At 42.5% G+C, this 143299-nt stretch overlaps 7 protein-coding genes across 17 annotated transcripts; 2 read left to right on the plus strand and 5 right to left on the minus strand.

Annotated features, from left to right (window-relative positions):
- Positions 1-2951: 2951 nt before the first annotated feature.
- arhgap33 (Rho GTPase activating protein 33) lies at positions 2952-65771 on the plus strand. Of its 7 annotated transcripts, none has more exons than XM_066719178.1 (25): positions 2952-3187; positions 24662-24730; positions 29834-29868; positions 34800-34891; positions 35824-35908; positions 37593-37679; positions 38122-38259; positions 38643-38735; positions 39348-39470; positions 40961-41038; positions 41619-41700; positions 42350-42415; positions 44893-45042; positions 46667-46769; positions 47390-47534; positions 48336-48418; positions 49478-49585; positions 50057-50202; positions 54232-54433; positions 55033-55169; positions 55729-55803; positions 56039-56661; positions 57689-57869; positions 58246-58580; positions 59564-65771. In XM_066719178.1, exons 1-25 carry the CDS (start codon positions 3169-3171, stop codon positions 61769-61771), a joined length of 5463 nt encoding a protein of 1820 aa, XP_066575275.1. In that variant the 5' UTR covers positions 2952-3168; the 3' UTR covers positions 61772-65771. The 7 variants fall into 7 exon arrangements, with proteins under 7 accessions (XP_066575275.1, XP_066575274.1, XP_066575277.1 ...); XM_066719177.1 differs by having other exon boundaries at positions 2954-3187; positions 42350-42427; XM_066719179.1 differs by lacking the exon at positions 2952-3187 and adding an exon at positions 8874-9280 and having other exon boundaries at positions 42350-42427.
- Positions 65772-67990: 2219 nt separating this feature from the next.
- upk1a (uroplakin 1a) lies at positions 67991-76524 on the minus strand. Its single transcript, XM_066719185.1, has 8 exons — positions 76441-76524; positions 75366-75459; positions 74966-75166; positions 74165-74239; positions 73442-73549; positions 71138-71317; positions 69919-70002; positions 67991-69494 (listed from the first exon to the last, which is right to left on the minus strand). The coding sequence occupies exons 2-8, from the start codon at positions 75429-75431 to the stop codon at positions 69450-69452; spliced, it is 759 nt and encodes a 252-aa protein (XP_066575282.1). The 5' UTR covers positions 75432-75459; positions 76441-76524; the 3' UTR covers positions 67991-69449.
- Positions 76525-78364: 1840 nt separating this feature from the next.
- LOC136764845 (golgin subfamily A member 6-like protein 22) lies at positions 78365-81032 on the minus strand. Its single transcript, XM_066719186.1, has 2 exons — positions 79957-81032; positions 78365-79810 (listed from the first exon to the last, which is right to left on the minus strand). Exons 1-2 carry the CDS (start codon positions 80687-80689, stop codon positions 78495-78497), a joined length of 2049 nt encoding a protein of 682 aa, XP_066575283.1. The 5' UTR covers positions 80690-81032; the 3' UTR covers positions 78365-78494.
- Positions 81033-97433: 16401 nt separating this feature from the next.
- On the minus strand, positions 97434-104283 carry LOC136764846 (CD276 antigen homolog). Of its 3 annotated transcripts, XR_010821248.1 has the most exons (5): positions 104081-104283; positions 101546-101626; positions 99966-100313; positions 99084-99363; positions 97434-98818 (listed from the first exon to the last, which is right to left on the minus strand). XR_010821248.1 is itself a non-coding variant. In XM_066719187.1 (4 exons), exons 2-4 carry the CDS (start codon positions 101586-101588, stop codon positions 99194-99196), a joined length of 561 nt encoding a protein of 186 aa, XP_066575284.1. In that variant the 5' UTR covers positions 101589-101626; positions 104081-104283; the 3' UTR covers positions 97434-99193. The 3 variants fall into 3 exon arrangements, 2 of the variants coding, with proteins under 2 accessions (XP_066575284.1, XP_066575285.1); XM_066719187.1 differs by having other exon boundaries at positions 97434-99363; XM_066719188.1 differs by having other exon boundaries at positions 97434-99363; positions 99966-101153.
- Positions 104284-107956: 3673 nt separating this feature from the next.
- LOC136764848 (interferon-gamma-inducible GTPase 10) lies at positions 107957-109212 on the minus strand. Its single transcript, XM_066719192.1, has 2 exons — positions 108961-109212; positions 107957-108701 (listed from the first exon to the last, which is right to left on the minus strand). Exon 2 carries the CDS (start codon positions 108692-108694, stop codon positions 108083-108085), a length of 612 nt encoding a protein of 203 aa, XP_066575289.1. The 5' UTR covers positions 108695-108701; positions 108961-109212; the 3' UTR covers positions 107957-108082.
- Positions 108390-129147, plus strand: ppox (protoporphyrinogen oxidase). Of its 3 annotated transcripts, none has more exons than XM_066719189.1 (15): positions 108390-108504; positions 114843-115001; positions 115914-116066; positions 116320-116426; positions 116967-117101; positions 117298-117413; positions 118025-118157; positions 120048-120192; positions 120715-120911; positions 121368-121428; positions 122004-122122; positions 123719-123832; positions 126083-126232; positions 127169-127211; positions 127875-129147. In XM_066719189.1, the coding sequence occupies exons 4-15, from the start codon at positions 116340-116342 to the stop codon at positions 128006-128008; spliced, it is 1434 nt and encodes a 477-aa protein (XP_066575286.1). In that variant the 5' UTR covers positions 108390-108504; positions 114843-115001; positions 115914-116066; positions 116320-116339; the 3' UTR covers positions 128009-129147. The 3 variants fall into 3 exon arrangements, with proteins under 3 accessions (XP_066575286.1, XP_066575287.1, XP_066575288.1); XM_066719190.1 differs by having other exon boundaries at positions 115914-116026; XM_066719191.1 differs by lacking the exon at positions 115914-116066.
- LOC136764044 (CD276 antigen) lies at positions 110672-115565 on the minus strand. The gene is made up of 4 exons (XM_066717877.1): positions 115550-115565; positions 113252-113599; positions 112347-112637; positions 110672-112056 (listed from the first exon to the last, which is right to left on the minus strand). Exons 1-4 carry the CDS (start codon positions 115563-115565, stop codon positions 111983-111985), a joined length of 729 nt encoding a protein of 242 aa, XP_066573974.1. The 3' UTR covers positions 110672-111982.
- Positions 129148-143299: the final 14152 nt, after the last annotated feature.

Consider the following 143299-nt stretch of genomic DNA (forward strand, 5'->3'; position numbering starts at 1 on the left):
TGTCATCATTATATATCATATTTTGGCATCATCCAAATCCTAATCCTTACTATATACCAGGGGTTTCAAACCAGGGCTGAATGTATGATGGTTTTCATTACAACCGAGTCCTCAATGACTTAATTGATCTGATTGTTTAATTAGCTACATACATTTAAACACCTATCCAGGCCCAGGATATTTGATAAGATACTGTACCTTGAATCAAATGCACTTTTAGATCATCAACTGTAAAATTGCTTTGCAATATAGTGTTTAAATATATAAAATTGAATAATTAAGTAGACAAATTAAGTATCTGAGTACTTGGTTGGAATAAAAACCAGCATACACACAGCCCTCCAGGAATTGAGTTTGAGACCCCTGCTTTATACAAAAGCCTATCATCTAAAGAAACAATAAACAACACTTGCCACTGGGTGGCAGAAAAAAACGTTTTTCCCATAGAAAATGGAGCACAGTTTTAGCACACAAATGTCAAATTCTGACCTGCTAGGTACTTATTTCCCCCCGTTTTGTCTGTTCATATTTGTTTGGTTTTCTTCAGTTTGTACTTCCACAGCTAATTGCTTCTGCGGACAAAGTATTAATATACCCCTAGAGTAATACTGACATTTTAGTTAATTTTTTTCTTCTTATTAATCTAATTTAATTCCATCAGTTTCCTCGGTCAGATTATCTGTATTAAATTAAATGTCACTGAAACAAGAGAGTTTTAATGGAACTAGTGAAAACAAGGCAAACAAGGGTTAGGCAAAGACCTGGTCATGGTAACAGGCAATGGTCGGGCGATCAGGCAAACAGGTAAAGAGTTTTAGTTGATGATTGCTGCACACATTTCCTGCCTGCTGGCTGTCTCCCCTTAATACGAATACAGTATCCTGAGGAAAAGATAAATAATCAGTCCAAGTATAGACACTGGACTGACTTCCTACTAAATACTTATCTTCCAGGTTTGGTAGAGACGGTGTCCCCCCTACAGTCAGCTGGGCCTGAGGCGGACAGTCGTGCACCTTTGGAGAGACACACTGGGGAAAAGGATAGCAGAGGGACGTGAATGAGAATTAACATCTGTAGTGGGTGATTTCGGTTCCCCGGCCTCAAACCACAAGTCCCTCCTGAATTTCCTTTTCTTTCTCTCTCCCTTCCCAGGGTTGGTGCCACTGCAGAGCCTGGTCCAGAGGCCGACAGTGTAAGGGGGACCCCGTGCTGCCAAGCCTTACAGAGACCTCCACCTGTTCGACCTCGAATGGACATTTGGTGGATAAGAGACTCCCTTTTTGCTTACTTGCACCAGACTTTGACTTTGGGGGGGCAGGACAGGCTTAACTTTCAGTTTAGTTTTAGTGTGAATTTTTAGGATTAGTTTTAGTGTTTTTATTGCCTGTTTTAAAATATTTTTGTCTTGTGTTTTCCTTTTTCTTTTTGGTTGTCAGGATTGCTAGCGCAATTGCCCGGTATTAAAGGTCGGTTTTAGTTAAGGTTTTATTGTTAGCAATAGGGCCTCCAGCCCGGCGGACTTCGTGCCCCGCCCGGTAGCTACTGGTAATAAACTATTTTTTACAACTCAAAGTATTGACCCTGTGGTGTGTGCATTGGGATCTTGCTATGGCCTGCATGGGGAGAGGGGGGAATAGTGAGACCCCCTCCTCACTGGAATAAAATAAGGGTGGCATAGTCACGTGAAGGTGGCAATTGTTCCCCTCGTTGTCATCGTCACAATTCCTAAAAGAGCTTTCAATACCCAGTTATTTCATAGTTATTTTATATTTAATATAACCTTGTAACCGAAAATTTGCACACTGCTGATGTTTTATCTTTTTCTTTTGGTTTGGTTTCAATGTTATCCATGTACATCAGAGCATTTGCCGATATTCATAAATGGCACATGCATGGTCAATTTCAATCAGAATTTATTTTTATATGTGGGGGAAAAAAATAAAAAAAATAAAAAAAATAGTGGTTATGAATCGAGCTGTGAGTAGTTCAATTACAAAAGTGTGATTTTTCCCATTTTGTCCCACTTAGTACGGTACTATCCATAGTTAGTCTGTAGCTGGACTAGGACTAAGTTAGTGTTGTGTTGCAACAGGTTAAATGTAGTGTCGTGTGCCATAGTGAAATCACTATAGTGTGATGTGCACATGATGAAGTAGTGTAGGGTGCCATCAGTAATGTGTAAAGTGGTCTACTGGTGTACTACATGAACTTGAACGTACTACAGCTACTTAATTTGACATACTATTCCTGATGCATAGGCCTACTACTTGTAACCTAAATTATACAGTACAGCTACTTCGATTGCAAACTATCACTGATTTTAACCACCATACTGCAATACAATAATATATCGTGCAAAACATACTCTTCAGATATTTTACATTTTAGTGATTTAGTAGTAGTAGTAGTAATTCAAATAAAGGAGCAATGTGCAATTAATAATTATGTCCACAAGATGGGGATGCAGGGCAACAACTGAATACTTCTGAATCAGATATGAGCTAAACTGATGCTGCTGTACTTTTGATCAATAGAAGCAGGCAGTGGTGTGTCGCCCTTATACCTTATGCTTCTTTACCCACATATATGTACATTTTCCCGCATAGATAAGTATGTTCTGTGCTCAAAAGAGATAATCATGTAGTTTGGGGGGTTGTTTTGTTTTGTTGTATATTTTTACAATTGAGTGGGTCGTTAAAACAAAAGACACGTCAGAGAAATGATGTTAATCGTTTTAAATAACATGTGTACAGTCCCATGACGTGTATTGTCAGAGGTGCCCGTTTCAGCTGAAACACACAGCTGTCCCTAGCCCTGGTGGAGAGCCCCTGTCTTCAGGTCAACTAACTCTGGACCACAATCTGCGTTGCCATAACAAAATAGATGCATTTTTATTTGATCACTTCACTCAACGGCCGTTTCCTAGTTGTTTCTCTCAGTTTTGCCACTTTCAATTGTATTCACCACAATAGCCGTGCACATGAGAGGGTGTAAACTGTCTCTTTAAGGACTTCGGCTTGCGGTTAGTAGTGGACACGCGTTTCCTATTTGGAGGCGAAAATAAAGTTGGTAGCCGATCGTCAATCTCACTGGCTCGTCTCTGTCGGTTTCATTTGCAAAAAAAAGAAAACGTAGCAGTGAGCCGTGCTGAGGAGCAGTGCAGATACCATGCAGCGGCGAGGCACAGGTAGGAGGCTTCATTTGTGAACCCGTTGCTTTCCTGTTTCCATGCCATGCAAAGTGCCACCGCTTCTCTCACTAAAGCGGCGTGGAGTTACAGCACAGTTGGTGCAATGCTTCTCCCTGGTTTTGCTGGACACTGATGCCCTTATCTGTTGTCCTTTATAACCCACTGTCAGAACTTGCCTCGAAGGTTGACCTTTGATTCTTGCCTCTACTGCAGTGGTTCCCAAACCGGTCCTGGGGGACCCCCTACCCTGCTGGTTTTTGTTCCAACCGAGCTCTCAATGACTTAATTGAACCTTAATTGAAGTAACAATCTGCTTAGATTTTGCTTTTTAAATTGTGTAAGAAAATAGTTGTTTCTTCAATACGTTTTTTAGTATCATGCTATACTTAACTTAAAACCCCTACTGTTTAAAATCATTAAAAGTCTCTGATTTAGGAAATTATTAGTTCAATTAAGGGTTCAATTAAGTAATTGAGAGCTTGGTTGGAACAAAAACCAGCAGGGTAGGGGGTCCCTCAGGACCGATTTGGGAACCACTGGTCTACTGTATCGCTTGATTCTGCTCAAGGGGCAAGTTGCCTGCTAAACTAAAGAATGGAGATGGTTTATCGCAGGACCTTAATAGTGATAGGAACATAAGCCATCGAGCCGGGTATGCTCAAAAATATATTGCCCCCCTCCCCCTCTCTGCTGTAACTGACCTATATTCTGTGGTCTCCCTGTCTGTGGTCAGCAAGTCATGCTGTGCCAGAGCGGGTGCTTCAGCGTCCCGCCCTCGTCTGATTGGAAGATAATAATGCAGACGCTATAGCAGGTCTTTGGGGACATACTATGTTATACTCTTTTGTATGAAAGTCTCAAGTGTGAAACGACAACATAACATCGCTATGCGCATTGTGTTGCCCGCTTTACTCTCCAACTGTCGCATTTCTTCACTGCATGGTTAGCTCCTCCAGTAATTGCTCCATCCACTATTTCAAAAGCGATGAGTGTGTAGTGGAGACCGGGGACAGTTGTAACAAGGGGTCAGTTTTAACGCCTGAATTTCTCTAATCACAGTCAAGTGGTTTTCAAACCGGTCCTGAAGTACCCCCTGCCCTGCTGTTTTTTTGTTCCAACTGAGGTCTTAATTGCTTAATTGAATCCTTAATTGACCTAACAAAGCAATACACCATTCAATTAAGTAATTAAGACCTAGGTTGGAACAAAAACCAGCAGGGCAGGGAGTACTCCAGGACCGGTTTGAAAACCCCTGAGCTATACTGATGTCAGTCAACCTGGACACTTTGTTTTGGTTTCCTACCTGCCTGTGAGAAACGAGCTGACTGTACCAAAAACTTCAAGATCTTATCCACAAAAAAACGTGTTTCATCTATGGTTGTATTTTTCTATTTTGTGCAAGCTTTATTTTTGTGATACATACCTGTGCTTCCCATGCAATTCACATCATGACACATATTATTTTGATAATATATGTACCCTTAATTCACATAATTGCTTGGCATCAATGTTTTTGTCTCTTGTCTGAAAATGAAGTTTAGTCATGGCTCCCGGGCTTGAGTCTGTTGTAACACGTTACATTTAACCCCATACAAAAACGTCTATTTTTATTTTTGTGTTTGCAGCTTTGTATTATGTCTGAGTCCCCATTAGATTGGCATACATCATGATACATGACCATCAACACAACACAACACAATGATGGGCTTAAAGCCAGAAAGCAAGTGGTATCCTTATCTTTTATTCAAACTGGACAGCTGAAAGTGTATTTGAAAATATTTTAAAATGTTAGAAAAAGAACGTCATATACGTGTGTGTATAGTCTCCAGGCGTATTTATACTTTATAATTAAAAACAATTAATGGAGAATGGAAAGCAAATGTATGAAAAAAGATGGGGAAGAATGGACCCTTGACCCTTGTATGGACCCTTGACGCACTCGAGCAGCGAGCTGTACACATGAACTGTAAATCACAGTGAAGACTTTTCAAAGAGTTTTCAAAACATTTACAGCTTGAAAAGTAGGCCTGATCTCTGCTTTAGTTGAACAAAGCACTGCATGAGACTGAATATGCAGCCTAAAGAATATAATAAAGCATAGGCTATACATTTAAATCATTGTTGGAAAAAATGGGGCATGGGGTCAGTTGGATTTGACTTGATTGGAAGCAATATTGCGGTCTGCATTTAAGAACATAAAAACTGTTTGAAATCATGCAATTGCAAGTTGTTTGTATTAAAAAAAATTAAAAAAAACAGCTCAAACAGTCTCGGAGTAATGGAGCAAAAATGTTACAACTGTCCCCGGTCTCCCGTATGATAATTTGTTTAGGGATCACACGCCTTTACTGGATGTTTCTTCAATCCCAGCACGTCGGAGTGTCGAAATTTGACATCTAGGAAATCCGATTAGTCATAGCAATCAAATGACGCTATTTATGCGCCTTTTCGTCATTTAAGGTCTTCTTCTTCTACTACTTCTATGAAACACAAGTTATGCAAAATTTTTAATGGGGGCCGGGGATGATGACTTGCTCGACTAAACATAATCACATAACCTGCATTACACAACTTAGATCTCAAATTGAAACAAAAGCCATGCGATCATGGGACTGCACACTCACTCAGTCACACTCACACACACACTCACTCACTCACTCACTCACTCAGTCACTCTCACACACACACTCACTCACTCACACACACACTCACACACTAATGCACACACACACATTCACTCACACACACACACAACATCCTTGCCTTGGAATTGACAGATCTTATTGAATTTGAGATCTGTGGCAGTTTTTTGTTTGTTTGTTGTTCTGCTGCAAGAGGAAACGAGATGTCTGACTAGTTCCTTAAACCTCTGCTCTGAACAACCCCCCCAGCATGAGATGCACTCTAGTTCCGTTTATCGAGCAACCGAGACAAAAGAGAGAGAGAGAGAAAGGCAGAACTACATTGAAGTTATAGTGGGGAAATGAAGTCAAATCCCTGAACCAGCACCGAGGAAAGCGGATCCGAATGAGAAAGTGAATGCTGTTTTGGATTTACTTTTTTATGGGAGGAAAATCCCAGACTTTGATCGGGGGGGGGGTTGCATAACTTAATCTATAGCAACATTAGAGATCTATAGACATCCCTCATTTATAGCCTACTATGTTCAACTGTTAACAAAGAGCACGACATATGCTGTTTTACATTCTTATTTTATTAAAATGAAGAATAGTTGAATATATCTATGTTATCGTGTTAGTTGCTTTGGTGTATAAACACACATTGAGTATAATATTTATTATTACAGCTGAGGTTTTCTTGGCCGATACTGCCTCTTGTCTAAAGTCGAAGGGCCCCAAATCAAGTTTTGATATATATATATATATATATATATATATATATATATATATATATGACTGTATAATCTTTTAAACCTTCTTACGAATTTATTTCGTTAACTATGGATATATTCTGCACAATACAGTAAAATCTAATAGGCTAGATAATGATAATAATCATAACTCAAAACTCAACGTTGAAAAGGAAGTGTGGCATATTAGACATGATGTCAACGAAATATGCTTTTTCCTGTCTCATGTTTGGCTTCATCAAAAAGTTGTAAAACCAAATATTACAAAAACAAACAATCAAACAACAACAACAAAAAAAGCTAAAATACTGTAGTAAATTTACAACAATCTTGTACTGCATGTCACCTGAACACTTAAACCCCAGGCGCTTGCTAAAAGCCACTTTTTCACAAACGGGGGTAAAAAAAGGTCTCGGTTTTCAGAGGAAAACCACACACAGCTTCTTCAACAAAAGCTCATGTTGAATCTTCTCGGCGCATTTCCGTCAGAACTATGACATCATCTTATCTAAATAGATCCTCGCCTGTAACGCACTGTGGATCAACACGCTTATTCACACGCGAACAGGCAGCATGCACATGCATTTGTAGGCTACATATTTAATGTATATATAACCACAATACAGCCCAGTATTGTTCTATGTAAGGTGTTATGCATATCCGTAATACCATATGTAGAACTATAGGCAATATTTTGGAAGTATAGGCTCTATTGATGATGTAAAACAAACATGCACCAGGGTACATACATACATAGGCTACATGCATCCACGAATGCTTGTAAAGGCGTTAGGTGAACTCAGAGGAAAGCATCTGAGGATTAGGCTGCTCTGACTGTAATGAAGGCTAATTCAACGTAAAATAACCAGCAGCTCTCAATTTGCAACTTATAACATCTGATCAGTAGGTGGCAGTACCGTAGTTAGGATCGGAATGTATCCCTGTGTGTGTGCGTGTCGATGCTGTTTTCTTGTTTTGCTGTTGTGGTGAGATAGACCTAGAATCCCATCTTCACATCCTCTTTTTAATTATAGACTCGAATATTAACATTTGAAGCAGAAGCGCTGAGTTATGGTCAGTTTCAATGTTGGAGAACGATGGGGTCTGGTTTAGAGTCAGGGACGCACGTAGTCTGTTCATGCAACCCAGTAACTCCCTGCTTTGTGTGGAAATGCAACATCATCTGACACCTGACAGTGTAGAAGAAAGACCTGGGCAGCTCTGGTGCTGGGGACTTTGCGGGGATCTGCTAGGATCAATTAATTAATTACAACACATTGACTAGAGACTCAATGCCCAAATCCGGGCATCAGAGCAGTGTGCAACTTTAATTTGTGACCCACGCGTGCTTTCAAAATGTAGCTATTGTTTGCCACGTTTGATCCGAAATAATACCCAGCTTTTTTCTCATTACTAGTGATTTATAGAATGCAGCTGCAAAACGACATTACGTTTCCAGTGTGGTTAATTTATTATAATAATACTTTCACAAAAATGATTAGAAATCACTCGTATTGTACGTTAGGCTTTGTAAAAACACTAATATGAAAACAACAAAACAACCGAGATAATTTGATTATAGCATCCAAGCTGTTGGTCCCTTTAAAGCAGAATTGTTCCCATACTAAACGTGTTTTTTGTTTTAATAGATTGATTAATGTGTGTTAGCTGCAGTTGTGGTTCTCCATTGACACAACACAGTAAATGGGGTTCGTTGTATTATGCGTATTAAGAGAACTGATCTCAGACCAAAAATCAATGTAATGTAACAAAAATGTCTAGACTACAAATTTCAACCACGTCCTGCAGAGGGGCGCTGCGGAGAGGACCGCACGGTGGGGGAAAGCATGTCATCATAAACATGCAGTCCACTAGGGTCTTCACTGGTGGGATGGACGGGGGGCTATGGAGACACCCGCTATAGGACGGCAAATCCAAACACACGTAGGAGGCTCACACATCCACATGCACACAGAGCCGAGACAGGGTGCTTTTGTCCTAGCGAGTCAGCTGCTGGAATATCAGACCGCTGTGAGCCTGTCTCCCTGCCTCCCACCGCACAATACCTTTTGTCCGGGGGGCACCTCAATGGAGCGCACCATTCGTGGATTAGAGGGGTGTCAACGATTGCAACGGGATTACGAAAACCTCTCCGTATCGCCGGAGACCTTTAAAACGGGCTATCCCCATTGTGGACCGTTGTCGAACAGTGCCCCACACGTCGTTGTCGGTGTTTAACTTGGGACCCATCAGCGACGGCCGACTGGGATGTGTACGCGCCTCCCCCGTCGGCTGCGTTTTGGTCTCGGCCAAGGGGGTTGTGGAGACGCCGGTCCGGACGCAGGAGCGGCGCGCATTGTTTGGAGGCGGCTCGGCCACATGGCCCGCAGGACAGGAGAGCGGCGCGGCTGACTGCTTCCCCCCCGGTCGCAGTGTGGCCTCTCTCAGCCCAGTGCCCGTTTTTGGAGAGAAAATACTCGGATGTGACCGCAAACGCACTCGAGCATCTGGCCACACAAGCCCTCCCCTCCTACACCCCCCTCTCACGCCCTGCCTCGTTTAAAACGGCCTGTGTTTTCGGGCGAAGGTGGGCGGGGCCTGTGCATCCCCGGCGGGGCGGTCGAGGCTGCGCGTCCAGGACGGGAGGACAACGGAGCGCACGTTGAAACGGCAGGTCGTCGGGATCGGAGGACAGCGCAGCGTCTGGACACGGCATGGTGGTGAGTTTGGGTGTGTTGTCCCGGGGTGGGGGGGGCGCAGAGCCCCGGTTAACCCTTTGTGTCCCGGCGTCCTCCGCGCTGTTGCCATTAGTTACGCGGCGCGGAAGGGCTGCTGCTGCCGCGGAGCCGCTTCTGTCCTGAGCGCCGGGACCCCTCACGGACACCGCGGGGACACATCCCCCCTCTCCCGGCACTGCCCCGACACCGCGCATGCCTTTCCCGTTGCATGAGGTCCGAAGGTACGGTAATCGTGATATTCGTGATGATGCGTTTTCATTGTCTTGGATCGTCGTGTGCGAGGCGGGCGCACTCTTGCACCGCTGGTGTTGGGGGTGCTGGGCAGTGGCGGAGTCGTGGTGGCTGGTGCTACTGGTTTGTGTTTGGGTGTCACCCTGTCGTTTCTGTGACGAGTTCAAGCAGGTGCAGCTGGCGCCGCTAGCGGGGTCCAATGGCTAACCCCTGGGTAGTGTGCATTTCTGCTGCTGATCGCAAACATATGATCGTATTATTATGATGATGATGGGACTTCTATTCACTGCTCATGGCACGTATTAACACACATGGCTGTGTTGCTTGTGTTCTTCAAAAAAAAAGAGTGTAACCAGCCTCCGAAATGTAATTTATTGTGAGACTAGCTACCTCGAGATGAATATCTAGGAATCAAAGCATGTAAGGCAGGCGGTGTCCGTCTATCCTGCTGTATGGATGTATGTGCTAATGTTGTCGGTGTTGTTGGGGGGGGTGGCATGTTTAGTTTCTTCTATAGAAAAATGGTGGCTAGTCATATAGCGGTGAATGGAAAAACACGAGTTTCACCATTTGTTTGCTTGTTTTGGAAGGAGCTACAGTTACTTAAGTAATTAGTTTATTTGTGCACATGTAACTCGAAACCGTGTTGTGTAACTGTGAGATAAGATCCCCACTGACCCTGCCAATGATTGAGTTGTGAAATCATGTCCAGTTTGCTCACAGCACGGTGTCTGTTCTGGATCAGGATGTAGTTTCTCTGTGAGTCAGTGTGATACAGCAGATTCATACTTTGATGCGTCTAATATCCGACGGGATCAATCTTCTGAATTCAGTAAACAAATGCACGATCTTTCATCGCAAGTGATTCAATGGAGTCATATTTTCATCTCAAACGTCAACATTTTGTTTTGCTATGTCAATATTTTAGCAGCAGTAGGGGTTCAATAATTGAATTGCCTAATTATTAAATAACTAAAACACACTTTATTTCCTCTCCTCTCAAAAGTTTCAAGACTTACTATATAGAGTTAGCTTCTTTAGGGACACGGATAGTTTGTGTCGGGTTTTTAACAAAGAGATGTGATTGATGATTATTTATTAGTCATGCCTGTCACTGTTGGGGTCCTTGCCGGGTGCAAACCCCCCCGCCACCTCTTCTCCGTACCTCCTAACCATGCATAGTGAGCTGGCCGAGGATACACCCCGTATTGTCGCGATTTAAATGATTGTCCTGCTTTGACGGCTGCACCGTTGCGGGTTAAATATGAGGCGTGAATGCACAGCCAGTGCGCCTGCGCCGGAGAAGCCGTGGCTTCGGATGCCTTTTCAGGGCCACAGTGAGTGTCGGGTTCAAGTTGCCGCCAAGAGTCGTCCGCTCCCAAATCAATGAAATGAATCAAATTGTCTCTTGTATAGCTCCCTGCGCAGGGTAGCCATGGAGCACTGTACAGATAGTTAAACAGACAACCACAGTAACATGAAGTAAATTACCAGTAGGCAGGGATGAGAGAGAAACAAACACTCATGATGGCAGATTGTTATATAGTAACCAACAATGTAACCCAGGCCGTTTAAATAGTAGTTGTTGAGTTCGCTTGTTTGCATTAAACCAGTATTCCAACTTCCTCTAGCACCTCGATTTACATGAGAGAGAGAGAGATGTCAATTTGCAGGCTGGGACTGTTTTGCATGCGGGGAAGAAATATAGTCAAATGCTTTTGGCAACACCGAGGTCTGTACAATTGCATTAACCCTTCGCAGGCCGCGCTGGACACGGAGACGTCTGGGTGGCAGAACATTGAAGCAGCGCAGCCGCCGGTGTTTTTGTGGCGATTAACTGTGGACGGAGGCTGTAAGGAAGCAATAAAGCCAGGATTTACAAACGCTGACCAATTCAATATGCATCATTGATTCGATTTCTTATAGGTGTGAATGTGGCATTTATTTGTAGTCGTGCGCATGACTATCAGTATGACTTTTTGATTGGGCCTGCTGCCGCGCAGATAGGTGAAATCGGCAATGAAAGAAGGCACATTAGCTGATTTCTTGGGTAATGACTGCTGCTCTCTGTTTGCTAGGTGTTCAAATTGTGTTTTACATCCCCAGCCCAGATAACGGCAGCCTGTGGCCGACCCGCCTCACCCACTCAGTGAGTTGTCATACTGTTCCCACAGCTGATTGTGCAGTCATTTTGCCCCATTGAGTAGCCTGAGTTAAGGAAGATGCAACTGTCACCAGGCCTTATTTGTTTAATCATTTACTTTCTAACACATCCAAGGCTCGAGTGCTTGATATTTAGACTTCAGCCACAGCAAATATGTGGTTAATTATACAAAATGCCCTCAGAGCTGTTTTATTGTTGTTTTGGCGAGTCTCCTTTACAATATATGATAGTTTGTGCAATTACGTTATGTTGTAAACTTAAACATGAAAGGTAATATACCCAACAATTGAATGCTATATTTGATTGTGTTATGGTTATTGAGCAATAACTAACTGGCAGTAGATCATCTTGCATTTTGAAGCATGATTGCACTCTGCAATTAATGAATCATTTGAATGACAAATTACACAACTAATCGACTTTCAATCTAGTTAGGACTAGTTATATGGGTTGAATCAAACCTGTTACCTCGGACAGTGTTTAATGGGTGGGTTACAATGGTGCATTGTTCTCTGGGTCTTATTTTAGAATTTAATCACTGGTGGTTGTGGTTGTCATTCCCCGTAATGGTGCATCACGATCTGCTAGGTCTCGATTCCAGCTGATCTCTCAATTATTGAATGGTAACCTCAATTTAACTTATTAGCTTTTTAAAAGTGTTTAGCTTACAATGTTGCTGAATTCAAGTGCTGTATATCAATTTATACTTAACTTGAAATCCCCGGAAATAAAGTATTATTCGGCCCAGATTTGTCAGCTCGACTGGAGCAAAAAATGGGATGTCGCGTGCCCAGAACCAGGGTTCAAAACCACGTGTCTTTAATGTAGAGGTTTCTTAATTGTCTCATGTTACTCCCTGTTTGATGGTTTTCCCAGCCATAGAACATGTGGTGTACTGTAGCGCCGTAATTGCACTCTGTGTGGAGTGTGGTTATGGCCCTGGGCACCTGATGGTCATGGGTTCAGTCCCAGGTGTGGGACACTGCTGTTGTACCATTAATCAAGATCAAAACCCAGCTGTACCAATGTGAAAATAATGTGAGATATTGTAACAAATGTAAGTTGCCCTGGATAAGGGTGTGTGCTAAGAAATATACTACTAATAATTGCATTGTAATGGATAAGGCAGCACTGTGTAGTAGTGGTAGTGGCTCTGGAGTTCAAATCCCAGGTGGGGCAATGCTGTTGTACCCTTGAGCAAGGTACTTCACTTAGATTGCTCCAACAAAATACCCAGCTGTATAAATGGGTACAAATGTAAGTCGCCCTGGATAAGGGCGTTTGCTAAGTGACGATAATGTAATTTAATAAGATATGAATTAGAAATTACACCATTCTAATCTACCCCAGGTCTAATCTGTTTTGGCTCATTTGCGAGCTGACATTATGAGGGGATTCTCCTGCATCTGTTCTCGGGCACCAGCAGAGATCCGCACAGCCCGCGCCGGCTGGCGGCATGAATGCTGTGAACCAGACTGTTTCACAGGACATGTCTGGTGCGCGTTGGCCCGCGGTGGTGAGGTGGAGGTGTTTCATTAATTCACACAGTGCCCACACAGAAACCAGGATATATCCTATCTATAGGATTGCATAATACAGTGCCACCCCCCTTCTCCACCACCATCGGTACCACCAGTTGTGGTCCCTGGCGCACTCCGTATGTTTTGGTTGTAGGTAGCCGAGGCTTCGTATACCACACTGAACTTTCCATGGAGCCAATGTAATGTGCTTCTTCATTGCTTTCTCTTCTAAAACAATCAAAGGTGCAGCAATGAAGGTGTGTTTGTCTGTCATGTTTAGCTTTTAAAAACCTGAAAACCCTGACAGTGGTGCATCCTAATTCGCTAGGTGTAAAGCAGTTTTGTTTATGTGAGCAGGAGGTCTTACAACAACAAAACAGCAGCCCAGGGACTTATAATGGACAGCACTGGGATGTGTTGGCTTAGTGGGACTGTGGTCAATATTGAACACCTCTAAAATAGCCATTAGTACTTCTTTCTGAGCCCTGGTGTCTCCCCCTTGCTGTTGAGATGGCTGCTCTGCTCCTTTTAAATATAAATTACACACGCAGGGAGGAGAAATGCATCTTTCCAGTTCAACCACACGATGGGAAGCAGATCAATCCCACAAGGCTCTTTTGCGGTGTTAGACTGCTAATTTGGATTTAACACCAGTAATCCAACTTGAATTTGTCAGAAATCACACATGAGGTAATCTGCATTTCTGGTGGGGAAAAAAAGATAAATGAAATGGGTGCCATAGAGAGGTACTTTGTGTTCTGCCCCTTAAAGATTATCCTGTCACCCAGTATGAATCTTTAGATGTTGGCTACAGCTGAGATGTTACAGATACAGACTGTATATCATTCTCTGGCTTCTCGTCTAATGGCAAGTTTACACCCTCCTCCAACTGTTTTATTAATTTATGTATTTATGATGTAACAAGGTGAAACAAATCATGTCCGCACAGTATTTTGTCGGTATATATCATCATTAATTTGAATTGCAACGGTAAAACAAACCGAAAAAACATTTATTGGGAGAATCTAAGATTTGGCCCTGAAACCTGCCTTCGAGTTCCTACTGAGTTCAAACGCAATCCCACGCTGCACTGCTGTGTGCAGATATGGCTAAGGCAGGGAATGGGTTAAAGCCTTGTGGGGATTTTGGGACTGATAGGGACCTTAATCAGCTGGAAGCATCTGTCTTCCGTGGATGCATCTAATTAAGATCAGTGGGGATCATGGGAAAAGCCCAGAGTCCTTTAAAGGACAATGCAACGAGAGTCTTTATCTGCTGGCTGGACTCAGCCCAACTGTGTCCGGCGCTGCCAGCAGTGGCTTGTGGGTCACAGACACGGCCACCACTCTGTCTGCACCAGCTTCACTTCTCGGATCAAAGGAAAACCTGAGCCTTTTAAAATTATAATCTGCCACTGCGACTGAAGCTGCTAACCGCATTCGGGAAATTCTGAGCATGCACATTATGCTTCACTGTAAGATGCCTTCATTTCCATAGTGGAGTGGGAAATCCATCTGATTTGCCATTTGTAGCTCAAGGAAGGAAAACTGTTAATGGAAAAAATGGTCGGTGTGAAATGTGGAGCGGTTTTCAGATGCTGCCCAACAAACCCCCTGGGCAGTATATGGTTAAACTGACACGAATGTGTTTAATAACTGACAGTGGTGGGTGTTTGACACCTTTGATCTGAGGCTCTTTGAAGAAGCCTTGATGTCCTGTCATTTTATTTTCTATATAATGTATTATTCTCTCTCTCTGTTCAGAGTGCAGATCTGCAGTACGGGTCTGCAGAGTCAGTAAGAGCAGCAGAGAAGTGTGCAGCCTGTACACCCAGTCTCTCTCACAGCACACTTGTCAAGTGCGATGAAACTTCGGCTGGATCGCTGATGTGAAAATCCTTATGAGAGAGAGGGCCTTTTCACCACTGCGGTTCATATCGGGACACTCTCCAGTTCAAGGGATAGGAAAAGGAAAAAGAAAAAGAAAAAACCCACACAGGAGTAGGATGCTTTTGTTTACACCCACCTGTGAGGGCTGTAGAACGGAGGAGATCAGTCCACCACTGTGGGGCGAGAAAGGCGAAAGTGATAATGGGGCAAATGTTTTTGTTAATTTTATTTCAGCTCTAGTAATGAGCTCCAAATGGCTCTCTGCAAGCGCATGGCCAGCACTCTGTAGAAGACTCTCATCAGCACATCAAAGAAACGAAAATAGTAGTTTTCCTTTCACTTTTCCCGTGTGTGATTGTCTCTGCGTTAAGCGGGGAAGGCGATCACACCTAGGCCAAATCAGCTTTGAAAAGAAATCGAATCAAATCGCCAATTGCAACTTACAAACCTGTACCCTATCGTGCCACATTTTTATAACCAGATCCCACTTTCTACTACTTAAAAATAAAAACATGATGGCAGTACGAGACTGTGATTTGGGGGCAGGGTGATCTGATTTGTCTCAGGCCCATATGTAGCCTCTCTATTATCAGTAAATCATACGAAAACGGAAATCATTGCCTGTTCTATTTAAAACCTTGGAGACCAGGTGCCCTCATTGTAATGTAGCTCAGGCAGTCCTAAATCACTCCAGATCAGGTTCTGTTAAACCACTGTCAAGCTGTCTCTTTCTCTCTCGCCCCCCCTACTTCCCACCCAGTGTATTTTAGGCAATCGTTTTGCAATCTGCCAGTTGCTGCTCATGCTCCCTATTGAAAAATTCAGCAGGAGGAGGAAGAAATATCTGTGAACGTCAGTGGTGTTACATAACCAATCTGCACTCCTGACTTCTGAATTATATAAAGCAAAAAAGAAAAATGAAAACAGATTCCCCCTTTGAACTCCTCAGTTTCCTGTTTACAGACAACCTGGTGTTCAACTCCCAGGAGGGGATTGTAGCTTTCCAGCTGTCCTTCTTTCTTTTTCTTTCTCTCTCCCTTTATTAGTTTGTGTTTATTGGATATGAGCAAAGGCTCCTAGTGCATAAAGGCTGGATCCAAGCTTTGCAAACTCTGGGTTTGTTGTGCTCATTGCACAAACAGAAAGGCAAATGGCATCCTATTCACTGCACTTTTTGTGCACCTTTTACTCTGTAGGCCTGGCTTGACAGTCGGTAAAGAACTTATTAATAAGAAAAGGCAGTATGTGTTACTGTAGCATAATTACAGCTTATCTACTCTGCCCAAATGGAGGTGGGGGGTAACTACTGGTATCTTGAATTAAACCTAAGCAATTAGAAGAATTCTAGCCACTAGTACTTCCTTAAGAGTATAAGAGTCCTTAAGAGTCTGCTAAGAAATAAATAATAGTAGGGTAAATCTTCACACAACTTTGGAAAATAAAGCCTGTCATATACTAATTACTGAGAGAGACATCTGGTTTGAGCTTTTGTCAGGAGTCTCTGGTCCTGGAGAGCTAATGAAATTTGAATTTCATACTAAGTGTAACCTCCCTTTTGTAAACCGATTAAATCCGAATATTAAATGGTGCAAATACAAATTATTTTCTGTCATAAGTTGTTGGATAAGCACCTTGAAAGACTGATGTGACACTTTCCCGCTGTTTTGCGTTTGGAAGAGGCAGGTGCTGACTTGATGGGAGAAGTCTTGAATATGTCCAAGAATCTTCAGATTTTCTTTCCAACCAAATTCTCCCCTACATACCTAAATCAGATTGGCTTGATCCCTCATGATTAACATGATCTTTTGTCGTGGACAACAGCAAGTCTGGCCAACCTTGGTCCTGGAGGTGCACAGTATCCTCTGGTCTTCGATTCATCCAAATCACGGTGACGACACCAAATTACCCATGAGCCCAAGGTATTCAGTAATGAGTGATTTTAAGAGACCTGAAAAAACATGCAGGATTATGACTCCCTCCAGGACCAGGACCAGAGACTGCTGGCCTAGTAATTAAAGTTGAATGTCCTATTCAATACTGAACCTAACTGTGGGTGTGTTACGTTTTTAGCATTCGGGTTTGTGGCTGTGTCTGTGGTGCATATGTAGGATAGGTTTGTCTGGCATTCAGTCTGATTGCTCTGCCATTAACACTCAATGAGTTTAGGCAGTTGCAATACATTTGCTGAGGAATCCCCTTGAGTAATGAGCAGGGAAAATGCCTTATTTGAACTGTTGTTACTGTTTTTCAGGACACACAGATACTTTGAAAGCATGGGAGCAGTGTCACCAGATCAAACATGGCCTTTTCATTTTCTGTAGTCTCTCAGTGGCAGAAATCAGTGGCAGACACCTGGCTTTTAGGATCTTAAACACTGAAGGATATGTTTAAATCTAGCCAGTAACAGTTAGTTTTCCTCCTCATTCCCTCATATACTCGGACACAAGCTTTGGTACACCAAAGGTACACTATCCTACGGGAGAGTAAATGACTAAATTACAAGTACTGTCTGAAAAGATGTCTTGAGTAAGCGCCGGAAGGAGGTCAAGGCTGTTTTTACTTCAGTGGGAAGGTCGTTCCACCATTTAGGGGCCAGGGATGAGAAGGAGCAGCTCTGGAGGAAGGAGAGTGGAGAGGAGGCAGAGTTAGTCTAATGACACCGGAAGAGCGCAGTGGTCTGGAGGGGATGTATGGGGAGACGAGGGATTGAAGGTAACTTGGTGCAGTGTGGTCGAGACAGCGGAAGGTGAGGGTCAGTGTCTTGAACTGAATGCGTGCCGCTATCGGGAGCCAGTGGAGGGAGTGGAGCAGTGGAGTAGCGTGTGCGAATCGGGGCAGAGAGAATACCAGACGAGCCGCAGGACGGAGCCTTGGGGAACGCCTGTGAGGAGAGGTTGGCGGGTGGATGAGGAGCCTCGCCATGTCACTTGGTAGGTCCGGTCGTTGAGGTAGGAGGAGAACCAGGTGAGAGCAGTCCCAGAGATTCCAAGGTCAGCGAGGCAGGAGAGGAGGATGGAGTGATCGACGGTGTCAAATGCTGCAGAGAGATCAAGGAGGAATAGGACTGAGGAGAGGGAGGCCGCCTAAGCATAGCTGATCAGTCTCAGTGGAGTGAGCTGTGTGGAAGCCGGATTGCAGAGGATCCAGGAGTGAGTGATGGGAAAGAATTGCAGAGAGCTGACGGTGGACAGCACGCTTGAGGGTCTTAGAGAGGAAGGGGAGTAGGGAGACAGGGCAGTAATTCTGAGGAGAGGTGGGGTCGAGGGTAGGTTTCTTGAGGAGTGGGATGACAGCAGCTTGTTTAAATGCAGAGGGGAGTGAGGAGTTGAGGAGGGAGGAGATGAAGGAGTAGATCAGGAGCGGTCACTTGGAGGAGGCGGTGGGTTTGTGACCTAGGAGGAGAGAGGAAAGTTCAGAGTTCATTGAATGCTTTTTATGACTAGTAGTAAAAGATTCAGGGGTATCTCCATTTCCATCAATGGATGCCCAGTGTCTGATCATTAATAGTGCAGTGTTGAACAGTACTTATAGTTGAATGGGTTTATTCATTAGTGAACAACATTGTTTCAAACCAAATATGATTATAATGTTGCAAGACTTTTTTTTTTTTTAAGTGCCTGCTTTTGTCTTATGTTATGTTAAATCTTCCAATGCAAGAGGGAACATTACAAATTGACCAATAATATAGTCCTCCCCCTGCTCTCAACGACCCAATTTGTTTCAACTGCTTTGTAGCTTGTGCTAATAAAACCAGAAAATAAACCCTGATTACACAGTTTAGCTGGAGGAAGATGTCCCGTTTAAACTGGACAGCTCAATAAAGGAGAGCTTCTCTGGTAAACAAGGGGTTCAATGGAGATTAAATGAAGGGATAAGTGACTGTAAGCTCAGCCAGCGGGGTCGTCGTCAGGGGCAACGGGGTTGCCTTTGTGCAGCTCTCCAACTTCCTGTGTGAACAGTGTCTCGCGTTTCTTGGTTCCACTCTGAGCTGCAGTTGAATTTCTTCAGCTAGCTCCTTCCCATTTGTGTACAGACACCTTGGTCTCAAACCCTGGTGCTGTTTTGGTGCAGGCTCCCTGTAGTTCAGGCTAATATAATGACATTACTCTTGTTATGTGGTGTATGTGTAGAACATGGCTTTGTAGTCTTTGTGCTTTAATAATAATAATAATAATAATGACCCCAAGGTGCAAAAATATTACCTTTTCTGTTGTGTTGTCACTTATATGACACAAGATGTCTGTAGAACAGTGTTAACATTTAGCTTGGCAAAATATATTCAGAGAATGTATTTATTCTGATGCCAGTTACCACTCCATATTAAGCAATTATAAAAATTAAATGATTTCCATAATTAGGTAAAATCGGACCTTCAAGCCCAGACAAAGCAAAATAATCTAGCCTACATTAAGAATCCCAGCAAAGATGGCTGGTCCTTATACTACTTTTGCAAATGGCAGCCAGGGTTCAGGAATTTTCAACTCAAAAACTGCGAATGAAAAGCAGTATCATAGCAGATCTAGAGCTCACGGGCAAGGTCAAAGTGTACAATGTACAGGTCTGAGAGACAGTGACACCCTAGATATTTTTTCCATGTAGTATTGACCGAGGTTACTATATAGAGAGGGGGTGTTCTTCCTTTCGCATTTATCCCATTGTACACTTGAACTGTCAACTCGGACATCTTCGTTTGCCTCTTATTTATTCATCTTGGTCTGTACTGAAGACGTATTTTGCAGAACATTAGAGACCTGATACACTCCTCTGTTATAGCTGGGATAGGGCAACTCTGTTCTCACGGTAAGAGGATCTCCGTGCCAGGTTCCAATGCTTACTGTCCATTAATGTTTTCCGAGTTTGGATAAGCTCATTGCTCTTTCAGAAACAGAGCTACACAACTCGACTGGTGTCTGGGGGCATCACGTTAGTTCCCTGGCCTGGGGGGTAATTCCACTATACTGCTTACCGTTTTAGGCTTTTTCTTAGTGCTCGTGCTAAAGAAACAAAAGCAGAGTTACATGAACTGCCTTCTGCCTGTTCAAGATTACTCCAAAATAACCAAAGCAGTCAGGATCCAGCCCCTAGTACTGGCATTAGACACAAGCTTGTAAAGCTGTTAGTGGCTCAAGCAACTACTGTAGCCCAGCAGGGGGCTTATTGCTGTCGATGTGATGAACACGTCTTTGTGTGTGTTTTACCACGCTCATTTCACCCTCAAAGGGAAGATGCTGAGATAGTACAGTGAGATCTGGCTGCACTAGAGAGGAGAATAGCACTGCATCGAGTCAGGATCATTTGGCTAGATATATCCCCCCCCCCCCCCCCCGCACGTGCGCACACTCACTGTGGTTATTGTGTTTTATGATTATAGTTAATTAAAAGGATCTTTCCATTCAGCTTCCTTTCACTGTCTGAGCCATCAGGGCCTCATATATTCTAATGTAGTGATCTTTCTCAAGTAGAAAATGTGTGCCTGTGACCTAGATTACACAAGGTCTTGTAGTCTTTTCTTCAGAATTTTTTTGTGCACAGCTGGATTGATGAATTGTAATAATTTGGAGATTCATGTCTGGATTATAGCATAGGGCCTAGATCAGAGCCAGCGCTATGTGGACTGTAGTCTGGTACGGGGTCCAGACTGGAGCCAGCTCTGTGTGGACTACAGTATATTATTAATAATACTAATAATAATATTTATTACTTAGCAGATGCCCTTATCCAGGGGCGACTTACAAAACATAAGAACATTATAAAACTAAAATTACAGATCAAGAGTACAAATTACAAAAAATAGTACAAATTACATAAGTGCATAAGAAAATATGCAGTTAATACAAGTCCTAAATCCTACATTTGTGCGCTAATAATTTGTAGACAAAATTTGAAGTCATAGGTAATAGCTCAGGGGGAAGGGAACATGGGGGAAATCAATATAAACAACATGAGTACTAGTGATCAGGGACTCTGCTGTCCTGATTTCAGTGGGAAGGTCATTCCACCACTTAGGGGCCAGGGAGGAAAAGGAGCAGCTCTGGAGGAAGGGGAGTGGAGGCAAAATTAGTCTTCTGCTGCAGGAAGACCGTAGAGGTCTGGAGGGGATGTACGGAGATGTCAGGGTCTGAAGTGAGCTTGGTATAGTGTATAGCGTATTCGAATCGGGGCAGAGAGAATAGTATAGATGCCCAGACTGGAGCCAGTGCTGTGTGGACTATAGTACAGGGCCCAGCAGATTCACCAATATATTGGTTTTGATGTTACATTAGGAGGGATATTTGTCATGGAAACTCTAAGGGACTTTTAGGCAGCACCCGTCACTGGGATGATTTTATTTTTTTGCCCTTTGCAGCAAAATGTTGCTGCTCTTCATTCAGCAGCCAGGGCCGTTTGAAAGAAGTACGAGAAGACCGCAAAACCTCTCTTGCCCAAGACCAAAGCAACATTCCAAATGCACAGATTCCAGTTCTATAGCTCCAGCTGGGGTCCTGGGGGGTATTTAGTATGCAGCTTGTGGCTTACTCCTTTGGCAATGTGAAGAGAGAGCAAGAGAGAGAGATGGGGGGCGGTGGGGGGGCGGAGGAACTGAAGATCCATAGGACGCTGGTTTCCAGGAGATGTTCATGGAATGCAGAGATGTAATTGACCTTCCTATATGGGGATTGAATCTGAATGGAGCTTCCCATGGTACTACCAAATTAGGATGGGGACAGAGTGCAGGGAGAGTCTGTGTAAAGCCAGGCAGTGCAACAAGTGCATGTTTTCGGCCATGGTGGGGTTGTTTAAGATGCCCTATTTAAGTCCAGGCCAGTTGTTATTGTTTTATTTTTAAAGCTAACAGACACAAAGAAGGCAGTATTGTTTTCGTCCTCTGGAACGCAGTGAAACTGTCTTCCACGTCAGTGTGCAGAGTGAGGGGCTGAATAAAGTGAGGGTCCCGAGTGAGGGAATTGGAAATGCTCTGCTGCTTACTGACTCTTGAGATCTAAATTAGAGAGGGTTGTACATATTTTTGTTTGTGTGTGTGTTTCCGTTTTTAAGTTTTGCTTTGTTTTTGGCTCCATTCCCGAATCATGTCTCTGCTATCTTCTCTCCCCGGACAAACAGTGATGGCTCTGGGCTTTTCTGAATGGCATCTGCCCCCTGTGGCGTCTGTTGTCTCTTCTGACGGCGAGAAACTGTACAGCTTGGACAGAGAGAGGCTTTCTTCAAGGGTGGCGGGGGTGGCGGGGGTGGTGGTGCTGGTGGGCTTTGTGGGGGTGGGGAGTTGAAATAATGATAATAATGTCCCACTGAATGTAAATGTCTTGCCAGGAATGAAAAATATTTGTGTGTGTGATTGATTGTGTGATCATGTGAGTGCGTTTGTGTTGGGGACTTTCTGATGCTCTGTGATGACACAGAGATTGGCTTCAGTCTACACCACTACCCCCAGGCCCCAGCTGATCTTGACTGTGGGCGGCTGTGTGTGTGTGTGTGTGTGTGTGTGTGTGAGGGAGGGAGAGAGAGAGAGAGAGAGAGAGAGAGGGGGAATGGAAACACAAAGGCAACTTCAGCTGTGATGTCCTGTGCCTCAGACAGTTATGTTATTCCTCTTCAGGGGGAGACAATAGCCAATAGCCCTCTCAGTTCACTAGGCCGCTTCTATTGTCTGCTTTTTGGGGTCAGTGCCTGCACACCTGCTGTGCCTAAAATGTCCTGTGTGTGTATTTGTAAATCTGCGCACGTGTGTGTGTGTGTCCATGTGTCCGACTGTGTGTGTTTGCAAGTGTGTATGTATGTGTGAGAAGGGAATTGACGAATGTGGGTTGTTGTGGGGGGGGGGGGGGTCAGGATTGGGAGGCTGTGTAGATCCGGCAGAATCTCAACGGTTGCCGTGGCGACTGGTTTTAAACTACAAGGAAATGTCTTTGCGTTTAACGGGAGGGGAGGGTGGTGGTGGTGAGGGGATGTGTGACCCACTTACCTTAGGACATGTGACAAGGCACACTGCTCTTCTCCCTCCTTGTTGTTCAGGATCAAGCATCGGTCGGAAAAGCAATCACTCTACCCCCCCCCCCCTACGCACACACACACTCAGCCCTCCTCCCTCCTCATAGGCTTTACATTTGGGTACGACTGACTGAGAATTTAATCTGACTGGCCAAATGAATATAAATAATTAAATAAAAAATCAGCTGGATTCCACCAGTGGAGATAATCTTGTAATGAAACAGTGGCGGCCTTGGTTTTGAGATTGCCCTTACTCAGCACACCCCCGGGCCAACAGGTGATTGGCTTAGCACAGCAGCTGAGGTTTTCCTTTTGGAAGCACTGTTCCCCCACATGTGAAACTGCACGGATTTAAGCGGGGATTTAAGGATGGGATCCATGTTCCTGTCCTTAATCAAGGATCGGAGGCTTGATGCAAGTATTTTCCAGAGCACCGTCCTTTAGGAATCACACGAAGCACCAAATTTTAAATGCTTTGGTATAAAATCCTGCTAATGATCCCAAAGATAAACCGATTTCAGTGTTTGATTCTATAACTGCGCTGTGCCGATGAGCACATTTTAATGCTGGTACTGGGGCCACAGTTATTATGAAGTGATATAAAATGAGGGCCTTGTGAGACCGTGGAGAAATAAGTTTGGTTTTATTTTAAGATTTGTTTTACTTCCTGCTGTTATGCCTGCTGTTGTGACCATTTGTTCTTTGCTTTGTTGGGAGCAAAGGAACCCAATGGGAGATTTCCAAGCCCCATTTGTGTACAGTTAATGCTCAATATAAAACACATCTGGTAGAATCATAGTTTTGTGTTTGGTAACTTCGAATCTGGGCAGTAACTACAGCAAATGTTACATCAGGCATTTTTAACTAGCAAGTGTAGAATTTATACATTTTCGGTTTGAGGTGAGATCTAATTTGTGTATTGATTTTGGTGGTTCTGTAGAGATACATTCCCCCCCACCCCACCCCCCAAGATCCACACTGCCTAAACAATTTTCTAAATGAGGTATGATGTTGGTATGCTAGAAGATCAATATACCCTATATACACCCGGCCCTCACTCAGAGAAAATGTGATGAAATTGGTAAATCGAAGGCCATATTGACATGCTACTGAAGAGTCATGAAAGTGGAGGTAGTGTCATGACTTCTTTTAATGTGGTACAGCTGGATTTCAATTTTAGTTTTGGGGTTCATACTGTATTTAAAAAAATCCTCTTTTGTTGTGTTTCTTTCTTTAGTAATTCATGAATTGTAATTGTGTGTATCTCAAACCAAAACTATATAATCCTGTAACCAGCCATTTCCACCTGACATAAGTCATGACAGTGCCTGTCCTGTCATGACTGATTTAACCAGCCTGGAAAGAACTGGACATCAACCGAAACTGACAAATATTTGAAGTGGTTTACATCCAGCAGATGGAATAACACTTCCCCCCCCCCCTTCTCCATTCTTTAGGTGTTTGTTCCTAAATGACCTGCTCTTCCCCTGATTTCTCAGTTTGTGTTACGTTCTGTTGCTGCATTTCTGGGGTGTATTAAATCCCATTTGTTTTCCTTTTTTCTGGTTTCAAGTGTCAGGAATCCAGTGGGCTCGAAAGTGCGTCATGTTCATGCGTGCAATGAGCCTGAATGAAATCGGAGGTAAGTAGTGGCATTTGACTGCCCCACTCCACCTTGTTTTCCAAGCAGTGTGCGTTACAGAAGCCCTTCCTCTTTTGGAGTTGGGAAAGTATTTCCCTTTGCTCTGCCCAACCCAGATCTCTAGATCAGTGCAGTTTTTTGAAGCGCAGTAGAATACGGTGGCCTTCTTGACACTGACAGAGGAATTTCCTTTGCTTTTGTTTCCCACACCGATGTTGGCTGATCCCCAAATCAGGAAAACTGTCAAAACCCCCACTGAAAATAGTATAGTTTTGTTCTGTGGCAAAGCCTGTACTCAAAGCACTAGCTTCAGCCAAAATGCCTAGATCAGTACATTTCCACTGCCCTTTTCCAGGGAGTGGTCAGAATGTTGTAATGATGTTCCCTATTGTTCATAATCTTGGTTACCTTCAGCTGGTGTGGTGTTGGGTTCAAAAAACAAGTAATCTTACCTGCAGAGTGGTTTGACAGACAACAATTTCCAAAGAGAAGAAGCAAGGCATCTTTTTCCATCGATTGGGTTTTCTCTCTATTTTATTCAAATGGAAAAGGAAATTGCTAGTATGGTATAGTAAGCAGGTGGGCAGACTTATCCAGGTCCAGGATCACACATCACTGGTATAATGTGTGTGCTCTCCTATTAAACTGCAATACAGTGTGTTTTGTGTAACATACATTATATACCCTAGTGGGACAAGACCTATCCTCTTATAACTGAATGAATATGACCAGAACTGCCAAAAGGAACTTTATACTGATCTCAGGCTTAGAATGGTCTGCATCTTGATTACCATACATTTCCAGCTGGTTCATCCAATGGGGGCAGAATGCATATCCTGTAGTTCAATCTTGGTTCATCACCAGGAGGTTTTGAAAACAAAACTTTCTGTGTCTTAAGGATTACCTACCGTATTCCCTACAGGGTGATCCATTGCAGCTGTTCTATATATCTGATGGAAAGACTTCTTGTGCGTTTCCAGTTTCCACTAAGAATCCTTTCCAATGTTTGTCATGAGCTTGATTTGAACCCAGGCAGCCAGCATAACAAAATCCTAACCTACTAACACTCCCTTGTATTTCTTAGCTTTGTCATTGTTGCAGTGTTTTGTGCCTTTGGGAGTACCTAACCTGTAATACGAAGTTCAATTGAACAATTGAAAGTCCTGTAGAATTCCTGACAATTCCAGCCCATTTGCACACCTATTTACATGGAATACTGGAGTCCTGATTGATTAATTGATAATAGCTTAATTTAGAGCTGGTTTAATACTGAGACCCCTTTTTTTTACCAGTTTACAGATAATGAATATTCATCCATCCATTTTCAAAACCGCTTATCCATGTGGGTCGAAGGGGATGCCGGAGCCAATCCCGGCAAGCATAGGGCATAAGGCAGGAACACACCCAAGACATGGCCAAGATATTAACATGGCCAATTAACCTAACCTTCATGTCTTTGGACGGTGGGAGGAAACCAGAAAACCCACGCAGACGGGGAGAACATGCAAACTCCACACAGACAGACACAGTTCGAGCTGAGACTGGAACCCAGGACACCTGGAGCTGTGAGGCAGCAGCGCTAACCACTGTGCCACTGTGCTGCCCACAGATAATGAATATCTTGTGCTTTTAATCCAAACTCGGGATAAATATAAAATCCACAAAAAGCCAAATGGATCTCCTGAAGATGCCTGAATGGAAGGAGACAGTGTTACTCACCCAATATCTAAATTCGTCCAGAAATATTTTATTGGGGGAAAAAAACCTACTCTTAAAATAGCTGGGACCAGAATAACAGTCAAAGTGCCAGTTCCATGTTGGCATGCCCCCAATGCACAGTCCAGCCTACAGAGCCAATTAACTGTCCCCTCGTGAAATATTCAGAGAGCGATCGGACAGAAAAACGCGTGCGAGTGGCTTTCGTTTCAACGCTGTTACCGGATAGAGCGGGTGACTGAAATGGAAGCAGGGTGATAATAGAACGAGCCTTCCAGGGCTATGGGACACCGCATGCGATAGGCTCTGGGAGATGGCTTCAGATTCAGGGCTTTGAGAGGCTGTACAGATCCCCTTTCAGGCTCTTTTGTCACAGCCCCTGGCGGTAATACGATCTCACTGTTGGCATTGGTTTAGGGTTGCAGCCTGTGCCTTTGCCAGCGGTGTCTGCCCACTCCTGACAGGGCGTTGATCCCCTCGAGGACTCTGAAATGGCCCTGAGGAGGTGATGACATCGCCTCCATTTTTCCACTTACGTCTCCTCCTCAGTTTGATTTTCCCCTTTTGGCCTGTTGCCTCTCACTTGATGCGTGGTCTTCTTCGGCAGAATGTCTTCACCCAGTTCGTCCAAGTTAAATGGGAGAATACATCGAGGGTGACCTCTCTATTCTTCTTCACTGATCTTCTGCATCGCAAAGTTAAGGCCAGATGTCTTGCATCATCCTTCCACTACAGATGTATCTAGATTTTTCTCTGACGAGTCTTGGCTATAGTGAAAAAAAAAAAAAAAAAAACTGAAGCTGAAGGATGCAGTCCCAGTCGAGTGCTGTTTGCTTTTCTTTGCCCCTCAGGGCAGAGTAAAGAAACAAATGAGCAGAAACAAAAGACCTACAAACCCAGCTCCCAAATAAGCAAATGTACAAACTGAATTCCAAAGACAAATGGAATAAAACAGTCTCTGTGCCCCAGTTTCAGGAAGAAAATGTGTGCCCTGCTAATATAATTGTCAGTGCGCAGGAACAATATTTTCACAGAGGAGGCCGATCGGAGAAAGCGGAGGTGTGTTTATAATTAAGTGCAAATTGTAACAATGCTTTGTTGCGTTTGTTAGATTTTTATAGCATAGATAAACTTTGAAAGTGGTAGCATGTGGGAAGCTGGGCTGGCTTTCTTTGTGATGCTAAGGGTCTGTAAATAAAGACCCTTCCCACACCCCCAGTAAGAAATGAACTATCCAGCCTGTGTGCTCTTGACAGTGACCTATGTTTTTGCCTAGGTCAATACCAACCTATCTTGTGAGGGGTGTAACGCAAGGCGCTAGTGAAATCCTTTACCAAAATTCTCTGGGTCTAGCATTGCACTAGGGATCCCTTGCCCACCTTTACAGCCCTGCCAGGTATTGACAACTGCCTGGCCTTGATAGGTCACAGATGTGAGGAGTGAGGGGTTTGTGGATTTAGGACTCCAGGAGCTATAAGAAGGCATCAGGGGGTTGCAGGTAAATCTAATTTCCTGCTTTGAGATGAATTGAAAAAGGCAGGGCGACCACAGATGGAGACAGAGAGCGATGGTTTTGCTCTCCATGTAGGGATGCAGTGCTTCATTTGAATGTGATCAGCGGGCGTCCACAAGGTTGTCCAGATTGGATTCTATTTTTAGCATCCCGATGAAGGGCGAGTCTGATGTCCCACCGCTGCTTTCGATGAGAAGACTGTCTACTTTGCTGGCATCAGGACTTCTGAACCACAGCTACAGCCTTGGCTGGCTGATCTCAGACATGCGGAATGGGACAGTGATGTGAAAAGTGCCAGTGATGATGCATGTGATGGAACTCCTGAGAGTTTTTTCAAGAAGCCGAAATCTATCTCACGCTTGGAGGATGCTGCAGTGAAAAGCCATTTGCTTTGTTTATCTATCCAATTAGGACTGAGTCATGGGCTGTGGGATTCAACTATTCACAAACCACTATTTGGAACATAATAAAAAATGTTAAGTACAGTATTTGTACACAGAACTGTGACTATAGCACTATTCATCCTCTCCCCATAATTGGGCCCCCAGGCAGAATGATCCATCTTTTAAATCTGAAGTGCATTTTAAGTGCATGGAATTACACGCATGCAGAAGTTCAACTACTGCTTCCTACTAACCTATAATATTCTTTTAGTATCTTAAATCATTTAGAAGTCTGATCATTTTGAAACCTTTGTTTTCAATTAAATTTTAGTTTTAATGATGTTCTACAAAGTACCTGCACACAATTAAAAAGACTGTCGTGTTCAGTTTACATTTGCATGCTGAACTGCATTCTCATTCTTTGCTCCTTGGGAAGTTTAAACATCACTTAAACCAACAATGACTCGCTCTGTAAACACTCTTTCTTGTCTAACACCTTAGGCTTCTTGGGTTCAGATCAAGGCTGTGTTATACGCAATTTGGTGACTATGGGAGAATCTCAATCCTAGTTTTCTAGTGTATATTAAGACACAAACTAGAACAGTCACTAAGCAGTTAGATATGAGACAGCACAGTAGGCGGGTTAAGGTGTACTTCAAAGATAGTTTGTCTATCCCATCTGTGTATTTATCCAGTTGTGTACATGAGCCAAATGCATTGCATGTCTTCTGGATGCTGTTCTCAGTTATTGCTTTGCCTTATTATGTGTGCTATGTTTGGATAATTCTCCGCAAACTGTTCTATTCCTTTTTTAAAGACACTCTGTATCAGTGTAATTCAAAACACCATCAATCCAGGATACAGTTCTGTGACAGGAGAATAAAATGGTGAAAAGGGGGCATTATATAAAGAACTGATGTGTGGACCTGTGCATTGCTAATTTCCTTCCACTTCCTGTTATAATATTGTTTCCAGACGTATTTTATTCCCAAAGCAGGTAGACTTGGTAAACACTGTGTGCCATAGTGTGTTAGACTCCCATTGCTAAGAAGTGTGAGCAATTGTGGGTTTTGTAAACTGTAGAGCTCAGACTGTTGTAAGTCCAATTCAGATGCTGTATCTTTCAAGCTGGTTTCTTTAGAGTTAAAGAGAGTCCAATCACATCAAATGTAATTTCCTGCTTTGGGAATAGGATGTTTTAAACTGCCTGCATGCTGCTTGTGAAAACTGAATTGGATCACACTATGCAATGGGAGACTGACCTGCTTTCCTGAACCCAGTGGACATAAGCATTAATGTAACACAAGTGTTATAGAGGTGCAGTAAGGCGGTCAGTGGTATATGGGGACCTTTTGAATGCACACTGTATTGTTACCCACTGTGTCTGTCTAGGACTTCAGATCTGTTTCTTGGTTTTTAGGAAGAAAAGTGTAAAAGAGTAAATAAAAGGCTTGACTGTATTTTCCAATGTTATTTTGATGGTTTTTGAAGGTAACTTACGATGTTCAGTACAGCTACAGCTGCAGGTAAGAGCGTCTTAAATATTTGCTGTAATGAAAATGCCAATCACTTGACCAGCTCACTGCAATGAATGTGTACCAGCAAATTGTCAATGCGCAGGGCTGTCCAGGATCATTGATGATACAGTGTAAAGAGAGGACAAAGACATGGATTGTAAGTGGTGATCAGTCATTTACAGTAGTCTCTTGTACTGGCCCAACTTTACACTGTTGTTCAGAGCTTACTGTGTATAATCGGGGCTATGCGTCAATTCATTTCTTTCTAAATCTAATCACCCTTCCATGGCACCAAATTTCAATTAAACTGGACAGAAGTCTATTAATTCTTCTTCATGTTTCATTTGTTCTGTGGCTCCTGTAATTCCAAGGGCCGTCACACTGTTCCAAGACTGTAAGAGACACCAAAGGGTACAAACGGGTCCATTGCACTGTATCCCCTAATGATCCTTCAAGACCAATCTCTCTCCAGTTCTCCTAATGATTTCTTGGTTAATTTTGGTTCGTGCTCTTTTTGCTATTTCTTGATCTTCTTTAATGTCATCTTCAGATAGAAAGGCTTGTTTAAATGATTTTTGTTTCGTCTGTGTAGTGTTTTAAATCACTGTCTTGCTTCATCCATAAGTAAGGTGTAATTTTGTGTTGGTGGAAAATCCATATTGGATGCCTCTTCAAATCAACTATGTCAAGTTATTCTTTTAAAGCTGTTAATCACCCAGCCCATCCCACTTCTCAGCGGCCACTTCTGCAAATTAGCCTATAGACCGATTGTAATTAGACCATGTGCAGTTAGTCTAAATTATAATTTCCACTCAGTACACTTTGTAGTGAGTGACAAATTTAGAAAACACTCCAGATTCTTCATTCCATTACATAGGATAATGAGAGTACAGTACACAGTGGACTGTGCCAGACTGGCCTTGCCTTAGACCAAACCAGACTACAGCAGACCAGACTGGACTGGAATGTTTCCCAGGACTTGCAAGTGACATACAGACCACAGCCTCAATGACAATGCCCCCTGTACCTGTGTCAGCTGACATCTTGAACACGATTGGCTGATCTCTTTTAAGTGACAAGTGCTAAAACTCACCAGGGGAGTTTTAAAGAAAATGATGACAGGCCAGTCCCTTAAGTCTCTGAAGCAACACACAGTGCTGTACAACACTACTAGTCAGAGTTCTGCTATTTGACCTTGAAAGGCAGGTGGAACAGACAATTTAAATGTAACATGATCAATATTTGTTTTGATGGCTAAATTATCACTGATCACATTTTAAAATATTTTGGGGTGGGGGAGCATTACAAAGTTATAGGTTAGCATTCTTTGTCAACTCTTGTCATTGCATACAAGTCTGCTAAGAACATTGGTTTATGTGTTAGCGAGTATACATGGTTGGCATACATATAACCAGCTACTGAGGGGAGTCTGGAGATTTGGTGAACCGGGCAAGATCATCACTCACAACAGGAGTATTGAACTGATCTCACTGATCAAGCTGAAGTGTGTGGGTTGATGGCGTTTCAGTCTGCACTGTTAAGCCCTTAGTGGAGATTGTGGTGTTTAAAATGCTTTCTTTGTGCGAGAGGGATGTGAAATCCAAATATAATTTAATTTCAGCACAGAGATTCAGGACTGGAGAAACACCTCTTTCAAGAGGACGGGAAGTTCTGGCACCCAGCCACGTCCTGGGTGCAGGTTCCTTGGGGAACTTATTGGAGCCGGAAACAGGGCAACCAAGTACCAATATAAACATAGAGCTTTATTTTAGGATGCCAGTCCATCACTGGGCAACACACACAGACAGACATAGACACACACTCGGCAATTTAGAAAGACCAATCAACCTAACCCGCATGTCTTTGGACAGTGGGAGGAAACGGGAGTGCCCTGAGAAAACCCACGCAGACAGTGGGAGAACATGCAAATTCCACACAGACAGGCCCCCCCCCCCGAGCCGGGACTCGAACCCGGGACCCCAGAGCTGTGAGGCAGCAGCACTAACCACCGCGCTAAAGATTTATCCAAAAAGAAAAAATATATAATATCATAATGTTGGTACTACAGAAGAACTTGCATTTGTCACTTTATGCAGTTCCAGTAAGATTTCCAGTGACGATGCATCTAACCTGATTCTTTCTAAGAAACATTTTGGATTGATCACAACAAATAGATTGCCTTTCTAAAAAGATGTTTATTTTTGGATCTGAACTTTGCAAAAAATAGTTTCATGCTAATAAATTAGCATCTAGTTATGAAAAATGTGTCATCTTAAATGCCAGATCATCTGGGCTTATCGTTATGACTGGCAGTTAAAGTGCTGCCTAAAGAAGAGGCCATGATTTGCTGACTGGACTCCATGTGTTCCCTAAGCTTTGTGATTCTGGTGGAAGTGTAATTGCCCTGGGTGAAAAAAGCCGTGACCCATCCAATCAGTGCTGTCTTTCAAGGAGATTGGATTAAGACGCAGCTAGCTCTCACACTATCCCTGTCAACGTGAGCAATTCTGTCGACAGAGGGCTGCATTTCTGAAATTCTCCGCTGTTGTAATCTATACAACACGCACACTCTCAAATCCTTAAAGCAAGGAACTGATCGGTTATATTTCCCCTTCTGTGTCAGCACTGCTAACTTCTAGTGGAGCCAGAGCCCTGTAGGGTTTCTAGGTAACGTAAAAACCTCCGCACAGCTTAAAGACCTGGAAACTGTGGTAATTTAGAGCAAAATCAACAACTGATTTGCATAAGTCAGCCCTCTAGGACCAGGACTAAGTGTCATCATTCCTGATTGTTTCACAATGGATTTGCAATTTATGCTCCATTTCGGCCCGCATTAAAATATTCTTTACGGGTGGTTTAGGGCAATGCTTCCCAGGTCTAGCCCTGGAGGACTCCCTGTGTCTCCTGCTCTCCATTCTAGGCAGGCTGGGGAGCTACTGTTTTATGCCCTATGTTTATAGCCTCTGGTCCTGGTCTCTCTGATGAATGGGTTAGCTAAAGGGTGAGGTTAACTTTTTGAATCCCAGTAAGCATTTTAAGGACCTATTTCCCTGTTCCCTAAAAAGCTTTACAGTTCCTCCGTGTTTAGCGGAAGTGTGGGACAGAATCTTCAGTCCCTTTTGTGTGTCACCCTGGATTCTTTCTATCCACTGTTCTGTATCTTGGGTTATGTTATGCCAACCTTCCTTATACTGTTATAAAGAAACCGCTAGATAATTCTGCAGAAGGCTGGTGTCACATATTGAAGTTCTGTTTTTATCCTAGCTGTTGCCTACCGTGTAGATTTGTAAAGCCCAGCCCTAGCTAGCATCCCTGGCTCCATCCATTCCCTTCCAGTCCTGCCTGCCTCCATCTCTACCAGGTTTTAAGTTATCTGAATGGGTCCGATTGTTCCTGGAGAGATAAAGGATGTGGGAGTGGGCCAACTTGTGCAGCTGCACAGACCCAAAGAATGTGGGTCATCCAGCCCCGTCCTGTCGTGGTGCACATCTCCTCCTTGTGTGCAGAAATGAAGCTTGACAAAGCTAATTAACCCCCATCGCACTTAAGGTGTTGGTTTTCACACTGACTTCACAAGGCATGTCTTGTGCGATCTGGAAGCTGACCTAAGTGTCCTGAGGCTCTTGCAGCCCAGAAGAGCCCAGCAGCTTGTAGAGGGAACACTTGACCTAGAACTATGACTACCCACATTAGTGACCTGTCCCTAGATGTGAGTGGAAGTCTTCCTCCTTCACAGCTTGAATGGAGGACTTAAGGCAGTGGTTCTCAACCCCACTGTCCTGATTGTTTCTGGTCTAGATAAGCTTTCAATCACTTAACTATCAACCCAATTATGAGTTCAAAGGTTTCAGATAAGTACCTGAGAGCTTGGTTTGAAACAAAATCCAGCAGGACAGTGGGGCCTCAGGACTAGTGCTGAGAACCACTGATTATGACCACTTTTACCAGAGGTTCCTTTGCTTTTCAGGGCACCTGTGAGTTTTGCAGTGTACTGTAACAGCACATGTTTCCAAAGATGCGCCTGTCTATCTACATCGTGACTGCACTGGTGTGAGGATTGTGGTGGTGCATCAAGCTGAGATGATGGAAGAAAAGTAAAAACACTGGGGCTGCAAGTGGGTCCCTAAGGCTGTGCTTTGGAGAGACTAGTGCTCCTAAAGCTCTTTACAAACCCGACTTGACATTCACCCCTCTGTCAACTTCACATTGTTGCACTTAGTTGCATTGAAGCACTGACGGTGACATCTACAATGCCAATCGAGCTGGTTGATTGACTTGACATGCACTCCTTGTAACTTCCCTAGAGACAAATGCAGAACTGTGACGTTTGACTTGACCAGAAAAACCTAAGACACGTTGCCTTCTCTGACATGACAGCGTAGTTGACCTCTGACCCATATGATAACAGGATCCTTCAGCATCTGCATTTCCCAGCCTTACAACAGTGTTAGATGAAAGCGGTTTCTTGTATAACAGCCTTGTGATTTTATAGTGCCATACAGATGTGCAGATTTGATGTCTGATTATATGATCACTTCACTAACCCACCCGCTTACCATCTCTTGTCTATCTGTGAGATCTGTTGGATATCCTGTGTAAACATGCCAATTAATAAAAATAAACAAACTCCATTACCCAGGGGGCCTTGCAGGAGGTAGCCTGTGTCTGGGAGTGGTGTGATCTTCTCCCGCACTATGGAATCTGTAGCCCTAAGAAGGGCTGAGATTGTTGTTTCATGATGGTTGTGTGGTTCCCCTCATTGGCTGCCTGAGTGGATGCCCTCCAAATTAAGTAAGGTCAATGGCAGCAAAGATTCGCAGAGATGTCTCGAATAGGAGTATTTCATGAAACATTCACCCCACTTCCATAGACATCAGCATATAAATTCTACCTGTGACCATATCCTCTCTCCTTCCTTTCTCCATCTTTTGGCTTTCCAGGCACAGAGCACAGATAATCTGGACAGCCCAGGGGAGCCCTCGACTCGCTCCGTTGGAACAAGCGCCAACGGGAAGGGGAAAATGAGCAAAAGGTCAAGATTTTGTTTTTCCATGCAGATATAAAGCAGTAGTGAAAGTTTGCCCAGCGATGGTTTGAAAACTGTTACTCTGATATTTGATTTAATTTAGCAAAAATGTTATCTTAAACTATACTCTGTCTTGTAGTTTTTGTCTTGTTTAGAGTTCAAACACTGATTCAGCCAATTAGGGACAATTAAGGTGCCAGCTGAGTATGGAGAAAAGAGGGGCAGTCTTTGGTTGCTCGTTAACCAAGGAATAGCTACAGGAAGACAGAGCAGAATTATCAGTGATGACTGGTTTTGCCTGTTGACTGTTAACTAACAGCACTGTGTCCCTAGATGTGAGTGGAAGTGAGGACAGAGGGAGTGAAAGGAGAGTGAGATATGGAGGGACGGGAAAAGTGAGAGACTGAGGGATCTTAAGTAATGGGTACAGCTTACTACAGGGTCCTGACAGATCTCTTCATAGATTCACATTCCCATATGTTTCACGGGCCCATGCTGAAGCCTGAATGTTCAGCTAGACATTGTGAGCCACAAGCAATTCGATCACTCTGACTCCCAAGTCCCAAACGCCTATAAATAAATGTCTGTTTGCAACTTTTACTCAATCTAGTGGTTGCTTTAACCCATACCAAATGAGCACTGTAAGTTTCAGTCCTACAACCCAGCCTGTTCAGAGTCTCCTTTCCACCACAACGCAAAAGCACCTTTCACCACCACTCTGAAAATGGAGAAACTACAAATCTCAGATCCTTGTTCCTGTTCCTTCCTCCTGTTGTGGCCCTCTGTTGCAGTCCTGTGGATCTAAGGGGGGAGGGTATATCTCTAGTGCTTGTAAAATCTATTTGAGTGTGATTTTGTTGGAATGGAAACTGATGTGGATAAACCAGATAGTGACTGATGATTCTAAAGCTGTTCCATTCTCGCCCTGTTTGTTCCAGATTGTCCATAGTGAAAGGTCACTTCCCCAAACTGATAGATTGTGCACACTTCCACTATGAGAATGTGGACTTTGGGTCTATTCAGGTAAGTGGGCATACACGTCTCTGTCCTTGTGTGTGCGCCTGTCTGTGTGACTGTTGCTCTGTGTGCCTGTCTGTGTTTTATGCTTCCCAGATTTTAATTACAGGCCTGCAAAACAATCCATGGTGACCTAACCATCTCTCTGTGGGCCGTGCTGCCGGATCTTTGCTTTTTCAAACATACATATTTGAAAGTCCCAGAAAGTGCACTGGGGCTCAAATGTATAACTACCTGTCAAACTGATTTATCTGTGAAATGAAGTAAGTACTATCCTGCCTGACCACACGTGCGCCATGTTGACCCGACCCGACCCAAAGTGGATTCTATTCCCAGAACTAAATTGGTGCTGCATTTCCCCTGTTCCTTTCTTTTTCACTGTCAGTCTCAGATGTAATCCTCTAGTTTGAGTTATTGACAGCACTTTTTTAAGGGCTTCGAAAAAAAAAAAAAAAAAAAAATGCCCCTCACTTGCTACTACTCAGGGTCACTTGTTATAACTCCCGAGACATGGTTAGGACAGCCTGAGGGAACATCTGGTCAATGTTCACTCAGTGTGTGGTGCTTGTGCATTGTTTGCAGGGCTCTATGGGGAGGCGGGACACATAGGTTTCCTAGAGTGATGGTGGAGGGGGGGGGGGTTACTGCTTGTTCTGTCTTGACCTCCACAAACATTACATAAGGACTTCTTAGCACTGTGCTTGTGCGATGAAGCAGAATGTGGAGATAGTGAGAACTCACTTTCTCTTTCCCTCAGCATTTCTTCCTTTCTCTTCCTCCCTCTGCCTTTCTCTCTTGCTCTGGCTCTGGCTCTCCCTCACTCTTAAATTAATTATGTCATCAAGCAAACCAGGTCAGGTCAAAATAGCAAAACAGGGCTGCTGAGCCCTCGGACATCAAGATGGCTACCTATGCAGAGGTGCCCACCTTGGGAACCATATAAATTATCACTTCAGTCATGGTGCATCAGTGCACATGTCTCCACCCAAAACACAGAGCACGTTCCATACCATGAATCCAGCTTGAATCCAGTTAGGGTAGGGCTGTATGCATTAAACAGAATCCCACTGTATTTCTGATCTTGATGACAATCTAGATGCTGATACTTGAAATCCAAAGTTTGCTTTCAATTGCATTGCTATAAAGATGGCAGAAAGACAAGTGCTTCAATGAACTGGCGACTGTTTCTGTTTACAAATGCAAAAAAAAAAGAAAACTGGGTGGAGGTGGGGGGTCATCGTATCATCACACCAGTAACTCCCTGTTGCTCCACTGGTACTGGTGAATTAAGATTCATTGCAGTTTTTCCAGTTGTCGAACTGCTGTAATTACCGGGCCGTGGGCATCCTTGGCTTCATGTGAGGGCAATAGTGAATGTTTTTGGCTACCAGGAACTTTGACTTATCCATCCTGAAGTATCACAGGCAGCTCCAAGCTCACCAACTCCAGATCGATGGGATAATCAGTCGGGGGTTCTGACATATCAGTAATTCCACTGTGAAAAGGTGTATATTTTGTGATGCCTGTAAGTCACCCTGGGTAAATGTATGCTTATTAAAGAATAACAACAACAATAATAATCTGAGGTGTTTCTGTCAAACTCAACGTTGTTGTACTGGGGAAAAACAAGTATAAATGGGATTAATTGCTAAGTGGGTTCTGAACACAGACCTGTGTGTTTTCTTGGCAGTTGCAGTTCGCCAGCGACCAGAGCAATGCCAACTGGTCCTCCTCCTCTGCCAAGGACTTGGTCTTCTTGGTGCAGGTGTCATGCCAGGTAGGAATCAAAACTGTCCCCTCGTCAGAGCATTCAGTGTGTGCTGTAACCTTTAATCTACTACAGAAACTGTGCTCCTATACATAAATAGAAATTCTGTGCTGCTATAGATAAATCTCCTATATATATAACTGCATATATTATATTCAAAGTAATTCACACGCTACACTCGTAAATTGATATCACATCTTAACATGAAACGGATAAATAAATGGGTAAAACTACATCTTGGTTAATAATGATTTTCAGACATTAATCAGAGCGCTCAAAGGGGGAGGTTGAACTGCTTCAAGCAGATGTCCCACATGCTGGGATGACTATATATTGCTGAGGATGGCTTGGAATAATCCAGGACATGTGGGAGTCTAGGTGTAGGGATCTGGACCAACATTGTGGTATTGACCTCTGACCTGCGCTGTTTTTCTCTCCCTTGTGTTTCCAGGGGAAGATCTGGCTGGTACGGAGGACCTATGAAGAATTCCGCACGCTGGACGCCCACTTGCACCAGTGTATATACGACCGCCGCTATTCCCAGCTGATGGAACTGCCGCCCATCTCCGACATGCAAGAGCGGCTGGAGGTTAGTGGGGCGCCTAGGGCTCGGGGCTTTACAATATTGCGGAAAATAAAGTAGCCTATGTTTACTTACCTGTGTGGCATAAGCAGCCCTGCCCTGGATTCACACACCTTCCAAAACCACTTCCCCAAAAGATGAGAAGTTTTCATGCTTCCCAGTCAAAGAAAGTGACATCACCTTAGCAAGCCTCTGATACAATGAGCCTTGCTTCACCTGTCACTAGCTAGTTGATTCAGTCCGCTTCAGCCCCTTCCTGAAGGATCCCTTTCATATGTGTCATTACACCCTCTAGCTGGTTTGTTCCAGACCACAGCTGTATGCACAGTTATGATCGGAGAGGCAGTCCTTAGTCATGTATCTGATATCTGTGCCCCGTTCTTTCTCAGATCTTTCCCCCACTGCTGTCAGAGTACCTCAGCCGTCTCTCCATGATCGTGGACAACAAGCTCAACTGTGGGCCAGTCCTGACCTGGATGGAGGTGAGATGGGACCCAGTTAACCTGTTGTCAAGTTGTCTGTCCAGTTTTGTATCTCCAGTCACGATGAGAGGGTCGAGCCACATCAACCGGCAGACACTTGGGTTTCTGAAAGCGCCATTGAATTAAATCACTTTCCTGTAGTAGGAAGGAACAGGGTTATAGCTGAAGAAGATAGATCTAGTTCTTCAGGTAGATATGGGCAATTCCCAGTACTAGAGGGCTGTCTTTCTTATCTTGCATCTATCCTAGTGGTGCATGGCCTTGATGCCACTGCCTCACTGCTCCTGGGCCCCTGGTTCAAATGTGGCCTTGGCTGTCTCCAAGTGTGGCCACGTGGGTCTGGGTGCTCTGTTTTGCATTTTTGGTCTATCGGCATGCAATGGACTGCCATTCTATATAGGGTTTACACTGCCTTGCGCTCTGTGCCCACCGGATTAGACTCCAACTCACTGCGCCCCAGTACTGGATGAAGTGGGGTAATAATATGGATGGGGTTAAACATAATATGAACCACTATTGCATGTCTGCTTGGTGCTTTCAGTGCTTTAGGAAGGGCCAAGGCAATCCTGTCCTGTGTTTTTGTGAAGCTGTATTTGTGCTCCCTTTTGGCAGATCGATAACCGGGGGAATAGGTTCCTGCTGAAGGAAGAGGCTTCTCTCAACGTACCGGCGATCGCAGCCGCACACGTCATCAAACGCTACACCGCCCAGGCCAGCGACGAGATCTCCATCGAGGTAGGGCCGTTGATTGAGAGCACTACACAATAACTGGTTACAGCAGGGCCCTCAGACTCCATTCCTTGAGGACCGTAGGTTTTTCTGGCCTTTTGTTCCATCCCTACTCCCAGTGAATTAAACTGGTCTGATGAGCTGATTAACTGGATGATTGTAATACTTTTCAGTCAGTTGTGCGCCTTGAATCCAAACAGTCTTTTAAGCAATCAACAGTAAAAGACATCAAAACAATGATATCAATGCATCTTTATTTGATAAGTGCCCTTCCTGAGTTGCCACAGAGCAGTTTATACATGAGCTGGTATGTGCTGGCACTCCAGGAACTGAGTTGAACAAAATTTTGAAGCAAAAGAAACTGATATCTACTATTTCGGGTCCAGATCAGCAGGAATGGAAAAAAAAATGCATTTGCTCTTCCTCTCCTCCACACACCTTGTCCTGTTTCGCTGTCGTGAAAAGCAGTTTTTTCCAGTTCGGGCCCCTAGGTGCCCCTATTTCTGGGTATCTGTGCCAGGGATGTGGGTGACCTCCCACGCATGGTTTGGAATAAAAGCCGCCCATATCTTGTGGGATTTCTCAACCTTAAATGAGAGCTTAGGAAAGTGTACTTGTTTGCGGTTTCTAGGTCAGCGTTCTGCAGCTCCACTCACCTGTACCGAGCGGCCCTCCCCCTGCAGCCTGCATGACATCTTCAACCGACAGACTGCTTTACATAAAACCTGTTCAGTTTCGGTGTGGATATTAAGGGTGTGTACCTTTGCTCCCAGGGTTAGAGCACCAAATCCACCTGCTTAAAAACAAATACTAGGAAAGACTATGCATAACTTGGTAAATTGGACCTGCCCTAATTTGTACTGGACTTTAGTACCTCTAGTATACTGCATACTTTTTTGCAAATAATATTTTAAATTGCTTTTCTATTGAAGCTGTACTTCATCTCCCCCAAAATGTATTGAAAATGTAAAAATAAAATAATAATAATCACTTGGCTACTGTTATTTTAAATATTATCGATTTTAAGTTTTCTTACAGCTCCATTTTTTTAGATTTTCTCCAAACATAGTCTGTAAGTGTGGTCTCCAGCCCTGGTCCTGGAGAGCCCTAGTCCAGACCATTTTATAGCTCCCCCCATAAATCGCCAATCTCAAAAGATTCTGGGGCACGTGTTCGTGAGCGATTTAGGGAAGTGCAGTTGCGGTTTCAGTATGAGGGGATCCCTGGGCCTTCAGAACTGATGTCAGGGTATGTAGGCATTTGTTCCAAAGCGAGGTGAATATGACTAGAGGTCCCCAGAGCTCTACTTGCTTCATGGATTGCAGTGCAGTGTTTCAGCGGTTATAAACTGATTTTAGAGGGATCTGTAAAGCCTGGCTTGGGGCCCTGCTGCACCAAGACTGGGGACCCCTGCTCTTTGCAGTGCTGCTGGGTGCATCACCTTCGGCCAGGCTGCAGCAGAATGACTGATACAAGCTCTGTTGTGCCCCTTGCAGGTGGGCGATATCCTGTCAGTGATTGACATGCCACCCAAGGAGGACACAAGCTGGTGGAGAGGCAAGCATGGCTTCCAGGTATACAATTCAGATTTCATCAACTGATTTTATTTATTTTTATAGCATCTGGGTTTTAGTAATGTAAATAGTGTTCCTCTGGCTTACATTTAGTTTCACAGTCTAACCCTGGTTCACCCTGTAGGGCAGCTCATTGTGTCTTCTTGTCTTTGTGCCCCCTTTCAACTCTCAATTACTTTATTCTACCATTTCTGTAGTAAACTGGGCCAGTTTAGGAATGTTTTCAATGTTATAAGCAGTTGGGGGTGTAAGACGCACAAAAACGGTGGGACTGGGCACTTGTTTTGCAAGACATTGAAACATACTTACTCAGTGTAACTGGAACATTATACTTCAGTCACCTGGCCTAGTTTGTGAAATAAAACTATTGGGGAAAACTAAGGGAGGTTGATTGCTAGAGAAGTGATAGTCTTGACTTGATGAACAAGGGTGAATGCAATCTTAACCGGTTTCAAAGTACATGTGTAAATAAATGTGTTGGGTGGTAGCCAGGCGACGCACTGGTGTCACCCGGTGGGGATGTCTCTGTAGGACCATCTGTACCTGATACATTTCCTTTGGTTTTTCTCATCTGTTGCAGGTTGGCTTCTTTCCCAGCGAATGTGTGGAGCTGATCAACGAAAGAATATCTCAGTCGGTCAGCAACCCCGCAGTGAAACAAGGTGACTGAAACCAGGGCCCCTTCAAATCTGCCCCCTCAGCTCCCATGGCTCAAACTGGAGCTGTGGCACACAGGCACACATCCGTAGTGACCGCAGTTTTTTCGAACTCTCACAGGAGGTCTTCGATGGGTTTTGTGTGCCAGTGTAAGAATGCTCCTGGGGTTGGGTGGTATAAAGTTAGGCTAGATTTTTTGTTCCACTCTGTATATGCTTGCTTTCTTCCTCCCTGTCTTTCCTCTCAGTCAGTGATGCTCAGATGCACATTGGTCTCCCAGTTAAGTCTCTTGGTTTTCCAGAGCTGGTAACTAATTTACTTCTGAGTGAAACCAGCTGTTTTCAGTTCTTTTATGGTGGCTTTTTGCAACCGTTCTGTGCGAGCAGATAAGCTCTAAACATATGTCACTGACTGATAACCTAACGTTGCCTGTAAGCAAGTTCTTTACCAGCTCTGGGGAACCGGGCCCTGAATGACAGTGCTGATAAGGAGTCACACAGCTGATAATGCCTCCTGTCCATCAAAAGTGTGCTCATTAAACTGCCATCAGGTCACACACAGCAGCACACCTGTTTAGAGCAGTGCAGAGTGAATGGGGAAATTCTCTGAGCTGAATGCAGTTATGAAAATTAATATCAGTGTCTGGTTTTGCAGATGGTGAGGCTAGTATCGCCAAAGCAGGAGCGGTCAGTGTCCAGGGCCCCCCCTCGCCTACGTCAGGTAATATCTCAGGTAAACTGCAGTAATTACAACAATTACACTTCTCTATGTCCTGTCAAGGGATCCTAATGCTCATTCGGAGTAGAACGGGACTCAACACCAACACCCACTTTTCTACAGTTCTTCCAAGAGTGCAGCACTGCGTGCCCCTCACTTTACGGCGCCCCCTGTCTCAATGGTGATGCATTGCTTTGGAATTGTCTTGTACAGAAAGAGTAACAGGCAAACAGATTTAGAGCCTGAACTCGCAGCCAGTTGATTTTTGCTGCCTAACTTTGTTAGGATGATGATGCAAAGGTCAAAGGTCATGGTGTTAACAGTGAAGTCTGTGTCCTTTTTCGATATAAAGTCATGTGTGAGATGGCTTTTAAAGCTGGCATTATTTATTTTCCTCAAAGGCGTCACCGTGATATTGTGTCTTCTGTATCAAAGCGATTCCACTCAGGGTCTGAAACCTGTGTTCAATTGTTAGAATGTTTCTCCTTCTTAATCCAAAGTAGACATTAGCAGGCTGTAGAGGGAATTGAAATGACGGATGGCTGGTTATGGTTTTCAAGTCTAGAAATAACTATATATACATATAGAAATATGCATGTGTTTAAGAAGTAGGATTTTGTAGGACACTAGGGGAAAACGAGTGATCCCTTACTAAAGGCCCTTAATTATCTAACTGTTCAGATTAGACTTGCAGGTTCTTCAGAGTTCAGCATGAATTCATTTTGTTCCTAAATACCTGTCTGTATTATGTGTGTGTGTGCGTGTGTGTTTTTTGTATTATGTTTTGCATTTGTGGTTTCAATGTCCTGTTATTTTCTCTTCTACTTTTCTTTTGTTTTTTCTTCTCTTAGTTCTTCAGCCTTGGTTCTTAAGACTCGCTGGTAATCGATACTTATAGATTTAATTTTAGTTTTTTACCCCCTTCCCCCTCCACTCCCATCTCCATTCACCTGAATTTCAGATCTGTATGTCTTTTTTTTTTACATTTATACAACAGGCTCTCTATAGCAAACCCAAGCCTAATATTTTCCAAGCTGAAAAGCTATCAATCCTGCTTTTCTGGGAAGATGAACAACCAGAAAGTAATTGCAGTGGTTTCCCATCCTGGGTCCTGGGGGAGACCTGCTTCTGCTGGTTTTCATTACAGCTGAGCTCTTTAATCGAACACCTTCATTAAGTTCACTTAATTAATGTGACCACAACCAGAAACAGCCAGCCAGCAGACACAGGGAGTCCTCCAGACCTAGGGCTGGGGACACTGCAGGTGTAATGATGTCAATGAAAACTTCCTTGTTTGGCTTTGGTTTTTCAAACCAAGCTAGTTGTATAAATGAAATACATAATGTGTCTCTGGAGTCCACACACAGTTATTATTATTACCTCCTTTTATTTTATTTCTAAGTATTGTCTCCATTTCTGATTCAGTTTTGTTTTTTAAATGCAGTTTCCCCCAAATCCAATCTCTCAGATTTGTCGGGCCAAAGCTGTGCTCCCCTTTGTGTGCTGCTGCTTAGGAGAATTAGGAAACTGTTTGGAAGACTGCAGGGCTTTGTGGAACCTTTATAACATATATATATATATATATATATATATATATATATATATATATATATATAAACATGGGTTTGAGTAGAATGGGTTAATAACACATAATAACCTTGTCAGCATTAAATAAGTGTGCAAGTCAAATTATCAGGACATCTAGAATCAATATGATAAATAATACGGGGTACAGAACACAGAGTGTCACATATAAAATAAGTATTAAGAAGCTACTCATAGGTTCTTTGGAATCTGCGCTCTAATCAAATGTTTGTCCTGTTTTTAAATTGAATTACATTAAATAAATACTTAGTTTATTTAACACAGAAACAAATAATTGTAAATGTTTAAATGTTTATAGAGCATGAGATCTTGATGGAGCTTCAGTTCGTCAAAGTCAGTCTGCCAATGGGCAGTACCAAAGCAGGCTTGTTGACGGGGAGGATAGTGAATGTGAGTTAAATGCCAGAGAAACATGAGCTGGGCAATAAAAATTTAAAATTAATCAGAATGGACACTGCACATTCTGTAACTCGTTTTATGGGAATTACACGGCCAGCCAGTGCCCACCCTGAGACTCAATATGTACGTGTAACAGGATGTTTCTACTAAACATAGTTGATCAATAAGCAGACCGTGCTTTTGTGCTACACATCAAACATACTCAGACTGAAATATGTGCAGCAGTACTTGTGACTGCTTGCTTATGTAATGTCTGTCTGTTTGTCTGTCTCTGTCTCTCGTCTGTAATCCAGTTAATTCGTTTCCATCGTCTAAATGCCCATCTAATACAGGAGGGAATGCCTCTCTGTGCTTCTGCTTTGTTCATCTGTTCTGAAAGCTAAACTGCCTGCCCCTCCCCCCACGCCATCTCTCCCACCATTCCCTGAATTTGACCCCCTCTGGTCTCTCTTTTGACTCCTGCCTTCCATCCACAGTGTCCAAGAAGCACAGGAAACTGATGGGCTTTCTGAGGACCTTCATGAAATCTCGGCCCACCAAGCAGAAGTTGAAGCAGAGAGGGATCCTCAAGGAGAGGGTGTTCGGCTGTGACCTGGGAGAGCACTTGCTCAATTCGGGCTATGAAGGTACACAGACAGCCCAGCTAGTGAATCCCTGTCCTGGTGTCTCTGTTAGATCGGCCATGCGACTCCCATCATCACCAGGACACTTTATGGCAGGAGGGGGAATTTACAAATGGCCTTTTTCAATGGACAGATGTTGAGTGCACTTTACTTTAAGTGAGCAATTTGGCTGCAAGTATAGAGCCATTATTGTACTTGCAGTGCATTCACTGTTTAGTTACAAACTACAAAATGGTATCTTATCTCTGATTATTTTATGAGGCCATTATCTACTGTTTATAAGTAAATGTGTTGGAGTACAAGTTTGTAATTTGCAGGTGGCATTTAATTTGGTCCCACTATAGTGGCAATGTACGTGATGTGCAACTACTTATGTCATTAAATGATTACACATACATATTTATAATTACACAACAGTGTACAGACTTGCACATTTCCTACATCGTAACTCTGCTCCACACAGACTCTGTGAACACAGTGTAGGTCATAGGCGCTGAGTTTTGAAATTCCCAGGGTGGGCTGAGTTAAAACCGCTGCTTTTATTTTATAGCTACATTCTAGGCCAGGGTGCTTCTTTAACGGGCCAAAACATAATTAGCAGACCGTGTTTTCTCTGGTAAGAGCGGGAGGGGGGGGCTGATGGTGTTTTACCCAGGAAAGAACGGGGGCACTGATGGTGCTTTCTGCAGTAAGACTGGGGGGGACTGACAGTGCAACAACATTGCAACAACGCACTGTATAGTTCTATGTGGGATAATTTATCAACGCAACTAATGGGGACTATTGTACTTACTGCAGTATAAAAGACAATCCATTTGGAATGGCATTTTATTTTATTTTCTTCCTTGAATGATTAAAGTAACTCATAAAAATTCCAGGGGGCGCTGAGCCCCGCTTTTTACTGTTCGGCAGGGCTTGAAGCCCTTGAGCCCCTGCGTAGTCGGTGCCTATGGTGTAGGTACATAAGCAAGAGTTTCGGCCGGGCTTGTTTAGTGAGAATGACCCTGTGCTCAAGATGTTCAGTGATTGGTGATTTAGAGAGAACCAGATAAGCAGCAGGATTGTGGCTGTCCAAGGTCAGGGTCACCCCACCCCAGCCAGAGGATGGTGTCCAAGGGGCCAGGCTATCGGCTTGTCACAGTTTCACCAGCAGCTGTGTGTTGTGTTGTGAAGGGAGAGCGGGTGGGAGTGGGCAACTCTTGCTCTCTCAGCTATCTGGATTACACAACTTACCCCCTTTTCTGTTTCACTTAGACAAGGGGGGGATGAGGGTGGACTATTTTTACAGTGAAGGTGGAAGAACAGCTGCCCAGCAGCCTTTGCTTCTGACTGCTTTGCTGAGCCCACAGTGCTGGCTTGCTGATCCGGTTCAGGCATTCTGCTTCCACAGTGGGGGGGCGTCCCTGTTCCTGGCAAGAGCCACAATCCTGATGTTTTTATAATTATTTCCCTTCCAAATCATTGCTCGATTACTGACATGTGCACGTTTTCATTTATACACTCGGTCATTAAGTTTGGTGAGGTAGTTAACTTTTTGTGATAAAAGAAAAGCCTGAAGAAACTTGGTTCACTCGTGTTGAGCCGGGAGTTGGCATCTGAACTGACTCGGCGTGTCCTTTTTTCCCAGTTCCACAGGTTCTCCAGAGCTGTTCCGAGTTCATTGAGAATCACGGGATTGTGGATGGCATCTACCGGCACTCCGGCGTGTCTTCCAACATACAGAAGCTGCGGTGAGGCGCATCCCTTACACCTGCCCGCCTCTGACTGTTTACTCTAGCTCTGTCACAGTTGATGAGATCCTGTTCGCGCAGAAGGCGGTAGCGGATGTGCAGAAGAGTTCGCACGGGCCGTATTGTGCAGTACAGTGATCCAAGCACAAGTGCACCTCTTTCTCTAGTGTATGAATGATCCACGCTGTATGTTGGTTTGAATGTGGATGGATGGATTTCTAGGCAGGTGATCTTTTTATGGAGTTCAGTGTGTGTTGATCACCCCCTAGTGGAGATGTTTATACATGTTTATTTTTATTTTTCCTCTCTTTCTTCCCCCCTCCCCCATTTCATTCTTTGTCTCTCTCGGCCGCTTGCCCCCATTCTCCTTCTCCGCCCTCCCTCTCTCCCTCTCTCTCTGCCCTTGCTTTTCTCTCTCATCCCTCTACCATCTATCTCTGTCACCCCATTCTTTCCCACCATCCTCACCCTTTGTGTCTCTGGCCTCCCCTTTTCTCACCAACTCTCCCTTTTAATTGTATTCCTCTCCCCCTGACTCCTCCTTCTCTTTACCACTTGTTCTCTCTTGCCTCATTCTTCCCCCCCTCCCCCTCCCCCTCCCCCACCTCTTTCTCTCTCAGACATGAGTTTGACAGTGAGAACGTGCCTGACCTGACGCGAGACCTCTACATGCAGGACATCCACTGCGTAGGCTCTCTGTGCAAGTTGTACTTCCGGGAGCTGCCCAACCCTCTGCTCACCTACCAGCTCTACGACAAGTTTGCAGTGAGTGGCCCAGTGTCAGGGGTCAGGGGTCAATAGTTAGCAGACACTGCCCTTCACAGAAAATAGACAATGAAGAACCTAAACAAACTTATTTATTTTTCTCTACCTTCAGGTTGGTGTTAAGAACTAAGGTTACAAATTAATCTGCACCACTCTTGACCCACACTTGTCTCGTTGTTTGTAGATTTTAGACCTTTTGAACATTCTTGAAGGATCTAAGTGGGTGCGTGAAAGCTTCTCTGTCTCTTGAAGCATTGTGTTGACCTGTTCTGTTACCTCTTTCATCATCTAAAGTTCACACAATCACCCAGATCCATCTTTAAAGTTTGTTCCTTAAAGCTAATTTTCCACTCTTTATGGTTTCTGTGGGGCAGGAAAATTTGCCTTAAGAATATTGTTGTTTGATGCTCCTTTAAACAGCCAAGGCTGGGTGCTACTTCCCCTTTGTCATCAGTTCAATCCATTTTATTTGGTATAGTGCCTTACGCAAGATTGCCACGGAGTGCTTTACAGTCTAAAACACACGAGTGATATACTTAATCAATGTCAAAGTAAACCATCTGGCATGGAGGAGAGAGAACCAAAATCTCCTACAGGCCAACCGACTTTTATGAGAGAGAATGCATTTCTGGGGGGTCCCTGTCTTAAGGCCTAGGCCTAATGGTTGCCTCCTCAGCAGACAGTGTAACCGAAACAGGCAGTGTGCAGATCAGAGAGTTCAGTGCTGTTGTCTGTGATTTTCCCTCCTGTCAAGCAATACTGAGCTTCAGCATCCTCATTCTTCTGTTTTGTCTGGTCTAGGACTGCATGGGAGCCATGACTGAGGATGAGCGCATGGTGAAAGTTCATGACGTTGTACAGCAACTGCCACCCCCTCACTACAGGTAATGCCTATTAATTTACTGTAGTAGCAATCCCCCCCTCCCCCTCCCGCTTCTCCACCAGACCTGCCCATTATTGTTCAACTTGGATGGACTTGGCATTGGCAGCAGCCAATGGTTACACTGGGAACAGTTTTCAAGCCCTCAAATGCATTGATTGGCACTTTGATCTGCAGTATTGCGTCTCCCCTTCTCATCGTAACAGTTTGGCACAGATCGTCTCTCTCACTCTCTCTCTCACTCTCTCTCTCACTCTCTCTCTCACTCTCTCTCTCACTCTCTCTCACTCTCACTCTCACTCCCAATTCAGAAAATGCAAAGTATTTGGTTGCCATGGTACAGACAGGCGAGTGTTAACATGAAAGAAAAAGGTTTTATCTAGTCAACACTGAAATCTTTCATTATTGTAAATGCATTCTTTTTATTTTTATTTTTCATGTTTTGTTGCAGCTATAAGGCACCACACTCTTGCCTGTGGAGAACTTGGCTGTTTTATTTGTCGCATCCTAGGTGATCTTTGGTATTAATGCATCACCCTTAGCAATGGTGACAACAGAGTTCCAACATCACCAGGGCCATTGAGACTGTACAGGATTTGAAAGTTGCCCTTAACCTGGAAGAAATTAATTTGTAAATTAGACATCGCACCTTTGCCAAGATCAATATTGATGCGTCATTACCGTGCACTGAAGACAGGAAACTCCAATCAGCTGTTCGTTTTTGCTACAGCCTAGTGCCCCTCTGACCAGCAGTTCTGATTGGATATTTGATTGGCATTTAGGTGCAATTTCTGATTAATTAACAGGAGATGAACAGGGACTTAATTCTTTGAAAATACAAAAAACGCACAAAATAAATAACTCTGTTATCAGCCTTTATTGAATATTTTTACTGTGATGTAGCAGTTTAATTTGCAATTTAAATGCTGAACTCCATCCATTTGATAGGTAACTTTAAAATCCTGTCCTTTCTTGAAGAGAACAGGCAGGCACGTGGTTCCTCCATCCTTGAGGACTTGTCATTGTCCTCTCCAAACACTGACTGGCTTTGTGCCCCTGCTAGGACCCTCGAGTTTCTGATGAAGCACCTGTCCAGGCTGGCCACCCACAGCACAGAGACTAACATGCACATCAAGAACTTGGCTATTGTCTGGGCGCCCAACCTACTGAGGTAAACGTGCCCATTCTCCCCCCTCGGTGCCAGTGTTCCCAGGTTGACGACACAGGACACCGTCATCACAGTAACTGACCTCGACTGGGACTTCTCACCTGTCACATTTCAGAACAGTTATTGGAACATGAGAATTCCAGTAGTGTTCCAAATGCCAAGTTTCTGAAAAAATAATTCTGGGTTTCAATACCCATGTAACTATTTTTACTTTACTTTTTTACTCCATAAAATGTCTCTCTTTCAAAAGTGATTTCTCAAAAACAGTGCCTAGAAATGTCAGATTCGGTGCCAAAAATGCACAAACTTTGCCATGTAAACATTGAAAACGTATTCTGGTAGTGCAGTGTACATGTGCAAACTAGCCTTAATATCTCCTCGGATTACTACTCCAGTCTGGGCACTGTACTATAGTCCAGACTGCACTGGTTCCTGACTGGGCTCTAGGATAACCTCTCTCCTCTGTCACTGCAGGTCCAAAGAGATTGAGTCTGTGGGTCTGAGTGGGACTGACGCCTTTAAAGAAGTACGGATCCAGTCTGTGGTTGTGGAGTTTCTCCTTAGCAACGTGGACATCCTGTTCAGCGACTCCTTCACCTCGGTGGGCAAATCCAATGCAGGTACGAGCCACAGACAACCCACCTGGTCACCACAGGCTGATCATATTATTATTATTATTATTATTATTTATTTATTCGTTAGCAGTCACCGATAGCGCATTACATGAGTACCTTTCATAACCTCTCTGTTATATTAATTTATACAATTAAACTTACAGGAGATCGACCACATATAGATTTCATTCATATCAGCAATAGTAATACTTGCAAGATATACAGATGTTTAATTAGCAAAAGACCCACACACATTCTTTCATTTTAATGTTTTAAATTATCATGGACAAGCTATAAAAATATTACATTTCAGTGCAATTTAGAAGCAAAATTAATTCCTATTCCTGCTTTTCAGATTAGCATTTTGTTAAGTCGTGAGCATAATATTGGTTATAAATTGTAAGACAAGTCTGGATTTAAAAGATAGATGTAACTACAGGCATGTGCAAGGTCTGCTAACCTGGGTTTGGTTATTCTGTGCAGGAAAAACTCTTCTCCCACACTCTGAGTAGTTATAAAGTGGGGATTTGGAGCATTGTTGGAGTGGTCTGTAGCCTTTTCTCTTTCAGTCAGCACATTTTGTGTCTGATCCTTTCAGCAGAGGAGCATTGTTAATGGTGGCAGAGCAGCAAGATGACTTGGTAGCTGTACTCGGGAGGGCTTAAAGCGTTGGGATATGTATAGAACTGGTGAATGTGACCAGCATTTCAAAAGGCCGGCATCTATCATTTGGACTGCGCCAAAAAGTGAGGTGGCTGTTCAGGCTTGTAGCGATGGCAGGCCTAGCGCAGGCTGCTTGCAAGAAGGGTTGTAACCAGTGGAATACAAAGCAAAAGTGTCATGTTCAAAATGAGCAAAAAGTGGAAAATGATGAGATACCAAACTAATTAAGTGTTTGACTGAACATTGGAAGTATGGTGCTTTCTAACTGATTTAATGTGTGGAGTATTTATAGTAGTAGTAGTGTTATTAGCAGGCGCTCTCACCCAGGGCAACTTATAGTTGTCCCAAAATCTAGCTATTTCACAAAAGTATATTGAGGAGATTTAGGTGTACTAGAAAGTGCCTAAGAATACAATCCAATCAAACAAATGCATGACAAGAAAGCAGACTGGAGTGAAGGCAGAATTGGAGTGGTGCTTGTAGACTGTTAATGTGAATAGGAGATGGGAAGCTGATCTCTGATTGGTACACCAAGATAGCAGGTGGCTGGTTCCTACAGGGAGGGACAGAGGCAGAGAGGAGTCTCCCCCAGTCCATTCAGATTGCTGTCTGTTTCCCGTAGCTGCGGATGGGGGGGTGCGAAAGATCTCCGGCCAATGGGAGGGCAGACTCCTGAGTCTGGACGAGGCACGCATTAAGACCAAGCAGCCCCCCCCTGTGTGCCTCCCCAGGCCACGCCTCACCTCCCAGCTCAGCATCATCGAAGCCACGGAGGACTGACACAAGAGGGCGCCACTGGCCATTTTAATATTTGATCTTTTAATTTTTTTTTAGTTTCTGATTTGTGATCATTTGTTATTTTATGTTTTCCTTTTCATCTCAGTCTGCCTTACCCAACTTTACAGCCCCCCCGTGCTTTTCCTGGTTTTGCAAACAGTTCTAGTACAATTTCAAACATTGTCAAGGACACGTATATATAAAGATACAGTAAGCAGGATCAGAGTCTCAGAATTCTAGAAACATATTTTCGCAGTTCTTTTTGTATTCCTTTAATCCATTCCTTGTATTTATTCATTGTAATCCTTAAAGCTTTAAGTTACTTTTTTGTTTGTTTCTTTGTTTGGTACTTCTCATATATGTTATATTGCCACACACAATTGTTTTTCATTGTCAACATTTAATAATTCATACAGAAATAAGTATGTGCACAAGCTTCTTAGTTTTTACTTTTCTTGTTGCTCTGCAGACAAAGATGAGTTTGATGTAATTTCTAATATCGCATATCTGTAATTTCTGAGAGTCTTGACCCATTGCAGCAGTACTGTTAACTAGTGTTAACTGTCCAGCATTAAGATGTTGTTAACCTAAGGAAAAACAATTTATTTTAAAAGCTGGTGCTCAGCTGGTGCTATGGGGAAACCAGTGCATTTAAAAACTGAATGTAAAGAGAGCCTTCCTAATTCTGTTTGTTATTGTATTATTGTATATTTTGAATAATGGACTAAGGAGATGGAAAAGAGAACCAAACCTCTGTCACTAGGGAGCTAGCTCTGCGAGGAGTGTCTGTCTTTGTGTATATATGTAAGTGTGCTTGCCTTGGCTTCCTGCCATTAATGCCCGTGATAGGGAACTGAGGAAATCCACTGTGCTAGATAGTTCTCCAAGACAGGCTCTGTGCAAAATGTAAAATGCTTGCTTCTCAAAAAATAATAAAACAGAGTGAAATGTGAAGAACTTTTTGTCACACAAGGGTTCTTCTTTTCCAAAGTCAGCCCTGGTATTAGCTTGACATGCAAGGATGTGAAAGATTAAAATGGACAAACTGGAAAAATGGATGTGCTGTTTTAAACAAATAGACGTCTGCAACAAGCTACTTCATCCCATCCCCATTTGAAGCCGAGAATTTCTTCATGAGGTTGAGACTCCCTTATTAGGATATAATGTAATAAATGTGATGTAGTATATCACTGCAGTAAAATATTCCTTCCCACTTCAGAGTCAATCGGATTGCTATTATTGTTAATGTATTATTCTTAATTTATCAATTTAGTTTTTTTTACAGTCTGTTTTTTATTTATTTCCTTTTAGCTCTTGTATTGCTCTTTTTTACTTTCCCTAACTTCAAATAAAGGGTGCTAGGTACAGAGTACCCATGTGTGCGATGGTAATTAAGTTTGATCTTGATTCTGCCAAGGAGTATGTGAACACCCTGCTCTTGACAAGTCTTATTATTCTCAAATTAGGTTTATGCAGATCTTACTGAGCCTCTTGAAATATCAGGAATCAGAGAGTCTAAGAAAGCAATCACAAAGTTACCTGTACAGGGTGTAACAAAAACTTTATCAGTCATCTTGTTTACAGAAAATATTTTGACCGATTTGAATCCTTGTGGGGTAGTGTCCGTGATTTTTGCAATTCACCCTGTGTTTTTGGGGCAGACCGCTTGTTGTACTTAGTGATGCTGAAAAATGGGAGACGACCTTTCTGTGTGTGTGTGTGTGTGTGTGTGTGTGTGTGTGTGTGTGTGTGTGTGTGTGTGTGTGTGTCCAGTTGATTTTCACCAGGGGGACATTCTCTGAAACTTCGAGCAGGTAACCTCATTCCATTCAGTCTTCTATGTCGAGCTTTGTTGCCATAGTATAAAAATGCAAAGGTCGTCCACAACTTCCACGTGGCAGCTGTATGCTCGTCCGGCAATCAGACCTGCTTCAATGGAGCCACGGTCCTTTTTCATAGGCGCTTGGGCTTTGTCCGCATTTGCAGATTTGCGTGTGTGTTACAGTCGCTGGCTTTGCAGACGTCCGCTTGTTAGTGCTCGGTGTCCCTGTTGCTATGGGACTGCAGTTCGCGTTATTGAGGACAGGAAGTACAGCCTGAAGGTCTGCTGGTTCCATCCCAGCTGCGTTGGCACAGCTGGGGGAGTACTGCCAGCACGTGGGTGGGCAGCCCAGCCAGGCCAATCTCCAGTCGCTTTCTGCTTTTTTTCTGCTTCCAAATGAATCCAATCGCTTCGGAAACGCACATCAAGCTTTACAAGGTCCTAGACCTGTCCCACAGCGGTCTCTCTATAGGTGTGTGCTTTACTCTGTCTATATGACTGTTTGTCTACGTGTGACTGTTAGGCTCTGTAGTCACCAGGATGCTTTGAGAGAGGGGACAGGGATTTTAAAACTGTGTTCCAATGCAGGCATTCCTGTTTAAATCCAGCACTGTGCCTTTCGCTAAATTGAGTTTTGTCGCTTAATTGCTCTGCACAAAAATGTGGGTCTTGTATTTCCCTCATATACTGGTTTGTTTCTTTTTAATTGTAACTGTCTCTCCCTTGTCTCTCCTTTTCTCAACCTCGGTTGTCTCTGGTTTCCTGGCTCTCAGGCCGCTGCTCCCTGACCAGGCCCAAGTCCTTCGTGGTCTCGTCCTTGTCTACGAGGCTCCTGTCCCTGGAGGAGGCTCAGGCGAGGACCCAGGCTGCGGCCCATCTCCTGTGCTCAGAGCAAGCCGCACTCCTGGCTCTGCAGGGACATGCAGACGCCTTCCATGGAAAATTCCACACTGTCCTGGACTTACCCGCAGACAGGTACTTCCTCAGTCACAAATTGTTCTACCTCAAAACTCCACTACAGAAAGTTATGTCTGCTATAACCACAGGAAAAAAAAAAAAAAAAAAACAATACTGCTTTAAAACTAAAATCTCTGCAAAAATACATTAGTCCATAAAAAATGTAATTAACTTTTATGACCCTGTTAAATCTGACCAAATTGTAGTAAACACTGCCCATCTGTTCACCGTAAATAGTGGTATTATCGTAAGCACTTTAGTGACATGTAGTATCTGTTTGTGCAGATGTTTTATGTTGTGCATAAAATGGTGTGCTTCAATTATAAAACAAAATTTGACGACAAATCCTGCTGTTTTCTCTGATTATGAAGCATATAATGTACTACACCTCATAGGCAACTGACAATTCATCATCAACCACCACAAACGTAACTAATGTCAGTCAGGATGCAGTTGCTACATCACTTTGGCATAGGTGGCATCTCCACAGATCCTTTCAAATCCCCCGTTATGACTAACAGCTCAAATCCCAGTTCACCATTCAGCTGGTACATCCGGTAAAAGCCTAGGGGATGAGGAGGCTGCTTTATAGTGGAAATGTGATTTTTGCTCTGCAGGCGGAAGAGTGGGTTTAAAGTCCGGAAATCAGCGGGAGGGAGCTGGAAAACGTTCTTTGCCATCGGAAAACCTGGATCTGCCCGGCGCAAACCCACTCGCATTGGCTCCCTGTTCCAGCCAGAGACCTCGCAGACTGGTAAGGTTATGGATTATACATACAGCAAGTATTCATCTACATTGGGCACATATACACTTTTCAAGTAAATTAATTTAATGTACGAATACCACAGTAATAACTGCTGCATATCTCACACACTTCCTCTGACCTCTGATCATGTGTAGAAGCAACTGGCCCCCAGCCCTAGTGTGTAACACTTGCTTAAACTTAACCCTGACTCTGCTATACATGCGATTAAGATCAGATCTTACAATGGCAGTACAACCCCAGGCACGAAATATAGCAAACGCCAACACTTAAGTATTTGGTAGCCTAGCTTTGAGCAGACATGAGGCCAGTATTAAAGCAATGGTGTACAAGTTTGTCTTAGACTCTTTCAGTTATTTACTTGATTACCTTTCTTTATTTAATTGTCTTTCATACCTATGTTAACAGTGTTTACCGATGTAGTTCATTACAGTTCCGGTATTGAGCCAAGTGCCAGTGCTTATGAATGCGGACCCCGGTCTGTCTGTATTGTGCAAATGCATGCCTGTCAGTCTGTGTCCGGGATCTCAGTGCAGGACTCCCTCCACAGGGACTCGAGTGGATACAGTCACCCTGCGCTCGGCCAAGAGTGAGGAATCCCTCTGCTCCCAACACAGTGGGGCAGGTAAGACCACTGCCGCCCAGTCGCCCACTTAGTAATTGCCCTGACATTAAAATACTTTTCCCAAATCCAGATGGACTTTATTGAAATGCTCTTTAGAATGTCAATAATATCAAAAAATAATGTATTCAAAAATAACAATTGTTTTCACGTACAATAACACACAAGCTAAAATAAATCTCTCTCTCTCTCTCTCTCTCTCTCTCTCTCTCTCTCTCTCTCTCTCTCTCTCTCTCAGGCCTCTCCAAACTCCAGCGATTGCGGCGACCACGTTCCAGCAGTGACGCGCTCTCAGTCACCATGGAGGCGGAGCTGCTGCCAGCGCTCAAGCTCAGCCGCTCCTACGACAGCCTGCAGGCTGAGGACCCTGAGGGTGTCTACATGCTGCCCGACTTCTCCCAGGAGACGGCGCTGTGGATGGCCGAAGACGAGATGGACTTCAGCCCCACCTTCTTGGAGGAGGCAGTGGGTGCTGGCGAGCTAGACCTGCCCTCCCCACCCCCAGCTTTCCGCTGCCGACCCCACCAGCACCTCCACCGACCCATCACAGAGGACCCTGACTCGCTCCTCAACCAATCGGAGGCGGCTGCCCGCAAGAGTCTTCTTGTTGCCGCCGTCAATGCCGCCGCCGTCCAAGCCGCTGTTGCCGCTGCAGCTTCCTCCTCCTCCTCTGCCGCCCTCCCCCCTCCGCACTCCCAGTCCTGCTGCCAGCACCGGGGGCCTCAGCCAGGAGAGCTCACCAGCCCCCCCCACGACAGGAAATCATTCACCCGCAAGGTGGTCCACGCCCTCTCCCCCAAAGGCTCCAAATCCCCCCCTCTGGACATCTCTGACCCCATCGCCATCAGCGTGCCAGCCAAGGTGAGCTCCCTAATCAATCCATCGGCCTGACCTGCAGTGCGACTCCTTTAACCTCTAGAACATAAGAACATAAAGTTTACAAAGGAGAGGAGGCCAATTCAACCCATTGTGCTCGTTTGGTGTCCATTAATATCTAAGTGATCCAAGGATCCTATCCAGTATATTTTTAAATGTTCCCAAGTTTTCAGCTTCTACCATATCGCTGGGGAGTTTGTTCCAGATTGTGACGACTCTCTGTGTGAAGAAGTGTTTCCTGTTTTCTGTCTTGAATGCCTTGAAGCCCAATTCCCATTTGTGTCCCGGGGTGCGTGTGTCCCTGCAGATCTGGAAAAGCTCCTCTGGTTTGATGTGGTCGATGCCTTTCATGATTTTGAAGACTTGAATCAAATCCCCTCATAGTCTTCTCACTTTAACTAAGCTTCCCCTCAATGCATTAGATCTAGAGAAGGTTGGTTTGAGTGCTGAGAATGATTTTGTTCAAAGTGTGCTGCAATTTTAAAATGTTGCAGGTGGACAGAGAAGATTTTTGATTCGGACAGTTAGTCCGCTGCATCGGACTGGTTCAGGTAGTGGGAGCCAGGTCGGAACCACAGCCAGAAGACACTCCTGCCCTTATACATCACCGTATAAAGACTTTCAGAAGAGCTAGGGACTGTTCTTATTGCATTCATTATTAATATTATTAAATTAACCTTCTCCCCAAACAGTACAATGCAGTTAGTCTCCCCATATATTACAGCATATGCAATTAAGTACTATATACAGCATTAATCTTATTTATATACTAAAATTCAGCACAGCTGCTACTTAAAGTGAATAAATATTGACATGACTCAAAAGCTCCAACAATATTGTGTGCTGTGGGGTCAAAGCAGGCAAAAGTAGTTCTAGTACAGAAGTAGTTATATTAACATGACCATCTTTAGCATTTGGTCAATCAGGGGCGTGACCTATAAAACAAAGTGGTCTGGGGGGCTTTCTAGGGCTGATTCAGTCTACCCTGTTCTCAAATGGTCCATTCCTCAAGGTGCTGGAGATGATTGGCGGACGTGCTGGCGAATTCCAGGCGGGCCCTCAGAGCTCTGGGCCCACCCACCCCCCTCAGATGATCTCCATGCTGTTGAAGTCATGTGACATCCAGCTGACCGAGAGCTGCCAACAGGAAATCCGCAACAAGTTGGCCCAGGGCAGCGACCCCAGTGTCAAAGGTTAGAGTGTTAGACCGCCCACCATTACAGATTGTGAGACCCAAGGGATCATCCCCATTGGTTAGTTACAACAGTGGGGCAATGGGAAGCTGCCAACTGATTGGCTCAACTATTGTAAAACTGTACTATACTAAATGAAGCCACAATGTTCACAATTTGCACGTGCGCAAAGCATGGCTTGCCTGGTCACAATTTTCTCTCACCTTTTCCATTAACGACCCAATGAGCTGCATATTACTTGCTGTCCCAGTTCCTTTTAAAAGACCAGAGAGATGCAAATGTATTGAAGGGCACAAACAGAACAAGGAGACAGATCAGCTACTGAAAGTGCACCAGCCCCCCCAATAACTGTTTCTTTATCTCCCTTCCCATCCAGGGATGCTCATGCCTGCCACCACCCTGCCCTCCCAGATGCCCCCTCCTCCCCCGCCGAAGAACCCGGCCAGACTGATGGCCCTGGCCTTAGCTGAGAGTGCCAACGAGGCCCTGAAGCAGGCATCCGGCCCCCAGCGCAACCTGCGGCCACAGGGGAAGCCACATGAGGCCCTGGAAGCTCGATTCATGAGGTCGCTGTCAGTGGACTCCAGCGAAGTCCTCTCCTCCCTCAACAACCCGCTGTATTCCACGGTTCGGCCCCTGTCTGTGTGGAGGCCCGAGGAGGAGAGCAGCGACACCGCTGAGGGGCCGCAGAGGGATCGCAGTCAGCCACAGGTCAGAGGTCACAGCCGCCCATAATTCAGCCCCACTATTCACCGATTTATTTGTAAGGGATTTGGTGAGACAAGTCAATGGGGGTTATCTCACCAACTACTAAGGATAAACATTTCTGATGCAAAGTATTTACATTTCAACTTAAAGGGTGGCATTTTCCCTAATCATGGCAGACATTTACAATATTCTAAAGATATATAAATGGGTAACAATTTTAATTAAAAAATATATTAAAAAGTTTGTCAAGTGTAGTTCTATACTGAAGAAGGTATTTTGGTCATTTTCTCTTAATAGATCTTCTGGTTTTTGCCCCAGCCCAGCTCTAGGGTCCTTAATTGGTCTCATAGTCTCTTAAACAATGAACTGGGAAACTGTACCCCTTCTCTCCAGACTCTGTGGGGACAATGTTCTTTGGGGAATTTATTTATTTGTTGGTCATTTATTATGTCTCATCTTATAAACAGTGGTAACTTTACATTATATTACAAATTACTAGAAAAATGTTAGTGGGAGTAAGTGGAAATGATGCTGTGTTGCAGTTTCACAGCTGTCGGTGCTGTCGGCCATAGTTTAGACTGGTATCCCTTTATTTTCAATAGCTCTAAGACCCAGGTATGCAATTTGGAACTGCCAGTTGCTGATATCAGCTCCCCTGGCCTTAGTATAATGAGGATCAGAGACCTGTATTGGAATACGTACTTGACTGGTGTCAAACGAATTGAACTGGTTGGATAGCCGATGCAGTTTAATGAAGGAACCTGTTCGGGCAGTTGCACTCTATTCAGACACCAGTGCAAATTTCCACTCCAGTCCTCCAGCTCCACAATCCATTGCTGCATTAGACTTAGGAATTGGTTTAAACAGGTCAAGTGAGGAGTGATTCATGCCATTAGATTATTAAGAAGTGATCCGGATCCCAAGTATCAGCCTTGAAGATCAATGCACAGTTGCTAAACACAACCATTATCTGTCTGTCCCCACAGGACACCTGCACCCTCTCCTCCCAGACCTCGCTGTCTGAGTCAGGGGCATCTACTTCTGAGGTGTCGGCCAGCAGCTCCTCTGGGGAAACGGAGGCGGGGCAGGCCTGCAGGAATCAGCAGGCAAAGACTCCTTCGGTTACATCCAGTACCGCCTGTCAGCCCTCAGAGAAGGCCTTGGAGCGGCCTGTCCTGAGCCAGGGACCTGCGGAGAGCCAGCCACAAGCACGAAAACCCCCGGCCTACTCCAGACAGTTCTCTGCCCCTCACCTGCAGCACAAGCTCCCATCCTCCTCCTCCTCGCTCAAAGTAGGCCCCCACTCTCAGCTGCACCACTCCAAATCCGAGTGCTCGCCCATGGCTCAGCTCCGCGCCTTCCAGCCAACCCGGCCTAAAGTGCCCCCCAAACCGCCAGAGCTGGGCTCCGTGCGGGCCACCCTGTCTCGTGGAGAAAGCTACTCCCGCCGCTCTCTGGACCAATCTAGGACCAGGCGGCTGCTTGCATCCCAGGCCACCACGCCCCTTTCCCGGGCTGACTCCGAGAGGGTGAGCGGGGTCGACCCCGGGAGAGAGCTGCCCCCTTATCATGGACGGGCGGCCAGTAGCCCTGCGCAGGGGAAGGCAGACGATCAGAGCAAGAACGAGAACTTCTACTACGAGATTGCGCCCGAACCCCAAGTCCTGCCTTCCCCAGCAAGGTATGGTTACCAGCCTGCAGGGATACGCTTCGAGGGGCCATCCTATCGTTCCGCTCGACTGGATCCCGACTTGACTGAGAGGGGAATGAGAGCACACAGCATGGGGGTCAGGCCTCACTTCTGGGCTGCAGATCCGAGAACTTGGGCCATGCAAGCAGCAGGTCACTCCCTCGTGCCCTTCTCCCAAATCCCCCTGGACGGCCCACCTCATCCCTCCACCGTCAGGATGGTACCAATTTCCCGGACTGAAGTCCAGCCCCATCAGGGAGGCTCGGCCTACCAACGCAACCTCTACCGAGCTCAGCGATCCCCCTCGGGTGACCCCACCGCCTCACAGTTGCACCCCTACTTCGAAAATGGCAAGGTGTGCTACCGCTATTTCGAGGCCAACCAAGAAGCCTTCCTGGCAGATCCTCGGGCCCAGCAACCCCCTTCCAACAACCAGACTTCTCCCCCAAAACACTCCAGGCAGGAGCAGCCAGAACCCATTTACGTGAACTTCCCCTTCAACCCTGGGAAGACCTGGACCACCACCGATCTGGACGGGGACTCCCAGAAAATACTACCCCCTTCCCCCTCTGAGGGTCCCGGGGACGGCCACCCCAATGAACACCCTCCGGTCTTTGACGAGAGTCCGCGTTCCAAGAAGACCAGTTCCCACTACGACAACCTATCAGCCTCCCTGGATGAAGACGAGGGAAGTTCTGAGGCAGCCGCCCATTTCCGGAGCAGATCCGATCCCCAGAACTCCACCTCGGAAGGCCCTCGGGAGGTACCAGCACCAGAGGGAAAAGAGGCCCCTGCCTCAGAGACCACATCCACGGGTGAATCAGGCAACGAGATGCGTTGTGTCATCGCCACTTCCACTGAGGGACCCCCGCCCCAGGAACAACATTCACACACCTTCAATGTCTACACCCCTGGCCCATCTCGACCCCCTTTCCAGGGACAAGGGGTGCCCAGGGGAGCTGTTACCTTCTTGAGGCAGGATGCCTTGCGGAGGTCCTCATCTGGCGGCCACTACCGCCAAGCGTTTGATGTCATGCCCTCTGGTGATCAGGTCCTGAAATTCTACAGGGCCACGCAGGACTTCACAAGCCTCCCTCCTTCCCCTGGCACCTGCGACTCCCTGCCCCCTCACCGGCCTGCTTACGAGGACCCCTACCCTGGGCACCAACAGGACTCCCGGCCGCTCTATGCCCAGCAAGCTCCCCAAGATCCCTCCGTTCCACCCCAGTTTGCCAGCTTGGCCCACCTCTCCATGACAACAGCAAGCAGCCCCCGTGGGTACAACCCTGGGGGCTTCCGCTCCATGGCAAACCAGTACAATGCTTACCAGTTCCAGTCGGTACCCATGCTCACGCAGTACGCTAACGTCCCCAGGAGGGAGCCACTTCTTGACCCCTCCCTACGCCCAAACCTCCGTAACCAAACTGGTTTAACTAGGCAAGGGAGTCTCCGAGGCCCTAACTGGACAGTCCATACAGAAGGACAGACGCGCAGCTACTGTTGAAAGACTTCCTAGAATTTTCATTTGGAATTTGCATCAAACTTCCCTTTATCTTGGATATAAGGGCTGCAATCTTTGATTTGAGCCTTTCCCTTTTTCCCACCTGCTTTAAACCTCTAACTTCCGAAAGAGAAACTTGCAAAAGGACAAGTAAAAAGTGGTTTGCCAAACAGTGGCCTAGATTTAAACATTCCAGTTAGACACTAGTTGCTTTCCAAACGTTTTCCCTTTAAGAAGCAGTACTTACATTCAGCACAATGTTTTATATACCTTCTCTTTTTTTTTTTCCTCTTTGGGACTGAAGGGAGATATTTTTTCCCCCTGGTACACTGCGAAGCAAAGTTGTCCTTTTGTTTTGAATTTTTAACTATGAAAAGCTGCTGACACATTTGTAAAAAAACTGGAATTTTATTAGATTTTCCCCCTATGTGCTAAAAAGACACCCCAGGTGGTTTTGTTTCCTTATTTTTACATGCGTTTCTAACATTTTATTTATTTTTTTCAAAGAAGAATAGAGCGTGCTTGGAACACTGTTAATATTACATGTCTAACAATTTGTATCGTCTTAATGTACGTGAAACAAAATGGAACATAAGAAGCACATTTTTCAGGAAGACAAACAAGAAATACACTGCCTTTTTGATAATGGGACATATATACTTCCTGGTTTGTGGTTTTAAAATTGGTAGGAACTGTTCCCTCTTGTCTTTATAATGTTCAGGGTGTGTGGCTGTTGATGTATTCGGGTTTCCAGTATGCGTATGTGAGTGAGTGTGTGGTGTGGGATTGAGGCAGGGTTATTTTGTGCGCGTGTGCGCGTGTGTGTGTGTGTGTTGTACCCAGAATACTTGCAGTTCCTTGGACTGCATGTACAATTGCGCTATACTCTTTGAGACCCCCCCCACTCCTGTTCCAATCCTTTGAGAGAAACTGCCTTGCTTTTGTTTTAGTTTGCACTAAACAGAAACCTACTTCCTATCTGATTTCAACACCTCCCCTCCTCCCAAGCCACTATTTAATATACGTGTGGTACATTTTCATAAGTATGCTTTATATTTGTCTTATTTTATGTTAATCAAATGCATCCATGATGGACAGGAAATTGGAAGCCACATTTCGCGATGGTGGGAGATTAGGCCCAACCTGCTCTCTGAACAGGCTTTTACCAGATGAGTCACTTGGGAGCCCTCCAATGATGTTTTTTAATGAAATGTTAACTGTTAACACACGTTCACACTGACATTTTCCTGGGAGTTCATAGTAGTCTAGAAGCCATGCAGTGATAAGGGGTCACAGTTCAGTGGGTGAATATCGTGGACTGAGGGTCAAGTGTTAGAGGAACAGGGACAGACATTGACAAAGATAAATCTTTCAAACTGTATTTTATTTTTTTAATCTGAACTAAGTTAAATGGAAATTACATTTGTATCTGATTTTGTTCCTGTAACACCCAATCCTATGTTAACAACAATTGGTGCTAGTAGTGGGATCATCAGTTTCAAATCTGAAAATGAAGTGATTCAAATCCTAAACTGCCTCACAGTGCAGCACAACACTGTCTCAGACAGCAGCACTGAAAACAGTTGGGAATTTTTTGGCAAGTTGAATGTGTAGTCAGGAGGCAGGTCTGGAGGTATGCTTTTCAGAAGGAATTCAGGAAAAAAAATATGCATTGTTTGCTCTTGTGGAATCAGCAAAGTCAGACAACGTTACCAGATTGTTTTTAATGTTTTCTGGGTGGCTGGACATCTGACTTTTAAAACAAACATATTTATGTATACATACATATACACACATAGATTGTATAGTGTAGGGCTCACCTTGAAGAATAATTGATCCTCTAATATAACTGTATATTCAGTTATCTTGAAATTGGCAGGGTACATGAAGGGAACGTATACACACACAGACACACAGGTACAGAAGGGACAGAGGAACTGTGCATCAGTGGGATCAGAATGTGGAGAGGGGTCAGGATAACTTTATGGGTCACTCCACTGAACTGTGCCCTTGCTGTTGTCTTCCTTCATTTTAAAAATAAATAAATCCAAAGCCATATTAAATTAATTAAATAAGCACCAAAACGATTTGTCGAGAAGCAGTCCCAGGCCTTCATATTCACGTTCTGCCGTGCTTTAGAATGCCCTCTCCCTGCCTTGAAGCAATTCATGCTACAGCCACAATGAATATCTGATCTCATTTCTAGTAAAAATTTCTCAAGGTTTGTGGGCCATCAAAAACAAACCCACTTTTTTATGGTCTTCGTCAATTTGATTCAACTGGCTCATGCTATGATGCATTTTCTTTCATTTTTTTTTACTTTTGGAAAATTGTTTCATATCCTTTCCAGTCAGTGTGGAATCTGTAACACCAGGAATCTGTAATTCACTTCTAGATTTTTTGGACCCTTCTACTAATATAGAGTTAAAACAAAATGATGAACTGGGGGGGATCTGAAACTGCACAAGTGTGTGAGACTGTGACCACCCTGTCTTTTAAATGGTGAATGAGTGATGGGAGGAGTGTGTGTGTGTGTGTGTGTGTGTGTGTGTGTGTGTTTACTGTGTACACTGTGTACTCTTCACTTCTATGCAGTGGGTAAAGAAAACACCTCTTGTCACAGAGCTATGCTACCTAACCGTGTGTTAGATACTTATTAGCAGTATGCTTTCCTGGTCTATTCATGCAGCTGCTTGGCAGGTCTTCAGTGACTGCTGGGCCTCCATGCCTCTACCATTTCCATTCCTCTGCAAATTCCTTTGTTTACATATTGATTATGCTTTTCACTGGTCTCCATCCCAGTCCCGCAGGTCCTATGGGGCATGTCATGTATTGACCAAAGCTTGTGTATATGGTGACTGCAAAGTGATCATTTTAGTTAAGTAATAAAGAATTAGATGGGAATGAAGACCAGATGACATTGTTGCTCTCCAGGATGTCCAGAGAGAAGGTCAATAACATGTTTTAAGGTCAGCGGTCAGTTGCATAAAATCCCACCAGCGTTGTTCATAACCTGCACTTCCCTTGCCTAGCGCGTTTACTGCATTGTGTTAATCCAGTACATCAGCCTTGTTTTATGCAGCTGGTTGCAGATCATGACATTTCTGGTTGCATTGAATGTGAGTATAGTACTGACACCCAGGGTTGCAATGGGGCGGTTCTCTGGCACAGCTATATAACATATTTTCCCTTTTTGTCCCTAACTTGTTAAAATCGATAGCGTAAAACAAGCTCAAGCTCAAGTTTCTTCCTTCATTGCCAGATTTCACAAACTGCTCCAGTAATGTATTCCATATATGCAGAACTTGACAAAGGCAAGGTCAGGGCTTGAACTGATAACTGCTTGTATCAATCATGTTTAGTATTGGTACTCGGAAAGGGGGAGTTACTCAATTTCTGTGGTACCAAGAGAGAGCGTGTACAGCAATTGCCCACTCAAACCTTTCTGTAAGTGTCTGTAGGGTTTATGGGTACTACATGCACAATCTGAATGGCCTTTCCATTCTAGATCCTCCTCAGTCAGTCTGCAGTTTTTTAAATGATTGTTTATTTCAGTTTATAGTGATTTGAAAGCTGCCTGCATACCTGCCTCTAAGTAGATTGATGGCTGAACTATGAAGTGTTTCTAATAAATTGGCCAGACCCCCTTCCTGGCTCTCATATCCCACCCTGGGTGTTGCAATGTGTACCTGATGTTGTCATTTACTTTAATCATCACATACATTCCACACCTTCTAATTTTCTGTTTACAGCTGTTGTTGTTTTGTTTTTTTGGTTGTATTTTAAATATTACCACCCTTCTCAAAAGTGTGATTTCTGATATTTTTGTAACCAGGCAAAAAAAAAACACGAGAAACAAATGAAAAATAATAGATTGCATGACACCGTTTTGTGAAGTGTGTGTGACAAACTGCAAAAATAAATAAATCAATACAGAAATACAAATACCGAAAAAGTACAAATGTGTGTGTAAAATACAATTTAATTCATGATTTTAACAACATATTGAATCTGTTCAGGTGCATTTTGGATTTCAGTGTTTTTTTCGGTCATCATTGTGGGAAAAGTGACACATGACCTGATGTCAGATTGTGATCCGCAGGTGGTAGTGGTAGAAATCGCAAAGCACAAACTAGACCGGTTGTCTGGTCAGAACTAGTGTAAGTGGTAGAAACCGAAAACCTGTTATGACACATCCCCAACCCATTCAAAACTAACACACACCCAAATATATAGTGCCACCTTCCCGTTTACACATGACATCTTACAGGATCCAAGAGAAAAAACACAAATCAAAATGTGGATGCCAAGCCAATTATAGTGTATAAATTCCACATACTTTCACTATTTTTTTGTAAAGTATGGAAGATAAACCTGGGTTAACCCCGTCAAACAGTATAGGCCTACTGCAGAAGAGCGTTGTGGGTCAGGAATGTGTCGAGCTTACCGTCGAGGAACCATCTTCAAGGAAGAGAGATGCTGGTATTCCAACTATGCAGTATCACCAGTATCCTAACTGTAAAACTGAATATGAAAAAGTCAACATCTAACATACACATGGCCAACATGTGGCACAATTACGACCTATACTTTGAAAAGCTAAACTACCATGTTCAATATGGAATTATTTCAATTTAGGATACTCTCCAGAAACATGTCTTACCACTATAAGATTTTGGTACATGGTACAACTGGGCGCTCTCTCTCTTCATAATACTAACAGGTAAAGACACTGCAAAAAATATGTTGCTGTACAGACACTATGCTATATAAACGATGCTATCGGCGCTTCTGTTGCTCTTGGGTAGTAGGGCTTTCTGCTGCTTCAGCCTCTCAGCCTACCGTCTCTCCTCTCTGTCTAATTCTCCCATTGCCCACAAGGCTTCGCTCTTGGTTTCCAGCTGCCGGCTTGTGGTGTACAGGGAACAGTTCAAATGCAGTGTGAGGGCCAAACCGGTTTACCCAGATTCCCAGCAGTGAGAAAGCAGGACCGGGGAGAGGAGCAGCATATGTGAATGTTATTTATTTCTCTCCATGCTGTTCACCACCCCAGGGAGTGTCGGACATAAACACAGTTAGTCAAAATGAAAGCAACGTAAGAAATAATACGTTTGGGTGTGGTAGCATTCACTTAAATGCCATTGTTCACGATCTCTGTTATTTGGACGCCTCCTTTAGGCGGACCGTTTAACAAGGACGCAGTCTGTTTCATTTAATTGTTAGGGGAACAATTTAAATTAAACTCCGCACTGTCAGACTCATACGCAAGACGCAATCCAACCATAGGCCGAATGTAAATGCTAACCCCTAGAAAGGGACCCATATTAACTTAATAATAATAATAATATAGCATAATCAAATTGAAGGATTTGGAAAGAAGAGAAATATATTCCATGTATGAACTGATGAGTTCTGGTCAATACTCGCATTAAATATTTTAGTTGTATTTTAACCAGATGCAATCTTGCACATGTATGGCAGGTAAAGTTGGATATATATATATATATATATATATATATTATAAATATAATTGTACAGCTACTTTAAACTAATGAAAACAAACAGGCCTAGATCTTGCTTAAATACACAACCTATTTCAATTAAGAAAACACGTCATGCAAAATCTAGGATGTATAATTAATATGGTTTGCATTTTAGCTATTTGTTCTGCAAAGCACAGTGCTATTTACCTTTCTTTACCAGTCTTTCAGCTTTCGAATAAAGACAAAGTATAAAAAAAGCAGAAAATGTCAAAGATGTCAGTAAACAATTGAGTGAGGTGCCATTTAATGTTCCTCCTCCTCTTCCTCCCTTCTGGATTACATCATACACCTGAACAGGTTTGTGGATATCTGACATCAGCCTTATTGCTATGGAAATAAGGTGAAATCTGGATTCAGTTTAGCTTAGTTTTACGTACTGCGGCGTCTGCTGGGTGAGTGTGTTTTTCCAGTGGGCTTTGATGACTGGATATTACTCCTCCCTAAATATTAAGAGCCCAAATATTATCCTTGATTTGTCAGACAGGTCACACCTGCATTGACACAGTCTCCGAGCCATGTTACAGGGAATGGCACTTGCGAAACAGGCTACATTTGAACACGCAAACGCCCATTTTTAGAAAAACACAATAAGCGTTCCTCGTCTGTGTTGAAACGCTTTGTTTGTAGTTACAATTGTGCGCTGTACATCCCATGTTCAACAGAATGCCCTTTAACGCTGTACAATACAATACTTTTATTATTTGACATCAATAAAATATATATATTTGTTTAACAATACAGTAATCACAAAACATTTCTTGACAATACGGCTTTCACTAGTTACAGCTCTAACTGCCATTGTTGTACAGCTGTTGGATCAAAGTGCGTTTAAACAGGACAATGACTAAAAGTATACCAAATGTGATACGTCAATGGTAATCAAAACCCCACATTTGTGCTTAAGTAAGGAATATTAGATTATTTTAACAATATTGGACACCAATTCTTAATGGATAAATGAATCCCAGTATAGCCAGTAACCCTATCCCTAGCCTTATCATACATGAGATTAACAGCAGACCTCCGATAAGATGAACAAAGGTGTTCATATCTTTGTTGTTGCGGTTGTATTCACACATCAATTCATTAAGAGTTAGTGTCAATGAGTGTAAAGTATGAAATGTTCAACTGTACTTTTAGAATGCAACAACTATTTTTTCTATCTGCATCTTCAAATGGCCATTTTTTTCCTAAAAGCTGTTTTCCTCATGTCAAAAAGCAATGCTGAAACTTGATATAGATTATGAATTTGAAAATTCTTACCATTGCATAAAATGCATACTGCAACAATTAAAAACATGCATACACACACACACACATATCCACACGTATCCTCAGTGGGGAGGGATGTAAACAAATCAATTAATTACATGCAAGTTCAATACAGTGCAACTTCCCATTGTACATTTCAGACAGCAACGAAGTGAAGGACTTAAACCTTTCCCTTCAATTTATCCAATTCATCTCTATGATGAGGGGTGGCACAACAGAGAGAAGCTGTCCTCTGCAGTCTTTGAAAATGGACCATCAGGACTTGCATGGTGGCCAACTGTCTGGACTTGCAACGGCTCCTCCAGAAAGCTAAGAATGGACCTTGCATCACTGTCCTGACAGAGACTGAACATTTCTTTAGGCATCCATTCATGGTCTGACTGAATCTCCGTAAAGTCATTTTCAGATGAACCACTAAACCGCTTGAATGGGAAACCACTGGTATACAGTTACTGCCATGTCTGCCAAATGACACAATATGAAAAAGCATATACTGGCAAAGCTATTTAAGTAAAAGGTGAAAGAATACACAAACCTGAGGGCCTCAATCAGGAAGATTATGCGTGTGCCATTTTCAATCACGCCCACTTTAGATCGGGGGAAAGAGTTAAAAATTGTGTCTTTGAGGTACTTCCCAACATTGTGGAACTTCTATACAACTCTGTGGAAGCAGAATCGCTTTTTAAAATAAAATAAAAAACTGTAGTATTTTCTTTAAAAAAAAAAACATGGAAAAAAATGGAGGGCAACAGTGGAAGAACATTTTGTAAATCTTCAAACAGTCCTTAATATACTGTGGAGAAAAAAAAACATCAGCTTGATCCACGGCTTTATTTACAGGAGTGCGGAAGCGTGGATGTCCCTCATCAGAGTTGTGTGTAGAAAACCATAGTCAGTATCAGGAGTGGTAGCTGTAACAGACGGGGCCAAAATAGTCAGAGCAGAACCCTGGGAGAATTAACACCTTCAATATGTTCCCCATTAATTAGCAAATTAGGAATATTCAATTATTACCATTAATATTGATCATCATCATTGTGATAGCAAATTAACTAAAATTAGAGATCCATTTTCAAAATATTTTTTAGTTGTTTGCCCCTACTTTAAGCCTTTGACAGAACAACTAGCACCACGGTGGAGTCACTCTGCTCTCTGAGAGATTAATTACAGTAGCGAGACCACCAAAGTTAACGCAAATAGAGAATCGTCAAACATGGCTTTGTAAAGTGTTCAGGGCACAGTGTACAATTTCAAATCATAAGTATCCAATATAGATCTAGCACCTAGACCAGGTCCATTGTTGTAAAGAGCAGGGCAATCCTCAGATGAACTCACCACAAACATGAGGATGGCAAACCCCAGCCAGCACACAGCCCAGGCATACTGATTGTAGATGTACCCAATGTACTCAAAACAGCCCTGTGAATCATACAAGTACAAGCAGGTCTTTAACTTTTGAACAGAAGAAAAAAAAAAAACATATTGCCATTGCATTGCGAAACAATGTGGCAGGAACACACTGGACAGACGTGACACTGTTGCTCTGAGAATGGGGTTAGTGCAGTGGCCCTGGTCCTTTCGGTAAATTAATTTACTCAACTTTAAAAAGGGGGAGTTTTTTTAAATTTGAAAACAGTTTAGAGGGAAATATGAAATTAGATTGTGCTCTGGAGTGCTAAATCTAATCAAGTAAATCAGTCAAACAGTTGTTTCCCTCAGGGACCCAACTGCTCTTGCTGGAATGAAAATCAGTGGGACTACGGGTCCCCAAGACCAGGTTGGTTAGTGTAAGAAAACATTCTGTAGGACATTTAGGGAATTTTATTTTTTCCAGAAATGGAAAACAGAAGGTGATCTAGTTTGGGCATCCACTCTGCCCAGATTCTAAGGTCAGTAGAATATATAACAAGACCTCCTGGCATGCCAGATGCCCCTCTACCACTTCCTGGAGAGGCCCAGCTTTGCTCAGAGGCATGTCTGAGGGACCTGAATAACTCAGGAAAATAGAATATCAATGTTCGCTTGGGTCAGTTTGCAAAAAAGGTTCATTATTTCAGTGTTATGTATATAGTTAATTGAAATACAATGCATTATTTCAGTACCTAAGGCATAGAACATGCTTTCAAAGTGTCAAAACTGTTCACTAATACTGTGTGGGGTATGAAATCAATAATAAAAAATAATTCTGTTTCTTATATTTTTGCTTTAATGCACATTGTTCACTCAAATACTTATAGTCTTATAAGTGCATTATACATGAAAAATGCATTTAGCAGAGGTTGTTCTGAAAAAATAGATATAAAACACTTTATGGTTTATAAGCAAATGCATATTGTTTATCAGCTAGAATTTAAAAATTGGCTCAGTCCTCTGAGGATTAAATACAAGTCAGACTCTCAGTGACCTAATTAGAAGAAATTGTTGGCTAAACCAGAGAAAATTAACATGATCTTCAGCATTGGTTGAAGATGTATTTTAGGGTCTCTTGGATATCAGTCCTTTAGCTCTTCCACTCCCCAATGTTTCCCCCATTTCAATGCATAAAGAAGCCCACCTTGGCGAAGACATAGTCTGGATTCCCGATCCTGCAGCCGTTGATGTTGATCACCTCATAATTGTTCTTCCTCTTGCAGCAGTTGAGCGGCCAGGGGAAATCCTCAGCGGGGAACTTAGATCTGAAGGTAGAGGTGTAATCGATCCAGTCCAGAGGGCTGTCTGTCCCGCAGCACTGCATCTAAGCAAAGGGGATGGGGAAGAATAGGCAGTCAGTGGATTAAGGTCATCAGGTTTTATTAATGGATAAACTGACTGAACTGGAAAGTTAAATTTTCTTGAAAGGCCACATTCCTGTTGTTACAGACATGAAGTTAAATATCTGATTGAATTCTGCTGTAAATACCTTATCTGGACAAAATGTATGAAGTCAGAAATATAGGGTTCACCTCTTTATAGGTTGTGTTTATTAACCTCAATAAAACGTTCAGAATATTTCATGCCCTCCCAACTTGATTTTTGGAATTGTAATGCTTGTTGTGCAAATCACTAACTGAGAGAGCGCCCACAGGACATCAGTGTCAAATAACAATCTATGATGGGCAGCAGTGTGTAGTAGTGGTTAGGGCTCTGGACTGTCAAGCATATGGTTGTGGGTTTAATCCAAGGTGGAGGACAAGGTACTTTACCTAGATTGCTTCAGTAAAAACACAGCTGTATAAATGGGTAATTGTTTGTAAAAAAAATATATATATTTATTTATTTATTTATTTTTTTACATACAATTACCCATTTTTTACTGATACAATCTAGGATATTTATTTGCAAACACCCATATCCTAGATTGTATCAGTAAAAAATGGGTAATTGTATGTAAAAAAATAAAATAAATAAATATATATAATTTTTTTTTTTACTTACAATTACCCATTTATACAGCTGTGTTTTTACTGATACAATCTAGGATATGGGTGTTTGCAAATAAATAAAATATGAGCCGTCCCCTTTCCAAACCTACACTCTCAAAACAGGCTTTTGTGTTACCAAACTTGAATTCTGAGGTGTGGTAAAAACTAACATGCCCCATCTCGTCAAGGCTATAATATTGTGACTTATTTGAGGATGTTTGCAAAGATACTAAACTGTTATGTTTCCAAGGAATAATATGAAGTTGTTATTATTATTATTATTATTATTATTATTATTATTATTATTAATAATAATAATAATAATAATAATAATAATAATAATAATGCTTTTAAACCAGTCACTGCTGGACTCCCTTGCTTTTCAGTTCCCTCCTTCACTGGGAGTCTCTGGTGTTCTGACAACCTCGATTTGATTTCTTGCCATTTTCCACAGTTGTACTGTCGTAAAAGGTCAACATTGACGAGTAGGATACTACTGCACAATGGACCTCCTTTGACAGATGAACAATAATCATTTAAAACCCGTTTGGGCGCTCTGGGATGGTCCTCCAAAGTCTGGTTTTGGACTCCTCATAAAAACATTTTAACATTTTAGCCAGATTGTTATGATCCTAGTCATGATCGCCATTTTCTTGACAAGGATCTCGACTCACTGAAACAAAGCGTTGGAGAGATTTACAATGAATGAATGGACCTTCCTACTGGATCAAAAGACGGGAACAGAAGAAAAATAAAATGACCTACCCTGTGCGTCACACATTCATTCCAGCTGAACTATGAGCCAAGTTCAGGGTGGAACAGTGCAGACAACTTATAATCGTACAACAAGGAATGAGTACAGATGGATAGGTCTCCGTTAAGTCCACAGTACAGACAGGAGCTCTGGTTAATGCAGGTAACTGAAACCTTAGTCCTTTAAGGGCCAAAGAGCCTTCTAACTGGTTAACAGCCAACCATGGCTCAGTTGATCTCAGATGGAAAAATTACAGGTTTCTCTCAAGGTATTTTGTATTCAAGTTGAAAAGACATTTGAATCAAAGGTAGCGACAGCTTTTACTCTGCTTTTTGCTCCGAGTGTCTCAGATAATACTATAAATCAGAACAAAAGCCAAACTTTTCTGGGGCAACACAATAAAAATGAAATAGAAGTCACAGTTGCCCCGAGAGGAGAAAAAAAAAAAAAAAGACCTCTTGCATGAAAACAAACCATGTCAATTATCATTTAAATCTCAAAAGAAAGGGTGTGTCCTCCTCTAGATGTCCAAGTGTAATTTAAATGATGACTGTAGCTGAACCTTGAAACATAAGGATTTTAATTATGATTCTACAATGTAATCAGTAAATGTAGGTGTGTGTAGGTTCTCTATGTGTGTTACAGGAGGATATTTATCTCTTGCTAGGAAAACAGGAGAAAAAAAAAAAAAACAGCCACTCACCTCCAACATGACTCTATTCCAGGTGGCCGTCAGCTTTCTCCCAGGCTCGCTGTTGTCTGTGTAATACTTCAGCATCTGCTTCTTCAACAGATTGCTGTTACCAACCAGCTAGAAGGAGAAGGAGACGGAGTCAGAGATGGAGACAAATGTCAACTGTGGATCATGATTGGCCTCACACAGTCGGGGCAGTTCAGTTCCAGTCCTGCAGGGCAATTCATCAGGTCTTCTAAATCTATAATCCCCCAACATCTAAACCACTGGTACATGTGAAGTTGCCCCAGCTAAACTAATAACAATATTGAGTGCAGTGTAGTTGTGGCAGGGGGTAAGGTAATTACTGCTGCACAAGCTTCAGTACAATGATTTTTCTTCCCCTTGTATTACACTAGTTGTGTTTATTTACTTTGTCATTTAGCAACTTGAAATTGGAAGGATAGTTAGCTGGGGAGTAAACTACTCCTTCACGATTTTCAGATTGCTGTGTATGCAACATACAAAAACTGCATCACCCTCCACCTCCCTGCAAAACCCCAGGTGTAACAAACAGCACTTTTCAGGAAACGCTTAAATACAATTGACAGTTCCCACACAGATCAATACGGCATTGATCTCAGCAGACCATGCACTGTATACACACTGATCCCTCTTACAGCCTCCCTACATTGAAAATGAAAATACATCAGAGTGAGATACAAAGCACTGTAAATACAAGACGCTACTTACATAGTCTCTGTGGGTGGCCGCGGTGATAGCGGAAGCACACTCAAAAATGTAGATGACCAGCATCAAAACCAGGTACTGGAGGAGTGAGAAGGAAACAAAAATGTGCTTAGTAGGGAATGGCAGCTCATACCATTAAACAAATATGTGGCTTCTGTACCAATGTGTTGGTTTAGGGACTACAGAGGTCCAGTTACACTACAAAGCACCGAGCTGGACAAGCTGTCTGGGGGCATTGCTCTTCACACCCCTTGATTGAGGACCTCCTGGTGGTCATGCCACCTGTGCTTTGTTAATTGACCCAACGCTTCACTTCCCACAACAAATTCAGCCTTTCCCAGGCAGACTGGGGGCGCAGATGCATTGGCAATGTTCTTCACTCACTTCTCGGATTGCATTCACGCCCCCATTCATCCAGACAAGACCTATGGATTTCAGCTCTCTCCATTCCATCCAGTCACCCCTCACCTGTTTCTGATCTCCACCACCTTTGCCGTCATCTGTTCTGCAGTGGTGGAGATCATGAGAGCAGACAGGTGAGAATGGAAGGAGAACAGAGGGAGGGGATCAGGGAGAGTGAGAAGGGCACGCCTTGATGACAAGTACAGCCTTAAAAGTACTTGAAGAGCACCACAAAATACATCTGAGCTGCAAGTTTGGCACAGTAAATAAAGTTGAAGACCATTCCACCAGAGATTTGTCTATCCCATTTCTGGAAATAGTAATAGTGACTGAGCCACCACGGCACCAATCCAATACGACCCAGACCCTCTGCCCACTGCTCTGACTGGACAAGACACTAACCAGCAACAGCATGGACCTGCTTCTCCTGATGGCAGCAAAGATGCCGTAGATGGCCGTACAGAAGAATGCAAAGCCGGTGAAGATGGCAATCCAGGAGGCAGCGAAGATATCATCTTTTCCAGACACTTCCGCAAACGGGTAGACCTTGTAGCTGTCTACGGCTACCCAGATGGCCACTGCATAGAGAGCCAAGCCACATATCTATGTAGAAGGCAGAAAGAGAGGTCAGAGTAAGAATTTAACTTAAATATTAATAATAATTAAAAATATTTTAAATACATAAAATTGGACCCTTTTTGTATATGAAAAATATAAGGAGCACACATATCAACCATATAATCAAAATATCTATTCATCACATATGCGTTTCCCTTGGTCAAAGAATGACTACAGATCTTACCACTAAGAATGCGTTGCCTGCAATAAGCAGGATCAAGATCCAGGTGGATCCCTTGTGTTCGGACATATGGGCTTCAGTGGAGTCTTAACAAGACCTGGTGGAGAGGAAGGGGGAGACCAGTGATTATTTTGATTTATAAATGCTTAGTGATAAGATGAAAGTGATGGTTTATTAATTGACTGCATTACCTCAAATTTCATAGCATGTCACTGCCTCCAGTCAAATGTGGCCTTAAATATATCATTTGTACCTTGGTTTTCTGATTTGAGAGTCGACAGGAGACAGTTTGGAAAGACCTTTTAACCCTTTTAATCTTTGGCACCTGAAAAGGTATTTTCTTATTCTTGTTTGTTTCGTTTATTTGTTCGGTGGATTTTTCTGGCACACCTGGGAAAGCCTGAACAATTGCCCTACGCAAATTTTGGAAACGTCCGGAGAAGAAAACTCAAGCACGTTTAATTTGTGTGAACTATATGATTATCATTATTGATAGTATGATGAATAAGAAGAAAACCACAAAAACGCAGACAACACAATACTATCTCTTTGTTAGTATGATAGACTGATGTGGAAAAATAAAAAATAAAAACAAGCAGATAAAGCGGTTCTGCATTATTAAGTATTAATATGCACAGATCCATCTCTCTCATTAAAGCAATGATTAGCCTATTGTCCACAGACTTTGTGATTCTCCTCAGAATGGGGCTCTTTCAAGCCCCGTTCTCGCTGGCTGTCCTGTATATATCCCCCCTGCAACATAATCCCTTTGAAGTGTGTGTCACCTCACCTGTCAACGCAAGTCTGGGCTTTGCAGACTTGTGTAGCAACACTTACAAACGAAGAGCAATTAGAAAGCAGAAAGCATGAAACAGTCTTTTCAAAACAGTTCTAGGCGTTTCATTAGAAATTAAATCATCGTTGCAAACGTTAAAATGCCGTTATAACCAAAATTGATGAAGCGGATAAAAATGTACGCCAGATTAAGATTGTCTTTACATAAATAAAATGATATAATATAGTCTATTGGTTACATTTAGTTTAAAACAAGTACAGCCCCTGCATTACAAACACTCACCTGTTATTCGTATGCTTGTATGCAGCTTCTGCCCAGATGCACCTGCTACAGGTAGAGTTAAACACAAACCTCCACCCCCTGCTGTCAGCACACCGTGGGAAAAGACGGAGTGTAATTTATTACGGGATCAGGAGTAGCTTTCCAAGCCTCCAATCCCAATTACTGGTTTGTGGAGCACTTCCATTATACACCTGTTCTATATAAATGGGATACTTACAACACACAAGAGTTTACAACAGAGATATACATGTCGCCTACTCTTATTTGACATTGAACATTAGTTCAGTTACTGTAGAAATTGAAACTACATTTCTGTCTTTTTATTCCACGTATGTGTACATATTATATGTATCCCTGTATGTCAGACGGTTTTATTAAAGTCGGCCCACTAAAATGTGCAGTGCTTTATTAAAAACTGTAAAGCGGGACTTAGTTTAATAAGTTATGGCCAATGGTACACATAGCTACATACATTGATAAACCATTACCTAAAACTACTTTGTAGATAGCATTATTGTTAGTCATATTATCTTAAACATATGTATATGTATGTTTCTCATTTGTATATAGGGCTACTTCAATCCTTTAACCTAGATGGTGCTCACAATCCAGGCCACGGGTTCCAGTCCGTGTTTAAGCTGTAAAAGCACATTTTACAGTGTAAGTATATTACGGCAAGTGTATCACACCCTGCTGGCGTCCAGTGTGAGCTTCTTCTACTTCTTCTTCAGCTAACGGCAACAATCATCATCATCATCATTATCATCATAATACCACCCCCAGCCCGCATTAAGTGCCCTTTTTTTAATTTAATCGTTCGCTGACGGTCATAGCCAAAACCTGTCCTATCTTTACAACTCTGTGGCGTAAAAAGACGGGATTGGAGCTATACTAGAAAGCAATTAGCAAACACCATGATAAATAGCGCTCAGTTGGGCGAGGTGAGTTGTACACCGTTTTATCAAGCACACCTTCTGAACTCATTTATTAACACCAAGCTACCGACATCTCTGCCACTCAGCGACAGCTGCTTTTTCTCATCTGTGTGTAATATCTAGGGTATCTGAACTCCCAGTGCCCTCCAATAAAATAATGTACCAACAAAATGCTCTACCTCGAATGGTAGTGCTAACATAAATAGCCATGAGAAGGCTGGGGAAGTGAAGGGAGCGGTGCCTGAGCTACAGCCCCTCATGGCCACTCTGATAGATGGCTATATTGCAGAAGTGTGTTGCATTGTTCTTGTAGATAAATACAGCGGGCGCTGCCACCTTTCAGTGAATGTTATGGCAGAAGGCACATGCAAGAGGGGTAGTAGATAGATGCCAAGCGTTCTCTGTCCTTTCTCAGAGGGGGGAAAGTCTTTCACTTAATTCCAGTCTTTTGGCATTATTGGGTTTGCTGCTCAGCTGTACTCTGGCACCCGGGAGTCCAGCCTACCGAGTTAATGGAAGGGTTGAAAAGAGAAAGATGCACTCAGATTTGAAACCCTGGGTGGTGTTTGTCTGAGCTGGGAGCTGTGGCATGCCCAGGAGTCAGAGACCGGTGCTTTACATCCTGTGGTAGGTCCCACACATGACACCTGGGCAACAGTGCAGGGTTTGTGGACCAGAATTCTCCTGGTGCTCCAGATGACCTGTGCACTACTGGTGTCTTCTAATATATTTTAATTTAATTATGGAATTTATTTATTTTTTGTAAAAGATGTGCTTTATTTAAACTGTGCAGTACTATTTTTGCTGTTGAGTGAAATTGTTTCTTCTTGATATGAGTCACTCGGGGAACATGAGTTCAGCTCATGCTGGGGTGAAATGTTAACTGACCATTTACGCTTTATTTTACCAACAAGCAGAAGAAGACAAAGACAGTATGTACAGGGCTGACCATGTAATATTGATGCTTATAGTTAGTGTTTATTGTGCTTAAGTGCTTTATTGGCATGAACAGATTAAAGCTTTTCAGATCAAGGAGGACAACTGTCACATATTTACCAATTTAACTTCCACCGTGTCATTTACTGCTGCTCCTCCTGTTTCCTCCTGCATCACTCTCCTTTAGCTCCTGTGACCCCTTCCTGCTGCAGGAAACTGTACTACCATCACACTGAGTCTCTCTACTGTCACACTGAGTCTCTCAACCATCAGATTGAGTCGCTCCACCTCCTCTCTGTATCTCTCCACCTCTCTGACCTTCTCCTCATATTGCTGCCTGAGCTCATCAGTCACCCTGTGTTCCTGTCCAGCTGCAGTGGACTGTGCTGTTGACTCCCTGATCTTTTCGAGGGCCTCTCTGCCTCTCTCTGCCTCGTCTCTGGCCTGTTCCTCATAGCACTGCCTGAGATCCTCCATCTCCCTCCTGTGTCTCTCTTTTATCTCTCTCTTCTGCCTCTCCCGCTCCTCTCTCAGCCTTTCTCTTTCTCTCTCTAGCCCTTTGCTCAGCTCTCGCTCTCTCCTCAGTTCCTCCTCCAGTGCTCTCCTTATCTCCTCGTCCCTCTCCTTCCTCAGCCTCTCCTCCAGCTCTGCTATTTGCCCCTCTAGCACTCTGATCTTCTCCTCTCGTTGCTGGATCTCCTCCTCTATCCTGCAGAGACAGTTGTTCACTTCCTTCTGCTGCTTCTCCCTCAACCCTTCCTCTTCCCTCTGTTTCCTCTCCTCTCTCTCCCTCAGGATCTCCTCTTGTCTCTGTCTGATCCGGAACTCTGTCTCCTGGTACATCTGGTTGCTGTAGTAGCTGCCATTGTTTCCTACCACCACCTCCTGGATTTTGGCCAGGAGCTGTGCGACCTGAGTGCCATCACCCCTTGTCTTGTTGTTCAGAGAGTGATACCTGTTCCCGCATTTCTCTACCAGCCACTGGAGGTCCACACTGCCCGTCTCCAAAAACTCCTGGATGCCCTTGCCCTCCAGCTGGTCGGCGTGGGTGAAGAGGAGCATGGTGTGCCCCACAGCCCCCTCCCCGAACATCTCCCACACTCTCTCCAGGGTCCTCTTCTCCTCCCCTGTGGATCGGCCCAGCGGGATCACCAGGAGGAAAGCATGGGGTCCAGGGGAAGAGAGGTTAATACAGAGTCCCACATCCTGTCTCATGCCCCGCTGAGAGCATGGAGTGTGGAACCAGTCTGGTGTGTCCACCACAGCCACCCATCTCCCGGTCACTCGTCCTCTTCCCTTGGCGCTCTCCTGCGTCACTGCAGAGCTGCTGGCTTCAGAGGGAAACTCCTCTCTGCCCAGGATGGTGTTTCCTGCTGCGCTCTTCCCAGCCCCAGTCCTCCCCAGCAGCACCAGCCTCAGCTCAGAGGGACTGGGAGGAGCTGAGGTATCTGTACTGGGAGTCTCTCCTGGGCTTCTCTCTGGAGCTGCACCTCCACGCACTGCCACAGAACACAACACAACAACACAGTTAGAGGTGAAATAACAATATGGCACAAACACCCGGATACTGTCTGCAGCACAATAATGATCATATTAGATGAGCCTGTGAGATCAGAGTCAGTAATACAGCATTAATCAGACTCACTGTCAGGAGGGAAGATCTCCTGGCTTCTCTTGACAGGCAGTGTGGATTCCTCTATCTCTTTCTTCAGCTCCTCTTCCTTCAGTGTCTTTCGCACCTTCTCCTTCAGCTCCTCTTCTCTCCCTCTCTCCTCATCCCTCTGTTTCAGTTTCTCTTTATCTCTCTTGTTCTCTCTCTCTTCCCTCTCTGTCATGTCCTCTCTCTCCTTATCCATCTCCTTTCTGATCTGCTCCATCTCGCTCTCTATCGCCCTTAATCTCTGTGTCAGATCTGCTATCTTCCTCTCCCCCTCTGCATTCCTCTGTTTCAGGTCTGCAGTCTCTTTCTCTCTTGCCTTGAACTCCTTTTTTAATCGATCTCTCTCTCTCTTCATCTCTTGTTTCTCTCGGATCTCCCTCTCTCTCTGTCGCTCCCTCTCCTTCGCCCTCTGTCTGATCTTCTCTTCCATCTCCCAGTTCCTCTCAGTAGTGAAGTGCCAGCCACAGTTGTCTGCCACCATCTCCTCTATCTTCTCCAGCAGCTCTGAGACCTGAGTGCCGTTGCCCCTGTCCCAGTTGCTGAGAACATGATACCTGTTCCCACATTTCTCCACAAGCTGCTGGAGGTCCTCCCCTCTTCTCTGAATGTGCTGCTCAATGGTGTTGTCTCCCAGTCTGTCCCCCCAGGTGAACAGCACTATCGTGTGTCTCCAGATTCTCTCACCGAGGAAGTCCTCCAGGTGTTCCTGCATTGGCATCTTCTTTATGAGTCCCACGGAGACCACAGGGATGACCAGGAGGAGAGCGTGGGGTCCTGGGGGGCACAGAGACAGGCAGCGCACAATTTCTTGTTTAACGTTCTCTGCAGTCTCCTGTACAGAATCCCTCCAGCCTGGTGTGTCGACCACAGTGACCTGCCTCCCGGCTACTTCACCCTGGCTCTTCTCACACCGCTCAGTCACTGGCCCAGTCAGGTCCCCAGTGTTAAACTGCTCTCTGCCCAGGATGGTGTTTCCTGATTAACTCTTCCCAGCCACTCTTCTCCTCCCCAGCAGCACAATCCTCAGCTCTGGGAGACGCTGTGCCTCACAGGAAGCACTCTTTCCCTCCCCTGTAAGAGAGAAACAGCACAGATCAGATCTCTCTGAAGTCCCTCTCCCTCACTCCCTCCCACCCTTCTGTGCTTCCCTCTCCCTCCCCTTCTCCCTCCCTCCTTCTGTGCCTCCCTCTCCCCATCCCTCCCTCCCACACTCCTTTCCAACCACTCTCTCCAGCTCTCCCTTCCACCCTTAATCTCTCCATCTCCCCATGTCTCTACCTCCCTCTCCCTCATCCAGCTGCTCTTCCCTCTTTCTGTCTTCACACTCCTTTCTGATCTGATCTCTCTCTTCACTCTTCTGTTTAGTTTTCAATCTCATTCCCTCTCCCTACTGTCTCTCTTCCTGTCTTTCTCTTGTTCCCTCTCTTCCAAATCTTCCTTTTCTATCATTCCCTCCATTTCTCCTCTGCCCACTAGCTCCCTCTCTTCTTCCATTCCCTTCCCTCTCTCTCCTTCTCTCATTATATCCAACCCTCTCCATCCCTCCCTTTCTCAATCCCCTCCTTATTCTCCCCCAATCTCTCACTCGCTCCACACATACCTACCTCTGATTCCCTCTCCCTATCCTTCCCTTTCTGTATCCCCCTCTCTTCCCTTCTGCTTATCCTTCCCTCCCCCTCTCTCTCTCCCTGCTCTTTCTCCTGGTCTGTGTGCTGTTAATAATGGATGTGCTGCTGCCCTCTAGTGGTGCACTCTGGTGTTGGTGTTATAAGTGACTTTACTGAATAAAACTTTTGAGAGAATCCACCCTCTTCACCAATTCTGAGACCTCAGATACTGATCAGCCTGCCTCGCTGGGCAGTAACTCACCACCAAAGGAGGGGAAACCACTATCGCTCGCCATCTCTCTCTCTCTCTCTTCTTTCTCACAGTCACCCCTCTTTCCCTCCAGAGATCACTGGTCTCTCAACTCTCTCTGTTGCCGTGGGGCTCAGTGTCCACTCTCCCTTCACACACAGTCCTTATCTGGCCCCTCTGTGGCAAAGGGGCTCCAGTAATGGGCCAGAGGAGCTCAGTGTCCAGATCCAGGTGTTTCAGTGGCTCCTACAGATGTTCAGGACAGCTGCTGCTGCTCCCTGTCCACAATCCAGTGTCTCTGTGAACGAGAGCGCAGCTGGTTATTGGGGGTAGTGCTGGACTGAGCGGCCTAACTGGGGGGCCTGACACCGCGTTGTGAGAGACCGACAAACACCTCCCTGAGCTCAGCCCACTGTGTTTAACGGTAAGTTGGTTGCATCGCATGGTTTTACACGGCGCAACTGGGTTTTGAGTCTCTGTGCTTTTACACTTTAAGGGACAATTACAACAAACTGAAAGCAGCACAAACTGGGGATAATCTCGTGTTTAGTACGCAGCTCGACACTAAACTAGTACACAAGTTAAATACCCATTACAACGAGTTTGGCCGCTGAAGTTACACCCCAGCTGTGGACTACAAAAGGAGACAAATCATGCCACAGACTAACTATGGATACCGTATTATGTGGAGCAAAATGTGAAAATTCACAAAATGAATTGACAAGCTTTGTAACTGAACTATTCATAACTCACATCCATTTTTTTAACATACATTCATTATTATTAATACATTATTCATTATTATTATAATAATTATAATATCCTGTGTAAAAATTGTCAGTTGAAAGGTTTTATTAAATACATTGACATATAGAGAATATATTGAAAGTTGTACATTAATTATTACCCATCTGGAATTGTAATGCAATTGTCACTCTTTCAGCCTGAAATCCCCAAGTTCACCACCTGATGTCAGTCTTTCTCTGTTTCAATGTATTATAGCCCTGTATTATTGAATCATAACTTTAATCTGTTCCAGATCAACCTACTCATCAGCTCCATGTATTTAAACCCCACCAAAACTTACCTCAATAAAAAGTCTCATTTTGCCTGTGCGACATTACCAAGCCTTATTTCCTGAAACAGATACCCATTTCCTCTCCTGATCTCTGTCTTTTGGATCTCCCGTTTTGCCTTGTTCTTTGGATTAGGGGAGACCGGGTTATTGTCGCACTTTTTACTCAATCTTCTATTTCTCTGGCCCCGTTCAACATATGTTGCTATTTTCAATTCCAAGTGAAAGAATAATATCTTGTGTACAATTGGACAATGTTTAGATCTTCACTTCAACATTAATTTATAATTGTTTAAATAGACAGTGCGCACTTGTGAAATCCAGCCTTGTCACAGGATTGGTTGTCACATGATATGGGGTTGGTTGTCACAGTTATATGTATTGCCTTTTTAACAAACAATAACACAACAAATATATTCTTAACACTATTCGCATTTATTTAATTGAACATTTATTGAACAGCCATTCATTTTTGTAAACACTTTATTACTTTACTGGGTGTGAGCCGCTGCTAATCCTAGCGCATACTGGGCATAAGGCCGGATTACACCCTGGACAGGACTGTGAGGCAGCCGTGCTAACCACCACGCCACCTTGCCACCCATTTATTGAACATGTTTAATTAGGAACATTTAAAGTTAAAACTGTAGTGGTCCAACCACACCAGAACATAAACAATGCCTTGTTGCAGGCAGGTGACACATTTTTTGCAAGTGCATGTAAATATCCCTTTTTCCAAAGTAACTCTATTCCTTTATGCAAATAAGATTACAAATTAAAGAGAACTGTATCTTTAAACCTTTGTAATTGGTCGGCCTACAGCTTAAATGGCTGCCCCTTATCTGTCCATGACTCTGGCACCTTCAGGTTATTGCCACAGCCAACTGGAAGGTGAGTTTCTGTACGTCTTTTGCAGAAATACCAAAATTAATATCAGATACAGTATGTATTCCACTAGCTGCCTCTCCATCTCAAAAGGAAAGATCTGTCTACTAATGTTTCCAAATTATGCTGTTCTTCCCTGTATGTCGTCTGATCTTTTTGCAATATCGACATGTGACAACCAGCCCCAAATTTCATGTGGCAACTTGCCTCAACCAGACTGTTATGCAAACTATGCTGACTCCCTGACACGAGGTAGCATAGCCTTCCAGATAAAGTATCAAAACATAACTGAGTCCTTCCTTTATTCAATACAATTTCTATTTTTTGAATACACCAGAGTAACTAAGTTTTATAACAGAAGTAGTGGGACACCTTTTTCTTTTTGGTGGTGAAATAACACAATGGCTGACCTCAGATGAAGATGGCACACATTTTGCTGTTACATGTTTGTGTCAGAGCCCTCTAGATCCAAACCTCGCCTGTGGATTTCCTGCATTGCCCTGTTTACCTGTGTTTTGACCCCTGCCCTCTTAATTATGTAACTGATAAGAAGTTGTCCCCTAAATAAGTAATGTATACATTTGTGTACTTAAGTGAAACCCCCTACTGTTTAAAAATGATTCTGATTTAAGACATTATTAGTTAAATGAAGGGTTCAAATAAGTAATTTAGTGGAAACAGAAAACAGCAGGGCAGAGGATCCTCCAGGAGCAGGGCTGGGAACCACTGCCATAGGGGAATGTTTTTGGTAACCTATCTTCCGTGCCAAAACCTGTATGGCTGTCAGTTCACTATTCATTTAAACACATATGGTAGCCTAATACCTGATCACATTATCAAAGTAGCCCACAAAAGCATCTTAAGTACTAAGTACTAAAACAAAACTTTGAACTGAATCGGTGTTAGGGGTGCTGAGCTGAACAATGTGCTGAACAATGTTTCATATCTCAGGAACCATAGTGGGAAAAACAAAGATTTTTGCAGCACAATTGGAAATATTTCAATTCATGTTGGACACATGGGGTGCCAACTTCACGGAGGTCAGTGACCTTAACCACTCAGTTGCGCGGTGCAGGACCCTAATGATAGAAATGTTAGTTACACCGGTACTGGGTTGGCCATGCTGCCTGACGTTATTTAATAGTTATACCACTGCTGTGGAAATGAGGGTAAACTGAAGTCCCTGAAGTATTGTTTCGTCATTATGCTGACCTTAAAATGTGTTGTTATATTATTGAGATGGATCTGCTGTTTTTAAGATGTTTGAAGCCTGCCTTTAGTGACTGCCCTGTCACTACACTGAGCCAAGCATTTCATTTGCAGTGCTTTCTTTATGATCTCTATTCACTGGAGACATTGGCATTCATTATAATTACAATATATGACAGCTCTTGTTGGGCTGAAGTGAATGCTGGTCACTGCTGGGCAAATAGCGGAGTTTAAATCCAGTGGCCACAGTGGGGTTTCCTACTTTATTTATGGATTATAGGATTGAACTACCCTAACATCTGCCATTGATTCCCCCCAGAGGCTAAAGTGTAAAGTGAAACTGAGCTCGAACTGGCTTGCGGTTTTATAAACAGCAATAATATTACAGAACTAACAAACTAGCAACCAACTAATGATCATAGTAATGATACACACATGAAAGTAATCGCTATTGTTTACCGCTTTGCTCCTCCTCTTCCTTCCGCGTCTCTCCCACTTAAATCCCGACCCTCTGGGCGCAGGTTGCTCCTTGTCTCTTTTAGTGGTTATTAAAACTATAATTAACGTCGATATTAAACAGCACTTGTTAGTGTATTTCCACACGGCCGACTGGTTACCTGGACTATCCCACTTTCCCACTAAAATGGTCCCAGTTTACAGAGATGGACATCAAGACGAAACTCCGCCGACTGGCAGACTGCGAGCGGAAGTGAGAGGCGAGTTTGGCACCGAGATGATAATTGCAGATTTAGTGTGAAGCCCCGACCTGTACGTGTGTGAGAGAGAGAGTTTGGCTTTTATTAAACACTTTGTCCACTCACCACATATTCTGATTATGTAATTATGTAAATAAAACCTGTAATCTTACAATACTCTAGCCTCTATAAAGCCTATGAACAGCATCACTACATTCTGCTCTACATTGGTGTTCATTTTTTGTTTTTCTTGTCTTGTAAATGGCCATCTTTGCCTTCCCCAGGGTGGCATAAGCTGATGCCTCCCATGCAGCTCTTTCCCACCCTGAACACCATATATAAAAACAGAACCATGGAAAACCAGTTTAAGACCTTTAAAACACTGCTTCCAGCTCTCAGGAGAGGCTTTAATCAGGTGCAAAATAAAAAGCAAGCATTTGTCTCCCTTTCCTCACAAAATGGGCAAGTGTCTGACAGTGGGGTTAATAACAGAGAGAGGAGTTCATAGCAATGATGGCAAGGAGCTCTCTCCATTGTAGAGCCCCCCCCAGTCTTTCTCTCCAGGGCGTGGCAGGGAGTGGCAGGAGCTGAGCCTGGTCCTGTACAAAGCCTTGCCTTCATCATAGTCCAGGGGCAACTCTTCCACCCCCCCTCAGCAGGACCTCTGGGGGGGCATCAGCGCACCTCAGTGCTGGGGAGACCAGCAAATTGGGGAACTTGGACAGGGGCTCTGCGGTCTGGCACTGGAGGAAACACTCCCTCCGCAGCAGCTTGCTGAGGACTTTCTTTCAGCTTCCCCACCAGGCCTCTCCACACTCAGTCAACCACTCAGCCCCTCTGCCAGCAGGTGGCACAGCTGGAACACCCCAGCCCTGAGCAGCAGGTCGGTCACTCCTGGAGAGCAGGTCCGCTCAATGTCCAGAGTGGGGTTATGGATGACGGGCATCTGGAGCAGCCAGTGCAGGGTGAGGGAGCTGCGCTGGGGCCAGGCTGTGAGCAGGTGCCAGGCCTTCAGCGCGCAGCAGTAGAAAGCTGGCAGACCGCCACCGCCAGCCCACTCCTGTCCATCAAGATCAGCACCTTGTCCACCTGCAACATCCCTACCTGACAGAGCAGGGCGCACACGCCAATACAATTGGTTGTATTCGAAACCGCATAGTACACGTACTACATACCAACATTTCAGCAATACTGAAATGCTGGTATGTAGTACTTATGGTATGGGTAGTATGTGGTTTAGAATACAGCCATTGTCAGTCATTGACTATCTAAATTAAAACAATTGATTTGTATAATGCCCATTACTTAAATGAAAGTTGTGTTAAATAACAAAGTTCAAAACCGTCATATCAGCAGATATTGGACCTGATTAAATTTTGAACAATGCATTTTGAAAACTCTACCAGCTTACTTGTGGACCACTCTGTGTGTGTTATTGTTTTTTATCCACCATCATGCAAAGTGTTGTGCAATATAACATCTTGAAAAACATCTGCTGTTTGGGATTTTGTGCTACACTACAAGCAGGGGTGCTTAAGAGCATGAATTGGCTTCATTAATTCTGTTGGATTATGACCCCCTTATGAAAACCATTAAATCTACACCATAAAATAAACAATTAAAAAGGCAATCAAAGCTGCTAAAATGCACACAAACGCTGCCTACTTCAATTTTACTCCAATGTCTACACCAACAGTACATATCACTTTAGATTCAATTTCTCAGTCAGCCTCGGTCTCACTTCAGACGTCTTAATGCAGAAGCGCTCAGGTCAGGCGAAGCACAGCGAGGTCCAACAACTTGACTAAGGGAACTAAGGCCATCGGAAACCCCCACTAGATTGAATGTGTCAAGGAGCTGCTGCAGCGACCTGGTCTCACTAGCAAAACATTAACAGTTATGTCTTCCACAGTGCTCTGAAACGTTAACATTTTTCTGCATTTACCATACTTCATGCATACAATAGGCATGATGCTTGATTCCAAATAAGACTGACACCCGATGGGTAATATCAAATATGAGTGATAACTGACGTCTGAACACTAAACTTACAGAGGGTTGATCGCAAAACTAAGTGATGCTTGACAACTGACGCTGAGGGGTGAGGATGTCCTAAAATGGAAAGTGTATGTAGGTTGTCTCTATTTTAATGTGTGCACGGAAATCGGCCAGAAATCGCTTTAGAACTGTCGCTATTTCCGACTGCAAGTTTGAGGAATCGCTCCTGATTTCAGGAAGAGGTGTAAACAAGGAACTGACACTAAAATAATCCTTAAACAGTTCTAAATAGCGACATTTTGATGAATAGGACCCTATATAGGCCTACCTCAAGAACTGGCTTAATAGGCCGGGAACATTAACCCTTGATTCAAATCACTAAATGTAGTTGCACAATAAAAACAATTAATATTTTTTTTGTAATTAAATGGGCTTAAATACTTGAATGTGGTTGCCAAAGTTGAAATAAGCCTTATTTATTACACAAATGCATATTTTGGAGAAGAAGCATGAGGCCCCTACAGTGTTAGAACTAATGTGTTAAATGTAACATATTCTGTGTTTGTTCAAGGACAGCACAACATTGTCTTTAACTGTATGAAGTTGGATGCTGGGGGATTGGATGTGCATTGTTTGGAGTCGTGTGGTTTGTGGTGCTGGCACATATACTGGCTATGTAATGTTATGTTGTTAAAAACATTCAATAATATTGTTCAACTTAAGAATGTTGTAGATGTTTTTAAAGAAACTATATCCAAGATTTAAGCTAATGCATAAAATAATTTATGTTTGAAGCCTAAATGTTTTTATGTATGTTTAGGTACAACAGGCTACACACTTTGGTGCCAGAAGTGGGGTACTGATAGTTAGGAGATAAGTTTAGGTTAGTTTAGTGAAATACGGTAGTGATGAAGATTGGTGCCAAGAGGGTGCAGGAGTTCCAGGGGGTCCTGGGTGTCCAATGACCAGAGGTGGAAAGTAACGGATTACAACTACTCTAATTCCTGTAATTGAGGAGCTTGTTCGTGTACTTGTACTTTATGAGTATTTTTCCCATTTGGTAATTTGACTTTTACTTCAGTATGTTTTGAGGTAAGTATTGTACCTCGCTACTTTTAATAAGGCATGCGTTACAGAGCACAACTTCTGTAGGCCTTCAGGAAAAGAAAATGCGGGTGACAGACAGACAAAGAGACCAATACATTCAAATGTCCAGCATCCCGCCCACAGCACTCAGCAGCCAATCACAGTGCGCTCAGTCAGTGCTGCAGTGCAGCGGAAGTGCGATCAGTTCAGCCGCTGTCTGTCACCAGGATTAGTGATTAGTGCTGAACATGTTTTAATCGACCATCACATTTAAGACACGATCGCTTCCCATATATCAGAAAAAACGAAATGACAGCAGACAGTAAATATCTCTCATGCCATTCAATATTGAAATGAAATACTTACACAGCGTTTCAGCTGTGGACTCCTCAAATGTAATAAGTTATAAACTCTTCTTTATCCAACCGCAGTTGATACTGAATACAATATATCCGACAGTCTTTGTAATAGAAACTAGTGATTGTGAAAGGGTGGTAATGGTGGTGATTCCTGAAACGTGATTTTCTAGTCCTGTATGTCTATGTTATTGGCATGATGTATTGTATTAGCACATGTGCAGCTGCTACAGCTCGGCTCAGCGAGTGTCTGACTGTCTCTTGCAAACCCAGGTCTCTGGATCAGGCCGTTCAGCTGTGTGATGGCATTTCTTTTCTATCAGGAGCCTGTAGTGCTGGAAGCGCGTTTACTGCACTGATGAGCCATTTCACAGCGCCTTGCATAATAATACAGGCTAGGCAATATTGAAGTGTCATGCTAATTGTATAACTGGTTCTTTGTTTTATAATTGTGCATACCGATTTATATCATGTATTGTGTACGTTTGTTGTATTATTATTATTTGTCTTGTTTATGATCGGCTCAGCGAGTTTCTAACGGTCCTTTGAATTCAATCATGAAAGTCCAGAATTCTGTTCATGCAAACCTAGAGCTACTTAAAGTCCAATAAAGTGCGTTTCATAACCCTTTCTGTTCATTTACTGTTAATACTGTTACTGTTGGTTTCCTGGCTGGCAGTGTTCAAATCATTAGATTTTTCACAAAAAAGGTTCTTAATTTGGATTGGTTCATTTACTTTCAAAACTAAATACCTTATTTACAGCACAAAAATGCACAATACTTCATATTTGACTACATAAAACCTATTGCTTTAATATTACAATGTAATAAAATTGACATTACTTCTTCATTGGCTACTATGAAGAAATGGATTAACAATAGCATTGTCTTAAGTTTGCAAAGCAAATAAAGAACATTAATCACTTATTATCTTAATGCTGTCCATGTATTTATCGCTGTTAATTTCTTATTAATATTCTTTATAATATTTTTATACACTTAGATATAGACACTTTATTAAGGGTGATTTACAATTGTTTCAAGATATAGCATTATTTCACATAGTTGCCCATTTACACCGTGTATTATTTCAGAAAAGGTTGAGCTTGCAGTGTACATAAATGTAGATGATACATATAAATCTGTGTTATTATGTTTTCAGTGCATTTTCGGTATTCCAGGCCTGTCAATCCATGGAAATCAGCTGTCATTCCATGCCATTCCACTTTCATGTATTATATAAGGTTATTTTAAAGAAAGTGTATTCATGATTTTAGGATTACTGTTTTCCTTCTCTTTTCCCCAATGTAGTCCATTGGGCATCCACTCCCCATTATAGTCAATGAGCATTCCGTTATGTCATTCGTCATTCTGTCCCAAATACGGCCTCCTGTCCTGACCAGTGATGTCCGCCACAATAAACTAACAATAAAGTTATATCAACATTTATTTGTGTTCTAGGTAAGTTGGTATTGTGATAGTATTTATATGTATATATTTAAATATCAGCTACAGCCATTTAGAAATAATAATAACACAAACTTTTAAATCAATAGAACTGTTACTTATAATAATGACATGATTGAGGGGAAAATAATAATAATCTCTCTCTCTTTCTCTCTCTCTCTCTCTCTCTCTCTCTCTCTATATATATATATATATATATATATATATACACTCACCTAAAGGATTATTAGGAACACCATACTAATACTGTGTTTGACCCCCTTTCGCCTTCAGAACTGCCTTAATTCTACGTGGCATTGATTCAACAAGGTGCTGAAAGCATTCTTTAGAAATGTTGGCCCATATTGATAGGATAGCATCTTGCAGTTGATGGAGATTTGTGGGATGCACATCCAGGGCACGAAGCTCCCGTTCCACCACATCCCAAAGATGCTCTATTGGGTTGAGATCTGGTGACTGTGGGGGCCAGTTTAGTACAGTGAACTCATTGTCATGTTCAAGAAACCAATTTGAAATGATTCGACCTTTGTGACATGGTGCATTATCCTGCTGGAAGTAGCCATCAGAGGATGGGTACATGGTGGTCATAAAGGGATGGACATGGTCACAAACAATGCTCAGGTAGGCCGTGGCATTTAAACGATGCCCAATTGGCACTAAGGGGCCTAAAGTGTGCCAAGAAAACATCCCCCACACCATTACACCACCACCACCAGCCTGCACAGTGGTAACAAGGCATGATGGATCCATGTTCTCATTCTGTTTACGCCAAATTCTGACTCTACCATCTGAATGTCTCAACAGAAATCGAGACTCATCAGACCAGGCAACATTTTTCCAGTCTTCAGCTGTCCAATTTTGGTGAGCTTGTGCAAATTGTAGCCTCTTTTTCCTATTTGTAGTGGAGATGAGTGGTACCCGGTGGGGTCTTCTGCTGTTGTAGCCCATCCGCCTCAAGGTTGTACGTGTTGTGGCTTCACAAATGCTTTGCTGCATACCTCGGTTGTAACGAGTGGTTATTTCAGTCAAAGTTGCTCTTCTATCAGCTTGAATCAGTCGGCCCATTCTCCTCTGACCTCTAGCATCAACAAGGCATTTTCGCCCACAGGACTGCCGCATACTGGATGTTTTTCCCTTTTCACACCATTCTTTGTAAACCCTAGAAAGGGTTGTGCGTGAAAATCCCAGTAACTGAGCAGATTGTGAAATACTCAGACCGGCCCGTCTGGCACCAACAACCATGCCACGCTCAAAATTGCTTAAATCACCTTTCTTTCCCATTCAGACATTCAGTTTGGAGTTCAGGAGATTGTCTTGACCAGGACCACACCCCTAAATGCATTGAAGCAACTGCCATGTGATTGGTTGGTTAGATAATTGCATTAATGAGAAATTGAACAGGTGTTCCTAATAATCCTTTAGGTGAGTGTATATATATATATATATATATATATATATATATATATATATATATATATATAATATGTGTGTGTGTGTGTGTTAGTGTTTGCTTGGAGATGATGTGACAACGCTTTGTTAAAAGTAACTTTGTAACTTGTACTCCGAATACTTTTTAAATGAGCGACTTTTTACTTTTACTTGAGTAGTTTTTTATACCAGTACGTTTACGTCTATTTGAGTAACATTTCATCAAAGTACCAGTACTTCTGCTTGAGTAGGATTTTTCGGTACTCTTTCCACCTCTTAATCACATACATTATTTTGTATTCATCCCCCCATTGATAATAATAATGTTAATAATTTAATTCTCTCATTACTAATTTATTTATTTTCACAGATGCAACCAAATAAATGTGCGGGCACTAAACAAGGGGACATCAGGAAGACTCAACGGAATATTCAACGAGCTTCGTCTCCGCTGATGGAGAGGAGGACACAGCCCTTCATCTGACACTGTATTTCAGTGTTAATTTAGTTTTATTACCCGCTGATGGAGAGGAGGACACAGCCCTTCATCTGACACTGTGTATTTCAGTGTTAATTTAGTTTTATTACCCGCTGATGGAGAGGAGGACACAGCCCTTCATCTGACACTGTGTATTTCAGTGTTAATTGAGTTTTATTACCCGCTGATGGAGAGGAGGACACAGCCCTTCATCTGACACTGTGTATTTCAGTGTTAATTAAGCTTAATTACCCGCTGATGGAGAGCAGGACATAGTCCTTCATCTGACACTGTGTAATTCAGTGTTAATGGCCCCGGGGCGGAGGCGCTCATGTGCCGCCCAGTGCTGAATAGAAGGCAGTGAAGCAGCGTTTGCGGCGCCAGATCCGTCACAATGTGCGCCCTGTTACAAGTGTACTGTTGTAACTGTACCTTAAAGGCTGGCTGCATTGCCTGCTTTGGACAAGAGACTGCGCGTTTAAGGATTCTCCCAGCTCCACCTTGGGAGTTGAAAGGGGAATCGGTTGTTTTTTCAGGAAATAGACGGTGTTTGGGGATATAGGGCTTGACCTTAAACGGAGCAGGGAGTCAAGGAGCAGAGCAGGGAGAGCAGCGCAGCGCAGTGTAGCAGGACAGTCAGGGAGGCCGGGCGAGCTCGGCTAAACTCGGGTAAACTCGGGTAAAGATCATTATTGCGCACCCAGGCTGAAGCGAGGAAGGGCTTGGAGACAGTACTGGCCAGCAGGGACATCCAGGAGTCACAATCGGGTAACAAGAGTTATCTGAGTGGAAACGATGTTTGCTGTTTTCTAAAAGGCCTTAACTAAAAGGTCAATGAGCTCATTGACCGTGACTGTGAATGCGCTCCACCTCCGAGGAAGCCGATTCTGGACGGAGTGAAATACAGAGACTGAACTGATTCATTTAAGTTTTTATTATTTGCATATGTCCATGTTTCTAAACTACTGTCTGTTAATGAAGCGCCTGTGTTGGTTTAAGTTCCTGGTGTAATTGAATGTCAGTTTGAGGGAAGCTTTAGTTAATCCAGAACTAATACACGGGGCCGTTTTCTAATTATAAACAGTATAAATGAATAATTCACAATGCAATTGCTCCTCCAATGTTAAGGCTACTGGGGATATCAGTGCACTGAGTAGGTTAGTGGGGTGTTGTGCTGTTAATGTGTCCCTGAATGAAACGAAGTGTAAACCAGTGACTGTATCTGCTCTGACCCAAACACACACCAACAAAATAAATGTTTATTTCATTTGGAATATTATTAAGAAACGAATAATCAAAATAATAGGATTTAGTTACAAAGTGAGAAATAGAATAACACACCTAGTGTCATATTATAGATTTACTTATAAATATTGGCAGAGAGAGGGTGGTGTTACACTGTATTGAACATTTTAATAAATGGCACAGAGCAAGCCGGTGATGGCACAGGTTTTGATGAATTTTACTTGATGATTACTGTTCATTGTTTATTATCTTTATAGCGTTTCACTGTATTATTTTCATTTGCGTTTCAGTGTATTGCGTATTATTTGTATTTTTGTTTATTTGCATTTAAGTGAAGTGTTTGTTTTTATTATTACAAAATGTAGGTATGATAAAGTATACTATTGTAAACTAAAACGTTATATATATTGCATTTGCATTGTTTTATTTGTTCGAACCAAAACATGTTTCTCTTCAGTGGACATGTAATACACAGGAGCGTAAACGGTTAATTAAAAATACATTTTGGTTCATTTTTTTGTATTTCATTCATCATAGAGTTATCTTTCAAAGCAAGTAATCTGGTACCTGGAAAGAGTTAAAAAGACAATCAGTGTGTTTTATATTTAAAAGTGTTTACAATATATTTAGAAGTTTAAAATATACATATAAACTATTATGTATTTCAATATTTTGTTTTAAAAATATATTAATGTATTTCACAAAATATATCACAATAAACAAAAACTGCAATTTATATATTTTAAAGTATATTACAAGATACTATAATATTTTCCAGAAAAATGACAATATATTGTAATATATATTAAACTATATTGTGATGTTTTGATTTTATCTGCTATATATTGGTGTGTATACTTCTCTGATTGTATTTTCACATCCCTGTTTATATTATGATTTCTTTGTATTACTCTGTTGTATTGTACATGTAATGTAACTTTTTTCTTTTGATTTTAAAGCTTTCGCAACACCAGAGAACTCCGGTCATACCAATAAAGTTAATTTGAACTTGAATTTTAATTTATGTCAATATACAAACCCAGCAATCATTTATATATTTTAAAATATATTGTAGTCGTATATATTGTACACTCACCTAAAGGATTATAAGGAACACCATACTAATACTGTGTTTGACCCCCTTTCGCCTTCAGAACTGCCTTAATTCTACGTGGCATTGATTCAACAAGGTTCTGAAAGCATTCTTTAGAAATGTTGGCCCATATTGATAGGATAGCATCTTGCAGTTGATGGAGATTTGTGGGATGCACATCCAGGGCATGAAGCTCCCGTTCCACCACATCCCAAAGATGCTCTATTGGGTTGAGATCTGGTGACTGTGGGGGCCAGTTTAGTACAGTGAACTCATTGTCATGTTCAAGAAACCAATTTGAAATGATTCGACCTTTGTGACATGGTGCATTATCCTGCTGGAAGTAGCCATCAGAGGATGGGTACATGGTGGTCATAAAGGGATGGACATGGTCAGAAACAATGCTCAGGTAGGCCGTGGCATTTAAACGATGCCCAATTGGCACTAAGGGGCCTAAAGTGTGCCAAGAGAACATCCCCCACACCATTACACCACCACCACCAGCCTGCACAGTGGTAACAAGGCATGATGGATCCATGTTCTCATTCTGTTTACGCCAAATTCTGACTCTACCATCTGAATGTCTCAACAGAAATCGAGACTCATCAGACCAGGCAACATTTTTCCAGTCTTCAACTGTCCAATTCTGGGGAGCTTGTGCAAATTGTAGCCTCTTTTTCCTATTTGTAGTGGAGATGAGTGGTACCCGGTGGGGTCTTCTGCTGTTGTAGCCCATCTGCCTCAAGGTTGTACGTGTTGTGGCTTCACAAATGCTTTGCTGCATACCTCGGTTGTTAACGAGTGGTTATTTCAGTCAAAGTTGCTCTTCTATCAGCTTGAATCAGTCGGCCCATTCTCCTCTGACCTCTAGCATCAAGGCATTTTCGCCCACAGGACTGCTGCATACTGGATGTTTTTCCCTTTTCACACCATTCTTTGTAAACCCTAGAAATGGTTGTGTGTGAAAATCCCAGTAACTGAGCAGATTGTGAAATACTCAGACCGGCCCGTCTGGCACCAACAACCATGCCACGCTCAAAATTGCTTAAATCACCTTTCTTTCCCATTCAGACATTCAGTTTGGAGTTCAGGAGATTGTCTTGACCAGGACCACACCCCTAAATGCATTGAAGCAACTGCCATGTGATTGGTTGGTTAGATAATTGCATTAATGAGATATTGAACAGGTGTTCCTAATAATCCTTTAGGTGAGTGTATATTGTACATTATATATTGATGTCTGGAAATGGGTTGCAGTTTAGTACAGAAAAATGCAATCATATTTTGTTCATTCTTTATTCAAATACAGAATCTGAAAAGATGCCCAAATAATAAATTCAAACCAGAAGTTTCAACATTTCAACACTTTCACATCCATTTATTTTAACCCTTGTCGTTCCAAAAGGTACACAATTGCGGTACTTGCAAAGTCTCTGTGAGGCATATTCAAAGGAGAGAATTTATAGTGACTAGAGAACTTATCTTTTATATATCGAAACACTAGGTTCACAAGGAAATAGTAAACATGTTGTAACCCGCCAGTACTTCTCCCTTTGGCTTAATCAGTGACCAGACCACCCACTAGGGGCACAAAGTCAACTTACTGTGTGACGAACTAAGGAAATAACGAACACACGAAGACCGATTGCTATTTTATGATTGTGGAAGTTGTAAATGGCCATTCTGCACTTAATTAAGTTGGTTTCAAGTCCCTGCCTTTAAAGACAAAAAAGTTATTAGAAAAGAAAGGGAAAAAATGCAATGATGTACCTTTTTTCCAACTAGGGTGAAAATGAATAGCTGTGAAAGTTGTGTGGTGTCTTCCTGCACATAAAGCAGGTGGTTTTATATCTCTATCATCTAAGAGGGAAGAGCTATTAGGCTTTACAAAGTCAGCAATAGGCACTTTCACCCCGGTCCCTAACTCTACCGCGCACTACAGCTCGGTTCTGCACCCTACAGTCTGGAGGACATGATTCAGTTGAGCTTGTGAAATGTGGTCCTCATGTCCCCCTTCAAATCACAAGCCATTTCGAAAGAATCCGTGGTGTTTTTCGGAAGCTATTGGAGACAGCAGTCAATGAGTGTTGAATATCGAAAATAAAACTGTGTTTACCGCGCTCAGTGCCATAAGAACCAGTATTTCAACATCAAATACTTCACATAACCCTATTATTACATCCAATAGCACGATCACAAAAAGTGCAGCCACCAACCTCGACTCCCAAGTTTAATGATATTGGAGAACTCGGTTTTCAAACAGGTTCTTTATCGGAGGAAGTGTGTGGACAGACAAACGCTTTTATTTGTACAAGTTTCTGTATTGCCAGAAGTATAAAAAATGAATAGGCCCATCATTTAAAAAAGCAATAAAGAGCATTAAAAAGTATTAAAGACGTTAGAAATGTAGTTAAAAAACGGCCACAGAGAGCGACAAGCACAGAAAAAGAAAAAAAAATCACTTCTCAAAAAATGGGAAAAATGTCCTCATACAGTCAGTTCTTAGTTCTACCAATAAAGTAAAAAAATGATGATCAATGCTTTAAAAGTTTTAAATCAAAACAGTTACAAAATAAAAATAAACCAGACTAAAAACAAGAAACACTTTATTATTATTTGTATTTCTTGGCAGACGCCCTTAGCCAGGGTGACTTATAACATAAGTGCAAAACAAAGTTCAAAAATACAGTAAAGTAAAGGCATCAAACATTACAAATTAAATTTACATAAAACATAGCAATTCAAAATATAATACATTTAACAACTTCCAATTTATAATCCTTTGGTCTAGTGGTTCTTAACCCTGGTCCTGGAGGACCCCCTACCCTGTTGTTTTTTATTCCAATTAATTACTTAATTGAACCCTTAATTGAACTAATCATTTCCTAAATCAGAGCCTTTTCATTATTTTAAACAGTAGGGATTTTAAGTTAAGTATAAAATTGTATAATACTTATCTTATTAAGGAACCAACTTTTTATCACTTACACAATTTAAAAAGTCAAATGCAAGCACATTTTTACTTCAGTTATGGGTTCAATTAAGTCATTGAGAGCTCAGGGTAGGGATCCTCCAGGACCAATTGCGTCGTTAGACCTGGGCTTCGGGGGTTTAGCCCCGGGTCTTTTGATCCAATTCCCAAAATATATCTGTACTCCGATTATTTACCATAACGGCATTGCTGCACGATTATATACAGATGTGCGTGTCTTTCAATAATACGAAAACACTGTCAGCAAGAAATATTTGAGATCGGGGGATATTCATAAAACATTCTGGGCTGTAGCCCCCCTACAACCTGAAGTCTAGCAACGCCCCTGGTTCAGACTCCCTCTCCCCTGTTATATACCCATTTATAATGGGTAAACCCACGGCGCCTGAAGCTTAATAATCACACAATTAGACATGCACAAGGTCATTACAGTAGTACAATGAGCTAACAAGTGCAGACATGATACAGTTAAGTCCCAGGTATGTGTAAAGAGGGGGGACATAGGATTGCAGTAACACAATCAAAGTGCTAACAATACATAAGTACATATGACATAGTTCAAAAGTGCATAATGGCAAGAGTGTTGAGCAAAGCAGAAGATATGGCTGCTATATTTCAGGTAAAGTCAGAACAGAGGTGTCTTCAGTAATCTCCAGAAGGTGGTCAGTGATTGTTCAGGTAAAAGCAGAAATATGGTAGTGGCATCTGTTGGCTACTATGTGCGGAGGAGTAAAATCAGGCCTAATAACCAACATCACAGAGAAATTGAAAATGAAAGTTAAACTTCAAAGTGAAAGTACAGATATAATTCAGAGCGAACTTGTGTAGCTGAAATGTACTGGCACTTCCAGAGATGCCATATCCATTCCACATCGGTCTCTGTCCTTGGTCATCTCCCACTCCACACATCACCAAACCAGTCTTGAAATCGTCAGCAGTAGGACCAGTAGACATGACTTCATTGCTCCAGACACACGGGAGCCTGCAGGTAAGATTCAAAATTAAGGGATTCCAGAATTCCATCTTCTCTCTACTCTTAAGACTTACAGGTGCTCTCTAACCGATAGGAAATTGTGTACAGGTGTAGTTGGATTTTTATTATGATTTAGTTAACAATTAGACAATGAAAGTCACCTTTGACATCTGCTGAATAATCTCAGTCATGATAATAACAGTATTGAGTAACACCCGTGAGATAAGGGTGTGCAATGCTTTAAGCCCCTCCTGTGCCCCCAAACCAGGCCCACCTGGTCACAGTCCTCCTGATGGTTTGCTTGAGCACAGGGTTGCTCAGCTGGAAAGTGTAACTTTGATTGGCTGCTTGGTTCACTGTCAGAGAGCTGCGCAGCTCCAGCAACTATCCCCTGCTCTCCCATTGGCTGGTGTGGCTGCGCTCCGTGATGTCACCTCCAGATTGGTTCAGCCAGAGCACAGTGGCCTGCGGGTATCCCTGAGCACAGTACTCCAGCATGACGAGGCCGGGGTGCTTAGACATGTTGATCACCAAACGAGGCTCTTCGTATTCCGCTGTAGGGGGATATCAGTGGGTGCATTAACTCACAGAGCAGCGCAAAGTGGCTCAGTAAAACAATCAGTTTAGTGGCTCTCAGAGCGCCACTGAGTCTTTTTGATCAACGAAAAGAGCGAGTGTACGTGTTTTTACAGCAGCACTGCTTGTCACCGATACAGCACAGCCGATGCGGGGGAAATCATTCAAGATCGGAGGGTATGGTCAACATTCCCAATTGTAGGAATTCAATACCAAAGAGACAGTGTTGACACATTTCACCAGCTCTAACCTCTGAACGACCTCAAAGCGAAGAATTGTGAGTCCCCATTTTAACAGTGGCTGGCTCTCGAGCATCAGAGCACTCACTCAGAGCTACCCAATTGTGTAACACACCCCAAGTTTGGCTCATATCACAGGATGCTGCTTCTGCTACCCCCACATACCCAGTGTCTCTAAATATGTTGTTCAGTCTGTCTTGGTACAGCACATAGAGGACTTGTGCACTCCAGAGGACAATGCTGTCATTCTGCCTTTGTGCTGCCTTACTGTTACAGCTGCAACACTTACAGCTATTGTCTTTAAAACACTTTGGATAAAGGCATGAGCCAGTGATACTCACCTGCCACTAGGATCTGCAGGTCTCTCTGGCTGCTTCCTTGTTCATTGGCCACAGCACAGGTGTAGGTGCCCTGGTCACTTCCCTGCACCTCTCTCAGCCTCAGAGAGGCGTTACCCACGGCCACCTGCTCTGGGAACAGCTGTGTGCGCCCCCTGTAGGCGGGGCTTTGTTCCTTCAGCTGATCTGTGCCGTAATAGAAACTGTGCACAACCTCCTGACCTCGATGCCAGGTCAGCACCACTCTGCCAGGGTCATCAGCTTCACTATAGTGGAAAGAGCAACTGAGGGTGATGTCACTGCCTGGAGCCACCACCATGGGGGAGCTGGACACCAGCACTGCAGTAGAGACTTGGAGGAGAGGAGAGAAGGCTGATGTCACACAGTCCTTCAGTAATGTACAGTCACAGTAGGTCCAGGCACACAAATGCTTCCTGGCATACTCTAGGTTGCTGTTCTTTAGCAGGGCAGATCTTTTCTGAGGTATTTTACAGACTATCTGTACTGTAGAATATCATAAAAAGTCTTCACAAGACAACCAATGATTTTAGTGGATTCAGTAGAGAAGCTGTTCTGCTGGATACAAGTGTTCTTTCTTCCCTCTTTCAGATCCCTTTAATACCAGATGCAGCACAGTCAAAGCCCAGGGGAGGAATGCTGGCTCAGATTTACAGTATCACAAAGAACTAGAATAGTATTTTTCACAGTATTTCAATAAATTATGCTTACATTTGGAAAACTCAATGAGATTTCGATAGCCAAATTGTCTCCCACAATAGCTATTGTAAGATATTATTTGTTAGAATATATTTTTCTATGGGAAATTCTATACCATCTGGTTTGGTAGAGGAAACAGACCTGCTCCCTTTTATCTAAGTTCCCTGGTAGCCCCTGGTAGCCCTGGTAACCCTATCTTTATGACCAGAGACCAAAAAGGGACCTGTCCTCTGATTGGCTCCTAGCCAAATTCAAAATGACCCCCACTTCTAAATTACTTTAGCATAAGGCACCCAAGTCATGGTGGTGGCAAAATGCTATTGGTTGGAAGGAAACCTTATAAAAGGGAAAACAAAGAGAATTTGAGTTCTCTTAACTTTTTCATCCTGCAACAAGACACAACACAGAGCTGGAGAGGAGAGACAGAGAGAGACACACCGCTTCCTGCCTGACCAGACTGACCTATAAGCTGTACTGTGAGGAGAAAGAAGAAAATGGGTATTATCTGTTTCTTACTGTAATCCAGCAGAAGCTTAATATTACTTATTTTCAGTAATATAATTGAATGATATTAGTTTCCTATTTTTGTCAAAATAAATGATTATTGCACATCTGTGACTTGACCGCATCTTCCCTCTAAAAAGAATCTTAAAAGAGAAACCAATTGACCTATGAGTTTTCAGTTCAACTATTTATTTAGATTGACTGAAAAACCAAGCATTCCAAATTCTCTTACACTATCATAAGACATGCAGTGTGAGAAAGAACATCTATTTGCATTCCTGACCACATAAGAACCTTATCTGCTTCACAACTTGGAGACGAGAATAACACAAGGTTGGAGGAAGTGGCCAATGGCTGCTTACCTCCAAAAAGTAGAGACAGTCCAACGATGTGAGGCAAGATCATTATTAAGCAGTGTTCATCCTGCAAGGAATAATATCAACCTGTAATGGGAAGAGAATAATCTAATTATCTAAAAGTGCTTTGCATAATGATTCAGACTAAGAATTATCCAAATGTCTGGAGGCAGCAAATTAATGTCCTCTTTGAAACTGCAAATCTTATTTTTTTTCTTCACCTCTGAAGGTTTTGCAAATCATTCAAGTACATTTTCCAAACAAACCCATCTTAATTTGCATTTTTTTGCCTAAAATTGTGTAGGTCCCCCTTTTGCCACCAAAACAGCCCTGACCCGTTGAGGCATGGACTCCACTAGACCTCTGAAGGTGTGCTGTGGTATCTGGCACCAAGACTTTAGCAGCAGATCCTTTAAGTCCTGTAAATTGCGAGGTGGGGCCTCCATGGATCGGACTTCTTTGTCCAGCACATCCCACAGATGCTCGATTGGATTGAGATCTGGTGAATTTGGAGGCCAAGTCAACACCTTGAACTCATGATTCATCAGACCAGGCCACCTTCTTCCATTGCTCCGTGGTCCAGTTCTGATGCTCACGTGCCCATTGAAGGCGCTTTCAGCAGTGGACAGGGGTCAGCATGGGCACCCTGACTGGTCTGCGGCTACGCAGCCCCATACGCAACAAACTGCGATGCACTGTGTGTTCGGACACTTTTCTATCAGAACCAGCATTCACTTTTTCAGCAATTTGAACTACAGTAGCTCGTCTATTGGATCGGACCACACGGGCCAGCCTTCGCTCCTCACATGCATCAATGAGCCTTGGCCGCCCATGACCCTCTTGCCGGTTCACCGCTTTTCCTTCCTTGGACCACTTTTGATAGGTACTGACCACTGCAGACTGGGAACACCCGACAAGCGCTGCAGTTTTGGAGATGCTCTGACCCAGTCGTCTAGCCATCGAAATTTGGCCCTTGTCAAAGTCACTCAGATCCTTACGCTTGCCCATTTTTCCTGCTTCTAACACATCAACTTTGAGGACAAAATGTTCACTTGCTGCCTAATATATCCCACCCACTGACAGGTGCCAAGTCAGTGGTCATAATGTTATGGCTGATCGGTGTATATACACATAGACATGCACACAAACATACACTATACATACACCTAGCACTGAAGTGTATGTTGTAGAATACACCATGGAGGACAGCTAATGACTCTTGAGAAAACCCAACTTCGCTGCCACATATTCCAAGAACCTCGTGTAATCAGAACGCTGTGACATCTATTAACGAGTGTTAATTGGTATAACAGAAAATGTGTAATCTTATGAAGCAAATTTGACTCAAGTTGAACAATTTCTAAATGTGTGGGTATCAAAACCCATTACAAGTCTATCTAAATATATAGGTATTCTAATGCCTCGTTTCCACTGGCTTAAGGGTCCGTGCAGTGCCTGCTAGAGGTCTTCACGGGTACACAAATGTGTGCCCGAACCCGAAGAGACCCGGACCCGACTATTATTTGAAATCTGGACCCGGACCCGGCCGGGACGCACAGACCCGATCGGACCCGATCGGCAACAGATTCCACAGCTAATCGCTATTAACAAGTTAATGTACAAGTTGTGAAAATAAAACGTTGTGTCTTTCCTAATGTAACGATATCTCAAAAACCTCGCCGTCCCTCTTATGTGAAGAGCAGCGATTGTGGGTTTGGTTTGTGTTTCGTTTTTTAAGAAAAGACAACAACTTTACGAGCGATACAGGCTGACGAGCAAAGGACTTTTGTATCCGTTTTAGGAAGAGCTAAACGTGTGGAGACAACATTATATTCAGACATTACGTTACCGTAAGAAAACACTTCCATGTGCAACAATAAAAGTACAGGTTTGCTATTTAGTATTATTATTATTATCATCATCATTTGTGCCAGTAGATACACATTTTAAACGGCACAACGGGACTCCCTTAACTTATTACTGATTCTACAGATTTGTAACTGCAGACAACACGTTTTGCCCTATTATTTTTAATTAATTCAGCAGGGGCATTTAACCAGGGCAACCCACAACCCTCCACTGCAGAGTCCAGTGCCCTAACCACTACTCCACATTAAATGCTAAACTATAAAGATAATACGGGGTGGGGGTTGCAGTGAAACAATGTGTTGTGTTTACTGTTTAATTATATATTGTTCTGCTACACTATTCGTTACGTTCTCTTGCCGAGTTCAACATTCCACCGGACAGGTGTCAGTATACTTTATACAATTTACATAATGACATACTGTACTCTCTTTTGGAACAGATACAGGAGAGATAAATAAAAAAAAAAGAAAGTGCAGCCAGATTGAACCGGAAATTTGAACAAAAACACAAATGAACCCATGCAAAATGCAAATCCAAACATGGAACGAAAGACTAAATTAGGCTACATGAAAAACAACAAGAGATTAATAGGAAACAAATTACAAAATATTACGTTATAAAAGGCGCATGAAACTACCGTATTCAGTAATATTGAAACCACCTCACACTTACAAAGCAGAGGCGCTGTCACACTCGTACAAGACTTGGCAATTATTTCGTCTTCTGGGTCTTTTCTTTGCATATCTTTGTTTTTCAAAATGAAAATAAAAACACATCAGCTGGTCGGGTAACGGACTAGTCTTCCCCTTGTTGCTTTAAAGCACGAAGCGAAGAGACGGATCTATAAGGTTGTGCAGCCTAGGAGGCTCTATTTCCGTCTGTGCTATAATCAGTCACACACTGGGGGTTTTGTGTATTTCAGTCTTCATACAGCACTAGATATTACACACGGGGGGAGGAGCCCCTCGCGTACAGAGGAACAGATTATTGGAGATCATCTTCCAGCCTTTCTAAAGCCTTCTTAAACTATTCATATTAGTTGAAATACTACCGAGTACTGAACTAGTAACTAGTACACCACAGGGCTCAGACACTTTCCAGTACTGCCAGAGCGAGATAGAGAACACAGGACAACAACGCAACACACTCTCAACCCCCTCAACACACACACCTGTCTGTCCACCAGCGCACCTTTTGGTCCCCAGGAGTCCCCATTATGGCAAAACACCTGCAGCCATACCTCCACACGGTGTTGCAGTATATAGCAGGGTCCATTTAAATTGAAATTCATGGGCTAATTCCAACTCAAATCTTATACTTTTTTGAATTGATCAATTCCAATTTGAATTCTTAATGATTCTGGTCATTCAAATTCATGAATTGAAATTGTGATTCATCCAATTGGAATTGGAATTGAATTGGAATTAAGACATTTAAAGCTGGAATTGAATTGGAATTTAGACATTTAAAGCTGGAATTGAATTTGTAATTGTCAGTATCTCACATTTCAGAGTTTGAATTGGAAGTGCTTTCCATGTCCCTTGTTTTAATCATTTTACCATTTTACCCTTATTAATCCATTATGAATCTTCTGTAATGATGTATTTTATAATAATTTTGTTTTCATCACATTTTCAATTATTTAGACAATACAATGTTTACAAGACAATGTTTTAATATTGAAATCACAGGCAAATGCTTAGCAGCTTCTCAGGTCAATTTTTTCTGGCCTCCTAGCAACTGAGGAATTTCTATTATCTGAATCTCAGCCAATCAATCAATCAATCAATCAATTTTTATTTGTATAGCACCCTTCGCAGGTTAGCCACAGAGCGCTTTACAGAGTATTATTATTATTATTATTATTATTATTATTATTATTATTATTATTATTTCTTGGCAGACACCCTTATCCAGGGCGACTTACATCATAAGTGAAAACAAAGTGCAAAAATAACATTAAGTACAAGTAAACAAGTTAACATACAACAAATGTACAGCAAAATAAAACAATACATAAATACAATAAAGTAAAATTAATATAGACCTGTAAACAGTTTACATGATCTAAAATAAAGAAAGTGAACATTTAAATAAATAAACCATTTAGGCATGGATCAAGTCAAGAACTGAAGCAGGGCTTCATTACTCAAGCTCCCCTGCTGCAGACCTGGAACCAAGAATCGGTGCCCGATTGGGGGAGTGACCAAGGTGCAGCACTGGAGGTGAAATTGGAATCAAGGCCCAGCAGTGACCCTCGAGGTAATGCCAGGCCCCCTGCTTTCCAGTGGGATCATCGAGGGTGCCCCTTATGCAATGAATGTGGAAAGGCTGGACATATAGATATTGTACTGCTCAAAGCCTTACAGCACCGTCTTTAAACTAGATGGGCCAGTCACAGTGGGTCAAGTGACTGAAGGCCCTACCTTAGACCCTCTTCCTGTCCCCCAGTGGGGTTTTGTAGGGATATGCCCCCAAGTAGAAGTGCAGTTTAATGGAAAAAGGGTGTGTTGTTTGTTGGATACTGGGTCTCAAGTGACCCTTATGATGGAAGGTTATTATCGTAGATTGTTCCCTGAACAGGGTTTGGGTTTAAGGGGGGATGTAGGTTGGTTGTCTCTGAGGGCAGCCAATGGACTAGAACTTCCGTATGTGGGCTATGCCATTATTGATGTTCAAGTTGGGGAGGTTAAGCTCTCTTAAAAAGGTGTGGTGGTAACTAAAGGAGGGGGGGACAGGATGATTTACCCATATTAGGAATGAACGTGATTGCAGTACGAGATACTTTTTTGTCTACTCAGCTCAATGGTGCTGCTCGCGGGACGTGGGAAGCATCCTTTCAGGACTGTCAGAGGGTTCAGGTACTGTCTTCCGGTGTTGAGGTTCGAGGGGTTTTGAGGGTCCTGGTGCCTTAATCTTTTACCACCAGATGGCGTACTTGGCTATAGTGTGCCCTGTGACGGCTATATAAGGTGTAGTCCAATAAAATATCGTGTTGTTTCTATTGATCGCCCCTATGTCCTTCCCCTGAGCTCTAACTAGGACTTTACATCTTGTCTGCAATGATTAGCTCACAAGGATGTAGGACCTGGATTTACTGTATTTGTTCTTATGCACTTATGTCATTTTGAACTTGTAAGTTGTACTATGTTTTGATCTGTAATTGTATACTGTACTGCACTTTTATAATGCTCTTATGTTGTGAAAGTTGCCCTGGAACTGAGCATCTGCTAATAAATAAATAATAGTAATATATAATAATAATGAAATGTAATCATGTTCTACTAGAACCCCGAGATTTCTGGCTAAACACAGGTGTCATACCTTTGAAACGAAAATTAAAAGCTATATTATGACACTTTGAAAGCTCTCTGGCAGGGGAGGGACATGCTTTACAGGCATAAACATAACTAATCTGTACTTTTACAGATGACATTTTCTGATGCTACAAATAAAATAATACATCGAAACCTCAAAAGTGTTACATTATTTTTATCCAACTTTTTTTATTTTCATTTCAAAGGTGTTTTATGAGCCGCACATGTTGCGGGTGTGACATATGTGTTCTGCCAGAAATCTCGGGGTTCAGTATACAGTATACAATTACAGATCAAAACAAAAAGTTCAAAATGACATAAGTGCATAAGAACAAATACAGTAAATCCAGGTCCTACATGCTTGTGAGCTAATCACTGCAGACAAGATGTAAAGTCATATTTAGAGCTCAGGGGAGGGACATAGGGGCGATCAATAGAAACAACACGATATTGTATTGGACCACTACACCAATACACTTATATAGCCGCGCAACATTATTGCAATTATTCATTCACTTGTTGCGGAGACAGCTGTTTATTCAGACAGAGCTCATTCTAGTGGGACGTATTGCCAGACAAGAATGGATTTTTACAGAAATAAACCCCTGCCCTGGCTAATAAACCTCCCGCTATATCTTAAAAATGGCTCTTGTGTGGCTAATGGGTGGAGCTGAGCGGACACGTCACTGATGACCGACCTCACTGTATGCGGAGTCAAATCTCAGTGTAAAAAAAAGTCAAATCTCAGTGTAAACGGATGTGAAATCTCACTGTATATGGAAGTATACTGGATGCACTTGTATGTAGTGTATGTGCTTCTCAGTATGTAGTGTATGCATCTCAGTATGTAGTGTATGCGTCTCAGTATGTAGTGTATGTGCGTCTCAGTATGTAGTGTATGCGTCTCAGTATGTAGTGTATGCGTCTCAGTATGTAGTGTATGCATCTCAGTATGTAGTGTATGCGTCTCAGTATGTAGTGTATGCATCTCAGTATGTAGTGTATGCGTCTCAGTATGTAGTGTATGCGTCTCAGTATGTAGTGTATGCATCTCAGTATGTAGTGTATGCGTCTCAGTATGTAGTGTATGTGCGTCTCAGTATGTAGTGTATGCGTCTCAGTATGTAGTGTATGCGTATCTGTATAGTGTACCACGGGGTGAATTATGTCCCTAACGGCGCCTCATGGTAGTCTCATATAATCCTGGCTTTTTATGAAAGGTGTGTTGCCATTTGTATTTGCAAATATTTTATTACCATGTGCTGCATAACATGAACATTCAATGGAGGTGTTCAATGGAAGAGGCAATCAGAAATATCACAGGGACAGAAAAAGCTTCAATATCCCTCCCCCCCATTTACAATAAAGCGCACACGCGGGGAGACCGGCCGGGTGCAGACACCTTCTGCTCCGACAGATCTTCCTGAAGAGCGTCGATTAACTGATCAAAGTCAAACTCGTCTAACTGGTGGGATGAGATGAGGAACACTTGTGGGTCTGGCAGAGTCTCACTTTGGAGGTTTCTCACGCAGTCCTGCCTGATTGTGTCCAGCGTCTGTTGTCTATTGAAGCTCGTCCTTCTCTCTGCAGCGCGGATGTCAGTGTCGACCTGTGAGCGGACAAAGAAGAACTTCTTCCCTCTGTTCTGTATGTCTTTGACGAGCAGAGTATCGTACTCCGTAAACCGCTTGCTGCCGATGATGATGAAGAAATCATACTGGTCGAAACTCATCTTCTTCGTGTAGTCGTCTGCAGGACATACTTGACCTCCAATTCCCGGTAAGTCCCAGAACGCCACATGTGGGTACCGGGGATGTGTGTACCTGGTGGGCTGCGCGGTGGTTTCCGTCTCCCCGGTCGGTGCGGCCCCCTCGTCGTCCTCCCCCAGTTCCCTGACCGCGTTGATGAAGGAGGACTTGCCCGCTCCAGTTGCTCCAGTAACCGCAACTTCCAGTGTAGCAGTATTCATGGAGAGTCTAAAAATGTACCCTTATTATTATTAAGCACAGTATTTGAGAAATGCACTTGACAGTAAGGAGCTGTGTGGGGAAATCTACTTCCAAAGGAATGCAAGAGGAAAGTTCCACCTTGTTCTCGTCCAAATATGGTTTCGTTTGTATTTGTAAATGATTCATTATTATTGATAATTACGCGTTTATTTAAAACATCTGCGCTTTTACAGTACGGACATAAACACAAGGTGGATCATTACATAAAACAAGGAAGTTATCTTACCTTAAACCCACGCGTGTGTAAACTCAGTGCACAAGCGCGGTAAACACAGTTTTATTTTCGATATTCAACACTCATTGACTGCTGTCTCCAATAGCTTCTGAAAAACACCGCGGATTCTTTCGAAATGGCTTGTGATTTGAAGGGGGACATGAGGACCACATTTCACAAGCTCAACTGAATCATGTCCTCCAGACTGCAGGGTGCAGAACCGAGCTGTAGTGCGCGGTAGAGTTAGGGACCGGGGTGAAAGTGCCTATTGCTGACTTTGTAAAGCCTAATAGCTCTTCCCTCTTAGATGATAGAGATATAAAACCACCTGCTTTATGTGCAGGAAGACACCACACAACTTTCACAGCTATTCATTTTCACCCTAATTGGAAAAAAGGTACATCATTGCATTTTTTCCCTTTCTTTTCTAATAACTTTTTTGTCTTTAAAGGCAGGGACTTGAAACCAACTTCATTAAGTGCAGAATGGCCATTTACAACTTCCACATCCATTTATTTTAACCCTTGTCGTTCCAAAAGGTACAAAATTGCGGTACTTGCAAAGTCTCTGTGAGGCATATTCAAAGGAGAGAATTTATAGTGACTAGAGAACTTATCTTTTATATATCGAAACACTAGGTTCACAAGGAAATAGTAAACATGTTGTAACCCGCCAGTACTTCTCCCTTTGGCTTAATCAGTGACCAGACCACCCACTAGGGGCACAAAGTCAACTTACTGTGTGACGAACTAAGGAAATAACGAACACACGAAGACCGATTGCTATTTTATGATTGTGGAAGTTGTAAATGGCCATTCTGCACTTAATTAAGTTGGTTTCAAGTCCCTGCCTTTAAAGACAAAAAAGTTATTAGAAAAGAAAGGGAAAAAATGCAATGATGTACCTTTTTTCCAACTAGGGTGAAAATGAATAGCTGTGAAAGTTGTGTGGTGTCTTCCTGCACATAAAGCAGGTGGTTTTATATCTCTATCATCTAAGAGGGAAGAGCTATTAGGCTTTACAAAGTCAGCAATAGGCACTTTCACCCCGGTCCCTAACTCTACCGCGCACTACAGCTCGGTTCTGCACCCTGCAGTCTGGAGGACATGATTCAGTTGAGCTTGTGAAATGTGGTCCTCATGTCCCCCTTCAAATCACAAGCCATTTCGAAAGAATCCGCGGTGTTTTTCGGAAGCTATTGGAGACAGCAGTCAATGAGTGTTGAATATCGAAAATAAAACTGTGTTTACCGCGCTCAGTGCCATAAGAACCAGTATTTCAACATCAAATACTTCACATAACCCTATTATTACATCCAATAGCACGATCACAAAAAGTGCAGCCACCAACCTCGACTCCCAAGTTTAATGATATTGGAGAACTCGGTTTTCAAACAGGTTCTTTATCGGAGGAAGTGTGTGGACAGACAAACGCTTTTATTTGTACAATTTTCTGTATTGCCAGAAGTATAAAAAATGAATAGGCCCATCATTTAAAAAAGCAATAAAGAGCATTAAAAAGTATTAAAGACGTTAGAAATGTAGTTAAAAAACGGCCACAGAGAGCGACAAGCACAGAAAAAGAAAAAAAAATCACTTCTCAAAAAATGGGAAAAATGTCCTCATACAGTCAGTTCTTAGTTCTACCAATAAAGTAAAAAAATGATGATCAATGCTTTAAAAGTTTTAAATCAAAACAGTTACAAAATAAAAATAAACCAGACTAAAAACAAGAAACACTTTATTATTATTTGTATTTCTTGGCAGACGCCCTTAGCCAGGGTGACTTATAACATAAGTGCAAAACAAAGTTCAAAAATACAGTAAAGTAAAGGCATCAAACATTACAAATTAAATTTACATAAAACATAGCAATTCAAAATATAATACATTTAACAACTTCCAATTTATAATCCTTTGGTCTAGTGGTTCTTAACCCTGGTCCTGGAGGACCCCCTACCCTGTTGTTTTTTATTCCAATTAATTACTTAATTGAACCCTTAATTGAACTAATCATTTCCTAAATCAGAGCCTTTTCATTATTTTAAACAGTAGGGATTTTAAGTTAAGTATAAAATTGTATAATACTTATCTTATTAAGGAACCAACTTTTTATCACTTACACAATTTAAAAAGTCAAATGCAAGCACATTTTTACTTCAGTTATGGGTTCAATTAAGTCATTGAGAGCTCAGGGTAGGGATCCTCCAGGACCAATTGCGTCGTTAGACCTGGGCTTCGGGGGTTTAGCCCCGGGTCTTTTGATCCAATTCCCAAAATATATCTGTACTCCGATTATTTACCATAACGGCATTGCTGCACGATTATATACAGATGTGCGTGTCTTTCAATAATACGAAAACACTGTCAGCAAGAAATATTTGAGATCGGGGGATATTCATAAAACATTCTGGGCTGTAGCCCCCCTACAACCTGAAGTCTAGCAACGCCCCTGGTTCAGACTCCCTCTCCCCTGTTATATACCCATTTATAATGGGTAAACCCACGGCGCCTGAAGCTTAATAATCACACAATTAGACATGCACAAGGTCATTACAGTAGTACAATGAGCTAACAAGTGCAGACATGATACAGTTAAGTCCCAGGTATGTGTAAAGAGGGGGGACATAGGATTGCAGTAACACAATCAAAGTGCTAACAATACATAAGTACATATGACATAGTTCAAAAGTGCATAATGGCAAGAGTGTTGAGCAAAGCAGAAGATATGGCTGCTATATTTCAGGTAAAGTCAGAACAGAGGTGTCTTCAGTAATCTCCAGAAGGTGGTCAGTGATTGTTCAGGTAAAAGCAGAAATATGGTAGTGGCATCTGTTGGCTACTATGTGCGGAGGAGTAAAATCAGGCCTAATAACCAACATCACAGAGAAATTGAAAATGAAAGTTAAACTTCAAAGTGAAAGTACAGATATAATTCAGAGCGAACTTGTGTAGCTGAAATGTACTGGCACTTCCAGAGATGCCATATCCATTCCACATCGGTCTCTGTCCTTGGTCATCTCCCACTCCACACATCACCAAACCAGTCTTGAAATCGTCAGCAGTAGGACCAGTAGACATGACTTCATTGCTCCAGACACACGGGAGCCTGCAGGTAAGATTCAAAATTAAGGGATTCCAGAATTCCATCTTCTCTCTACTCTTAAGACTTACAGGTGCTCTCTAACCGATAGGAAATTGTGTACAGGTGTAGTTGGATTTTTATTATGATTTAGTTAACAATTAGACAATGAAAGTCACCTTTGACATCTGCTGAATAATCTCAGTCATGATAATAACAGTATTGAGTAACACCCGTGAGATAAGGGTGTGCAATGCTTTAAGCCCCTCCTGTGCCCCCAAACCAGGCCCCCACAGTGCAGTAGGAGCGTCTCTCACCTCCGCTGGCTATGGTCACAGTCCTCCTGATGGTTTGCTTGAGCACAGGGTTGCTCAGCTGGAAAGTGTAACTTTGATTGGCTGCTTGGTTCACTGTCAGAGAGCTGCGCAGCTCCAGCAACCCTCCCCTGCTCTCCCATTGGCTGGTGTGGCTGCGCTCCGTGATGTCACCTCCAGATTGGTTCAGCCAGAGCACAGTGGCCTGCGGGTATCCCTGAGCACAGTACTCCAGCATGACGAGGCCGGGGTGCTTAGACATGTTGATCACCAAACGAGGCTCTTCGTATTCCGCTGTAGGGGGATATCAGTGGGTGCATTAACTCACAGAGCAGCACAAAGTGGCTCAGTAAAACAATCAGTTTAGTGGCTCTCAGAGCGCCACTGAGTCTTTTTGATCAACGAAAAGAGCGAGTGTACGTGTTTTTACAGCAGCACTGCTTGTCACCGATACAGCACAGCCGATGCGGGGGAAATCATTCAAGATCGGAGGGTATGGTCAACATTCCCAATTGTAGGAATTCAATACCAAAGAGACAGTGTTGACACATTTCACCAGCTCTAACCTCTGAACGACCTCAAAGCGAAGAATTGTGAGTCCCCATTTTAACAGTGGCTGGCTCTCGAGCATCAGAGCACTCACTCAGAGCTACCCAATTGTGTAACACACCCCAAGTTTGGCTCATATCACAGGATGCTGCTTCTGCTACCCCCGCATACCCAGTGTCTCTAAATATGTTGTTCAGTCTGTCTTGGTACAGCACATAGAGGACTTGCGCACTCCAGAGGACAATGCTGTCATTCTGCTTTTGTGCTGCCTTACTGTCCAGTTTACTGTTATAGCTGCAACACTTATAGCTATTGTCTTTAAAGCACATTGGATAAAGGCATGAGCCAGTGATACTCACCTGCCACTAGGATCTGCAGGTCTCTCTGGCTTCTTCCTTGTTCATTGGCCACAGCACAGGTGTAGGTGCCCTGGTCACTTCCCTGCACCTCTCTCAGCCTCAGAGAGGCGTTACCCACGGCCACCTGCTCTGGGAACAGGTGTGTGCGCCCCCTGTAGGCGGGGCTTTGTTCCTTCAGCTGATCTGTGCCGTAATAGAAACTGTGCACAACCTCCTGACCTCGCTGCCAGATCAGCACCACTCTGCCAGGGTCATCAGCTTCACTATAGTGGAAAGAGCAACTGAGGGTGACGTCACTGCCTGGAGCCACCACCACGGGGGAGCTGGACACCAGCACTGCAGTAGAGACTGGAGGGAGGGTGACAGTCAGAATAGATATCTGTTCAGTTTCATGCAGGATGAGAGGCTATATTGCAAGTTTATCTGATGCATTTCCCATAAATTGCAATGTATTAGACTGTTTTGTTTAAATGTTGTTCTTTTGGCAGTTTGCCATTTAAGCACAATTATGTTTTGATTGCTTTAATGCATTTTGTTTTGAATCACTTTCGTATTTTGGTTTAAATCACTTTAGGAGTTTACAAGTTTTAAATGATTTTAGTAATGGATTTGTTATCGTAAGTATTACAATTTTGAATGTTTTTTATTCTGTCATGTAAAATACTTAACCTAATAAAACAGTATATTGCAAGTTTAATGACTGCATGCTACAGTGTATCTCCACCTTGTACACCAAGCTGGGTTATAGCTAATCTTTCCAGGGTTTGTGGCTTTAAAGTTTCAATGAACCGTGGAGTTAATTTCACAGCTGTTTTCTTTTTTTTTTCTCGTTAAGGATACATTTCTATTTATGGGGGTGGGGCAGCATTGATAGGGACAGAGCCGGTGTTGTGACAAAGTAGCTCAGTTTGTCAGAACACCTGGCACTAGGCATAAGCATACTAAGCAATTGCTTAGGGTCCCAAGCAGGACAACCCCTCCAAGTTCATTTCTTATGATTTCAATAAGACAGGACTTTCCCTTTTTTAGTGTTTAACTTATTTTTTTAAGTAACTTAGGCAATAACATTTATAATAATAGCAAGAGAGCATTACTAATATAAACTGAAATGAAACCTACGTCCCTGCAGCGTGTTGTGTTTTGCCAAACGTGTGTTATAGACTTGCAATCTGGAAAGCAGAACGTGTGCCATTAATATTGAAAGTTTGGTGTGTGGCTCTGGGAAATGAGTTACAGTTTTATTGTGCCTCAACTTCCACTTTTAGTTTGTAAACAATTGGGGAAAACTGTAAAATGTACAACTAATTTTGTTAAAATAATAATCTGGCACTATGCGTATTAAACAAGAAGTTAAAAATATATTGGATAGTGTAAATAAAACAATGTTTTACAGTGTAATCGCCAATAGGACAGTTACAGTTTTCATAAACCAGTTCAAAATACGATATACATGAATACAGTGCCGTGCAGTCTGAACCGACGTGTCTTGATTAACAAGGAGGACCGATTTCTTATTTAAAGATGTAATATACTTACTCAGCAAGCCTCCAACCAACTGAGTTGACGCTTTCTGTCTTCTGATTGGTCACAGGAACATGCCACTCACTGGATTCTCCCAACGATTGGCCGCCTCTGCAGCGCGTCGGTGCCCCGGAAGCAGCGTGTTGAGATGGGATCGGCGGCGGTGTGTGCAGACAGAGAGGGGCTCCACCGCCGGAGCAGCGGGGCTATAGTTTCCACACCACGCCAGGTAAATGCACCGCTGAAATAATAACCCTTGTGTGTAGTAGTTGCTGAGTTGAAGGGACGTGAATGTTACGCTTGGCGAAGGCAGTTGGTTTACTCCTGAGGGAGCTGTCAGTTCTGGGAAAGCCCCTTGAGATTGTGCTGCTGCACTGTTTTGAAACGGCTTTTCCAAATCTACTTACCAAACACGAAACACGAAAGTGATTCCTGTGTGAGACCCGTGTTTCACTTGCTAGGCGTGACGGAATCGAGATGTATTTTGCTTCCTCGCTTTGCGACCGTGGTTTGGATCACGTACACGTTATTCTGCAACAGTTACACTATAGACCAGCTGGCCGCTCTACGTGTTGCCCTGTATCTGATACATTTGTAACTTTACAGGATCAGATGTGATTATGATTAAGGTGGTTATAAGTTAGATTTACAATGGGTTCATACTGGCCTAAGGTGCAGGCGTTATTGTATGGTGTGTTTTGTGCAGCCTACACCTCAGAGGCAGGCAGCTGTCAGTTGGCAGTTTGGAGATAAAGCTGCTTATCACGGGACACTGACTGTCCCGCCCCGGCATCTGGCACAGCCGGGCCCCCCATTACTTTGCAGCACCTGTCCAAGGCCTTGCTTATTTAATCTTGACCTGTGGTAAAGGACAGGTTTCATAACTTGGAATAATATGTGTAAGTGTGTGCTATCTAAGTAAAGGATGTTGCTGGTTAACAATTAGTTGCTAATGTGCTTTTAGCTTGTAACATGGTGTATTATTTTTATATTGACTATTATTTATGAATGCTCTGTGACCACTGTTGTGTTTTTGGTGTTATTGTTCCACCATGTAGGCTACGAATCAAATTTACATTTTATCTTCTATTAAATGCATTTTTTTCCCCTCATTATTAATTATGCATTTTGTTTCTTAAAGGGGTTCTTTTGGATTTGTGTAGCTGCTGCGAAGCTGTGGATTCCATCTCGGTGTTATTGCTATGAGTGACCAAACGAACTCCAAAGCCCAAGTTCTGTGACTTCTGCATCCTGGTGTGTCCTATAAATCAGCTGGTGCACTTTCAGTTGTAAGGTGTGGCTGAGAAGAACTTTTTGGATACATTGTGTTATTGAAAACCTAGGTTTTATTAACCTCTGTTTTTTTAAAAGGCAGCCTTTTCAGCTAACTGCAAATGCTTATGAATTTAAGCATCAAAGCTGTTATAGTCACACTTTGTTGGACAGACTGTGTCACACTCGGCCTGGTGTTAAGTGGTCAAAAGAGTATCCTTTTATGTTAACATGTATTGTGACCTTTAAAGTATCACATCTTTGTGTCTCTGCAGGTGGGCCGCCGACCGACTGAATGCAGAGAACGGTGGCAGTGATCGGAGGGGGTATCGGTGGGCTCTCCGCTTGCTATCACCTCAGCAAAAGCCCCCAGGTGTCCAAGGTATTGTACCCTACCTTAATAGAGTACCCTGTTGTTGTCTTATGCTACGAATATGTTAGGAAAAACCAAGGAGATCTGGTCCAGTCTGAAACACTGGACAGGGTTTACATTAGACAAGCATTTTACTGATGCCATGCACTGCTGGTAATGTTCCTGTATTTGTGATCTCCAACCCAGCTGTTTATTCCAGAACCTGCTCCCTGTAAAACCTTTTGAAAGCATTGCCTGGGGAAAGCAATTTAGTGTTGCCTAGTGTGTTTCCAACAAGCTTTAGTGCGCTGTGTGACACTAACTAACTTCCACTCCTACCAGCACTTTTTAGGAGCAACATTTGCATGAACCAGGTGGAGATTGCAAATGTAATGATTATTAACTTTATTAACTTTACCAAGAGGTTCTCAAATACATAACCAGCGAAACTTACTGGTATGTGTCATTTTACTTGCATTTACATTGCATTTACACATTTGCATCTATCCCTGTGAACTGCTGATGTGAACTCCTTGTTTTACATCTCTCTGTGCCCTGTGTGTTTTACAGATTGTCCTGCTGGAAGCGGGAGCCCGGGTGGGCGGGTGGCTGCACTCCACACGCCGGGAGGATGGAGCAGTGTTCGAGCACGGGCCCAGAGGGATCCGTCCCGCTGGAGCTGTGGGCAAGGCCACGCTAAACATGGTACGGACATGGGGTTACATGTGTGTGCTGGGTTAAAGAAACATAAGGTTTCGTAGCAGCTTATGTAACTTGAATTGTTTATTTCTGTTTTTTTAGTTTTGTCTGTCTTATTAGATTACAGATACAGATTTGTTATTTTTAGTTAGATTTTCTTCCGAAGCCGCTGGCTTTATTTCAGTGGTGTTCCATTTCCCAGGTTTCGGAGCTGGGGCTGGACAGTGACGTGCTGCCCGTGCCTTCGGATCATGTTGCCTCCATGAACCGCTTCCTGTACGTCGGGGGGAAGCTGCACAGAATGCCATCTGGAGTAGTGTGAGTCTTCGGCTCCCCAGTGCTGTCTGTGTTGGGCTGTGCTGAAGGACCTCGCCGACTCCCGTATTGTCGGGCACAGCTAGTCTGCGGGTTTTGACCAAAAGTTAGGATGTAATGAGCCTGGTTTTCCACTCTAGCAAAGCTCACCTCCTCATTTGTTGATCTAATTATCTTATTAGTTTACCTTTCCTGTAAAATTAGGAGGGCGTCTTATATGTGCTATGATATTTACTGTTTTGTGCTTTGCAGCTGAGGGAAAGTCATCATTTAGTAAGAGTGATCTGAAGAGATAAATATATTCATTCTGCTTTTATATTTTACATTTACTACTTTATTTTTTAATATACCTATCTTCTATAAGTTCTTATACCCTTATATATAGGGCTGTGTCTGCACAAAAAGTAAGGTGTAGGCTGAGTTGGAGACCATTGACGACGGGCAAGGTGCCAGAGTCAGGGTTGTGGAAATGAAAACTGTTCGTATGAAAATAATCAAGGAGTCCCTTCCACACAGACACAGGCGATTCCATTGTAACACTTTTTTTTGTCTTGATATATTATATTTTCCCCCTCTCCCTCTCCCTCGGCTCCCCCTCCCCTCCACTGCATCAGTGGGGTGCTGCGGACAGTGCCCCCCTTCTCCCGGCCGCTGGTCCTCAGTGTCCTGAAGGAGCTGGTGACCCGCAGAGGGGACAGTGAGGATGAGTCCATCCACCGGTTTGTGGAACGACGGCTGGGGAAGGAGGTGAGTGGGGGGGGTCAAGAAGCTTCTGTTCTGTGGATTCACGGAAACTGACATTCTTTCAATAATAGTACATGCTAAGAGGAATTGATTGAAAGTTTTCTTAACAGACAGTTTTGTATTTACAGTGGGGGAAAAAAGTATTTGATCCCCTGCTGATTTTGTACGTTTGCCCACTGACAAAGAAATGATCAGCCTATAATTTTAATGGTAGGTGTATTTTAGCAGTGAGAGACAGAATAACAACAAAAAAATCCAGAAAAACACATTTAAAAAAAGTTATACATTGATTTGCATGTTAATGAGGGAAATAAGTATTTGACCCCTTCGACTTAGTACTTTGTGGCAAAACCCTTGTTGGCAATCACAGAGGTCAGACATTTCTTGTAATTAGCCACCAGGTTTGCACACATCTCAGGAGGGATTTTGTCCCACTCCTCTTTGCAGATCCTCTCCAAGTCATTCAGGTTTCGAGGCTGACGTTTGGCAACTCGAACCTTCAGCTCCCTCCACAGATTTTCTATGGGATTAAGGTCTGGAGACTGGCTAGGCCACTCCAGGACCTTAATGTGCTTCTTCTTGAGCCACTGCTTTGTTGCCTTGGCTGTGTGTTTTGGGTCATTGTCATGCTGGAATACCCATCCACGACCCATTTTCAATGCCCTGGCTGAGGGAAGGAGGTTCTCACCCAAGATTTGACGATACATGGCCCTGTCCATCGTCCCTTTGATGCGGTGCAGTTGTCCTGTCCCCTTAGCAGAAAAACAGCCCCAAAGCATAATGTTTCCACCTCCATGTTTGACGGTGGGGATGGTGTTCTTGGGGTCATTCCTCCTCCTCCAAATACGGCAAGGTGAGTTGATGCCAAAGAGCTCGATTTTGGTCTCATCTGACCACAACACTTTCACCCAGTTCTCCTCTGAATCATTCAGATGTTCATTGGCAAACTTCAGACGGGCCTGTACATGTGCTTTCTTGAGCAGGGGGACCTTGCGGGCGCTGCAGGATTTCAGTCCTTCAAAGTGTAATGTGTTACCAATTGTGTTCTTGGTGACTATGGTCCCAGCTGCCTTGAGATCATTAACAAGATCCTCCCGTGTAGTTCTGGGCTGATTCCTCACCGTTCTCATGATCATTGAAACTCCACGAGGTGAGATCTTGCATGGAGCCCCAGACCGAGGGAGACTGACAGTTATTTTGTGTTTCTTCCATTTGCGAATAATCGCACCAACTGTTGTCACCTTCTCACCAAGCTGCTTGGCGATGGTCTTGTAGCCCATTCCAGCCTTGTGTAGGTCTACAATCTTGTCCCTGACATCCTTGGACAGCTCTTTGGTCTTGGCCACGGTGGAGAGTTTGGAATCTGATTGATTGATTGCTTCTGTGGACAGATGTCTTTTATACAGGTACGAGCTGAGATTAGGAGCACTCCCTTTAACAGAGTGCTCCTAATCTCAGCTCGTTACCTGTATAAAAGACACCTGCGAGCCAGAAATCTTGCTGATTGATAGGGGATCAAATACTTATTTCCCCTCATTAACATGCAAATCAATGTATAACTTTTTTGAAATGCGTTTTTCTGGATTTTTTTGTTGTTATTCTGTCTCTCACTGTTAAAATACACCTACCATTAAAATTATAGGCTGATCATTTCTTTGTCAGTGGGCAAACGTACAAAATCAGCAGGGGATCAAATACTTTTTTCCCTCACTGTATTTTTTAATTATGTATAAGAGTATATCTGCCGACTGTTGGTTGCAAATGAACCGAACGGGTTTCACAGCGCAGCTGTGGCTCGTGTTCCCACTGTGTCAATGTCAGGCTTTTACATCGACTCCATACATACAGGCAGCCCAGTGAATGTGAGTGTAACCTGGGCTTCTGCCTCCCCAGCTGGCCGACATCGCCATTGACAGCCTGTGCCGTGGCGTGTTTGCCGGGGATTGCCGGCAGCTCAGCGTCCGTTCCTGCTTCCCGCCACTGTTCCGTGCTGAGCAGGACCACGGCTCCATCGTGCTGGGGATGCTCTGGGGAGGCGGTGAGAGACCAGGGGCCGTGGCACGCACACAAGGTCATGCTATAATGGGGGAGCACCAGAGGAGACCCAGTGAAGGCCTGGGGCTCTGTGTGCCGGATGATGTGACATGATCCTGGCAGTGCAGACTCCGAACTGGACCCTGAAGTCCATACATTGCCGGCTCCAGTGTGGGGCCTCTTAGTCCGGGCCGCACTGATTCCATACCCAAAGAGTTAAACGTTTATGGATCTAGGTTTGGGGAGACAAGATATAAACATGAATAACAATATCCAAGTATTGAAAAGTTGTTTTCTCTCCACCTATGTAAATATGTTACTGCAACTACATATGTGGTCAGAAACCCCTCTGTATCTGAATTCTGCAGGAGCTTCTGTATGAAGTCTCTCCTCCTCTTTAAGTCTTGGAGGTCGTGTTACTGAAGAGTTCTAGAATTATGCCAACATCCAGAAGGTTTCAGATACACAGTTCACCCCCTGCTATAACACGACCAGCACTGTATCAGTAACAAATCTCACTCTACAGAGAAGGAAAGTGGCCAGCAGAGCGCACTGGTGAAGCGGTCCCGAGAGGAGCGCTGGACACAGTGGTCCCTGCGGAGGGGCATGCAGACATTACCCGATGCGCTTGAGGAGCGGCTGAAGGCCAGCGGCAGAGTGGAAATCCACACTAACGCCCCCGTGTGCAGCCTGAGCCGGACAGGAGGGGGCAACGGCTGGGAGGTGAGCCAGGGGTCCATGCAGTAGGTTCTGTAGGTTTGAGGGAAGAGGTGGGAGTTTAAATAAGAGGGTAATCCTTATAAAGGGGGGAAAAAAGTTTGCAAAACAAATACTTTGTGAAAGCTTGACCACTACAGACCTCTTGTGGATGGAATGTATAGTGCACGTTGATCTTGACATTCATTTGATTTTGTATTCCTGCTTGGCTTGCTGTCCTCTTCGTAGTGATATTGAAAAGCCAATGACATGCGTGGGCTAGCTGCACGTGGTTCAGTTATCAAAAATTAAGAAACTGCTTGTTTTAAGAGGAGGGTGCAGCTGAATTTTCATAATTTCCTCTACTTTGCTATAATGCATGTATCAGGTTCCTGCTACTTTGCCCAGCAATGGCCTGCAGTGTCCCTCCTGCCTCCTGCCATGATACCCTGTCCTCCAGACTTTCTTTACTTTGCCTCACAGATTGCACTACAGGATGGCACAGTGAAGGCAGACCACATCTTATCTGCCGTCCCAGCACAAGGTAGGAACGTGGGCTGTTCTGCGTTCATACTGTGTGAGCAGGGGCTGGGCGAAGATCAGTTACAGTTTTAAGCAAGACGTTTGACTTTATAATTTGCTCTCCATGTCAGAAATTAAAAACTGATGGTTATTTAATTTTACTGCTGCACTGCACCCTGATTTCAGAATAACCATGCATTATTGTTTGACCATAACCAGAAGTAGATGCAAGTAACTGGCTAAAACCACTTCTCTCTGTGTCAACTTTTCTGTTGCTGCCCAGACAAAGGAACTACAGATTCATTTGGTTTCCTGTCACAGAATGTGTGGCCAGAGTTGACTGTGGATTGTAATCAGTCAGTCTGTTCCTTCATGTCTCAGTTTTGCTGAAGTTCAGGAAGGTTAAACTAGTTTGTATTGTGGGTGAAACGTGGGTGAGTCTCAAATCTGCCTTGCCCTTCCCTATGAGTCATTCCGCCCTTCGCCACGCTTTGGCAATGCTTCTGTTCGTTTCCTGATAACAGACTTCAGGGAGTGACGATTAAAATCTGGCCACATTCCCCTCTGAGTCTGTCTGTTTGTACCTGTTGTCCACAGTGCTGGGCTCCCTGCTGCCCCCTGATGCCCAGCCTCTGTCAGAGGAGCTGCGCAGTATCCCATCGGTGTCTGTGGCGGTGGTAAACCTGGAGTATGAGGGGTCAGTCCTGCCAGTCATGGTGAGCACCGACCACTGAGGGTCCTGTGATCTGGGCCTGCTGTTCCCACAGAGAGCGGCCAGTACTGTACAAATACAGCAACTGACTGCACTACCGGTCAAAAGTTTTAGAACACCCCCCTTTTTTCAATTTTTTTATTGAAATTTAAGCAGTTCAAGTCCAGTGGATAACCTGAAATGGTACAAAGGTTAGCAGTAAACTGCCAGAGGTTAAAAAAAGTGTAGGTTACCAAAATAGAAAAATAATGTACATTTCAGAGTATATAATGTGTTACTACACCCTACAGCATTATTTGGCAGTGTTACGCACAGCTCCTGTGCATAGAAGTTACACTCTATTCCTACAATGCACATCATTTGAAAGTTTATTCTCTTGGCTACCAGCGTGTTTCATTCTCAAACACATCCAATCTACAGTTTCTGTGTCACCAGCCGCCATTCAGAGCCCGGGGGGTAACCGTGCAGTCTGCTCCAGGGGGGTTCATTCAGAGGGTCACAGATCACTCAGTTTTGGTTGGATTTCTTTGCAAATAGGCATGTTGTGTTCAGAACAACCTAACAATGAATCCAGTATATTTGAGGTTCTATCAATCATAGAGAAGTTCAGATCAATTATGTAGAATCATTGTGTATTAGTACACTGTAAACGGAGTATTCCATCTTGACATTTTGAGCTCTCTATGGGTGTGTGTTGCTTCTACCAAAACGTGGACGGTCTTGTTTTGATCAGTACTCTGTCTGGTTCCAGACTAGAGAGAGTCTCAGCTTTAATGGGATACCAAAGACTTGGCAAACAACACAACAGTGAAGAATACACATGGGATTAAAGAGAAACGCACAGATTTGGTCCACTTTTAAGGGTAACAGAGGGGTTTGTCAGCTTAACGAGTTAAATTTTGTTAAACAAAACGATTCCATGATTTATTTTTTATCTCCAATTGTTTATTTGTTCTATGCTTTAATTGAATATATTGAGAAATTAGTCTGTAAATTTCAATGAAAACTGGAAAAATGGAGGTCATTCGACCCATTGTGCTCGTTTGGTGTCCATTAGTAACTAAGTTATCCAAGTATCCTATCCAGTCTATTTTTAAATGTTCCCATATTTTCAGCTTCAGCCACATCGCTGGGTAGTTTGTTCCAGATTGTGACAACTTTCTGTGTGAAGAAGTGTCTCCTGTTTTCTGTAGTGTAGTGTACCTTCAGCAGTGAAATGTGTGTCAACGAATTGGAACAATATTTATTTATTTACCCCTTTAATTGTAATAAGGCACTGTGGCCTTCTTGACCGTTAAATAAAAGTTCAACAGTTTCCTGACATCCTTCAAGATCAGTTTGTTATACTCCAGGTCTTCTAGCTTGTATAGGTTAATCTCAAACATTGGAAACCAGATCTTAGAAGTTAGAACAAATCTGAGTGATTAATGTGATTAATTGAGAGTTTTATGGATTAGTTACTATTAACGATATTTTATTGCAATATTTTATTTCAAGTGTTTCAATCAATTACCATTTAATTCACATTCCTCTATAACTTAACGTGGGACTTTCGTTAATGCTGTTCCCTGTTTGTTTTGTTTTGTTTTTGTATCTGAAGGGCTTTGGTCACCTGGTGCCTTCCTGCGAAAACCGCACCGTGCTGGGCATCGTCTATGACTCAGTCCCTTTCCCCCAACACAACCGCAGTGGGGAGCCCACCACCAGACTCACCGTAAGACCCCTGCCCTAGTGTCGAGATCTTCCCCATACATAGCGTGACGGTGGGGGGGCGAGTGATCAATAGCAGATACACTGGTTGCCTGCTGCTATCATAGTGTCTGTCCCCTGTATATGAAAAAGGGGGCCTGCCAAGACTACAGCTCCCAGAATACACCTGGTCCTCACAACAGGGGGTGCTGTAATGGGACCGTGGGGTCGTGGCCTGGTGCAGGTATTTAAGGAGGCGTGGCTTACAGAGTGGCTTGTTTGCTATATTGGCATTATCAGAAATTAATTGAACGCACAGGAATGGACCCCTGCACTGTTCTCAGCTGGAGTTGTGCAATAACTTTATACCAAAATTCTTGAGTCCGACATCTGTCAGACATGGCACTCCTGTAGTGTTGCGTTTCCTGGGCTGACCGGGGCTGTTGGGGCAGGAGTCGCTGCAGTCGCTGCAGGTATTGCTCCTGTCGGCGTTGGTGAGGATGCTCTGCGAGTTTCGGGTCGGTCATTAAGGACTCAATGTGGAATGAGACCCTGGAATTCACTGTGCTTTCTGCATGCCAGTCACCTGTCATTATCTGTCCCTTTTTTATTTTCTTCTCTCTCCTTGGGCAGACTAATTGGTTGCGGGTTTCTGTTCAGTAAAGTGGGTTACATTGCTTCTGGCTATTGCTGTTTTATTCATTTGTCTTTCTTCGAGGCGCTGTGCTGGCTGTAGTCTTGCCGTAAGCTGCTGGTGCATGTAGCCAAGTGCCTTCCAATCAGTTTCATTTCTCAGTGAGAGGATGAGTAGTCCCGTCCTGTTGTGGACCAGGGTGAAACTCCTGTCTGCACTCCCCTATAAACTAGGGATGTACATGACAAATATTTTGCTTTTGATAACTCCACAGCTGTTAATTATTCGACAATTATTCAAATCATTGCCACCCACCACCACGTGAGGCTTACATTAAATACGAAATAATGCAATGTGACAATTACTGCAATAAATTCTGAACTTGATATTAAAATACTACGCTAACACAACAACTTAAATAACAAATATTAAATACACATAAATAAACATGTAAAAAATCCTTCCTTTTAGGAGAAGCATAATGCATAATGACAGCAGCAATAAATACCTGTCAACTCGCACACATCTTGTTTACAAGCGTATTTTTTTCCTGATATTGTTGCAGCCTTTCAAATTAACTGTAAAGATTGCAACAGTTTTTTTTTTTTTAAGTAACAATTGGTTATACACTCTAGGCATCTCCTGTAAATTACTCACCTTAACATTAGGGGCCTTGTAGCAATGTTTTCCAGTCATAATAGAATCTAATACATTTTGTATTTCAATCTAGCTAATTTATACAACCCACTTAACTAAACTATTTTCTTTCCCCAAGATTTCAAACCACACTTAACCTACAGATTCCCCGTCTATGTTAAATCAAATCTGAAACATACCTGTGTGTTCGAGTTCCAGTGAATAAAAAATAAATAGCCTATAGAGGCAATTTAATACTAATTTGTTTGTTGTGGTCCTCTTTCCTTTTTGTCATTAGGTGTGTTTACAATGCATTTCTGATTCAGATCAAATGCATCGGAACATTTGATCAAGATCAGTGGTGTTGCGTTTACACTGCCATTTGATCAGGATCAACTTCCAGCCGCCATAAGGGTCTTCGCATGCACACTAGCACACAAGTCCAAACTTCATTTTATGCGTGTATCAGTCCTTTATAACACGAATATATCAAAAACTGTCGTTTGATCTCGTTGCGAATTATTATAAAAAGCAAAACCATTTAGTGTTAGTTTTAACAATATTTTATTTATAATACAGGCAGTAGGGAAGTGTTCTTCTATCTGCTCTACTGATGTGAAAGGTGTTTGTCTGCTCCCCTGTCTCTCAAAAGTACTTTTTTTTTTTTGTCCCACTGAATGTTGATTTCAGTTGTGGTTAGTTGCCATCATTAACTTATGGTCAAATGTACAACTACTTGGTCTTATCCTTATTACAAATATGTCTGTCCAGGACTGCAGAGGCATCTGTTTTTCATTCCATATCAGGCTCTTAATAACTAAAATTAAGTCAATATTTGGTGGAGAATTCAAATCCAAATTGTTGTGTTTTTTTTTTTTTTTTTTTTTTTTTTTTTAATTATCTGTCTTGTGGTTTTCACCTGGGGAAGTCACCTTCTGTGAGTGTCACAGAGAGCTTGGGGCCTGGCGAGCCAGGCTCATGACAGTGAGTGCATTGCCTTTGCAGGTCATGATGGGGGGAGCCTGGTTCTCTGAGGTGTTCGGGAGCACAGAACAAGTGACGGATCTGCAGCTGAGGCAGGCAGCGACGCAGGCTGTGAAGACCCACCTGGGAGTCTCCTCGGAGCCGCTGTGGGGCTATGTGGCGTTGCAGAAGGTAAGGGCCTTTATGTGTCGTGGGGAGCCATTCAAACCACCATATAAACACCAATTAGTATTTTTTTGTTAAGCATACACCCTTAGCCAAGGCTCTTGCCCACAAGATGCACATTTTACACAAGCTTTCACATTTCACAGTTGAGAGAAGTGTACACTGGCACTGAAATAACCAGTGAAATAAGAAATTTTGTATCTAAAATACAAAATACAGTGGAAGAGCCCAAAGAAACCATTCCATCAAATCCACCTGCGGCGACAGATGGATGCCAGATGCATTTGTTTTGGTTAGCGGGAGACCCTGGCACCCAAAGCAGGTGGCGGCTCGGGGACCCGCCGTCATTGTGCCTCATGCGGAGACCAGGACAGGAGGTTTAAATCCTGTTTTTGTTTTACTTTTTGGGGAGGGCGGTGGGGTCTTGTCTTGTCCTTTTTGGACAGAGATCCCTGGACAAAACTTACTTATTTGACAAGAATTTGGCGTAGGTGTGAAGCCTGCTGGGATGTGGAGATGTGCTCTCAAATCCTAACCCCTGGGGAGGAAGAGGAGGGCTTAGGTCTGACAGAAATCACTCATGCCACATATGCCTAGTTATTTGCTACGTATTTTAGACCTGGACCTGTCTTGTCTTGTCAGCACATTGTTGATGCTCTGTTTCCTGTCCCAGGATTCCTCTTTGATCCTCCACCTTACGCTCCACTGTAGGTTCATAGGCAACATATTCCCAGATCCATAGCATGTGTCCCCGCTGTAGGTCTTCCATGGAGAGGGAGCCTGCTGTTTTAATTGCCTTTCAGGGCCTGTCGAGTTTCTCAGAAAAGAGAGGGGGGGGGGGGGGGAAAGCATGATTGGAAACCAAAGAGCTTCAGTTTGATGTGTTGTTGTCGGATAAAAACAGGGATAATAATAAGACAATTTTGCATTTGTTTTTTTCAGAACTGCATACCGCAGTATACTCTGGGACACTGGAAACGACTTGGTGAGATTGCATTTTTATATAATACAATTATTACTGTAAGTTTGCCCTTTTCTTATTCCAATATATAAATGGCTTTTATGTAAGGGCTGGTTTCATAACTAGACCATTACTGAAGTATAGGTGCACAATGTGCCTTGCAAAGACCATTACTTGTGCCAGTCACTCAGCTCTAATTGCTTGTGTCAGTCACTCAAGTCAAGACCTGCCACTGCTGATCTTAAAAAAGTGCTGCAGGATTTTGCTATCTCTCAGGGTGTCTCATTCGCAGAATTGGTTAATCTTAAGTCGATGCCTTTATCCAAGGTGACTTACAAGGGTTACATTAATCGCAGTATAACAGCTCCCTTGCCTGTCTGTTATATTTATATTAGCATCTCTGCAAACGACGAGAAATGCAGATCTCCTCTCTGCCATGTGGAGAACGTACTTTTCAAGTCTTTGTGTATGTTTTTGGTTGTTGTTTTTCTTGACACAAATCAAATGCAATCAAAAGCTTAGATTTTGTCCTTCAGCTGTTTTGTCTTGCTGCAGTAAGCCCTCCGGTCCTTTAAGTGCAAGCCATCTGGGTTCTGGTTGTCTACATGCACTGTTGTTGCTGTTCAGGTCTTATTGTACGAATGCTGCAGATACGTGGTTAACTGACCACTTATTTCCTTGTGCCAGAAAACATCAGGCAGTACATCAACCATCACGATCTGCCCCTCACCCTGGCGGGGGCCTCGTATGATGGCGTCTCGGTGAATGATGTCATCCACAGCGGGTGGACAGCAGTGGAGGGGTTTCTGGGAAAGGCCTGAAACACCCACGTAGATGCGTGTGTTTGAAGCCTTATGGACTGCTGTACAGGAGACCACCTACCTGAATGTATCACACACTTCTTTCCCACTGCCTTTGACTTCACAAAGGGCCCGTGGAGGTTATTCATGGAGATCGGTGACTAACCCTCATTTTAACTTCTGCTCTGGAAGCCCAGGGATTCGATGCTACTTTAGAACTGATAGGTCAGAGGTCAATGTTTACAGTGAGGACACGGCCCACTGTCCCAAACAGCAGACGACTGTCATTGGTGCCTTTTCTTCACATTAAACCATTCACTTTTGCCCATGAGTTCTTCAGCTGTTGGCTACATTTTGAATAGCTCCCTTTTTAACTTTGTTGTACTTTCCACCAGAGGTGGTGGACACTTCATATGCAGATCATCAATGTCATTGTTGGGTTTCCACTTTTTTTTTCCTTTCTTCACTGATATCACTGTAGTTCTACTACTCCTGAAAGGTCTATGATGCTTGCTGTTGCTTATTAAATCAGAAGTGATTTACATTGTGTGCCTACTTGTAGCCCCTCTCCGAGTCTGCATGGTACTGGCGCGTGGACAGCAACTTGCATTTGTTCCACTGAAGGGAAAAAAATTACTTCTGAAACGCAGTGGAATAGATCTGAAAGGTTTATTTTGTGTGATGCCTCTCTCTCACACAAAAAGACACTAAATCATGGTGTGAAGCTTAGCTGATACAAAATACTGTGATATTGTAATAGCCTAATGAGTGTCCAATGAATATTCCACCTCTTCTTTTTATTGACAAACAGTTGACCAACAGTAGCAGGCAATTTCTGGCTCCCTTTGCAGTGAGCACTATTCTTAAATCTCTTCATGCAAGAGGGAGACTCAATTTTCACGAAGAATTCAGCACTGAATGCAAAAGGCATGATCATTATCAACTCAAATAAAAATAAGTTTAATCTTTTACAATGCCACACTTCAGAATTGTGATTGCTCTCTGGTCTAATATTCTTGGTAAATAAGTGATTTGTTTCGGTCCTTTTCATCCATGGTGCCTCTCCCACTGCATCAGTTTTTGTTTTTTCAAACATTTTCATGTTTCTAGCTCTTCTAAAATTAATAAAATAACCTTGGTATCTACAACACCACTGCATATCTACTGTGTTTGTGTATATGTGATATATAAGGTGAGTGTATGTGTATGTATAATTATTTCTTATACCTTCAATGTTGACAACTGTATGTTGTGTATAGCGCTCTTTTCAAGTTACTTTTCTCGAATCACATTTCTTTCAGATACCCTGGCCTTCATGGGACTGCATCTGTGCATGTATTTAATTATTATTTTAAAATATGGCCTTAGCCCCCTTGTAGCGCTTGTGTGTGAGATTAATCATTTACGAATGGGAATGAACCTCTAAGAGCTTGCTGTTAGAGGATTTAGTCCAGCTGTGTCTTAAATATCTGCTTGAACAGTAAAGCAGGGTAGGTAGATCCACACTCCCCTGGCCGCCTGTGTAAATAATGGGGCAAATCCACGCAGGCACAGTGATGACTTTTTTAGTGGCTGCGACTTCCGGAAAGGTCTTCGTTGTTATGTATGTAGGCCTATGTATGGATGTGTTTCTGATGGAAAATTTAAGTTTAATTTCAGCTTGCCAGGAGATGCACTTACTTGCTGATACCAGAGGATGCCAGCATATCCCTGAATATCAAACATGCTACAATGAGAAGAGGGGATTGATTATTTAAATGGTTAGCTGTAGTAAAATAGCATGTATACATGATAGCCCCAGACACTTTTTAGTCGGGTATGACATTTGTGGCTGTCTTGTACCAACCCATGCCTATGAGTGCTGAACAGCTCAGGAGAATAAGCTGCTTAATTACAAACACAGTCTGTACAGATATGTCTTGAGTAATTGCTGTAAGGTGGTCAAGGACTCTGCTATCCTGACCTCAGTGGGAAGGTTGTTCTACCATTTAAGGGCCAGGGTTGAAAAGGAGTGGCCTCTGGAGGGGCGGAGAGGGGCCAAAGTTAGTCTTCTAGTGGAGGAGGACCAGGTCCGGCGTTACGGGGTGGGCCCAAGGGTTCCTTGTCCCCCCATTTAGATCCAGTGCCCCCCTGGTTTCCGAGCTCTGTTGGTTCCCGCTTCACGCGACCACTTCAACAACCAATCAAAGAGAGGTGGTGGGCTTTCTGCTGCATCAACACTTGATTACCTTATATATGGTGCGTTCATGTTTTATTGGCCTGGATTTACTTAAACATTAAGGTATTAGCAGTAATTTAAAATAAACATGCAGTGTACAATACGAAATGTTTTAGTCAAAATGTTAAAGTTGTATAATTTAACAAGCTAAATAAATGTTTAGCTTGTTAGCAAGTACACAACTTCTGCACGTACGCACAAGTCTGAGGGTTAACATTTGTTTCAACACCACTAAAGCAACTAATAATAAGGAATCAGGTTTCACGCAACAGACTTTATATAACAAACGGAATAACTGGAGCAACACTTACCACCGCTACCATGCTATTATGCTACCCTTCTCAAACTCACCGCTGCAACTCAAACTCTGCCCCGTGGGAACCCATATTTGGTTTGATGGAACAATACAGCTGGAAGAGGATACAACTGGAAGATGAAACTAAGCTTCACTTCAGGTTTGAGTTTGAAATAGTCAGAACACTTTATTCAGCATGCTGGAGAGAAAGGCAGGTTTCTCTGCCCACAGAAAGATATTATTTTGCACAGTGGAAAGTTACAATATTCAAGAGAACAATTATGTAATTTGACTATGCAGTTTATTTGACACATTTTTTAACTATTGGACAGAAACTGTCTGACCCAGACTTGACCCTTCTGCACGTACACACAGGTCTGAACACCTCTAAAGCAGCAAACAATAAAAAGGAATCAGGTTTCATGCAACAGACTTTATATACATGCTACCCTTCTCAAACTCAACTCTGCAACTCAAACTCCCTTACTCTGCCCCGTGGGAACCCAAATTTATATCTCTGTGCCCCATGACCCGATTCCCCTATTACAGCACCCCCTTGTTCCAGCGCAGGACTAACCCCTGACACCAGCATTCACTGTCCCTGCTTACTAAGTGTACACAGGCATGAACTGTCCCACCCCCATCTCACAGATACATAGACATCATGCAGTCCCCTATATCCCCTCAGTACCCAATTGCTACACTATATTATGAAGAACTGCTGTTGTTCCCTGTGTGTTTGTGAACGAGGTCACTGCCTTGCTGTGCTATAGTTTAACCTTTATACCCAGAAGAATAGAGTTTGATAAGGACCAGATTTTACCAGCAGTGTTGGGCTAATACATCAGAAGAGCCTCCCTAATATAAAACATTACATATCTTAAATTCTGTTGTACATGTATTTACACCTGTTTTCCATTACCCCTGAGCTCTATGTTTATTACACCATCTGATTTTATGGACTTGCTCTAGTCATGTACCATTAATTCATAGTGATTTCACATTAAAGTACAAATCAATGTATTTCACCCTCATTCTCATACTATTTAACCTTCAAATCTTCAGCCTTTGTTTTACACTATAGAAATCATAGCATTTTCACCCTCAAATGCACTAGCTATTATGGAGAATCGAAATTTAAACCCTGCAGAGAAGGCACAGGTGGGACGGTTAGGTTGTGCGCTGTCTTAGTGATAGTGTCTGTAAATTACACTTAGGGCGAGACCAAGGTCAGGATTAAATCAAACTATGACCTGCCAGCTAATATAAAATTATAAACGTATACTTGATGGAGGCTTAAGTTTTTATTAGATTTTATAAGTTTTTATATTTTCTTCTACACATCATTGTAACCATTCAGATGTACATGTTAGTAGTTTGCTATAAGGGGGTGGGTATCCACAAATCTCTATATTTGTGGTTTAATGTATTGTTAGAAGCCACTTCTATATCAAAACACAGCGCCATTTGCTGTCATGTTTTAATTTTTTTATTTATCGTTGAAAGCAGGATCATCTTATGCAATTTGTACCTCAGAAATGAAACTCAGTAATCATTCCCTTTGTGGAATATGCCAAACCCAGGCAACATGAGAAATGGGTTGTGCTGCTCAGGCAGTTATTTGACACCTGGACTTGCAGCCCACTGATTAATTTAGGTTGTCCACCACTGATCTATATCGAATTCTCCAAACTGGTGCAGTGAGGGTTTCCCTGTTTTAATGTTTTTTTTTATTTTGTATTTGATTTTATTATGCTTGGATGCTGTATTGATCTGGATATACAGGTTTAAACGACAATAGGTTTATCACATTTGTTTTGTTAACTGGGTCTTTGTAAAGAATAGGGTGGGGTTCTTTTGCAATTTCGCAGACTATAAAACTTGCCTCAACTACCATAGTAGGGCCTATATGCCATCCTCACTGACATAATTGGTAAAACTCTTTGAGAGTATACCTGGTTTCTTACTTTTGATACTTAGATTTGTTGTTGCCACCACAGGATTTGCTAAATAAATACCCAAATCCATTCAGACAAGCAAACTGGTCATGCATATACTGTTTATTTTTATTTCACATTGTCAAAAACAAATAAACACATTCATATGTAATACTCTTGATTAAAATATTTTAAAGTCTAAACATTAAAATCCTAAAACTTATAATAATCGAAACGGGAAACAAACTCAAAGTGAAACAAATACACTAAAACAATCAGTGCTTAAAACTAATTTAATTAACAAAGCAAACCGCCAAAGGAAAAATACAAACCAGAACAATCTGATGCATTGTAAATTAAACGGTAAATGCAATAGACAAAAAAAAAACCATCATAACAAAACCACCAAAAGAACCTTAACAAAACAATCTAAAAAAGGACTTCCATATGTCCCAACACAAAACATCAATTTCCAATGTATAAAAACAAAACAAAATACTTTAGGAATATATTCAGTCCTGCAGGAGAGTCTCTCAGTCCTGGTGGGGATGTTCTTCCTTTGCTTTACTAACTCCCCTATCTGCAAGCTGTGACCGAGATCTCAGCAATCTTTTTTCCCTTTCTCTTTCTTTGCTTTCTTGTCTAGCTCCTCCTCTGTCCTGGAGGCCCTATCACCCAACATCTCAGTATATTTCTTCATGACCTTCTCCTCCAGGTATGGAACTCCTGGGGCTGTGGGCCAGCCACTCCTCTGTCCTCCTTACCTTTAACATTGGCTCTCAAAGTGTCAATTTAACCCAAAGAGTGTTGAATCAACACTGTAATTTTAACACTGTAGACCCGGAGCCGGAGTGGAGCTGGACAGTTTTTGTTAGTTGTGCTCTGGAGCCGGAGCGGAGCTGGAGCTCAGGTCTTATAGCGGTTCCACTCACTCTCCCCTCCCTTAATTGATATATGAAGTAAAAAAATAATAATAATTAACAAAATATGTAATGTCATAGGTATTGTTGTGGGTTGGGGGGTGTGGCAGGGGGGGGGGTTAATTGTCCCTCCCTGCCTGATCATGGACTGCAGGTGGCTGGGGCGATTGATCAATTAAGGTCAATCAACCCCAGCCACCTGCTATATAAGGAGGCCTCAGCCTCCCATTAAGGAAGTTGGAGAGTTGGGTGTGGGAGGAAACCTGCCCTGTGGTGTGTGCTGTTTTGTTTGGTGTTCTTTTTACACAGTGAAGTCCTTTGACTAGCCTGTGGGTGTTTTGGTGTCTTTTTGGTTACCTGTTTTGTGGACCGTTTTTGTTGGTCCTCATGCTGGTTTATTTTGTTTATTTAATAAAAGTCTGTTTTTTGTTTTTACTGGCTACCCTGCCACAGGGGGTCATAAAATAAAATCAGTTCTCACTCCAGCTATAATTATATAATACATTTTTTTTAATTAATTGTAATTCTATGATACCTTCACTTTCTCAGTTCAAGAAGTGATTCTATAATCTTAGTGCACATCTCTCATAAACTACTTGCTAAAGTATGAAAGTCCATTTTAACTCTACACTTTTAAATATCTCCAAATGATTTATTCACCTCATTGAATTCACCTCATTTTATAGCCATGTGTTATCTGAAATGTTCTGACTTTAGGTTGAGGGCAAATTGTTCACTGATAACATTTTAACGACATTTCCAATAAATTACAGTGCTTAAAACAACCAGACCAGATCTTCCAAAAATACTGGACAGGGGTGGCCTACTGGTCAAAGCAGCTGTGTCCCCGGCGGGGTTTGGGGGTACTGACCGGACCCCCCTTTATAATGTACAAACAAATATAGAATGCATAAAATTACCAGATTTATCTCTGCATAACCTCTTAAATATCCTCCAATTCATACACCCAGTCAGCTGTTACCCCTACTCTATAAGTACAACATGTGTGGGTTTTGCCTAGTCCCAAAATTATGAATACTGAAATTCGTACGTGATAGTGGTAACATCTTCGTTCTTTATTTTCAAGGGAAGGATTATTTGCAGTGCACATGCAATAGAGCAGTAGTTCTCAAACTTTTTTTGACCCAGAGACAACTTTGCTGCACTGATTTTGGCTGAGGACCCCCCACCTACCAAAGGATGACAGGGCGGGTGACGTTAAAAAATATGTGAGGGGGGGGGGGGATGGTGACGTTACATATGTGAGATTGGGGTGGGTTGGGGTGATGGTTATATAATAACTTATAAGACTTGCTTTTTCAACTCCTTGAGAGCAGAACTCTTAACTCTGAGGCAGTGTAAAAATTGCCAACTCTGATGATAGTCAACCTCTGGTGAGTGTGGATGATATAAACACAGTGTTAAAATAAACATTGTTGGAGTTAATTCAACACTGGTGAATTTACTGTGTACCCTTTTATAATAAGCTGTTTAATTCATGTGACTGACTTCTCAATTTGACTTTGTGGGATCCCATTGAGCTGGAGGTCCATATCCTCACTATAACACAAGGTAGTGTAGTTGTGCATTACTGTAGTTATTATTTATTTATTTATTTATTTATTTATTAGCAGACACCCTTATCCAGGGTGACCTATTTGGTGTAAACACCTGCTACAATTATTAATGTTGTTATTATTATATTGCCCAAATACCTAAAAATGAAATAATGCAATTATGAATAACATACAGTTATAGTAATAACAAAAAGTATTAAATGGAGGCAATTAAAATAGTAATCCTCTACTCCTCCCCCTCTAACATTGTTTTCTACCAGTAGTCCTAGATGTTTGAAGTTGTATCCACATACTTCACTTTACACAATAAGTCTACTAGGTGTCTTATTGCAGCCTACCACTTTGTAGTTAACCACCATGGATCAAACAGACATTGCACATCATGTTGTGAAAAAGCCTCAGTGTCATGCCCTTTCCATTTATTTACACACCATACTCCTAAAGGCTTTTTATTGTGAAAATAAATAAATATATATATATATATATATATATATATATATATATATATATATATATATATATATATATATATATTAAAAATACAAAACTGAAATATCATAATTGGATAAGTCTTCAGGCTCATAAAATAATACTTGGTGGAAGCATCTTTGGCAGCAATTACAGCTGTGAGTCTGTTGAGATAGGTCTCTACCAACTATGCACACATAGATTTGGCAATATTTGACCATTCTTCTTTACAAACCTGTTAAAATTCTGTCAGGATCCTTGGGGAGTGTTGATGGACAGCAATCAAGTCATGTCACAAAGTATCCCTGTTTTCAGTAAAGGCTTCCTTCTTCCCACCCTGCCATACAGGCCCGATTGTGGAGTGCTTGGGATGCTGTGGGATACTGACCAGTTTTGGCCATAAAAGTCTGTAGCTCTTGCAAAGCTGCTGTACCTCTTGCAACCATAACTGGTCACATCTTCCCCATGTCTTAAATGGGTGATACATTCCCCAGTTCCCTTTTTGCCCTTTATCAGTTTAAGGGACAGATATGGCACCTTGTATTCAAAGGCATACAGGTCACATGTTCAATGTGAAAAATAAAAAAATTGACTCTCAGGCAAAGTGTATGTGTCTAAGTAGTTTGAAACTATGAGGCACTCGTAGATGGCAATATTTTGTGTAATACATGGTCTTACATTTTCAAATGTGCTATTTTCAGAGTATTCAGAAAACTATCATCAAGGGCTACATTGAATCGGTTTTTATTTACATTTTGTTGAAGGTAAATGAAATAAAAATAATAATAATTTGTAGATAAAAGTATGTAGATTTAAAGTATGATTGCATTATTTAATGTCATAAAGCTATCATAAAATATGTCATAATAGGAAACATAGCCGTCTCCTAGCCTGGTAAGGGTTGTCTTTCTTTGCAGTTCTATGAATACATTCAATTTTCAAAATCACCATATAGTACATATATTTGTTTATAGACCTTCTATGCAATAATAAATTATTATTATTCAGTTATGTTTTTATTGCTTTTTGTAAATACATTTATATTACATTATTTCAATTAGTTTTTTTTTTGCGTTCACAAATACTGTAAGGAGCAAGGTACTTTGTCAAGACAATTTTAGTATTATTTAATGTTACAGATATTATTTTCAGAAAGGTCCTCAGAAAGAAACTGGTTTGTTTCATATCATACCAAACATAATTTTGTTTTCATTCCTTCAATACATTGTTTTAACCCATCAATCAGTAATGACTTCTTCCATATTACAGATTTTTATTGTTGTTAGTGTAATTTGATTGTATGCTTCAAAATCCCCAAAACATGAATTTTCCACTTACATTATTTTATACAAACTGTTCTTTTTTTCTTTATGCTCAAGATGTAATGTACAATAACATGACACATGAAATGATAATTGTAAAATATAGTTTTATAATTCAAATCAGTTTTAGATACATGTTTTAACTAGCATCCTTGGATTACAGTTTTTTTCAATTGCTAACAAGCATCGGTCAATACTGAAGCCACTTTTTTCAAAACTCTTCATACAGTCTGCATTACCAACATGCATCTTGGCCAAACAGTTAATCTCACCTCCAAAACTCACTCAAACCACCAAAACACTTAAAACATGTCTCAAAATAAGCTCATTCGACCATAACCCTGGCAACAATTCTCACTCAGAAAGCATACATTGTCACCTGACTGTTGGCTTGACCTTATCTTTCTTAAGTATACATGAAGTAAAACATTTATGAGAAAGGAATCTCTAACTTTACTTCCACACTCATAACACACTGACCTAAAAACACTAACAACAGGGAGCATTACATAAATGATGAACTTTTATCTTTGAAGTTGGAATGATTTTTCACATAAATCAGTATTTCATTATATAATAAGAATAACACCTTTTCACTTTATTGACTGTACTAAAGCAAATGTAACAAGAATGAATCAGAAATGCAGCAATTTGCTTCAATATCCTTTATTCTTTATATATCTTTGCATATAGTAATTTACTTGTGAAAAATAAAAAGTTGAAACAAAAAACTAATTCTTGAAATTCCAGGGCTGCAATAAAAATAAAAAAAACATGAACAGCATGTATAGTATAATCACTCATACTGTCCTGTACTGTGAGGGTTCTAGTTCTCCCTCTCCTGCATTTGGCCACAAGTTCTCATCAACATCACATCTTATGTCTTCTCTGGCAATGCATCTTGGAAAGTATCTTCTGGAATGTCTAATCCAACCCTGACAGTCTTCAGGAGAAGTGTCTCCACACCCCGCATTCATGGCATCCAGTAAGGACATCTGGTCATGTGGATGGTGGTCATAAACCTTCTACCTCCACGCAGAGAAAAACTCCTCTATGGGGTTTAGGAAGGGGGAGTATGGAGGCAGGAATAGAACCGTGATGTGCAGCAAACCAGTCTGTGACTGCAGCGGTGTGGTGGAATTCCACATTATCCCACACAACAATGAAGGTAGGGGAGTTTCTTGTCCCTCTCTCCTCCGCTGGCACAAGTCAATTATGCAGGTCATCCAGAAAAGAAATGAGCCTCTGTATTGTAGGAGCCAATGAGTGGTTTGTGTAACAGTTAACCATCATTGGACAGTGCTGCACACATTGTGATGTGAGCTCCTCTCTGGCCCGGGACATCCACAGTTGCTCTCTGTCCAATCACATTTCTTCCCCTGTGGCATGTTTTTGCCAGGTTGAATCCAGCTTCATCCACAAAGATGAATGTATGTGCAGTTTGCCTGGCTTCCTGACCTGCATTACTCTCTAAAATACAGTAAATCCACAGTTTTACAGTACTTTACATTATGCATAGCTGTGTATGTACCCTGTTTGGTTATTGAACAGACACCTTACCTGGACATATTGATACTGGAGTTCTTTCACACGTTCACCATTTCTCTCAAAAGGTACAGTGTACAACTGCTTCATCCTTATTTTATGTTTCTGCCAGCACTCTGTCCTGAATTTCCTGCAGTTTTATTGCATTGTTGCCAATTACCATGTCAACAATGGCAATTTCCTGTGCATCTGATTATATTCTGCCTCTCCCTCCTGTGGGAGGCAACCTTTGGATCCTACTGGAAAACACAAAACAATCAATATATTTCAAAATGTCAGTACATGTAAAAATGTGAACATACTGTATTGTACGGTGATATGTAGTTCAATTACCATTGAAGGATGCACATCTCACCTGTTGTTTTGCCGGAAAATTCTTACTATTGATGTTAAATGCTACAGATTTGGTTGCACCTGTAAACCATCCTCTCTCAAAGAAAGACCGTGGTTTACAACATGGTCAATAATTGTGGCCCTTATCTCATCAGAGACCACCGCTCTTGGTCTTCCTCTCCTTTGTCCTCCATGCATTATCTCTCTCCCTGTCACTCTTCTTTCCCCAGCAACCTGTCTTCCTTGATGCATGTTTCCAAACTAAATCATTCCGAAGCCATCCTCTTTTGTCTGTTTGGTAACGAGACTAAAAACAGGACACTTGGGTAGGTTTTCAGCTGAAATTGCAAGTCTGGAGTATGAATGAGAAAAGAGTTCATGGATTTTGGAGAATGGTAATTAAATGCATTTTGTATGAAAGCAATGAAAAATTATTCACAGTTTGGTCCACATACACTCCTGTTTCGCTGACTGTGTGAAGAGTTTTGCAAAATGAAAAAATGAAATATGCAATATATCTTATTTTCTTTAGTATTTCATGAAATTAGCAAAGAAAAATTCTAGCAATTCAGATTGTACGTGTGCCCTATAAGGGGTTGAAAGGTATGTCATGTCTCACCCTGTGCCATTGATCCCCTGCCAATAGCTTTTCAGTTTCTGTCTCCAAACAAAGGCAAACACAAATATAATATTTCATATTCATATCACTCATATTCCTCCTCCTTGTCCCCAGGCTAGGTGTGCATTTATTCTGTTGTCATACTCTCACAGTCACTGGGTAGAGGGGGGATATATTTCTCACAGTTTCTCACATCTTTTCTTTGAATCTGTACGTCTTACTCAACTGGAAAAGTTTTTTTTTTTTTTTCTCCACATACTACACTAGAAACATGTTAAATGTTTACCTGACCATTCATATGCATGCTTGTAGAAAAACAAATACACCTCATTGTGCCATCATTTACAAAATATAAAATATAACAGTCAAAATATAAAAGACAATTCTATGTATAGAGCACTGAAGTGCATTGCTAATACATTGATTAGTCTAATCAATCAATTAGTCATGTCAATTGATTAAGCAAGAAATGAATCCTTTAATTTTTAAATTTCAAATGAGCTTTGTAACAGTCAGGATGCACAGACAGTTTTTTAGTGCGACACAAGTGGAAGAAGTACAGATATTATACAGGAGCAGAAGACATGGAGGCTGGCAGCAGGTAACTGTGAGATAAGGAGCGTGTTAAAGGTACATGTTAGAAGAACACAACATGGCCTCCTCTCGTTTGTAAACTTTCTTATGTGCTTATGTTCTTATAAGAACATAAGAAAGTTTACAAACGAGAGGAGGCCATTGGACTCATTGTGCTCGTTTGGTGTCCATTAAAAACCAAGGATCCAAGGATGCTATCCAGTCTATTTTTAAATGTACACCCACACAACTCTCTAAATGCAATCAGTATGAATGTAAAGTTGAGGAGTCTCACCCATATTGACCCAACATATTTGAAGTTAAGAAATGTACTAGTATCAACCATAACAACAACAACAATAATAATAATAATAATAATAATAATAATAATAATAATAATAATAATAATAATAATAATAATAATAATAATAATAATGTAGGGCAGCAGCAGAACCCAGGCCAGACCACACCTTTGTTCTGGGATCAGATATCCTAGAGCTATGAAGAATACCCTTCAAAATAGAATAGAATCTGAGTACCAACAATGAAAGAGGCAGAATTTAATGAAAGGTTGGATTTAATTTAATTAATCTACAGTTATTGTGAATGACAACTGACTTACAAGGTTACATGAAGAATTAAAATAAATTAACAACATTGCAGTCTGTCAAAACCTCCGTAGCTATCTATTTAACACATTTACACACCAATGCGAGCACTGTGCACTGTGTTCTTTTTAAAGGAACTTTTGGTTAAACAAAAAAGATGTACTGTTATTTTTAACATATTGACAATATAAAATCCCTCCATGCTCCGATTTAGCGTTTGGTTCTCAGGAAATGATAATGGCTTTATTTATTATTATTATAAGTGCAATAATACAGTATAAAATTACAGATCAAAATATAATAAAATGACATGTTCAAAAGTACAAAAAAATGCTGGGGAAAAATGTACAGTTAATACAAAAAACAAGTCCTACATCCTAGATTGTAATAGCGAATAAGTACAGACAAGGTGTAAAGGCAAAGGGGAGCTCCACCGACCTTCCATAGTTTCAGGTTGTTCTATAAATTGAAACATATTCTGTGGAGTCAATCATTTCAATACATTTTAATTTGTATAGTGCCCTTTGTAGGGCACTATAGTCACAGAGCGCTTTACATAGTGATAGACATACAACAAATATAGCACAATAAAATAAATAAATAAATGAAAATAAATAGACCTTTAACAGTTGAAATTGACTAAAATAAAGTAAACCAACATTAAATAAACCAGAATATAGCGGTTGAGACAACACCTTTCTAATTATAGCTTAATTAGTTAATTTATTTAATCTGTTTTAGCAACAAGGGGTGTTGTGTATATAAATCAACCCTTGCAGCCTTCATTGCCACAATGAGCTGCCGTTCGTGTCGGTCTCGGTATTGCAGGACAGATGCGGTCTCCTGCTGTGCGTGTGCTGATCTCCCTTTTTAGGGTTTAAAATGTTGGTTTATTCATTTTATTCGTTTGTTGCGGGTATTTGTAGGGTGAACGGGTTTCGGGACGGCTGATTATTTTGTTGTGGTTCACCAGAGTTACTTTGTTTTTTGGTTTTGGTATCGCTCTGAATTATGTTGGTGGTCGCGCTTGCTTTTCTTTATTTTATAGGAAACGCGTTGACCACTGCTTTGTTTGTCCACTTTAGGTTTGTTGGTTTATTTTTTAACAGAGCTGTATTAGTGTGCGCTGCCTTTTTGACTGTATATTGCTTTGTGATACAGTGGCCCTGAAGTGCAACTGCTGAAAAAATAAAGCAGCGGCTAAAGTGGATAGAAAGCAGATCACAAAAATGTTAATTTTGAATACTTACCTGGGTTTAGGTTTAGGGCAGTTGGCGCCCCTTTCTCAATTTCTGTTGTCTCTTCTGAGAGGCTGCTCGGCCGACGTGACTTGCTTGCTGTCCAATGGCATCGGTCAAATATATTTCACAATGCACCTCCCTTTATAATTGCTTCTGAAAATTAGGGATGCACCGATACCACTGTTTTTCAGACCGAGTACAAGTACAAGTACTTACATTTGGGTACTTGCCGATACCGAGTACCGATACTTTCTTTCTGTCTTTCTGTTGTTTTGCCTTTTCATATTCATCTTGAGTCATTTGGATGCAAGTGGTGTGTAGCCATTTCTTGCAGTTATCACTCTGTATCTGAAAGAAAGTATATACATGGAATCATAGTCCCTGAGGAACATATAGAATGCGCTTCACGTGAGAGCGGTTTATATATATATGATTATATATTATGATTTTTCCTTTCTTTATTTCATACATCAACAGCTGTCTTTTAACTTACCCAGCAGGACTTGCTTGACACTGATTTACAACCACACAGCATGCAAACTTCATTTAATGACAATTTAAAAGTATATACAAAAGTCAGTATAATTGTATTCCTGCTTATTGTATGCTTTACCTTTTAAAATGCAAAATGCTTTTATATGATTCTACAGAAAAGGCAATAGATAAAATATTTAGGACATCACACTTGCTGCATGAAAGCTTTTACAATTGCAAGGTATTAATTTGTCTGTCAATTTTATCCAAAGGAACTTTGCAATTACTTAGCTGGACCTTCTGTAGCAATATGGGTAGGGTACCTTGCTCATGGCTATAGCTAACATTTGGTTAAGGATACAGAATAAGTACTCCACACTGTCAACATTTTTCAGCGTAAGAGTTTGTTTAACACTTTGCTTTTTCATGGAATTATGTTGCACAACAGTACATTATTAAGATTGTTCTTTAACATTTTAAGTTGTAGAATTATGTCAAAAAATATATACCTGAGGCTTCCAACATTTCCTTCCTTACATTGTCAATGGCCTCTTTGGTTGACTGCAACTGAATTTCAGGAAAGCTCTCCAAAGTAACAGCAGCCATCTGTCAAACAGAATGATTAATTGATTAACATATGGATTTCCTTCTTACTTCATAAATATTTCTGTTCAGAATGTATACAAACATGTATTTTTTACTGTGCAGATCTTTCAGACTCTTTCTTAGTTCTTTATATTGTAGCACAACCAGAAAGAGGGAACTAATGTTTTGTGAGTAGTTGTAAAAATGTTTTATGATGGAACATTTGACTTGCTTACCTGCACCACGAATATTCCACAGCTAGAGCCATCTGACCAAAGGGAATGACTAATCATACCTGGAACCCAGCGTATTTTGAACAGCTGTTCTTTACCGAGTGCGACCCATCTCATTTTGAAGTAGTCTCTGTTACAGATAAACTTTAATTCAATGGAGTTGAATCCTTAGAACAATAATTTAAATATATGTACTCACATAATCACAAATTAAAAACTGTTGTTAACTTCTATGGTAGTTGTGGGAGCCTACAAATCCTAGAACTACCAAAACAGTTAATCATAGTTTTAAAATTGTGATTGTTACGTTGTAACTTCACAGACTTCTGTGTCGCAATATTGAGAAATTTGGATCATACATTTT

This window comes from Amia ocellicauda, chromosome 12, assembly GCF_036373705.1.
Source record: "Amia ocellicauda isolate fAmiCal2 chromosome 12, fAmiCal2.hap1, whole genome shotgun sequence".
In the NCBI taxonomy this organism is placed as follows: domain Eukaryota; kingdom Metazoa; phylum Chordata; class Actinopteri; order Amiiformes; family Amiidae; genus Amia; species Amia ocellicauda.

Bases quoted from the DNA above. Each gene is read 5' to 3' on its own strand.
- upk1a (XM_066719185.1), bottom strand. From the start codon at position 75,431: ATGTCCGAACACAAGGGATCCACCTGGATCTTGATCCTGCTTATTGCA. The intron at 70,003-71,137 runs GTGGGCTTCTTT...TATGATTCACAG, and splicing joins CAGACTATGTCTTCGCCAAG to GGCTGTTTTGAGTACATTGG. The intron at 69,495-69,918 runs GTGAGTTCATCT...CGTCTGTTACAG, and splicing joins TTGCCATCCTCATGTTTGTG to CTACCACTCCTGATACTGAC.
- LOC136764848 (XM_066719192.1), bottom strand. From the start codon at position 108,694: ATGAATACTGCTACACTGGAAGTTGCGGTTACTGGAGCAACTGGAGCG.
- LOC136764044 (XM_066717877.1), bottom strand. The intron at 112,638-113,251 runs GTGAGTATCACT...ATCCCCCTACAG, and splicing joins CCTGCAGATCCTAGTGGCAG to CGGAATACGAAGAGCCTCGT. The intron at 112,057-112,346 runs GTGAGAGACGCT...TCTTACCTGCAG, and splicing joins TGTGACCATAGCCAGCGGAG to GCTCCCGTGTGTCTGGAGCA.
- arhgap33 (XM_066719177.1), top strand. The intron at 55,170-55,728 runs GTAAGGTTATGG...CTCCCTCCACAG, and splicing joins GCCAGAGACCTCGCAGACTG to GGACTCGAGTGGATACAGTC. The intron at 56,662-57,688 runs GTGAGCTCCCTA...CCATTCCTCAAG, and splicing joins CCATCAGCGTGCCAGCCAAG to GTGCTGGAGATGATTGGCGG.
- LOC136764845 (XM_066719186.1), bottom strand. From the start codon at position 80,689: ATGCCAATGCAGGAACACCTGGAGGACTTCCTCGGTGAGAGAATCTGG. The intron at 79,811-79,956 runs GTGAGTCTGATT...GTTCTGTGGCAG, and splicing joins GGAGATCTTCCCTCCTGACA to TGCGTGGAGGTGCAGCTCCA.
- ppox (XM_066719189.1), top strand. From the start codon at position 116,340: ATGCAGAGAACGGTGGCAGTGATCGGAGGGGGTATCGGTGGGCTCTCC. The intron at 118,158-120,047 runs GTGAGTGGGGGG...CTGCCTCCCCAG, and splicing joins AACGACGGCTGGGGAAGGAG to CTGGCCGACATCGCCATTGA. The intron at 127,212-127,874 runs GTGAGATTGCAT...TCCTTGTGCCAG, and splicing joins GGGACACTGGAAACGACTTG to AAAACATCAGGCAGTACATC.
- LOC136764846 (XM_066719187.1), bottom strand. From the start codon at position 101,588: ATGATCTTGCCTCACATCGTTGGACTGTCTCTACTTTTTGGAG. The intron at 100,314-101,545 runs GTAAGCAGCCAT...CTCTCCTCCAAG, and splicing joins ACTGTCTCTACTTTTTGGAG to TCTCTACTGCAGTGCTGGTG. The intron at 99,364-99,965 runs GTGAGTATCACT...ATCCCCCTACAG, and splicing joins CCTGCAGATCCTAGTGGCAG to CGGAATACGAAGAGCCTCGT.